This window comes from Bolinopsis microptera, chromosome 2 (assembly GCF_026151205.1).
Source record: "Bolinopsis microptera isolate Bmic1 chromosome 2, MBARI_Bmic_1.0, whole genome shotgun sequence".
Classification (NCBI taxonomy): domain Eukaryota; kingdom Metazoa; phylum Ctenophora; class Tentaculata; order Lobata; family Bolinopsidae; genus Bolinopsis; species Bolinopsis microptera.
This window is the reverse complement of record NC_087073.1, coordinates 17,596,183-17,740,361: the sequence shown is the minus strand read 5'-3', so window position 1 is coordinate 17,740,361 and position 144,179 is coordinate 17,596,183. Positions and strand designations below refer to the sequence as shown.

Sequence of the window (144,179 nt, the reverse complement as noted above, 5' to 3'; positions counted from 1 at the left end):
CGGTTTTTCTGATGGTTTGGGACAAGTACTAACTATTTAACCACCAAAACATGTTCCACCTACCCCGGAACATAAATGCACTACGGGGGTAAAGATTTTCGGTCTTGATTTTACCTAATTTTCAGTAATTTTAGGATGGGCGTGGCCCCTGGGAGTGGCCTGAGTGGGTTGGGAGGTCGAAACTCGGTTTTTATGATCGTTTGGGTCACGTACTACCTATTTAACCACCAAAACATGTTCCACCTACCCCGGAACACAAATCCACTACACCTGTGAAATCCACTACAAATCCACTACACAAATCAAGGAAACGTGCTCTCCCGAGTAACGTAGCAGAAGACGTTTCCCTGAATTTTGTTGGGGATTTTTTAGGGGATTTGACACGGATTTCAAATCCCCTAAAAATAGTTTCGAATTGTCCCTGGGAGTGGCCTGAGTGGGTCAAGACGTCGAAAATTAGTTTCTCTGGTTGTTGGGGTCAGGTACTTCCTATCTAACCACCAAATCATGTTCCAAATACCCCGGAACATAAATCTCCTACAGGGGTAAAGATTCTCATTCTTGATTTGACCTGGATTTTAGTAATTTTGGGGTGGGCGAGGCCCCTGGGAGTGGCCTGAGTGAGTCAAGATGTCGAAACTCGGTCTTTCTGATGGTTTGGGACAGGTAATAACTATTAAACATCCTAAACATGTTCCAAATACCCCGGAACATAAAACCCATACAAGGGTAAAGATTCTCATTCTTGATTTGACCTGGATTTCAGTAATTTTGGGGTGGGCGTGGCCCCTGGGAGTGGCCTGAGTGGGTCAAGATGTCGAAACTCGGTTTTTCTAATTGTTAGGGACAAGTACTAATATAACCATTAAACCACCTGAAAATGTTCCAAATACCAGGGAACTCATACAAGTGTGAAATCTCCTACACAAATCAAGGAAACGTGCTCTCCCGAGCAGCGCACGAACAATGCCAGAGTGCATTCTCGGTTTTTGTGTCGAATGTGAATCATACCTTACAAGACATATTTATGTGGATCATAATTAGCGGGGATCGAAATTATGGGGGAACGAAAATATGGGGATTTTTTTCATAAATTCAGTAATTCAGTACGAAATTTCAGAAATTCAGTACGAAAATATGGGGATTTTTTCCAATTTTTTCCAAAAATCCCCGAATTTTGTACCATATAGATATGTCTCGACCTTTATTTTACTCTAAAGACATACTAGAAAATCCGTTGTCACAGGGAGGAAGCTAGAAATCAATTTTTATCGTATCATAAAATTTAAATCACAACCGAAGATACATGCTATTATTTCGTAGAACACTCTAAACTCAACAGTAAATGATCGAAATTTAGCTCCAAATTCTTAACACGTGCACGTGCAAGTCTCCGCCTGCTTTACTATGCACGGGAGTGGTTGTACACACAAACAGAAATCAAATACATTACATATTGTGTAGTTATTGACTACTGATAACACATTTATAAATATGGCGAAATATCAAATATTATCAAAAATTTAAAACTTGTAAATTTGTCAAATTCATTAATTAGTCTCAACTGATATATAAAATAAAGTAAAACATCGCAGCAATAAATATAAGATGAAGACATTGACAGCTCTAATAATAGATCAGAAAAAGAAAAACGGAGTTATTTAATAAAAATCGAATCGAATAACTTAAACTACAGGTGCTAGGGCCCTTGTTAAACAATCGTAATATCCTGTGAATTAAATCGATTGATTCTAATTGGTGTTCATCACTGATTAGAGGCAACAAAAGGATAAGCTAGTCAGCAGTAAATAGCAATGCATCAGTCAGCGAACGCCATCGATCGTAATGTGTCTTGCTCCAAGCTTTTAACACCTGAAATTATATGTTTTGAATAACAATTACACTTAAACAAAATAACGGAACTCAAAAAGCTATTACGTTACAATATCTTAATAAAATTCTGGGTAACTAATTTAATTAAAACCATACCAACATTGAACCTACGTCTTACAATGAGCGCTATAATTTTTAGAACATAACAGCTGATAACCACCTATAACAAGCATGAAGCACGTGATTAAAACCCACGATTAGGGTCGGGCAATCTATCACTATTACTGGTACCACTACCACTACCAGGTATGAGCGTAAGCTGCGTAACAAACTTAAGATGAAACAATTGATCTCTATGTAGCACTCTGCACTATATATGTATACGTATCACTATTTTGCCTAGTATTACTTATAAGATGGTGATAGAAAGTAAGCACTTATTTTCTAAATAAAATGGTATTTACTTTAAATATCAGGATGGCAATTACTAGCCTGGGCTGATCTTCGTGATAATATATACAGTAAAACCCCGACTTACAGTACAGTTTGGGGAAAGATAAATAGTGCGGTAAATCAGAGTTTTCACTTTTTGGTCCCCTTGGCCGTCGGATCACATGGTTTCTCTCCGCACAGAATTGGTTCCCAATTAGTGGTCATGGACTATGGTTCACAAGTACTCAAGTGAGGGGTACTAAAACTGTGTAGGTTCAATGCTATACAGTACGCTCTTTGACCAATATCAGAAACAAAACATTATTTACCGCCCCTTCTGTCACCAAGGATCGACCGGGACTGCTGTTTTGGCCGGGACTGGAAAGGAGTGCCGGAACCAGGTATACGCCGGGACCGGGATTCAGCCAGATTTGGGACCGGGATCATAGCTAAGAAAACCAGCACTTAACACTTACACTAAAATATGGTATCCGCAACTGATAAAAAGCACAAGCACAGCTTACCCAACAAATTGGCACTTGACTCTGACAGTGTTTTGTTTATTAATTGGTAAATAATTTTGCTTTAAACTTCAGTTTTTCAAAAAATCCGGGATTAAACCGGGATCCCGGTCGAACCTTGTCTATCACTCCCTGTCATCTCTTAGCTCTCTGACACCTTATTGCTTAATACTAAGATCCTAGCTTAACAATACGTAACACACTCATATGGAGTCATTATTCTAGCTCGACGGTACTGTAAAACCACTAATTGGGAACCAATTCTATGAGAGAAATCATGTGATCCGACGGGAACTAAAAAGTGAAAACTTTGATTTACTACATTTCTTACATGTGCATCTCTTATTGCTATAATTCGACGACTTATCTGCTACTTTGTGTCCGGTGCTATACAATTGTGAGTACGTTATGGAAGATGTGTACTTAGACTCTCTAATGTAGTCAAGTAAACATTTCGACCAGCTTTCAGATGCTTCTAATGATCTTGGTATTTGGGTTGAGGTAATGAAGACAATAAACTTTGATGAAGATAGTGATATCACATTCGAGAAGTTCAAGAAACCAAACAAGGACGTTCTAGTAAAGCACCTTTTTGATGCGTTTTAGGGTATTGTCTAATATCAGCGTATTCTCCACGAATAAAAAGATAGAGGAAATGAAAAGTGAAATCATCAGTGCTCAGAAATCAGCAAAAAATGCAGAGGAAACCCTTCCCCCAGCTCTGTCTCCACTTTCACGGCAGAAAACTTGAAGAAAGTAGTTTGGAATGTTGTAGCTGAAGAAGATCGCAGCAGATTGCAGAAATGTCTTCATTTTTAGTCTCAAGGAGGATACAGGAGAGAAACTTGGCGATCAAATTTGTGATGTGTTTGAACAAATTGCAGAAAAGCCACGCTTCGAAGCTGCTCAAATTGGGAATATGTCTGCTGAAAAACCCAGAGCTGTCAAAGTATCATTTTGAAACTCTAGCACCGTTCATCAGATACTGATCAAAGCTAAAGAACTCAGACTGTCTCAGTGTTTCAAAAGTAAATGACCAAATCAACTATTTGAAGGAGGAAACGAATATAGAGCACTTATTTCTAAAATTCTAAAGGTATATTGTCACTAGTGAGATTGTATAGGGTTGTACACTCCCTCTTTTTCTCTATTGTCACCATAAATTGAGAACGTTTTGAGTTAGGAACTCCAAAATTTCCAGACACATTTGGACTTGTTTTGATAATTGAAGTGCTTTCCTATAACTTCAAGTTCGTTGTTTACAACTAAGCCGAGTTATGACCATTTTAAGATCTGGCACGGATACATGATCCTGGCACTTAATCTGTGATTTCTTCACTCAATCAATGGCACTCAATCAGTGATTTCGAATGATTTAGTTTCAAATTATTATTCAATTAAGTAACTTTTGGTGATCAATCCAGTGATCAAAACCAAATTGCCCAATCTTGCCTAAAAACGATGTTTAAATGTTGCATTGAAAATATCCACTTGCTAAAGTCACAATGATAAGAATTGGCTGTAAATAAACTGGTAAGTAGATGAGCATAACAGTGGAGTTCCCACCTACGAGTGGTAAACTGAGAGGTGGCGCGCCTGAGAGGTGGCGCGGTGTATGCAGAGTATGATAATGTCAGCCTTGCGGCGCAGCTGACATTAGCTTTCATTACGTTTGAATTATCGCGTCCGCGGTAAGGCTGACATTATCATACTCTGCATACACCGCGCCACCTCTCAGGTGCGCCACCTCTCAGCCAACACTCGTAAGTGGGAACTCCACTGTAATGAACTTAACAGGCATCAACCATCCTTAATGTTAACTATCAATAAACAAGTGTGTTTGTACAACGCAGTTTTAGGTATTTAATGGGTTTTCATCAGTAATAATTCTTGCTTGAAAATTACAGTCAGTTGGTGGTACTGTTAAATAGTTGTAAAATGGTAATGGTAAATATGACTGTCATTTCTCTCCACAATCGCTTGGTAAGAGGTTATCTTTTATTATAAAGGCTGAGCTAAAGCAGTCATAAGTATACTAAGATAAAAAAGGTCACATCAAGCTTGAACAAAGTACTTACATATTTCAGCCCATAGGATCGGTTGTTAATTATTATATCAGCATACAATAATGTTTGTCCGGAAAGCATCTCGTCCCAAAGGAAATTCTGGTTCAGCTAGAAATAATGATATTTGAAGTTCATATTTTAAATTCAAATATACTTTAATTAGAATAAACAATATACATCAAGTTAGGTCTGTTTCTACACCAGGAAAATAGATTAATTGAAAAAATTGCTTCAAAACCTTCAAATACCTGCATTTCAAGAAATAATAACGAAACAGGTCTTCGAGTTCGATATTACAGCTTAACTAAGATAATCAAACTAAGTGGGACACACCAGCATTACAAAGCAGCTGTTTTTTGGCAAATGTGATTATAGGCCATTATTGAAGGCAGATATCTAGAGCTTGGAATGCATTTCGGGCATCAAAGAATGTGCACCTGTGTACCAAGGAAATTGCACGATTTGATTGGAAGTACATATATTTTTTCTAACACAGAATACTGTCCGTTATTGTTTATACAAGGCTTGAATGGGTTAATTGTAATTTCGGTATGAAGCATGATTGAAATGATCTGATAAAAGTGTAAAACGTTCAAATCCTGTCCAGAACTAAACGAGTGTAACAAGGGATTTAATTTAGCAACATCCTGATCCACTAAGCTATTCTATACTAGAACAAGTTTCTAGTAGTCTCCAGCACATCGCAGCCAAAACGCAGTAACACTAACTAAGTTATATTAAATACCCTCTCAAGATCATTTAGTAACATCTGCATTACAATGTGCAACAAAACAACTACTATCAAACTAAATATACGGTGTGTGCATTGAGGCTCTCTGCTAATTGCTATGAGCGGCAACAAAAAGAAATTCGACCGAAAAGTATCAGCGCATATTTGATATGAGAATAAAAATGGCGCAACAAAAAATTTGGTTAAATCTCCTTGTATCACGCGGTGACCCCCACTGTCGCTTCACTATAGCGTCTTCACCTGTAGCGTCTTCGACGCTACAGGGGGAGCCGCGCACTTCGTGCGCGACGGGTCATACAACGTATGACAAAAATCTCCTTATTGCGATTTCTTTGTCATACGTTGTATGACCCGTCGCGCACGAAGTGCGCGGCTCCCCCTGTAGCGTCGAAGACGCTACAGGGGGTCATAGCCGTTTTGCAAACAATAACAAACCAAAAGGGAACTCAGTCAGTTCCCTCCATAATAAAGCGCCGCGCCATACGTGATTGTGTTGAATATTTGTGTGTCGCCAATACGAAATGCTTGCGGAGAACATGTTTGTGGCTTTAATTTGGATCCAGCTTTATTAATTATAAATTCGATCGACCTTTATTACTATTTTATTCGTAATGGTTTTGAACTTGAATTATTCTAGTTTATCTACTCGATCTACCGTTAGTTATTTCGATCCTTGATTGCTGCTGTTTAGGTAGGATTATAGGATAGCTTTCGCTTTTAGAGCCATCTGCACTGTATACTAGTATAGTTAATGCACGTTGAATGAATGTATATTTTAGGGAATTTGGTCTTGTTTAAGCATTTCATATCATTTAATTGAAAGGTATACCGGTCGGACCTGTTTGAGTATAAGTATAAAGGCACATAATATTTTGAACTTTGAAAACACAGTGTTCGGTTTCTGTAGATATTTAACTTTACTGTAACCTGCTCATGCCTATCCTGATCCCAGAATTATTATCAGTTTTATCATATCAATATGTTCAACAGGTCAGACGTTTTAGTAATCTATAATCGACAATTGTGACTGGTTTAACCTGCATAATTTTTTATTGGGCGACAGCTGTCCGGCAGCGACAGCTGTCCGGCAGCGACATCTGTCCGACAGCCGGATTGGGGATTTCGGACAGATTTCGCTGTCGGACAGGAGCAGTTTTTGGCGACATCTGTCCGAATTTCGGATCATTATATATTGTAACTTCGGTTCACATTCGTATTTCACAAGCTCACGGGTAATCTCGTGACGTTGCTCCCATTGTTCTAATGCTGATGTGATCCGTTGAGATCTGATCAATCGATACGTGATTGACCAGTTGCGGACAGGATCGTGCTAGCCGTACACTAACAAGCTGTCGATCACATCACAGGTGTTTCTAATATGTCTCATATGTTTTTTTACACTCTGTGTTTACTCGACGATTTGCTTAATTATAACAGTAAACCATTTGAACCATTTGTGTGGAATTAATATTTGATCGTACCTTTACCATTTAAGCCCTCGAACATTGATATTAAAACAAAGAGCTCAGTTTGTATTATAGATTTAAACATCAAGTGGGACGTTGAATACGTGACTTTTGTGGAGGCTCCTGCCTGCCCTTTAAATTAACGGTTTAAGTGTATACGTCTTTATTAATGTTGCCTCCGATTTCACTACACTGACAACATTCACTTTTTATTTTTTGTGTTATTTTTTACTTGAGATCTCATATCATAAAATTTTACCATCGCAATACGGGTATTAATTTACCTCCCAGCGGTGAGACACCGCTTCCCTCCATCGCCATGTTTGAAGCTCTCCCATCATATGTTCTACTTCAAAGGGAAGTGATTTATTTTATATTTTAAAATTGTTATTATTCCAGTATAACAAATAAATTTTCTAATCGTGTAAAATCGTGTAAATTGTTTAACCACTCCCGGACGAATTGCCATAATAATAGGCCCGACAGAATGTGAGGGCTTATTATACCTACATCACATCGCTGCTAGGAAACCAGTTATTAAGTGTTTCTAATATGTCTCATATATTTGTTTACACTCTGTGTTTACTCGACGATTTGCTTAATTATAACAGTAAACCATTTGTGTGTAATTAACATTTGATCGTACCTTTACCATTTAAGCCCTCGAACATTGATATTAAAACAAAGAGCTCAGTTTGTATTATAGATTTAAAGTTTAAACATAAAGTGGGACGTTGAATACTTGACTTTTGTAGAGGCTATTTCCTGCCCTGTGGCCTGTTCAACACTCACAGAAGGTCATACCTTTCCGATCCGGTAATCTGAAATTATGTCCAGTTTTAAGTTTCATACACTCTGGTTGGTGCTTAAATCTACCCAGTACACTCCACGACTATTCCAAATATAGTATTCACTATTTCAGCTATTTTTTAAATTGTTTAACAACTCCCGGACGAGTTGCCACAGTAAAAGGCCCGACAGAATGTGAGGGGTTATTATGTTGGGTTGCTAGCTTTGGCATTTTACTATTGATAGATTTACCTTCTATAGAAGGTAAATCATGGACGAATTGGAATTATTAGAACGTTTGTCAGCTCGTTCTGTATGTTTGACTGAAGCCTACGAAGACTTCCATATTTGGATAACAAGACTTGAAGAAGCCTCAACCTGTGATGAGTCAGAGTTTTCAGCAGAACAATTTGAAAAACCAAGCAAACCAACTAAGAAAGTTATGTCAAAGTTGTTGTACAGTGTGTACAAAGAGACGAAGATATTTGTCAGAGAAGCTGTCAAAATGAAGGAAGATGTGGAGGAGTTGAAGAGCTCTCTTATTCGGTCACAAAACTCGGTTATCAAACTGCAGAGTGAACTTCTTGAGGGCAAATCAAAGCAGTTGGAATCTGTTCAGACCACAGTCAAATCTGCCGTTCAGGAAACTGTACAAGCTGAAATCAGGTCATACAGTAAAGCTGTTTCAAAGGACCCGCCGGAAACTGCACTGACAGAACAGGGCTTGAAAAAGGCAGTTCAGAGTGCTGTATCGAAGGAGGACCGCAGTAAAAATGTTGTTGTGTTTGGTTTAATGGAGACGGATGATGAAAAACTATCCGATAAAGTAGACGAACTGTTTGAACAGATCGAAGTGAAACCACGGTATGAAGCTGTCAGGATTGGAAGGAGATCAGCCGACAAGACCAGACCTATCAAAATATCGGTCACAAATTCCAATAATGTCCACGAGATATTATTGAAATCGAAGAACCTGAGACGGAGTCAGCACCACAAAACAGTTTACATTTCTCCAGATCGGTCACCTGAAGAGCAAGCCAGACAACATCTGCTCGTTTTGGAGATGAAAAAGAAGGCAAAGAAGGACTTGAAGAGACGATATTATATCAGAAGTGGTATTATTTGTTGTGAGGAAAAGATATCAGAGTGAACGATATGTAATTATGAAGTGTTTCTTTTGTGTACCTTAACGGATGATACTCGTAAAAATTCTAATTATATAAGACCGTTGACGAGTCTAACTCGGCACGCGTCTTGGTAGTTTTTAAACCTTATATCAATATGTGACATATTTTTAAAGTTTTTGTGTGAAATAAAGTACATTGGTTCTTAAATTTTTATGAGACCCCAGTTTATATATTTAAAAAAAAACTTTCTGCTCTGAGGAAGAGAGAAAGTTTTTTTTGGAGAGCCGCTCAGACATGGGCACCGTATTGTGTAAATTATTTAAGTATATTTTATGCAATATCTTTGTCGCATAAGAGCGGGGTAGTAAATACAGTGTTTCGTTTCGTTTCGTTTCGTTTCGTAGAATAATCTAGACCTTGATATGGGCTAACACAATATCATTACACATTGCACCACATGGTCAGAAGTAACAATAGCAGTGAGCAGCTATTTCTGAAAGCTTTAGGGGGATAGTCTTAACCTGCCCTAACTTATATTACCAGATCTTACCACTTCTTAGTTCTTACCAGAGTTAACCGCAACTTGCCCCAACTACTATACCTCTAACTAACCATAACTAGCCACTAATGTAATATGACACAAGTCCATCACAGGATTTGGACCAGTGCATATAAATAGGCGTGCTGCTTTTAGCAAATTAGAGTTTTACAAGAGTTTTAGTTAGCTGTGGCTCCGAGCTCTCACAATGACCTAGTGCTTAATCGACATACTGGTTCTGTGTCCAGATTCCCTGTCCAGCTCCCTTCTCCAGTTATGAAGTTTTGTTAAAGACATATTGATGTAACCTTCACTTCTACAGCTATCTATACCTTTTATTAAACAGTGTCGTAAGTGTCCCAATATCAAAGCTGTTATAAAAGAACCCTAAAATAGAGGACAGTTAACAATTATCATATATTAATTTCAGTGCCTTTCCCGACATCACGTAATGTTGACTGTTTATTTTACTCAGATTATAGCGCTCATTATAGTGTTTTTTGTTCAGTTTTTGAATTAGGTATTTTTAAACCCAATTAGTAATGTTGCTTTTAATTATAATTTTCCATAGCAAGGACTAATCAAGTGTAAGATGTAACAAGACAACATCAGTATTCTCTGTATATGCAGGCAAGTTATTTGACTTTAAGTGTCGATTTAAATTGACTATAGGTCGTTTTCAAGGTCGCAGACGGTTGAATTTTTGCATTTGAAGGTTTATATTGTATGTTATCACAAGTTATCACTTGAATTACAATCAGTACAATGCGCTTATTTAATTCAATACTCAGGTAACGTGTTGACTCTTGGCCCGGTAATAACTTAATAATGAGCCGAGAATAAGGGGTAAAGTTCGGTATCTATAATGGAGACTGAGAGGAAGATATTGTCGAAGTATCCCCTCACTTGACTCATCGGTATGATATCTGACCATAATGAAAAAAAAGACTTCGCACATGCAGTCCATGTTCTAGTTCTTGGTCTGCACTCTGCAATCTACCATGTAAGTGAATTTTATTGATAAGTTATTTGCGATCTGATCAGCTAACAACGCTTTTAGTAAAACCAAAAACTATGTTATCACAAGATGTACACATGATGATCGCAATTAGGTCACTACTTAATTACTACGATAGGATGTCAATCTATATACATTATCTTATTCTACACACATACCTTAGGGTGCGGTTGGTCGTTGCGAGGCTCACACGTGGGCGGATTCCCGCGTAATATTCGAAGTAAATTTGTACAAAGTGTAACTTTCGTGAGCACTATCTCAATCTGTGCGCGTACATTACATTTACATATTATTTTGTCGACAAAAATATGAATTATAGCGAGGCCGATGTTCTTATTGGATAACTTTTTATCCATTTGTCTAAACTTCACTCTGTAAAAAGTTATTGGTATAGTTCTAACTTCTAAGGTTTAAAGTTGTTCTAAGAACTTGAAAGAACACCGTGTTCTTTCAAGTTTTTACTTCACCATTTGCATTGCCCATCATACTCCATAGCAACCGCAACGGGTCCCCTAGCAACTGTTTCAAAATTTTGACTTTCTATCATCGTCAAAAGCATTACCTTTTATTTACTATAGCCTTGTCGAAGCCTTGTGATTTACAGTCATGATCTGGTGAATCTTTTGATTGGTCGGCGTCGACAGTAAGCCCTCCTTACGGTGGCTTTCACAACGCGTCCCCATTCTCCAACTCCTGCTGATGGAGAGAGAGACTCCCAAATTATATACCATAGATATATTGGGGCCCCCTATATTAAACATAGATATCGACAACAGACTCCGAGAGTCTTGAAGTTCTGTTACCACCGCCCTTGGTGCAACCCCGCCGGGTTAACGACAGAGAGACAGGGACTTCCAGGGGAGGTCATGGCCTGCTACGTGCAACTCGTAGGAGTATGCAATGCTCCTGTAACGTCACTGTAGACCGCTCCTCTTTCGATTTTTGAGTGACCAATCTAAACTAAATCCTGGAGTTACACAAGACATGGAAGCCTGTGAGCGTGTCAAATCCTGGGGTTACACGAGACATGGTAGCCTGTGAGCGTGTAGACCGCTCCTTTATCGTTGTTTTGAGTGTCCGATCCAAAACCAAATCCTAGGGTAAACGAGACGTGCAGGAAGCCTGTGAGCGTGTTAGATTCTGTTAAGTGTTAGAGTCCTAGAGTTACACGAGACGTGGTAGCCTGTGAGCGTGCTAAATCCTGGGGTTACACGAGACATGGTAGCCTGTGAGCGTGTAGACCGCTCCTCTATCGTTGTTTTGAGTGTCCGATCCAAAACCGAATCCTAGGGTACACGAGACGTGGAAGCCTGTGAGCGTGTTAGAGTCTGTTAAGTGTTAGAGTCCTAGAGTTACACGAGACGTGGTAGCCTGTGAGCGTGCTAAATCCTAGGGTTACACGAGACATGGTAGCCTGTGAGCGTGTAGACCGCTCCTCTATCGTTGTTTTGAGTGTCCGATCCAAAACCGAATCCTAGGGTACACGAGACGTGGAAGCCTGTGAGCGTGTTAGAGTCTGTTAAGTGTTAGAGTCCTAGTGTTACATGAGACGTGGTAGCCTGTAAGCGTGTTAAATCCTAGGGTTACACGAGACGTGGTAGCCTGTGAGCGTGTTAAATCCTGGGGTTACACGAGACGTAGTAGCCTGTGAGCGTATAGACCGCTGGGGGGGGGGGGGGGGGGGGGGGGGAGGGGTAATGACTACTTTTGGGGACGTGGGGAATTACGTCAACGATTTTACCCCGAGTCCCCATGATTTTTAGTCCCCAAAAGTCTCCATTAGTCCCCATTTAGATGATTTTTAGTCCCCATTAGTCCCCAAAAGTCTCCATTAGTCCCCATTTAGATTTATCCTACTCTTATCTTGGACAAAACATCTCGATCGTATCGTTATTAAACTAACTTGAAAACCATAAATAACTGTCAAAAATTCTGGGGACTTATGGGGACAAATGGTGAATTACGTCAACGAGTTGACCTCTAGTCCCCACGATTTTTAGTCCCCATTAGTCCCCAAAAGTCTCCATTGGTAGTCATTACCCCCCCCCCCCCCCCCCCAGACCGCTCCTCTATCGTTGTTTTGAGTGTCCGATCCAAAACCAAATGCTGGGCCGGGGTTACACGTCATGTGGGAGCTTGTGAGCCTGTTAGTTTCCTGCGGAAGGTGTTATTTGCCTGTGGGAAAAGCGGTTATGCTGCGGTTCTGAGGTTAGTAGAGGCTATTAGAGCCTTTCCTTTGTTGTAGAGATGGCTAGTCCCTTCCTATGCATAGGTTAGAAACACCCATGCACCTCCCGTTCGAGCCACCCACCCAACACCGCGTGGAGGTTCGGTGAGGTTTTTCGTGGGGCGACTTGTCACATCATCACATGCTATGTTGATCGATCTGCACTTGGTGAAATTGTTGCTGAGCCATGTGGTTTTAGGTTGATTTTAAAATAAATCTTAATGTTGTGTTTTTAATAAGCTACTATTATGAAAGAAATCCTTTTGGGTATGCTTGAACAAATCATAGATTGCCCGTTACAGTGTCTTTCCGTATCATCTAATGTGACATAACATATTTCAGGAGACTGTAGAAATCCGATGATTGTTTCCTGGATCTAACTTCATTAAAGTATTCCCATTTGAACCTACAGCAGCACCTCAACATCCAGCATAACCTCAACCCTCGTCTGAACCTCCACCTCGAACAGAACTCCTTCGAACTCCTTTTAGAACCCCTTCTGCTAAGAAGAGAAGATACAATATAGACAATCTTGACGGGTTGGCACCCTTGATAGCTGTGCACAGGGTAAATAACAAAGTATGCGCTAGACTTACCTGTAAATATAACGAGTTTATGGAGTGTGACAAGCAGTTTACAGTAAAGAGGGTGAGAGGAATTATGCAGCGATCTAAAGAGAATGCGTTAGAATAGCCTTGGAATCTGACAGTGGAGTCCCTCTACTTTGACGGGAAAAAGGATAAAGGTATAATGCTTTTTTATTGATTTCATAGATCTTTCTTTTTTGGCAACTAAACGCTTTTAAAATAAATATGGGATTTCGAGTCGAATATCCAAGCCTATCGATTAAATGGGATTTTAGGTATAAGATTTTGATAACTCATTACTTTTTTGGTTGCTTGATATAAAAAGGTAAATGATGTAAAAATGTCTATCTAACCAGGTACGTTAGCCTTGGATCAACACAAGATTAGACATAAGGTTACTGAGGAACACACGACCCTTGTAGCGCAGCCATCTGGTCGTTACCTTAATGACTGCCTTCTTGGAGAAGAATATTGGACGGGAATTGCAAAGATGTATTTGCTGCCTTCGCAGGGTAGAGCTGCCATTCAGACACTTATTCATTGCATTTGATGGAGAGAAATCTGGCCCCAACTCGTTTACCCACGATATCGGAAATCTTCTCAGGACAACCGTTAAGTCAACGAGACATTTATGTCTTCTCTAGGGACATACATTCAAGCCCCTGGATAGAAACACCGTGAAGAAGCTGGGTTGGGATCTATGACTGTGTGTGTAAGGAGATGCTCCTAAACTAAGGAAATTAGTTAGTTATATTATCAATATTTACTTACCGCTTCATTTGAATTTCAAGTATAACAGCTCAGTTGTTTATGGTATAGTTAGCTTGTTTGAGGAAGTAACATTGGTCAGGAAACACGTTTCGGGTAAGGGTAAAGTTCACAGGGAAATTTGTTTTAGGAAATAATTCTTACTTTGCACATTCCCATAACATTCTAATTGCCATGTTACCTGACGATTGTTCTGTTATTAGAGAAGAGGCTATAGAGAAGATGTCTGAAGTTAAGAGTTTCAGATGTTTTGTCCTTAAGCTATGTTCTGCCTTGGTTGAATGTTAGGGCCACTTAAAGTATACAGAGTTGTGTTCTATGAGTAAGCTAGATGGTAGTTGGGTATATTTAAATTGTTTTGGTAAGAACGTGTCAGTAAAAAAGGTCAATTGTTAGTTAATCTTAAATTTGATCCTTCGAACAGCTGTTGAGCAATGAAACGCAAACATAATCTTAGCAAAATGTTGTTAGTTAATTGTTAGTTAGCAGAATTTTAGACTTAACTGAGAGATAAAAGACTAACGTGGTAACTCTTACTTCGTTTTAAAGATCTAGATTGTACAGTATGCTATATAGATAAATATCTACCACATACCACACTTTATTTTATCACAAACGACTAGTAATCTGAGTACCCATCTAGAGATTTGGCTGTTGAACCGGAAACAGTCTGATATCAGTCTATTTTCCTGTTAGCATGCCCTTTAATAGTTGATACCTGATATGGAACCAAATATTTACTTTAAAACTACTGCAAAATTTAGTTCTTTGACATTTGAAGCGCTGAGGCATCCGTATATTTTCATTAATTCATGATGCAGATGAATTTTAGTTGTGTTATCTATCATCTTCAGGATACCAATTGTACAAGTTTTAATTATATGTGGTCCATTCTGTAAATATTGTTGATTGTGACTAAAATTATGGCTTTACTGATTTAATTTGGAATATGTTTCCTGATTAAAATACTAATTTTGATGTCCTGCACAGCAGATCGAAGCATTTTTAATTTATTTACTATTTCTATTATATTGCTGTTTAAATTTGACTCTAATTCTAATTCTAATTTGTAAAATGCTTTCCTGTCTCAAATTCAATACCGGGACTTAAGTGTTCAGACACTAAACACCAAAGCCCGGGGTCCCCAAGTAAGCAAGTAAGAATAAGATAGAGAGAGAGTTGCAAGTTCAAAAATTGTGAATAGTTGAGGGTTAAGCTTTTCTGTTAATTGTGATCACATCATCGAAGAAGTCAACATACAACGTCAAATAGTCTAGAACCTTCTAAATGTGACTCTACCGTACACGCGGTAACAATTAAGTATTGAATCTATCATCTCGCGCACGCGAGTTCTTCTCGTACAGTTGCACCTGAGATTTATCGCGAATCTCGCAATTCGGATGACACCCACTATAGTGAAGCGACAGTGGGGGTCACCGCGTGATACAACGATTTCTAACTGCGCGGCGTAGCGCGTACTTTGAAATCCAAATAAAAATTATTTTTGATTCAAATATCGGAAAATAAAATTACGGCATACAGCAAATCTTGTGTAAAAAAATGTGATTAACAATATTCTGTAAAAAAATTTCGTAAAAAAATTTAAGAACACGATGCCCCGCCCCATTTTTTAAATGGTCATTTTTGGAACTTTGACGGGCTATAACTTTCGTTAGGAACAGCCATTTGCCCAAAACTTGGTACCAAACGACTCTACTCAATGAGACCTTTCCAATGATGTATAATATGTTGGGTTTTGAGACATAAAATGTTCACCCGCAAGTTGATGCTCTTAGTACATACACTATAGGTTGTAGTAGAGGCTCTTACGGGCAAATAAGGCACTTGTCTGATGGAGCCCCTAGGCTCCTGGGATGATTGTTTTATGGACTAGTAATTAGTGCCGCATCGATAGCCGATCTCAGATGCCACTATGGAGGCTGTATGGCAATGTGCTGACGGTTATTTGCTTTTTCCCGCGCACCTCGCTAAATCACAAAATAAACGCTCGAATTTGATTTCAAAATATTCACACAACTTCTTGGCATTTACTTGACAATATTACGTAGCCAGATTTACCTCTGTTGCTTATCTCTTGGTGTTATGACCATTCAAAGTTTCAGATTATCACGTGACACATTATGTCACAGTAAATGCGCGCAAGAAAAACTTTCACACATATTTTTGATTCGGCGCAAGCGCGTTCCGCGCAATTACTACAAAAAGAACCAGGATTTCTCCAGACGAGTTATGCTACGTCATTTATTATTATGTGTGATACGAATGGTAAAAAAACTTACTTCTCATAAGAAACAGTGATTTAAAAACAAGCTGCTATGATAAATGATGCTATAAATCAGTAAGCGCTACCTCGATGTAAGCATATTAGGGGTCGTTCACATAATACGGAATCACCGAGAGGGGGGGGGGGGGGGGGGGGGTTAGATTAAACGTTGTTCAGGACGTGAGTCGTGATGACGTAATATGTCAACGATCCTGTGAGAACATTACAGTGGCTGTTACATTTCATACACTGAGTTTTACGGAGCTAAATTTGAAATTTAAAAAGTTCTCTGTTTTAGTGTTCTGCTCTGGTTTTAGTTGGCATAACAAATACACCATTTGCAGCTTTAAATGTGACAGTGATCAGTGACGGGGAAGATGTAATTGTAAAATAGAATTTAGTCTGCTGCATTTCCCTAACACCCAGTTTGGATCTTTTGTCATGGTTGCAGTGTAATAAATACCAACGAATCTTTAGACTAATACCCACCAGGTTCTGAAATTAGCACTTTCAACTGCTTTTAAAAATAAACTATTTCTAATTTTCGATCTGACTGTAACTACGTCGATTAGGCGAGGTTTTACAAGATAAAAAACTTTCATATGCCCCGTTTTAAACATCAAACTGTATTTTAATGTAATCAACGCAACAATGTAATAAAAACCATTTGTTAGATCAAAACTAAAAATATCATAGCTGAAATCGATGGATCAGTTTGATAAAAGTTGAAACTGGTTGACACTTGGCTGTAAATCTCTGTTTGACATCTAGAGTTCTAAAGATTACACACAAGAATTCTAGCAAACGTAATGTATTAAGAGAATACAACGTCAGAGAACTAAATTACAAAGAATACAAAAGTAATTTCCGCAATCATTGAAATAAACAAGATGGATGTTGAGTGTTGACGTCTTATTTCGCTGAAGGTACATTTGTAGAGTATAGCTGTGAAGTAAGCTTAATTCCTATATTCTTCCCTAGACCGTCCTCCAATCTGAAGATATACAATTGTTATGCAATCTGAATTCTGAAGTTGTAGCAATTCGACTCCTAAACACCTTTCCTTTCTGTCAATATTTGAACAGCAGGATAATTCTGTGATATAATAGTATGAAACCATCAGAATTGTAACCACGAGTCTAGATTTATGAAAAGAATCTAGACTTGTGGTTACAATTCTGAGTCTCTATCTGTCCTCTGAAGCATGTCGGTACTACGCGACCCCACGTCACAAATTATGTTTTAAAGACCCGAGGGCCACCCTTAAGGGCTTTGGAACCGGTTTATTGAATACAATATGATATAAAAATAAACTGCAATCGTAAAATTTATGTCGATACTAACTGAAATAATATAATCTGTAGTTAAAATAATAATACTGTCACCTAATTAAGATATGTTATATAATTTATAAATAATAAAATAAATATCCCTTTTATTTTCACACTAATTCTAACATCAGGCTTTAATTCACACACCAAAACTTTAAATTTTATCAGACTACAAATGTCCTAATATATGCGTCTCTTATCTTTAGTTAAGAAGTCAGGGGTGCAGCCGTTGTACTTCAATTAAAATAATTGATCACGCCGGATCACGATGTTATTTTACCAAAATCAGCTAGCCGTTTAGGATTGATTGCTGAGCTCTGTGCAGGCTGTACGTGGTACTGTGAAGTGGGTGTGTGTCTGAAGTGAGCAGTGACAATCCTTGCGAGTGGTTGTTATTATGATGCGCAAAGATCAAGTTGATGGTCAAGGAAGCTAGAAGCACACTGTCATGGGTGTTTAGTGTCTTCAAAACTCGTGATAGGACCGTAATGACTTCCCTATTGTATATAAGTCTTTGGTCAGAAGCCTACTAGAGTAATGTTGTCCGCTCTGGGACCCTGTTAAGCTTTTGGAGGGGGTCCAGCGAACATTCACCGATCGTATATGCGGTTTGGAAAATATGAACTACTGGGAGAGGCTTTCACATCTAAAGCTAATGTCACTGCAGCGCAGAAGGGAACGGTACACTATTCTGATGATGTGGAAGATCCTTCACAATGTTGTCCCCAATTGCAGCAATATAAGGTTCACAAAAACATCCAGACATGGTACCCGAGCAATCATCCCTTCCCTGTTTAGGTTGAGTTCCTCGAGCAACCAGACACTCTATGACAGCTCATTTGCTGTAAGAGGACCAAAACTGTGGAACAAAGTGCCTGCTAATATTAAAGCTGAAGCAAAGTTTGAGTCGTTTAAAGTTAGTTTGTCCAAGTTTATTGCTTTGATACCGGACAACCCTCCGACTTCCGGTTATAGCTGCAGCTGGTCTAATTCCCTGGTAGACTACTCGCCATCGAGGTGGTCAGAAATCTGATAACCCTTCCTGCTACGAGGATAAACACAACGAAAGTAACAAAAGTAAGTATGATATGTGATTGTGCGTGTTGTGCTGATAAGGCTTTGATTGAGCGATGTTACAGTTTTTGAAAATAAACATATTGCATGTGCACATAAAAATATTTGATAAACATTAGCACACTACAGTAATGTGTACCTTTTTTCGCTCTTGTGAGTGGGTCCATCATATTTCATTTTTAGAAGTCTCCTAAGTGAGAGTCTCCTACAATCAAATATTAGCATATCGCATTAGGCACTAGATGATATCAGAGTTGAAGTATTAAATCAGATTTCAGAGCGTACAGATTACAGGGTGTTCAAAAATATTGCAAGGATGTACTTTTGAATAACTTTTTTTCCACTAGGATTGCCGACTAGGATCAGCTTCTACAAAAGTAAACTGCAGTTTAGACAAATGACTTGTGTAAACTTGATTTTGTGAAAAGTTATTGGTAGTTCTAAGGTTTAATGGCTAATTTTGAGTTATATTTGAGAAATATGGGCAATTTATTCCTTTGTCCCATAATATGGCACACCAAACCATAACGTTTTCCTTGGAATTTACTTTGGAAAAACCTGCATGAGCAGTGAGCTAGTAAATTGACGATGATTGAAGTCAAAATTGTGAAACAGTACCAAGGATTAATTAGGTAAATCACCCAAATTTGCCTCGTTAGCTAGGGCACTGATTGTGGTTGCTATGGGGCCATGGCAACGTGTTATCGAGTTACAAGACCTTGATTTTAGAATTAAATCCCACCAAACTTGCATAATATCGAAGATCCCCTGTACTTTAAAGTAATGCTTACGACGTTTGTGAAATCATTCTTAATTGTGAATAATGGAATAATCAAATAAATAAAATGGAAAATGGTCTCAAAAAGTCGAAAAATGTGACTAAAATTGTTGGCTAGACTAAAAATTTGCAAATTTGTGACTTAAATTATGGTAACCAAATTGATTGTGAACCAAATTTATTGGCCCTAAGGTAATACGAGCAGAAGGCTCAGTCTGCTCAATAATAAAATATACTGACAATAAATCATTGCTTCAAAGTTGGTTGTAATTGTGGAGGAAAGCTTGAAGGTACACAATTAAGAATAACTAATTTTTACTAACCAGGTTAAATTGTTACAGGTAAGACTGTCAGTTTGTTGCAGAGGTACCTGGTACATTATATTAATCAGTCACAGTCATAGTACACATGAACTAAAGCATCTGGCTCTGGTGTTCATCGCACTTGTCCACCGACCACTGTAGATTGTAGCACCGCTTCAAATCATCTCCTAAACAGTAAACAGTTTAAAGCTAAAGTAGTTTAAACGAAGAGTAGCGCAATATATTTTTATCAAGAATAGACCACAATAAAATCAATAAAATCTTGGGCTGCAACTTCAAATTGCCACCTCAATCAAAATGAGCACTTGATTCCTACGTTGATAAGAACAACATCCTTTGAGGAGCTATAAAATAATGACATTATACATATTACAATATCATACATTTAAAACACTGCGTGGGGAAGTTAAACATAACTTTCGAGATACAAATCGAAAAGTTCAAACATCCAGACAAGATATATTACTGACTATTAAGTATCTGTGCTCCCAAAAATCTTAACAACCCTCTAACACCAGGCTAGTAGCCAGCTGTTACGGTAATAGCCCAGCCCTCTAACACCCCTCTAATAGCCATAACACCACCAGTGGTTATCAGGTATAATCCACGATTCTGCCTTCACTGATTATCAGCCAGTGTCCACAATTATTTAAGAAAGGATAACACTACACAGTGTGACTGTATATATATATGATATGATATTTATGATAAATACAATGTATTTAAACATAAAATCGAGGGTTTAGCTGACACCTACATTTCCCTGGTATCATAAGCCACAATTATTTTTGTACATCACACCAGTTATCCCCAATCGATGAAGATCATTTTCCAGATGTCTTGAAAAACTACAAACCAGTGTCAAACCTTGGGAAAACTCATTAAAAGAGAAGGCTACAGGAGTAATGAGCATTTAATGATAACTTCAATTGTCCTGGACAATATGCTTACAAAAGAGATCATATTTCAGTTGTTATTAAGATAGTGTTAATGATATCTTCATAGCAGCTGATGAAAATATGAACATATTTCTGTTCTTCAGATTAAGTCAAAACCTTCGTCAACCAACCGAGAAATTGTTTCCTGAGGACAAAGAACTGGATGTTTAAATAGGTACCGCGGAAATTGACCCCCCCCCCCGACAATTGACCCCCTGACAATTGACTTCCCGACAATTGACCCCCTATGTAGTTACACTGGGGTCAATTGTCTCGAAATCTAGGGTTTAGTACGACAATTGACCCCCGACAATTGACCCCCTATGTAATTACACTGGGGTCAATTGTCACGAAATCTAGGGCTTAGTACAACAATTGACCCCCGACAATTGACCCCCCAACAATTGACCGCCCGACAATTGACCCCCCGACAAGTGACCCCCTGACAATTGACCCCCCATGTAATTACACTGGAATCAATTGATCGGGTCAGGGTCAGGGTCAGGGTCAGGGTCAGGGTCAGGGTCAGGGTCAGGGTCAGGGTCAGGGTCAGGGTCAGGGTCAGGGTCAGGGTTAGGGTTAATTGTATTAAATTATATTGTCGGGGGGCCAATTGTCGGGGGTCAATTGTCGGGGAATAATTGTTGGGGGGGGGGGGGGGGGGGGTCAATTGTCGGGGGGACAATTGTCGGGGGGTCAATTGTCGGGGGGGTCAATTGCTGCCCACCCGTTTAAATACTATCTGCAGCTAATGTACATGATTCTAAAACTAATATAAATTAATTCTAAAACTGAAATTAAAGTCTTTCGGTCTAATATAGTATTGCTCAATGAGATGATGTGGAAATCGCTCATAAAACATTAGTAATGTTTGTGCCTACTATTAAAAGCCAGGGAGTGTTTTAGGCAAGATTTGTAGTGAAATCAACAAGAAAATGTACAAGGAAATTCAATCTTGCAATTTGATGAACAAGAGATCAGTAACGAAAGAGAAACCATGCGAATGGTTGGAAACTGTTTGTTGTATATTGGACCAGTTCAGTATCACCTGGCTAAGGAAGGCGATACCTCTTGCAGAAGATATTGACAAGTTGAAAAGTGAGAAGATTTCAGATCAGAGTATTATCATCGATCTTCAGAATAAGGCTATTGAAAAAAGCAACAAACAGCTGAAATCAATGCAGAATACCGTGCAAACGGAGATGAAAAGCTACTCTTCAGTCGTTAGAAAAAGCATCAATGCTGCTTGCGCCCCGAAGAAGATCCACGCTGCAGTTAAAAAAAGTAGAAAACCAGATTGAGTGAAGCAAGAACGTAATCATTTATGGTCTATCAGAATCAGAGAACGAGCAACTGCTGAGTAACGTTGAGGAAGTTCTGAATGAAATTAGTGAGAAGCCTTTAGTCAGGGACTGCTGCTGTATTGGAGCTCCGAAAGAAAATGTATCCAGACCAGTAAAGTTCACATTGCATTGAGCAGTTCTGACTATGCAACACCAGTGATCAGAAACACCAGTACACTACGCTCAAAGGAGGGGAACAGCTCAGTTTACATCTGCCCTGATAGGACTGCTACGGAACGAAAAGCTTATAAAAAGCTTGTAGAAGAACTGAGACTGAAACGAACTACAGAGCCTGACAAGTTTCATAGTATTAGGAACAAAAAGATAGTCAGCTTGTAGAGAGTATAACTAGAGGCGAGACTGGCTAAAATTATTATTCCTACTTATCTAAATTTAAACATTATTGTTGATTTTGATCTTGAAGGGACCATAATTTTCGAGGCCATTACTTGCCGATGATGTCAATGTTTATTTCAGGATTACCACTTTTGGAACTAAATAAATGTATCCTTGTATCCTTGTATCCTTGTATCCTATCAGGTCCAGTTACTACAAAATGCCGTAGCCAAAGCTTTTTTTTTTTTTTTTTTTTGAAATAAATTTTCGTGCACATACAGAATGAATGGTTAATAATTTAATATATATGTAGACCAAGGTCTGTGCACGGGATGCTTCCTGGAAGAATCCAGTTCTTTTAGCGGGGCACCCTACCTAAAGCCAAATTGAGATATAATAATCATATTCCTAAGAAATAATCAGAAATCGAATACCAATCAAATAATATGATATACGTATAGGAGTAGTAACCATATTTACTATGCAAAATGCCCCAACCACATAGTGTAAATTTATATAGAATTCAAATTCCATATCATCATTAAACCTCAATAGTCAATATAATAGCCCAAGCAAAATTAAATAACTTCTTATATACCTTACTGTCATACTACAAATTGATTAAACATTTGAAATCTGTTAACCAGAGAATAAATTTCTAAACCTAATGCAAGTGAAATAATTTAGATGCAATAATGAATGCCTAATGTGAGTATCATCTGTCAATGTCCTTGTAAAACAGTCTGTACAAGAGATATGAGTAACTAAAATAGAAGAAAAAACAGGAAGTTGTCGTCTGTTGAAAAATAAATAAAATATCTAGAATATAAATTAGAATATAAAATAACATTCAGTCAATGTGTCGTCAATAAACTGCACAATTATCAAATGTTAAAACTGGGTGATACAGTCACCAAAAATAAATACTAAGTATGATAAGTTAATAAATTAAATGTGGTCTATAAAACTACCACTAGGTATAATAGGTCAATAAATTAAAAGTGGTTTATAAAACTACCACTGTGCGAATCCCTTCTCCAGTTAAAACATGTCAGTCATGTGCAAAATCAATCAGAATGGTAAGGTGGTCAAAAAGGGAATATCCTTTCGACATAAATTATATATGCCTCAGATTTAAAAGAATAAGAAGATACTTAGTTATCGTCGACTATGATTGCAGTGTAAAATTTGTCATATGAATTGTCGACGGTGTAATTAGGGTCTGTTGTTATAGATGAGAGTAGCTGTTTCTTATACGAATCACTTAAGCTTTTAACATCGGGCAGATTTCGTAGATCTGTTGGAACATTATTCCAACATTTTGCCCCCAAGTATTGAAAGTTTTTATGTGATGTTGATCTATTAACATATAGGTTGCAGCTTTCGCCGCTCCTACTACCTCCTGATATGTAACTAAATTTGTTCATAAAGTTTGTAGGACAATTGTCATGGATGATTCTAAACATATAATTAGACAGATGGAGTTGTCGTCTAAGATGGAGTGGTAACCATTTCATGTCTCTATAAACATTAAGGCTGCTCTCTGTTTGTGGAACGTTGAGAGCTATTTTGGCTACCTTTTTGTACAGAGTGTCAAGTTCAGCAAGTTTTGTCTTGCCAGCTCTACAATAGATCGTGTCTAAATAATCGAATTGTGGCAACATGAGTGCATTGGCAAACATTTTCCTATATTTAATGGGTAGCAGTGCTTTGCTTCTATACATGGCACCAATTCTCTTCATGACCTTCCTAATAATATAATCTACATGGCTTTTGAAGTTTAATTTACTATCTAGAATGAGGCCAAGATATTTTGTCTCTTTGCACTCCTTGATTGTGAAAGTTACCTCATTACATTCAATGGTTAATTCATCATGTTGATCAACAGAATCAAACAATAGGAATTCAGTCTTCTTTTCATTGAGTGATAATTTATTAACACTGAGCCATTTAAAGATTGTCATAAGTTCTATTTTCATGTTTATAAATGTGCTTCTGCAGGTTTGATCAAAGAATAGTGCACCATCATCTGCAAATAGAAAGGGCTTAGATAGGTTACAGGCATAAATGATGTCATTTATGAAGATACTAAATAATATAGGCCCAATGATGCTTCCTTGTGGTACACCACTCAGAACTTCTAAAAATGAGCTTATTTTGCCATTGATCCTTGTGCATTGATATCTACAAGATAAGAAGTTCTTAAACCAGGTTAAAGCAATGCCACCAATTCCATAATATGCCAATTTTTGAAGCAATATTTCATGATTCACTGTGTCAAAGGCCTTCTTAAGATCAAGAAAGATGATTCCTGGTTTATAAGACTTAGATTTACTCATATATATTTCGTCCATCAGATCGTACATCAAATAAGTTGTGGAGTGATTTTTCCGAAAGCCATATTGATGCCGGATGAAAAATTTGTTCTCTTCCATGTAATCAGTGAGTTGCTTGCCGACAAAGTATTCTATAAGTTTTCCTATAAGTGGAAGGATGGATATTGGCCTGTAATTATTAGGATCATCTTTCATTCCTGCCTTATGGATGGGAGTTACTCTAGCTTTTTTACAAAGGGTTGGTACAACACCTGTATTAAAGGACCAGTTAACTGAAAAAAAAGTTATCCTCATATTTTGACAGATTGTGACAAATAGCAAACTTAGCAACGAGTCGAAATTCCTAAATCTCTAACTGCTCTCTAACGCGTGTAAATAGCGTTTGTATTATTTTGGCGATGACGTCATAAAGTCCCTTGCGCGCGCAGAAGAGCTCGTGAGACTGTATTTTACAGGTAGAAAATGGACATAATACAATGTTTTTCCCCGAATAACTCGAAAAGTAAGTAATTTAGGGTACATGTTGCTTCATAAGTTGTATATAAACATGGCCATTCTGCACAATTTGCACACATTCAGAAACCTTTAGGGCCTTTATAGCCCAATTTACCAGATACCCATAGTTTTGCATGATTTCTGGAACCGAAAATCAGTTCTTCGCCAATAACTGAAAAAGTAAGCACTTTAAGGCATATGTTTGTTCGTAAGTCATATATTAATATGCTAATTGCGGTTCTTTTGCATCCTGTCTAAAGACTCTATCACGATCCTATCGAAAATGGGCTCAGCACCACGCCCAAAATGGTTTTTGGCGAATTTCTCGAAAAGTAAGGATTTTAGGCCATGTGTTGCTCAATAACTCCTATATAAACATGCATATGCGGCTTCGTTTAAGCCTATTATGAAGTCTCTACGACCTTCAGAAGCAAGGGGTCGGTTACGTTATTGGGTCAATATGGGCGTGGCCCTCCTGGGTTTTCTCCACGGTCAAAAAAATGTCTCCAAACGAAAATCGTTTATTCATACCTTCGGGAAGGTCTGTGCAAAGTTTCGTGAGTATTTGAACATTTGCAGGTTCATTTCCATAAATGTCCATAAATGACTGGACTACACAACTTTAGAGTTAACTTTAGAGAAACTCATAAGTCATTTATCTCAAATCAAGCTGTTAGTGTCCATGATCAACCTGTGGCGACAATGTTTTACGTGAAATGTAAAAATCAGGTGTAATATAAAAAGTGTATTTTTAGATTAAAGTGCTAGCTCATAGTTTTAGAATCGTATAGATTAACGTTGGTCGTTTAGCCATCTAACAATCGATCGTGCTGTAATATATGGCCAGAGAATAATAGGGTCTTGGAAATTCTATAGTTGTTCAGTGGGTCGATTGACTGAACACGTTTGCACTTGGTATTTAAACTTACCAGTAGTTTATTTATGTTATGTACCGATGATAATGCAATTAGGATAACAACTAGGTAAGCCGTAAGTCTAATTCAAAACACACCGCACACCGTACACTCAAATCAGTATTATACGAGACCGGGTATTTTGGCGGGAATTCTGTTCCCACGGCACTGTTCTGATAGAAGCTACTTCTACTAATGGTCCCAGAGGAACGACCGTAAAGTAGCCAGACTTCTTGTCTCCTGTACTGGCTGACACATGCGGATTGAAGTTATAAATTTCGCTATGCTATAAATATAATTGCTCTCGGAATTGAACGAACTCCTACTTATCTAGATCCTTTCTAAATTCGTTAGAGTTTCATGGACTGGCGAAAAATAATCGGTACATTCTCCCTAGCTGCTTGTGTAATTAAGCAATGAAAACAATCCAAAATTATCACATATGACATAAGTTGTAATAGCAGAAACTTTCTAACCGTACATTCACCCGCCACTGTTCAAGAACCTATATCATTGTTTAAAATCATGACGTGAGCACTGTACATCCAATCAGCTATTCCTATAGTTAGAACGATAGCCAAAACTATCAGGGTTTTGGAGAACTAGGGTATGAGTCATAATTCTAAAATTTGAGTGAGTTACACGTGTTTTATTGACGATGATAAACATTTGTAATGTAAATTACGCTATGCAAGCGCGCACTGAGGGACTTTATGACGTCACGAGGCCACAGCTTATTATTGCAATAACACGCGTTACAAGTACGCTAGAGAGTAGGTTCTTTCGGCGATACGATTCTTTACCAGTTTGTCACAGCTGATTTAAATCTTAGCCAAATTGGAGACTACAAATTTTTCAGTTAACTGGTCCTTTAAGGCTCAAATTGACAATATGGGTCAGTGGTTCAACTAATAGAGGCACATCGTCATATGAGGCCTTGTCATTCTTGAGCGTTTCGACATACATTAGGATATCAGTTTCATTTATTTCTTGGAATCTATCAAATGAGATGTTAGAAGTTCTAGGAGGTAAAAAATCAGTAAAACTAACTCTTTCAATATTGGGCGCCTGATTTTGTAATCTTGATCCAACATTCGCAAAATGAAAGTTAAATAGCTCAGGATCATTCTCATTGATAGTTTGACAATTATTTGTACCAGGGGTCATATTTGATGCCAGTTTGATAGTTTTCCATATCCCTTTAAGATCATTCTTGGCACTTTTAACTTGTAGATCATCGATTACATTAGCCTTTTTGCAGGTTTTAGCTAATTTATTTCTAATATTTCTCTGAATCTTGTAGCAATCCCAGGCCTCATTACACTTTATACATTTGCTACATGTACCACATTTATTGCAATTTCCATTGTCTCTCTTATCCTTCTTTTTACGGAATTTCTTTAGAAGAAAATGTGTATGATTAATGGCATTTAAAAGTTCAGTAGAAGGTTTATGTATGAACTTTTCATGCCTTTCTATGGTCTTGCAAGGGAAGAAGGTTGCATATGCCTGTTCAATATGATGACAAAGGCCAGCAGTGATAGCTTCAACATCTGTACTTTCCAATAGTGGACTGTAATCAGAACAGGTATCTAGATAGTCTAAGAATTGTTTAACATTACGTTTACAATGATTTCTAATTTCAACCTTTTCAAATTTAGGAGCTATAGGTACTTTACAATCTATCTCACACATAATAGCTTGATGATCCCCAATACGTTCATCAAGAACAGAAGATTGAACAAAATCTGCATAACAGTTAGTGAATATTACATCAATAGTAGTCTGGGTAAAATTGTCTCCACGTTTAGCAACTCTAGTTATCCCTTGAATGGTTTGAACTAGATTGTAACATCTCAAGGTCATATCTAATTTTTTGTACTGGGTGGATGAGATATTATTCTGGTCAATGTTTATATCCCCAATCCAGATAACCTTTTTCCCATTCAATTTTTTCATGCAAAAATGAATGTACTCAATAAAGTTATCAACACTGCAATAATTTCCAGAGCGATAGAAGCAGCAAACATTGATCTTGCTATTCTTAAGCTTCACCCATAATGCTTCAAGATTTGATATACATCCATTGATATCTGTTATAACCTTGTTTCTGGAGAAACTCTCCCGAGGTAATAAGTTAACAATTTTAATATCAGCTCCAGGTGCCCACTTGTGAAGGAAAAGTACAAGTTTTTCAATACAATTGTTTGTAAAGTCAAGAGCTCTAGCATCACCAGAAAAACTATCAGGGCACAGAAGTTTAGTCCTCATGTTGCGAGGGCTGTTCAGGATAGAGTCCACGTCATTTGTACCACACATAAGTACAATGCTTTTCACATTATTGGTATTAAGAGTGTCTTTTCTTACATCTGATTGAAACCGTTCATTGATTGCATTGGCTGTGGCACCAGGGTAGCTGAATACATGTGCCTCATGTTGTTTGGACGATAGCTTTTCTCCCTCTAATTTGGAGAACATACTAGAGCTAATGTAGACACACAAAGATTTACCAGAATGTTCTATTGATCTAGTCTTAGGGGCCGAGGGTTCAGTGTTCTTAACTTGACTGGAAACATCAGACAGAGTAGATAAGGTTGCGCTGCCATCAATTAGGCGCAGAGTAATGCTTATTCTCATGGTTTCAGACTTGTCCTGGATGAGGCTGTGTTCAAAGCTGGTCTGGGATTGTCTGGTCATATTCATTATGTCACCATGGCCTGGGAGAGGGTAAGGTCAGCAATATGAGCTCTAAGTTTGGATCTGAAGCTTAGGACTCTAGTAGCCCCTAAAGAGATGGTGGAGATCATGGAGCCTGGTGAAATTGACCTCTCGTCATCCGAGTGAAAGGGAATTCCTTGCTGACCATTTCTATACTTGGTAATCATAGCACTATTGAATTTCAACTTTGGGAACTGTGAGCGTAATCGTTCTAAAATAGACTTTAGGTAGGGATTGTCTGCTACTGGCCTTGTGTTATGAAAGCCTCCATTGTAAGCGTAGGGAAAGTCCCCATAATATGCAACTGTCCTATTCTCAAAGTCATGAGTATAGTGGGTTTCTATATCTAACTTGGCAGTGTCAACAAACTGAAAAACTCCTCGACTCAAATCTTGGTATGGAATGATAGAGTTGGTCACACCATTGACACCATTTACAGAGTGTTTGGGATTTTCCGAATTGATAATTTCTGCTGAATGTTCACTGTCTTCTGCTAATTTGGATAGCTCTTGGGTTAACTCAGAAACAAGATGCGAGGATGAGCTATTACTGAGGGGAACTTTGATAGAATGTTCACAGTGATCAGGTACCTGGGGCAACACAGGGACAAGTGAACTATTGCTGAGGGGAACTTTGAGTGCACTGTCACTTTCTGATAATTGTTTATAGAGAATAGAAATTTGCCGACGAAGACGATCATTCTCTCTTAATAGAGTTAAACAATTTGAACATTTATCAGTAGGACGAGAGCCATTACTGGGGAATTTAACAGCATTCCCTCGATATCTCAGATTGTAATCTCTTGAGCCAAGTTCTGGTATTCTAGACATAGTTTATCACAAAAATATGCTACTGTTCGAAATTTAGTTAATGATTACAGTACCTTTGTAGCACTCCGGAGGATAAGGATAAATGATGTCTGATAATCTTTATGTGATAGATGGGAGTAAACTGCTTTAAAAATCGATGTCTGATAGTCCTTGGGATGTCTTTAAGATAACTTTATCATGCAACAACCATTTACATTGACATACAACCTGTAATGGTCGTTACATTTACCGAGGCATTAGTTCCCACTGGGGGTCCTCAATAAATGTAATAGATTTGTAGTGTTGTAATTAGTTTAAAGCTGTTGATAGGCAATATAAACATTACCATCTTGAGGATGAACTGATCAATCTTTACTGGTTGGATAATGAGAAGAGGATTGAATTCAAAATCTTACTGCAAAATCTCAAAAATCCATACAAGGATTGGCTCCAACTTATCTGCAAGATATGTTCGGATTTATGTTTGGTGTGGGTAGCCTCTCTGTAGTAGCTTCTAAGATGTACAATCAATTTGCTAATTCTTTGAAATCGTTAAAGCTCTTTTAAAACTTTGTCTAAAAACTATTCAAGTCATATTTGGTGAAAGACCTTCAATTTTAAAAATACAACCTCATCGAATATTTTGAAATGGCCACAACCCATAATTTAAATATTTTAGTTTCTCTTATTCCGGCACATCTTACTATACATTTCTAGCAGAGTAATCGTATAGTATCAATTAAACCAATTCAGTATCAACAAACCACGATAAACTATGTAGAATATAAGAGGTATGTCACAAATAGAGCCGACTCTAGAGGAAAAAGCATATGATAAAAACGATAGGAAATAGTATGAATGGGTACTCCACATCAAAGAGAATACATGAAAACATAGTTAGTAATCAAATTACACATCAAAAAGATAACCAAATAGGGTGAAAAGGAGTTTTGAAATGCGACAATAATACTAAAAAACAACCTAGGTATTCTTGTGACAATATGACAGTATTTGCTTTAGCGCTCGATTTTCATATCACGGTGTAAATTTTCGAAAATATGCGCGGCGCACCTACAATTTTGATTCCATTGAAAATGAATTTTTTGTTCAACATTATATTTAATATATTTAGATTAGTTGTTATTACAAGATATATTACAAAAAATTTCCAAAATATAGCATATAAGTACCAAAAATAAATTGCGCGCAAAAAAGTCAAAATTTTTACCACTTTTTTGGATTTTTACCCCCAAAAAAATAGAGGGATTTTTAAAATTTTTATATCATCTTGTGCGGCTGTGTTTTAGCTATGTCCATGCAAGTTTTGCTGACATACCAACAAAACTAACTTGTTCAAAATATCAAAAAACATGGTTTTTTGGCCTATTTTTTGCCCAAAAATCGGTTTTTTACGATTCTACCCCCAAAAAGTCAGTCCAATCATCTTGAAACCACTTTTAATCAATTCTACGGTCAAAAATACGTCTAGTAAGGTGTATCTGGGGTCCCTAACGTATCGTGCAGACAATGCCCGTAAGAGCCTCTACTCTTACTTAGGCAATATTAATTAAAGCAAGCAATAAAGAACCTATAGGGTAAGGCACGTAATTTTGTCAGGGTACCTAATTTTGTCATTTTGCTCTGAAAAACTGCCTCGGCTCGGAATTTCAGCTTGAAAGAAAAGGTTTGTGTATAAAAAGAAAGCTTAGACTTTGCTGAAACTGCTCCTACAAAGTTTAAGTTTCTAGCTCTTTTGCATCTGTGTCAAAAATGAAGGCGAAACTGTTAACCCGAAAAATAAATAAGATTCTTAAGGTTTTCTTAAGGAATTTTCAAAATTTTGATTTATTGCTATTTCAAAAGTAATTGAGCTAGCTTCATGCCATTGCATATTTCAAATATCTTCTACAGCAGAAGTATACGTACAAATTTTCAAGTCTCTAGCGCAATTATTGTTCAAGTTACAGAGGGTGACAAAATTAGGTTCGATTTTGCCAAAAGTACCTAATTTTGTCAAAAAAATCGACCTTTCTCAAATTTCTTGTAAATCACAGATTGTGTTGAAAATGGCCTTATACAACTATTCTGAAGTTTTTTTGCCCATAGGATATGTATAAGGCACTTATAATAGCATAACACTTATAATAGCATATTTTCGCCGAGTTGGATAATCTGATTTTTTCAATCTAAAATGACTAAAAAATATTTGATGAAATTACTAAGCAAGTGATCCATCTACAGACATGAAAATTTCAACCTAGACCTAGAACCAATCGTTTTTCAAGATACCAGTGGTTTCAGGGGCATTTGGGGGCTATTTTCTAAGATTAGATACCCAAAAAGTGTCATCTTTTCATCAAGCTACAAAACTATGAAAACATCATATCTTTGGGATTTTTGAGGTCAATGTTGGTAAAAAAGCGCTCGAATGATGCATCCAGGTAGTCTAAAATACCGAGAAACGGTTACTTTTTGCACAATCTTCAAGTGACAAAATTAGGTTCGGGGTGACAAAATTAAGTAAAGTCACCTAATTTTGTCATTTTTTCAAAATAATTTTTTTGAACATCTTCAACCCCAGCAATTTCGATCATTTTTGTGTTAGAACTTGCCTAGACTGTCTACTATAACATGGTGGAGGTTTCATCTAAATCGGAATTTCAGACGAGGTTAAAACCCATGGTTTATATCAGGCAGTTGGAAAATTGCCAAAAAATGACAAAATTATTTTTTTTTTTTAATTTGAAAATTCAATTAATCATTATATATATAAATCAAGCGTTACATTTCAGCCATGCAAAATTACAATGACATATTTTGGTTACTAAATGATAAATGGTACTGCAATATAAGTTGCTTAATGTTTGGCCGGATGACAACTAACGAGAAAAATAAACTTGATTATATAATAATTAATTCGGCTGAACCAACACATAGCAAGAGCCACATTAACGTTGGGGCCGTCTACCAAATTTGAATGACAAACATTAACAAGAAATCAAACATATCATAAATAATTATAAGGATTTTGTTCATTACAATTCCGTCACAACTGATAAAGAAAAAAGAAAAGGACAAGCAGATAGGAAATTGGACGGACAGAATTGTAACCAACAAAAACAAATTTCTGAGACTCATAAGACTGATGAGCTAATCTGGCCAGACTGTATCGGCAGCCCAGAGGTACTTGATCAGTTTGGCCTTAAAAGTAGAAATACGCTCTGACTGCCGGATACATACTGGTAGACTATTCCATTTCAGCATAGATCTATGAAAAAAGCTATTTCGGAAGGCATCCGAGCAGGGCACAGTGGTACTCATGTAAGTTGAAGTATCCGACATATCAATTATTTGAGCATTGTGCCTAGTGTATCGGGTGCCCTCTGGACGGCATAGGACTATATATGTAGGGAGCGAAACTGGAATTATGCTATTCACTATTTTATAGAAGGTCATAAGATCGTTATAAATAAACTTCTGTTTAACAGGGAGAATATTTAGTTTCTTTTGTTCTGTAGCAAGTTTATCGTCATTATAACTGGAGTAAGGTTCACCATTGATCCATTTAATAGCCCTCTTTTGGATAGCAACAAACTGTTGAAGATGAGTTGCAGATTGAGGGGACCATATGACAGAACAATGTTCAAATATAGACCTAATTAACGCTAAATAGAACGATCTTTTCTGCCTTTTATCAGTAGTGAAATGACATGTTCTCTTAAGTAGTCCAAGTCTAGATGTAGCTTTGGAAACAAGCGCTTTACATTGTGCACCCCAATTAAACCTGGAGTTTATTGCGACTCCTAAATCTGACTGAGAGGGCACAAAGTCAATATCACTTCCAGAAAGTTTATAAAAGAAGGTATTGAATGGCAAGTTATCCAGCACGTTTCTTTGCAGGGACACAGAGAGGGCTTTGCACTTTTGTGGGTGGAACTTCATTCGATTTCTCACTGACCAATCATATAATCTATTGATGTCATTTTGGATTATGTGATGGTCAGGGTAACCAAGAATCTCCCTCCAAATTTTAGTGTCATCTGCATAAAGGGCGATATTGGTGCCTTCAGAGACACAGGAGAACATGTCATTTATAAATATTACAAACAATAAAGGGCCAAGTATAGAACCTTGAGGGACACCAGACCGAACTGGTAGAGAAGAAGACGTTTGGCCTCCTATCACTACTTGTTGTTGTCGCCCCTCAAGATAGGACTTAATAAATTTAAGCATTAGTCCATCGACATTAAAAATATTCTTTAATTTACTTAAAATGAGGTCATGCGAAACGCTATCAAAGGCTTTCGCAAAATCAAAATATATTATATCAGTCCTGGACCTGTTATTCAATGCAAGTGCAAGATTGTCCGTGAAAGGTATCATTTGGGTTGTGCATGAACGTTCATTAACAAAACCGTGTTGTCGGTCATCCAACAGATCAGAACACGCAGCGTATAATGCAGTCTTTATGCACCTTTCAAAGACTTTCATTACAAGAGATGTTAACGAGATAGGCCTGTAGTTCTCAACCGAAGACTTATCGCCCTTTTTGTGCACTGGTACTACAAGTGCCAGCTTCCAATCAGGGGGTATGCATCCGCTCGAGAAAGACAGGTTAAATAAAACACTTAAGTGGGTATGCAATGCTTTGGGCACAGTTTTTGAGGACTCTCCCATGAATCCCATCAGGGCCAGGGGCCTTGTTAGGATTTAACTTTTTAAGAATCAACAGAACATCTTCTCTACTAAACACAAGACTTGAAAAACAATCATCACGAAAATCTATGTCAATGCCATAATCGCTCTCTTGAGAAAACTGCTCATAAAAATATTCGTTAAAAAGGGCAGCTTGATCAGATGGATTGTTTCGAAAGCGATTATGATATTTGACAGTTTCAGGGATCCTGGTTGACTTTGATTTAGATTTAACGTAGGTCCAGAATTTCTTGGAGATAAGAGCATCATCGGAGTCATCCTCAACACTGAGTCTCATTCTTTCGTCCATCAAATTTTTAAATTTTGTGCGAAATGCACGAAACTTTTGTTTATGAGACTCAGAGTTGCTCCCCTTATGCCTTATTCTCCATTTCTCCTTATTTCGTAGGAGACGATCACATTCGGAGTCATACCATGGGGGCTGGAACTGAGACTTAATGGTCTTTTTAGGGATCCATCGGTCACAGGCTGCACCGAGAACTCCTCTGAATCGACTCCAGGCAAGATAAGGATCATTACACTCAAATATACTATCCCAATCGATGCTAAATAACTCAGAATTCAGGCCCCTAAAATTACCTTTACTATAATTAAAGATCTTTCTTTTAGGCTGCTTAATATACTTGGTCTTAATATCAATGTCAAATGTGATACAAAAGTGGTCGGACATACACATTTCGTTTTGATCTAAAACTTTAACATTCTTAATAAGGTTTTGAATGTTAGTGAACACAAGATCTAAGGTGTTGCCTGACTTGTGAGTAGGGGAGCTAATAAGTTGTGTATGTCCGAGGTCATCAGTGAGAAAATTTACAAAGCTAGAATGTAGCTGGCAAGATGACTGACCATCTGGCCAGGAAATCGAAGCCAAATTAAAGTCACCTACCAGAATGTGCCTTTGCAATTTTCTGGCAGATGCTAAAGTAACAAAATGTTTCTTGAAAGATTCAAAATTATCTAAGCCAAGCGTTCCTACTCTATAAAATGTTGATATACAAAAGTTTCTTCCACACTGAGTCTTAATAATGATGGATAATAATTCAGCTTGAACACTAACTTTAGAGAACTTTAGACTCGAGATATCAATGTCTGTACTATGGGCAATCAGAACACCACCACCGTTTTTTCTGAATTTCTTGGGCTGGGTTGCATCCACTGGATGCGATCTTAAGGATCGGTCAAGCCTAAATACTTTGTATTTGTCAGGGAGCACCTCATTACTGAGAATGGAATTTTTCAGCCATGTCTCGTTTAGAATAATGATGTGAGGCTTATGTTTGTAGATATAACCATGGAATTCATGTATCTTGGTCATATTTAGTGGTGGTGTTCCTGATGCTAAATCGCGTGTATTTAGGAAACCATGGACATTATTGTAAACAACGGATAAATTTGGTCCAGGGTTCAGTAAGGAACAATTACAAATTACTATCAGGGAAATATTAAGGAGAGATGTGCTTTACCCTAGGTTAAATGTCTTATTAGGGGACTTGGAGTAGCTAAAGAGTGGCTACACTAGTAGAAGGCATATGCTTTCTACAAAAATACGTCTTGAATGTAGAACAAAAATACGTCTTGAATGTAGAACATAGAACTTAGAAGAATCCAGGGTGTATTGTGATAGTAATGCGAAATTGGACAGTGCAGACCGTTAGGATTACACACCCTTGCCTCCTAAATGTTTGATTGGATAAATATTTAGGGAAACCTGGTCGTTTATTACACTCCAAGTCCCTTTGTTAAGACTTTGATTTTAAATCTATCTCAACGATTATGCCATTGGACAAACCTCTCCTTTGAATCCCAGATACCTAGAAATCTGAGTTTTACTGATAGTACTGTGAATTTTTATTGAATCTTATCAAAAATATTATTGCAATGAACACAATGCTGTGAAGAGAGGAAATAACTTATCTAGGTATCTAATATGTGTAAACATCAAGGACTTTAAGGGAAAACTAAAAGCTCAACTGTTTAGAAAGTCCTTTGATATATACTGAGTGACTAATACTATACATTACTAGAAGATTTATTCAATTTACATTATACAGCTGGTCAATTTTATGCTTTAAATTAAATTATTTTATGCTTTTAATTTTTAAGGATTTTCAGGCAACATTTGAGATAATAATTGTAGTGTAAGTTAGAAAAGGAGGCTCTATCCTGGGACACACTTAAATTTCTTTGAAAATAAGCTTTTCTTATTGTAAAAAGCTAGCCCGATTTCATGCAAAAAACCGTAATTAAAAACTTTGTAAGATGCCAAAATGGCGTCGCATGAAAAAATAGCATTTTTCACTGTCAAGAAATTTTGCATTTTTCAACCAAAAATTGCCTAATATTTATTATTTTGTGCTAAAATGCCTGATTAAGGCAGTTTTTAATAATTGAAATACAGTATAGTACTTAAGAATACTCAGCCATCTAAAAAACTGTGTGACTTTAACATTTTCACCTGATTTTTGACCGCGCCTTTTTTATGGCGTGTATTTTAGGCAATTTTTGGGGTATTTAACGACAGAAATCGTTGTTAGTTTGCAATAGTTCGCTATAATGCATGGTATCATCAGAAAGCTTAGACAATTCCCAATCAGATGCAATATGAATCACTTTAGGGTACTTTGGGGTATATCTGTTTAAAAAATTATGAAACTCAAAAATTGGGTAAAATTTGCTGCATTTTTAGATAATTTATGAGCTCAATTTTGCTATTAAATTGACATATTTTAGTTATTCTAATTCTCCATGTTTGTGGCATTTTTTGCATCCTAGACCAGATGCTTATGGATGAAAAATCAAAATATCACAATTATTATAGTTAAAATTGATAAAAATCCTAAAAATCGTGATTTTAAACGAAATTTTTGAAAATAACAGGAACAATTTTGGTGTTTCAGAAAATGTTGGTCATATAAATGGGCACAACTTTTGTTCTGATCAATATCTTTTCATAATTCAAAAAGATTTGAGTTCCTAAGAGAGCTGTCCTTCGTTTACAGTTCATAAAAGAGCTTTAAAATTGATTAAACCTCTTGAAAAACATCTTTTCCTGGGATCAGCCTCCTATTTTTGGACTACAAGATTGCTCAAAAGGCCCAAAAAATTTTTCTGAGACATTTTCGGCCCTGCAAATGATTGGAATCGTATTTTTGTACCCAAATTACCTTAGAAACAAAGTTAGGGGCATGTGTGATGGTCTAAAATACCCTATGCTAGCATGACCCCCACTCACAGCCCACTGTGGGACACCAACAATTTTTGGGTTGGCACCCAGGAGAAAGGTGCCTTACTCTTTGTATTTTGTCTCAAGTACTAGAGCGTCGTCACCCACTCTGTTTATTTCAACGTCTCTTCTTGTATGTTGCCCAGATTGTTTGGTATGACTGTATTGGATTTTCATAAATAACTTATCATCAGGTACTGTTCTGCAGTAATTTTTTTCAATCAATTTTTATTGTATATCTATATCATGGAGTTTTCACATTGTTTGTATATTTGGAGTTCTATAGAATATTCATAGAAATTTTAATATTTTAGGGAATTCCATCTTTATTATCTTGAATATTATTTTGATAGGCTGATGAGTTTCATACTGAGATTTCTTGCAGTCATCATCCTTTTTTTGTTAGAAAACCTACTAACCTTTCTTGGATATCTGCTTGTTTGGTGCATCTGCCTTATTTAGTCAAGATTTAATTTGCAGTTATTAAATTCTTAACAGTTTCTTGTTTCACCTCCGTTCAAAGCGAAGATGCACGATCTCGTTAATTAAGGCCAGAGGGGGGGGGGGGGGGGGGGTAAAAGTCGATTTTCCAGTTTTCACATATTTGTTCAGAGCTGCTGGAGACAAACAAGAAAAAAAAAACCGGATCGAAATCTGACCTTGCGTTTTTAAGATATCGCGCGCCAAATATTGAGGTTTACTTTACATGTAATTACATGTAAAACTTTAACTTAAACTGTAAAAAGTTAAAAGTCCCTTAGTTGAGAATACTGGCCACATCCAGAAGCTGAAACTTGGCACAGTTGTTCCTTGGGCTGTCACCCACAATTCTATAGCACAGAATTTTGATATTTGCCTCTGTTCTCGAGATATGAGGCTAACTTTACCCCAAATTCGACATTTTTCGAAAAATGGGGTAAAGTTTAATTACATGTAAACCTCAATATTTGGCGCGCGATATCTTAAAAACGCAAGGTCAGATTTCGATCCGGTTTTTTTCTTCTTGTTCGTCTCCAGCAGCTCTGATCAAATATGTGAAAACTGGAAAATCGACTTTTACCCCCCCCCCCCCCTCTGGCCTTAAGTATCATTTACAGCTGAGCACAAGGGTTAAATTTAAATTATTTAATTTTTTGGTGCTGTATAAAAATAACATTAATTTATTATAATTACTATTAATATCTTTTTACTCCACAGGTGAATCATGATACCAGAGAATGGCCAAATTTCTCTCTTTGAGACTGAAGCGTACATATCTGAAAAATTACATGAAGAGAGTCGATTTATTGAACAGATGAGCTCCAAAGTAATGAAAGCTTTGAGCAATAATTTAATTGTCACGAAAGGTAAACTTGAAACTGATATCAGGAATTTAGAAAATTCGTCTTTGAAGACTACTAGTACATTAGAAGACAGACTTGAATGTTTAAATGAACGAATCATAATTAAAGATGAAGCAATTATGAACATGAGTAAAGAGATTCAGTCATTAAAGTCTGTGTTAGAAAAAGAAAGGCTATCGCACGAACATACCAAAGAGGCATTATCATCTTGTCAGAAAGAGTTGCAATCTACAGGTGCTGATTTGGAGAGATATTTTCAGGTTTCAGAAAATGACCGGAAGAAAATTCATTCTGCTTATCTAGAGATGAGAGAAAAAGCAGTTCAGGAATCTTTGAAATGTAATAAATATGAGACTGAGTTTTGTTTACTTAGAAATGACAAGGAAAACTGTGAAATGAAATTGCAAAAGAATCAAAGAGAGGTACTTCGTTTGAACAAACAGTTAAAAAGTTCTAAATCAAGCTTTGAGAAGAATATTGTGAATAAAGAAGCACAGCGCCAGCAGTTGCAGTACATGACCTTTTTGAAAGGAACAGGCCAAAATTCATGAAGATAACAAATCAGAAACTATCTTTGATAGTTTAAAGCTGTATCCAGTTATGTTGTAGTTGTACTGTCCATTTGACTGTAACATTTCAAGATTGTGACGCCACAATCTTAAATAGTTAAGTGTAAATATTGTACAAACATTGTATATTAAATGATATTTGACAAAAATCTTCATTATCAAATGCTTTAACAATTTGCTTGACATCCTACTTTAAAAATTATTAGATATGGGATCTATTGTGTCAGCTATTATGGGAAGAGTCTTTGGAGTCAGGGCAGTGACATCACCCATTCCACGGTTAAGCTATTCATCACATGCAAATCGGGTAATGTTGGAATTGCAGCTATGTGTAATTTCATGTGTTGTGAATCTTGTAGCTTTGTTCTTATGAACCCAGCATACTCTAATATCTTGCAGCTGCCTGAGCTAAAGCTGCCCAACTTATTGTAAAACTATTCCATGATCCTCAATGCTCCTTATGATGCTTCGTAATTTAGACTTGAACCTTTAAATTCGATAAGTCACTGACCAATTAGCTTGAATTCACCTTGGTTGAATCAAAATAATAAATTTCATCTGAGAATATTGAATAAACTTGACTAGGGGCATTATAATATTATTGTTTCCCTTAAAGTTTACTGCCATCATGATTATATTAGTAGTGAGTATCATACAATAACCGCATCATACTAGTTGTAAAATGTAATTGTGTTTGTTCTTTTAAAAATAAAAATGAAGCCTTTTCTCTTATATTTGTGCCATTTCTCATAGTGACACAACACAATAGATTATAATACGGTTTTTATAGCACTGTGTATTGTGTATAGTGGTGACAAACACTCATTGAGCTCATGCTTCATGCTATTTTCTTTTCAGCAACCCTTTTTACTAATTGACTTTTATTGTGTCTTTTATGTCTGTTTTTTGGGAAAGCATCATATTGTGTCGTTTGTTGAGGTCTTTTGAGGTTTAATTCGATGATAATACAGCCAAACCCTGGTTTAGTTGGATTCTGCATATATTAAATGTTCTGGGGGAATGCAGAATTTTACTAATTCCCAGTCAAGTTTTGAAATTAACACTTAACAACTGTGTATAGTAAATTTTGGGCAAGTGAGAATGTCACAATAAATGTTAGGTGAATCAGGGTTTGACTGTTTTTGTTTCCTTTGAATTCTACATAGCTATGATACAACCTTATTGAATTCGAAATCTAACCAAAGAAAATATCTTTCAGGCCATGCAAGTGAAAAAGTTGACAACCCATGTCTCATGTATCAGTGGTAAATATCTAAATGGCCCTCAGAGAGGAAATGTTCCTGTTGATAAAATCCCCCTCTCTGTTCCCTTCAAAGAGTACAGCCCTATAAATTACACAGCCCCACCTGTAGCAGCAGGACCTGTTTGGGCAGACAAAGATATAACTTCACCCAAACATGATATGAAATTCAACTATCAGGATGGAAAAGTAAATAGGGTCTCATACTATGGAGCATATGATGTTGTAGATGGATTTCCAATGAATCCGGTTGGAAGGACTGGAATTCATGGTAGAGGGTTACTTGGTAAATGGGGTCCAAATCACGCTGCTGACCCAGTTGTCACCAGATGGAAGCTGGATGCTAATAAAAATGTTGTAAAGGATGCCAAAAGCAAGAAACCAATTTTAGAATTTGTTGGTATTAAACGCAAAGATACTGGAGAATGGGCTATTCCGGGTGGGATGGTAGAAGCAGGTGACACTGTCAGCTTGACCTTGAAGAAAGAGTTTGGAGAAGAAGCTCTCAACTCCTTGGAAATGGATGAAGAAAAGAAGAACAAGGTCAGGAAATCACTTGATGAGCTATTCACACATGGGTCCACTCTTTACAAAGGATATGTAGATGATCCTAGGAACACAGATAATGCATGGATGGAAACAGTAGCTGTAAACTTTCACGATGATTCTAATGCGTTTGATTCCTTCAAGCTGCATGCTGGTGATGATGCTGGTGAGGTCTCGTGGATTGCTATTAACAGCAGCATCAAGTTGTATGCAAATCACAAACAGTTTATTGAAACTGCTACCACAGCAAACAATGCACATTGGTAATCAAGGTGGTAAGGTAGACATGAAATTAATGATATGCCCTCTTCTGGTGCTAAATCTGTTCTAAGCCTCACAATAGTTGCAATACCTTTCACTACCTTTGGTTGTATCAAACTTTAGCGTTTCCTGCCAGTACTGTTATTGATCCATCCAGTCTGAAACTCGAGATCAGTAGGTTTGAAAATATGTTTAAATTTAAAAGGAACACTGCTTATTATAATTATACATAAAATTTTCAAGCACTATACGTCTATTGATGGAATCATAAATGAAATGGTTGCTACATAATAAAAATGTTTGCCACGTACCATGGGTTAAAATGGTTTCTGTGTTTTAAATTTTCCAGTTGTTCTTATAGATTTGGTCAGTTGAAAATGTTGTTAGTGTTACTTTATAATTAGAAAATATTTTATGTCTAGCATCTAATTCATGCTATATAACTATATAATATTCAGTGTTCAGTTCAACCCTTTTCTCTAAATTATTTACACAAGCTATTTTGTATTTGGTTGTGTAGGAGCGCAAGTGCAGCTCAGCAGTCAGCATATTTTAATATTTTAGTGTTGAAACTTACAGTTTTTAGACAATTGAGTAGTCATGCTTTGTATAATAACATGCTTTTTATAGTTTATCGTTTGTAAGATACACAGAACATAAATATGTTGTTTGTTTTTAATATCATCAAGTGCATTATATCACAATGAGTTTGCATTCAATTATAAACAATTTGTTGCCTGAAGATATTATATTGATTTGCTTGGATTGAAAGTTGCTCTAAAACCTTCATTAGCACGATTGATTATGATTATGTTGAGTGTTGCAAATTGTTTACTGATATTTGTATGAATGAAAGCCGGAAAAGACTTGTGTTGATTGTTTAATTTGTTTATTCGTACGTGTGCTCGTTATTAATGTACTGACTGCATGCCATCTAGTCAGTCATAATCGCTGTTTATTTTGGTGTGGTGTATCACTGGTTACACATTAGAGTGGTGTACGGTTATTTTCGTGTGTGTATTTTAAATGGATTATATAATTTGTTTGCTGGCTATCATTACTTGGGGTATCATTTTAGATATCTTGCAATCAATATCAAATTCTGATGCATGCTCTAGAGCATAGTTTTATTGTTTCTTTTCTGTTTTAAAATCGAAACATGAATGTTGATTTCCAAGAAATTATCGGGCTGTGTATCCTAATCTGGGAAATAATTTGCGAATAATTTGCTATTTACACCTTCTTTAAAAAAATCGTTTATTAACTATTATAATGGTTTTATTTATAATATTTCTAACTAGCATAAATCGCAGGTGATGACCAACGCAAAAGAACGAAAAACTGCCACTCTGCCACAGAATGTGAGCAATGCGAGATGTCGTAACTCTAAATACATGGATGGTCCAGAGAGAAGTAAGGTACCTGATGACAAAGTCCCGTGGAGTGTCGAGTTCAAGGACTACAAACCTGTTCATTTCAATTCTCCCAGAGTGTTGAGCAAACCTGTCTGGGCTGACCCCAATATTGAGACGGATAAGAAAGTTGTCTTGAAGTTTAACAAAGTTGATGGTAAGGTCAACAGAAAGTCCCATGTTGGGGAGTACCAGGTAGTTGACGGACTGCCGCTCAACATTACCGGTAGAACTGGACTCACTGGAAGAGGACTCCTTGGAAAGTGGGGACCAAACCATGCAGCCGATCCTGTGGTCACCAGATGGAAACATGATGACAAAGGTGAACAAGTTATGGATCCCAAAACAAAGAAGCCAACTCTTCAGTTTGTCTCAATCAAGCGTCTTGACACTGGCGAGTGGGCAATACCAGGTGGGATGGTGGAAGCTGGTGACAGTGTAAGCGCTACTCTCAAGAAAGAGTTTGGAGAGGAAGCTCTGAACACGATGACGATGGACAAGAAACAGCAAGCTGAAGTGGGTAAGCAAGTGAAGGAGCTGTTTAAGAAGGGGAACGTGCTTTACAAGGGATATGTGGATGATCCACGGAACACTGACAACGCCTGGATGGAGACTGTGGCAGTTAACTACCATGACCACAAAGGTACTTTCCACAAGTTCAAACTTCAAGCTGGTGATGATGCGGGTCATGTGGAGTGGGTGGACATAGACTCCAACTTGAAGATGTATGCTAGCCACTCTTACTTTGTCATGGGGGCTGCTCAAGTTAATAATGCTCACTGGTAACAACGATTTGTTAAAAAGCGTGACCTTTTTGAAGCAAGTCGGTATAATGCAAGCTATTCGTTATAAAGCTCAATCTTAGTATTTGAATTTTAAACAAAAACGTTATGTAAAAGTCAGATATAAAAGTCAGATTTATAAAATGTTTATTTCGCAGCATTGTCTCATTTTACTTAGATAATAATTATGCTGTCTGTAATTACTAATTATCTTGATAAAGTTGAAAGTACCTAGACAGATTTTGAAATTTGATTTATTAATTTACAAATTTATGTTAGATAATAGTAATACGAGTTTAAATATTATATATCATTTTGGATATCAACATATTTAGACATTATGTTGTGTTATATTATGTAAGCCCTTGAAAAAACTGTTTAAAGATTTTGTTAATGTTTATAAGACCAGATATTTATTTTTCAGGGCTTTTAAAATCATATACTTCTCGAAATCATTTATTGTACATCAAACAGTTCAAATTTTGCATGAATTTTTATCAATTTTCGATATTGTTCTGTCCAGACTGACTGATGATTATTATTGTGCATGCCTGTCATTTTATTCTCCTTTTCAATTTGCAGTTCCTCATAAATACAGGGTGGGCCAAAAGTCAGTACCCATGCGTTGGCCTTTATAGCTCAGTCACTGAGTGCCCAATTGAAATAATTCTTTCTGGTATAACTTAGTACCACCACTGGTTCGAGGAATTTGTCAACTCGAAAAATATTCGTGTTCATTTTTTTCAAATGAAGATTCATTTTCGCATTTATTTGATAATTTGGATAATCGGATCAAGCTAAATTGTATTGAATTGTGTTTGGCCATTCGAATTACGTTTGTCCTGAAAAAATTAGAGTTATAGCTTCTCAGATGACCGAGATACGAAGCATAACAAGTTTATTCATTACGTGTGATCAGGTGATTGGCTTACCTAATCACGTGATAAGGTGACCCCGTTAACTACCCCGTTAAACATTATTGGAATCGTTAAGGCTGCCCAATTAAGGTGTCGTGTCACGGTGTCACATAATCACCCAATCAATTTTGCTAACGAGATACACAAATCGCTTGGTAACTTCGTCATTTCTAATCCGTTTGACATGCAAAATATAATAATCTACAGTCTCAGAAAAAATTAGGCGTCCAACATGTTGAACAGAGAGAACAATATAGGTGTTTTAATATTGAATGGGCGTGGCTAAATTATTCGAATTTTTAAATTTTGGCGACGGAATCCTCGAAAAAGTAGGTACAGTATGCCATCTGAAAAGTAATAACTCTCAAATATAAAAGACGGCGGAGGTATAAGACCCAACGTATGGGTACTGACTTTTGGCCCACCCTGTGCTTACATTATCGTCCTGACATGATTGCAAGAGAACTTATCTATCTATAAAACTATAAATTGGGTTTAATATTTTTTGAAGTGGGTATTATCATGTGGATATATTTTGGAATATAATTTGTTTAGATCTTCTCACAAACTTCAAATTTATCTATAAATAATCTAAGTATTTAGCTAACGAGTTCTACAAGTATTATGTACAATTTTTAAATGTTGATATTATTCAGATTTGTCGTCAAAGATGTATCATAATTCGTTTTTGGATTTTTTGTAAATATTGAGATATATAGAATGTAGATAATGTGTAAAAGAACTGTAATATGAAATGAGTTGAAAATTGAAATATTTATGATTCAAACGGTTTTTTTATTCTAACAATTATATGCTGACTCGTTTGAATAACTAAATACAATGATTAAACATTCAGAGTGATGAAATCTCAAATATCGTAAAGTTCGTATATTATCTAGGACTTCTACTACATATAACAGTTAACATATCATAATCAGCTCTTATCTCAGGACATGGAAGAGGCAGCTAGTAGCGAAGATGAGAGCTTTGATAAGTTTATCCAATCCACAGTGCACAACAACATGTCATTCAGACTGCAAACTGGAGAAGTCAAGTTCAGTTCTCTTCTTCTGTCATTGAATAGCCCTGAGTTTGATCAAATGTTTGGAAATTCCTCTCCCATTTTAAATTTTAAGGACATGGACAGTTGTGGTGATGACTCTCCCTTGACCAGGACAGGGGTGAATGTATTCAAGAAGGCTCTATGTTCCGGTCGTATCGAGTTAAACTCTGAATCTTTTAAAGACGTTTATAAGTTAGCATACTTGTTCCGTATCCCATGGATAGCTTCAGAATGTTTGCAATATTTATCACAGAATAATTCTAAATGTGAATTGTCAATGAACGCTTATGATAGTGAGCTTCTTCAGTTTATTGGTGATTCATCCCCAGTTTCAGTTTCTTCTATCGACCTTCCCTTTAACTTCGGAGTTGAAAGACTGCAAATGAGTTTGCATAACAATGTTGAAATACGGCTAAAAGAGGGTGATAAAATACTTGCTAATTCAGTGGTTTTGGCTCTCAGCAGCCAACTGTTTGACGACTTTTTCTCCAAGCGTCAGCTCACAGTTCACCAAATTAAAGACTTTGAGCGGGTAAACGTTAGACAGTTTATAACCAGCTTGTACTCTGGTAAAATAGAGCTGGGTATGAGCAACTTTAGGGAAATTTGTAAACTTTGTCATGTCTTCAAGGTCCAATGGATGATAGGCAATTGTGATTCTTATCTAATAGAATTGTTACACTCAACTGGATGGCAAGATTTTGAAGAACTTCATTTTATTGTGGAGGAGGCTAGATTCTTAAAAAGTAAATTCAAACGCCAAGAATTCATCGATTCTTTCATCGTGAAACTTAATGGAATTAAAATAGTATTTACGGTATTCGTGCGACCGTACATCGAGCTGATTGGTTACAATTGCCTCTCAGAAGATCAAATTTGGTTGATTTGTCAGATTTGCAAAAGTGATGCCACTTTTCTTTTGCTCCATGTAAAGGAAAATATAATTTCTAATGACCACATCCTCGATGATGTATCAATTCGTTTCCTAAGAAACTTCGACCTTTCCTGTACTGTCAATCCCAAATTACCAGATATTGTTCTTCAGTTTTATGATCTTCTGTCAAAAGATCAGGGAAAAGTTTCGATAGAAATTGCCAAGACTTTGAATTCTCAGTATAACAAGTTCATCCAAAGATTTCCTTTGGAGATTCATCAGTCAGATAATATAAGAAGTCAAGTGGATGATGTTAGAAATGTTGCTGTATCCACAACTGCATCTCCCTCTGATATTCTACCAGAAACTTGTGGCCAATCAATGGAGAGTTTGATCCATAAACCGGAACAACTCGTTCCAAAGATGGTACATAAGCATAAAAAAGAAGCTGATGTAAATCTATCAGTGAAACTCCCAGATTGCGCAACAGTTGCTGTTGATACAATAAATAAACCTCTTGAACAAACTCCTCTAAAAATGCCTGAAGCCTTGAAAACTTGCTCAGAAAGTTTGTGTTCTGACACCAACCAATCCTCATTGGACAAACCAACATTCAAGAAATTCTCTGTAAATTATTATAAACAAATTAAGGAAAAGCCTGCCCTTAAGAGAAAGTCAAAAAAACGCTCTCCAGATGTCCATCAATTTGGTAACGATTTACTATCACAAAGAAAACCGTCCAAAGACCTCTTGAATCGTACTGAGCCAGCATCCACAAGTAAATCTACTGACAAGCTTATTCCGAAAAAGTCGTCATCTTGTGAAAAAGAGTCTACTGCCAAGCCTCCCGTTAAACAGAGTCATGTGTGCATGAAATCAGTCAGTAAACTGGACGATGAAAAAACTGACAAAGCACTGACTTCTTCCCAAAAGGAGTCTATCTGTACAATGAAGCATGCTGAGAAACTAACTGTCGAATCTCATACAACAGATAAATCAAAATCTGGAAAGTCTTCTGTGAACGAACGTCATGTTAGTCAACCTGATGTCACTTTGCCAACAATAGTAAATTCAACTGAGAAGAATCTTGGTCCTAGTAGTTCGTCATCTTACCAAAGTTCGCCAATAAAACCTGATGTCTATGAATATTTGGGAAATCACAATCTTGCAAAAGCTACCAATACGCCACCAATTGAGCTCCATCGTGACTTTGACGATTCTGCTGCTTGGAAACGGAGATATGAACGTGATAACGATTACATAGCACATGGGAAGGAGCGACAGGAGCGACAGGAGCGACAGAAGCGTTTTGAGCGAGATCGTCTAAGGAACTCGAAGAGGTCGTTGAAGGAGATGGCTTCCCCAATTCGTCAGAAATCTAATATGCTTTATGATGATGACCCCAGAATATCAGCACAAACTCCTTGGCAGTCCAGACAATCAGACGATCTATCTGATATAGTGTCCGAGTCAAAAGCTTTTTCGGATAGTATGAAGGCCGCTGCTACCGACATCCTTAAAATGATGCCGGCGAATAGGATGTCGAAGATAGACTTTTCTGAAGATCGCTGGTCACTGTGTAACATACTATCGAGCTCCCGTTATATCAGAGTCAAGAAGTTGGAATTTGCACCGTGGAGGATTTCAAATTATACAAATGATGATGAAGTCTCATTTCAGCCACCAAAATCTATGGACGATCTTTTCCGATCTTCTTGCTTTTCAAGTTGCTACATGCTACACGAGGGCCTGTCACTGCTCAAACAAAAGAATTTACTTCCAGAAGACTTCTCTTCCAAAGATTTTGAGATGATAGAAAAGATTACAGATTGGAACGAATGGGCACATGTATCCCCCAAATTTACTTGTGTCTACAAAAACTTCTCCCTGTTTTTAAAGGGACTCAAGCAGATAAATATAGACAAGTGCTGCTCCAAGCTGGGCTCCATGGACTTATCAGAGAATGTTTTTGGCATCAGCGACCCGTTTGGGATAATTGACTTTGTATCCACCGAGCGGAGGATAGAGTTTCATGTGTGGAAATGTATCATGGTGTACCTGGAGATCACGCCCATCAACAAGGACTTCAACAAACTCAACAAATTCAACAACTTCAACATGAAAATTTACAAAACTGGTTCCAGGGACATTATGGGGAAGGATCTGCACGTTGTTCTTGAGTCACAGATCGGTAAAAACAGTTGGAAACAACATACGCTTAGTTGGCAGGGCAAACCTTACATCTGTAGCAATGGTCTTATGGTGAAATGGGGGAGTCTCAAATTTAAAGCGGGGACTAAAGTTCGACTGGTTTTCTTTTGGAACAACGTTAAGGGTCCCTATGAGATTATAAGCAGGCAGGAACGAGCGAAGATAGAAAATCCATGTTTGTGTGAACCGTGTGTACAGGCTAGCTTGTGGAAGAGTACTGTTTTGTTGCTGATTAGTCCTTGTCCTTATCTAACAGCATGGGCCAAGGAGGAAACCAGTCCTGTTATTCTTAACGCCATTAGGAATTTTACTAGTTGTGTAATTCTTATCTGCATGGCGATTTATGTATTTCATTATTTATTTAAAAAGTTTATATTTTAATTACAGTGTAATTCTTAAATACTTTTTATTTGTGTACGGGTATATGACCCCCAGAATATAGGTGGCCCCCAAAATATAGGTCACGATAGTGGATACAGTTCTAACCAAGATAAGCGATACTAATGGGATCTGTTACTGCTAGGTTGGAGTAAAACATGTAACTAATGTTTCTGGATAAGAAATTTGGACCTACATGAGGTATTTTGGTATATTTGGTCATGACAGCGAAGGATTTAAACGATGTTGTCAATTTCTAGAGGGGTAAATATGGCGAAAAATGGTCAGGACAAAAATCTGTTCAACACATGCCATTAAGACTACTGGTATGAGTATAAGTATTATTTTAAGCTTTCTTTTCATCGAGACATCTGCAAACTGACAATTTGGAAAAAAGTTATGGCCACCACAATTTTACGGGCCCCCAGAATATAGGTCTATACGACCCCCAGAATATAGGTTGGTCAAAAACCCTGAACATGCACAAAACCATGCTTTGGGATGCTCTACTTGTAGCTACTAGTCTCCTAAACACACATATTAAGTTTTATCAAAATTGGATAAAAATTGGCCGAGTTATGGGATAAAAACCATATGCCCATATTTGGGCATACGCACCAAATTTGAACGTTTTGGTCCATAAATTGGTCAAATATCAATATTTTTGAATTAAACCAACTTTATATGGAAGGTAAGCCTATACTACACATTCTCTATGATTATCAGCTCAATATCTACCTAACTGTGGATTCTGTGTTCAAATAATCGCAAAAAATGAACAAAACTGCCCATATCTCAGTTCGCGACATTTGCAAAACTGACTTCGCTCAAAACAATAGAACTCAATAGGGTTTCAATATTTTCACATGAAATTTTCAGAATCAACGTAGAATTGTCTCATGTCCTTAAGTTTTGGGACAGAATTTTGAGTTATGCCTTTAAAAAAATTTGGCGGCCAAAAATGTCTGATTTACAGTCATTGAGGTGCACATTGTATTGATACAGATAAAAACAGCCCCGGGCCCCCCCTCAATCATATCTAGGGACACTCGTTCAATCTTATTTAAGTATTTAGTTAAGATCCCTACTAAATGAGTGCATGAAAGCTTTTTAACTAGTAAAATTAAAGATTTTACTCATTACGGGTATATGGCCCCCAGAATATAGGTTTAAAAAAAAAATAGCGACCAAGATTCTGCATTTTCTCTGTCACCCTGAGCATTGAGGAATGTGGGGTAGTGATGAGAAACAGCTAAAGAACATATGCTGAAGAGATGGCGTCATCAAAATGTATGAAGATGGAGTATTTGAGGACGATTTTTGCATACCTATATTCTGGGGGCCGTAGTTTTTGGTTTTTTGCTATTAAGTATACTCTAAACCATTTCAATTTAGTATCTGGAGCCATTGGCATCATCAATACAGTCTCAGCAACATATTCTGACTGCATATAACTGTCTGTGACAATTTTAGAAAAACTTAGGAACAGATGTCTGGACCTATATTCTGGGGGCCCTGTTAAAAAATGGTATTTTTACAGGTGAAAAAAAAGTACACTTAAAAACCTAATAAATATTTTCAACTACCCAAGAAACATTTAAAGGGTTATTATGTACATATTTACACCCCTAAACATGCTTAGAAGTAGTTTTAACACCTGTTTCTAAGTGCTCAAAAAGCGACCTATATTCTGGGGGTCATATACCCGTAATGAAAATTAGAGAATGTTTCAGTTGTAGTTACACAATATTGTTCGATACCATGTTTTTGATCCATGTCAGTAACTTATAATAAATAATCTTAACCATCATTATATCCAATAATTAATAAACGCAATGGGTGATCGTTGTTATTTTTTCAGAAGAATTTTCTACTATCAGTATCAACTTTTTTAATAATTTTACCCAATTTTACTTAAATATCTCAAATTTTGATATTTTTTGGGCATTTTTGTGGTTTTACGATACAGCTTTAGTCGTAATTTTTGTAAGTTTTTGCTGATTTCAATGGTGTGATCCTCGGGGTTGAGATTTAATAAGGTGTAACCGGATATTTTGCTATCAGTGAGAGTACATATTCGATGTGAAATAATTGTTCAATGTTAAAAATATATTTTAATACATCAAGATTGGTTTATTTTTATCTGAATGTCATTTCATTCTCGTACATACTCTCCCTTAATTAATACTTCAACTTGGTTCATATTTTAGAATGAGCTGTTATAACAAATCTGAATCTCAAAATATCTAAAATCATACAAATTGGAATGATTCCAGCGTCAAGTCCATCTGTAAAATTGGCTAACACACTGTAAATCACAGACAGCATACCACAACTAATACATTAATTGTACTTGGCACTTTGGCAGGCATGTTGTATACATTTGACTTGTATGACATGATATTTCTAATGAGTCTGTCATGGTCCCCTGCACTGTACATCGAACTGCTATTTGATAGGGGCCATTGTATCTACTTGACAATATTTGATACCTACAATATTTGATACCTACAATATTTGATACCTACAATATTTGATTGTATAACATCTGCATACTAACTGTGTTTGTTTCACCTGGGTGTAGCTATGAACCTGGCCTTGCTGCAAGGCGCGGGTGATGTGGTAGCTACTGGACTCTACTTTGTTACTTTCAACCAAGATGCTACATCCCTTGCTGTGGGAACCACTACTGGATACAAACTATTCACTCTTAACGGCCATGACAGATTTGATCAGACCTACGAATTTACAGGTATCACCTTAATAACACCAGAATGTGTGTGTGTGTGTGTGTCTGTCTGTCTGTCTGTCTGATCGTCTGTGTGTAATTTCCGAACGGTTATACAAAAAAAACGGTAATAGTTACGGGACTGGTTTTTTCGGTATAGTGCCGACAAAACTCTGACGAAGCCAATAGGCAAATTTTATAAAAATCGGCCGGTGGTAAGTGGTTTAATTGATGGTTTTGTACCACAAAATATGTTACATAAAATGGCTTGAGAAGAACGGCAAGAGTTACGGGGCTAGCTCTCTCTCTCTCTCTGCATAATATTATTTAGCGTATATATTACATGGCGTATATATTACATGGTCATATAATACTATAAACTTATTAGGGGAGGGAGTGCTCAAACGGTCTGTTTGGACTGTAGAGAGAGTTCATACTTTCATACGACAATGTAATGCATGTTCACAAATATGATAGGCTGGTGTGGTGCATGGTGTTAAGGGTTAATTTCCATTGATTATTGATTAAGAATTACTATCTTTTAAGCATACTATTGGATACGTGAGGGCACTCCGAATAGAATTGCTCGCCTAATCCGGGTTTTGACTCAGCGGGTAATTACTCCTACCCTTTTTAACTGCGGCAGTGAAATCCCGGCCGTAGGCCGGGTTACACTAGTGTTATATAAATTCAGAATAATTTTAATGTGCAATTTAATGTAAAACAGTTAGTGTTGAGTTTTGTACGATTTCGTTAATACTGATATTTTATGTACTATTAGAATGTTAATAATGCTAAAAATAGCTCACTATATGTATAAAACAGTATGACGTTTAATAGTGTAATTTACCTCGAGGAACATTGTTATCGTCATAAATATAGTGTGTACAGCGTATAGTTTTCAACGTATAATGCATACCGTTTAGTATACAATATACATATACAGCGTATCACATAATTGAGCAATGTTCTGTAACTAACGCTCGTGTTACAATTAGTTGGTCACAAGATACACATGATATTATACTCTCTCGGTGTGCAATGTTGTTGTTACCATGGAAACTACCTGTGTAGAACAATAAAAACACTCGCTCAGTCACTACTCACTAGCCTGAACTGTAACCAAACTACACGGTCATGTGTATGTTATTAGTGTTTATTGGTAGAGTGCCAGACATTGGTATTGTGTATTGTGTATTGTGTATTGTGTATTGTGTATTGTGTATTGTGAAGAACTCTCAACATTACAATTACTACTGTTTTGTGGTGAGGTGATTAGATTTAGGATTGGGATCTCCTCAATATAAGTGTTGGAATTAGGATCTGAAATTGAGGTACAGTTCGGTAATTCAGTTTCCATCACAGCACACACAATATGCGAGTTTCTGGGAGGATGTACTGATTTGGAGGCAGCTTAACATGTTATCCGGTTAATTCCATGATGTGTTTGACGGTGTTGAAACGAAGAAATTAATCATAGTTACACACCAGCCGATAAAGCGCATAATGAGCACAAGTTCTAACATATACATGGTGAGGCAATGGTATCACTTGATCCTCTATCTGCTCTGATCGAATAGATTATATGACACCAAACAATGAAACATCTGTTCAGTAAGATATTTCCGCTTAATAGCAGCCACATTCCATCCTTATATTGCAATTAAAAATTACTCGTTATCATTTTTCAGCCTATCACAATTGCACAAAAACTTAAGCAATTGTCACGAAATATCGTCATATCTTAAATCTTATTGATAATGATAGTTGCCTTGTGTTGCTCGGTGTAAGTTATAACGTTTAGATTTTAGAATCAGTGACGTACTCGTAGCAAAGTATGACGTATTCTTTACAGTAAAAATAATTTTGTGTAAATAAATTGCATAAATTTTGCCTAATTAGATTTTCTGACTCCAACATAGTGATGAAAATATGCCGGTCATTCATACCTCATAGTTTGTTACGCAGACCTCATAATTTTTAACGCATCAGGTGATAAGTACGGATGTAATTGTATTTATAAGTATACACACAAGTTGCACGTGTGCTACACCTAAAATCCTCACATTACGCAGGTGAGGACGTGTGTATAGTAGAACGGCTCTTTTCCTCCTCTCTCATCGCAATGGTATCCCTCTCAGCTCCTCGTAAACTAAAAGTCTGCCACTTTAAGAAGGTTCGTGCTAAGTGCTAACCCCCTTTTAACCCTTCTAATGTTATTTAAACTGTTATATCGTGAAACTGTTCAATTAAATCAAGTACTTCAGTTACTCATTGACTTAATTAACAACATTGTCTCAGGGGACGGAAATTTGCAACTACTGTTACCCTAACACCATCCTGGCGGTTAAACTAAACCGAGCCCGATTGCTCGTTGTCCTGGAGGAAATACTCTACATTCATAACATCAAAGATATGAAGGTAAGTTTGGTAATTGCTTCGCTGTTTGCTTCCTAATTATATAATTAGGCACACTGCACGGCTGTTGAATTAAATCATTAGATACAATTGTGAGACAAATTGCACGATGACGGTAAACGTACCCTACTGTAAATACCAGGAAATATTAGGTTGTAATTGAATCAACTCTCATAACTTATTTCCGACAGGTTCTCCACACAATAAGAGACACGCCAGCCAACCCTAAAGGCATCATAGCACTCAGTATAAACTCTGACAACTCTTACTTAGCGTACCCCGGATCTGGGCAGATCGGGGAAGTGCAAGTGTTTGATACCCTCAATCTGGACGCTGTGACCATGATACCAGCGCATGATGCGCCTCTTGCGGCGCTGTCCTTCAACTCGTCAGGTTCCTTGTTAGCAACAGCTTCAGAGAAAGGGACTGTTATCAGGATATTCAGTATACCCAGTGGGAACAAGTTGTACGAGCTGAGACGGGGTATCAAGCGGTGTGCAGCTATTTACTCATTATCATTCAGTCCTGACGACAAGTATTTGTCAGCATCCAGCAATACAGAAACAATTCATATCTTCAAGCTGGACAACACAGGTGCTCCAGAGAGCACTGCCGCCCCCGCACCAGAGTCTCAGACGTGGGGTCAGTACCTGGGCAAGGCACTCGTCAGCACTGCTTCGTACCTACCTTCGCAAATGACGGACGTCTTCACGCAGGGACGGGCGTTTGCGCACGTTAAACTCCCTTCGCCCGGTTTGCGCAGCGTGTGCGCCCTCACGACCACCGGCAAACTTCTTGTTGCAAGTTCAGACTCGTACTTGTACGTGTACGTGATAGAGCCGGATGAAGGAGGCGAGTGTATTCTCTCAAAACAGCACTGCATGCTAGCTACTTCTGATGGAAGTTGTGATGATGTCGGGGGAGAGCTGTCTGAGACTGTTGCTGCAGAGGATCCTGGTCCGCCCTCTTTCCAAACTAATTATTGAGAGAGCTCCTGACTAAACCTCTGTCTATTCGTGGAAGTTTTACAGAGAATATATTGTGTGATTTTACCGAAGAAGCTGTATTAAATGATACATTAATACAGTCAAAAAAGATAACGTTTTAATCGTAGAATTTATTGATACATGTCGTTGTTATAGAGTAATTATTTTATTCTGAGGACGAACTGTGATGTAGCAGCATGGCCTAAATTCTGAATGTGACTTACCTGTGTATTGAAGTAGTAGCCTAAATTATTCGCTTGATGACAGAATCAACAATTCTTGTTTATTTTGCTGATTGTGGGTCGAGTCATCCTTAATTATTTAAAACTGGAAGTCGATTGCAATGAGACTGTATATCCTCGGCTTGACTAGTTCGGCGTCCAACTGATAACGAATGGGTATTTGAATAATGTTAACTTTATGAATTAAGAGTAAAATTATAATGATTTCTTTTTGTTATTTCACTGCATCTATATCGATCTTACGATTGTGAGGTAGTTCTGTTAAATTCATGTTTGTACTTACTGGGAATTCAAAAAATAATCTGTTTCACTCAGCGTATAGTAATTGCAAGATGTAACTGAGGCACCAACTTCCAAACAGTTGCTACGGCTTCTGAACCTAATAAAATTCTCCTGTTTATTTTGCTGGCAAGGCATCCTGAAATTGCATCTTTTTACTAGCTGACATTGTTTAAATGTATGTTAAAAATAACTTAGTGTTGGTCATTTGCTTGATGGTTTGCGCGCGCGCGCGGAGCACGCGCGTACCCACATTGATAGCTGTAGCTAGATCAGACTCTAGTACGTATAGTACCATCTGTACTCTTCTGTACACAGTAAGAGACCTTCTCTTCGGTCCAGAACGTAAGAGTTTTTACAAGGGGTGTGATAGGGAGTGATAAACATTATTCTGTATTCATCTTCATTAGTGAGATGGTTTGGTGCTGCTTGCACAGACAGATCACCCTACAATGTAGAGATTTACGACAAAATACTGGAAACGTCACATCACGGGTGAGTCATACTCATTTGTTCATGTCAACTTTAACATTTAACATCGATCGTTTGCAATTTGCATGTCTGATTTTTTGAACACAATGAAACTAGATTTTGAATGTTTATTTTTTTTTTTTTTATTTCGTTCGCTTTTTTTTTTTTCTTTTTTTTTTTTTTTTTTTTAAAGGAGAGGTGGGCCAAGATAGCCACGAGAGGGATTAGCATTGAGATGCTGCCTACCTTGGGGTGAGGCACCTTGAGGGAAGGTTTGCCGGTGAAATCAGAGGTGATGGGTTGGAGGGATGGTTTGTAAGATGAGTATATGAGTCAAAATGATACGCTTAAATGCCAGCAGGGTTTGGAAAAGTTAAAAACGTGAGAGCATGCATATTGAGTAATACTTTAAGTCACCCGGTTTTGACCAGCTCTTCCGGGCACAATTAAGCGTTTGGTGCGGTTTGCGACCGAAAATTGTCAATTGTTGTGATGTTTGTGTTGGTTTGTCGAATATGTCATTGACAGAGAGGTAGTAGTCTGGAAATATTGACTTCTAACTAAATAATTAAATTTGGGAATAGCTGGGACTATGCTCCAAGGAAGTTGTGGAGACAGTTTCCTCTCCGTCGCTTTCGTTCGCTGTAGTCTGTATTATTCAAATTTCTTCTGACAGTTTCGACATCTACTATTTCCAGGAATCATTTTATCATTGTAAACGTCGAAATTTGTATTTTGAATATTACCGAATAATCTAGTATGGATAATAATTTTTGAAATCTTTTTGATCTTGAGAGAATTCATATCGTCGTTTCTCAACGGTTTTTACAATTTCCATTGTCTTCTCGGACATTTCTGAAAATCTAAAAAAAACGGTCATGGAGAGAATTCATCCTCTCAATATAGGTAAGATATTTGGTTTCAAACATTTATGACAAGTGCTGCTTTTCGTTTGAGGGGTTCGTTTCAAAATTTACGTTATCACTTTTTGGACGAATTTTACCCCCCCCCCCACAACCCCCCCCCCCCCCCCATCCCGTAAGCAGTTTTACGATTAGCTACTGATCAAACTGTGGTCAAAATTACAAGAGTCGACACTATCAATTAGAAACCCCGTCCCCCCTGACCCCTCAGAGATTACGTAATATGCGAACGACTCCTATCAGTATCAAACAAAAAGTTACGTTCAACCAAACACGTTAAACCATTAACAAACATTAAGTCTAAATTAGACCTCTGGAATGATATAATAGCATCCCACAATCCACATGCAGTATAGGAATACTTCTTAAGATTGTTGTTACTGTTAATATTTCTTAATCAATAAGATAAGTTTGTGTTTTCTATTAAAAAAGAAGTTAAGCAAAGAAGCAAGATTAACAAGAACTAACTTAAAATCACGGACAGAATTTACAATTTTTTCAGTGTCAGAACATTCAAAGAACTCAAGACAGTTTTATATAAAAATATTCTCGAATTTTATCCCAGGATTATGAAATGAGATATATTCTCTTTTATATCAGGTAAAAACGCAATAGACAGTAGCAATACTAACACCTACCAGAATCAATTGTCATTATATGTCAATACACTACGAGAAGAATAGAATAGGTCTTATGTTGACGCATGGTGGGAGTTGAGAAAAGTTATCTCAGTGATTTTACTTAACATAAATGTTTGACTTCGAACAGCATCCTCGTGAGTTTGATGTCCTTGTCACACTGCAGCACTCTATTCTTGAATGTTTGTTGTAAGTTTGGCCTCTTTTTGCTGTTTCATGATTTTCCTCGCAGCGTTGCCAAATTTTTGACCAGATACAGCTGAAAACTTCCTTACACGCTCACGAATCTTTGCTCTTTCCTCCTCGATATTTATTTGCTTGTCCATAAGGATGAGGATCTTTGGGATGAAGATGCAGAAGAGGAAAGCTGTCGAGATGATAAAGATCACTGCAGCACGCAGGATAGCTCGAACTTCTGCAGGAGAAAAACCGTAGCCTGCCAGGAACATGATGGAGCAAACCAGCACCACAATGTGGCACAAAATATGTTGAGGGACTCTCTGTAGTTGTGAGGAAACTTCTCATCTTAAATGCCAGGAACAGGGTAATGAGGACGAATTAGACCTGGCAAAAACTATTGAATTATCAGGGTCTTGCTATTCATGCTGGTACCGTTAGGTACAGGGTCTGTGAGACTCTTCTTGGTACCTTCTTAAAAGGCCCAGTGGGCCACCTCCGGAGTGCTGTCATGAGAAGGATGATGACTGTTATCGACAGGGTGCGCAAGGTTAAGGCAGTCTGGCCTGTTTTTTTAAGGAACACACCTAACTTTGGTGCCGAAAAATTTTGGGCAAGCAGCAGAATGTCGTAAACCTTCAGCATTATAAAGCAAAGTTGGTAGATATCAAATTAGCAAAACTGCGAAGGAGTAGTAATACTCCGTGAGCAAGTATTCGGTCGATGGTTTGAGAAGAGGAGTCAGCAGCCGTAGGATTACCCGTCAGCAACCAAGTAAGACATGTAGAGATAGCCTGGGTCGGAAGCTTGATTACTGTCCATCCTTCATTTCTAAAGATTGACATACCAAAAGCAATGAACATTGACATACAAGTGGCCTATCTGAAGCTCCCACAATAAATGTTGTTGAATTTGGCCTGATATATATTTCTGGGCTCAGACTCAGTGTGTGATTTCAATGGCGACGTAGAGGATCGCAGCTTTGCACAAATTGGTGTTATTTTCTATGCTATATTGGTTAAGCTTGCAAGGTTCACAGGTCCAACAGCAAGGCATATGTTTGATACTCGCGCAAAAAGGCGATGGCTGCCTGGCTTGCAGGTATGCGAACAGGTTTTGTTGTAGACAGATATGCTTTCTAAAAGATTATTGTCAGTGACTTCGATTCGGTCAAAAAATGCCCTTCCGAGTGTGCTGAAGTGTTGTTTTGTTTGTAATCCCGATCTTGTAGCCAATGTTGACTGTCTTGTTGAACATCTGATGGGATATTGTTACTTCTTTTCCAGAGTAACATTCAACGTTCTATTCTCATTGGAAATTTCTTCGAACAGCTCTGTTCTGTAGTCCATCAAACAGTCATCTTTTGGGTTGATATTTTTTTGCCAGAATGGCTGAAGAGATTCTAGGAATTCGGCTCAACTCCTCCAACCATATAGGGAAATCCAATGGTAAGTTGCACTTCTTTGGCTCGACTGATTCTTTGGACTCTGTAACTCTGTTACATTTCTATAGATGTGACGATGTAGTCTCGTTTGTCACCTGTCTCACTCTTTGTTTAAATCTTTTACCTGTTTGTTCCATTTTAATATTGTGGAGATCTGGTAGTTGAAGGTATAAGCGTAATTGTCTCCAGAGGTGTGAGGATTTGTGTAGTTGTTCCAGCTCACTTAATCGCCCGTTAGATAATCAAGTTATGTAGATCTTATCTCTGAATCCTCGGGTTACCAACATTTTTTTAGCATCGTTCTTGTTGTTGTCATAGAATTTTGGAGAATGAGTTGAACCCGTGAAGGAGTTCCGCCAGTTTCATTGTAGGTTTGCTTTATCCTTGGAATGTGTTCTTTGTATGTGACATCAGTTATTCGTCCACATCCTCTTTTCTTAACGTAGCTGTTGTATATGTGCTCGGCCATATCTTTAGAATATTTGTGGTCCCATATGTCCATATATCGATAACCCATCTTTCTAAGAATCGAATGGTTATTTCCGCTTCTTTGAATTCCGTGTCGATCATGGAAAATAGAGTTGGATCTGTACTAGCTGTCATCAACTCATAATCATTAAAAAACATGTAGACGAATGTTGGGAATGTGGGAATGAAGTGTGCAAGGGCAGATCCTTTGATATAATCTTTCTTGTCGACTCCAGAAACTCCTATGACCTTCTTGTTCTTAGCAAGTGCTGTTGAGGTTCTGGCTGTGAAAGTGAACTCATGCAAGTGTATACATCTCGTAAGCAGTGTCTTGTTGAAATTCCCTCTTGAATCTTTCATTTCCTTGTCTATTACCATCCTAAGGGCGATGGCCTTCTGGATGTTCACTCTGCAATCCAGAGTAAGAGCAAGTTTGAATGGTATTTTAGTGCCGTTATTCATCGTCTGTGTACTCGACTGGCCTATCCCGGACATTCCTCCGATGATGAAGTCTCCGTCTTTTGCAGCAATGGGTATCAAGATACCGCACCTGACAAACTCCCTCGTCCTCACCAGCTATCGCTGGTGAAGCGAGGGCCAAGAGGTAGTATATCGCAAACATCACACAATACATCACAATTGATATGTTCTTATTATTTTATTTTGGTCTAAACTCATGATCACACGTGCGATTGATCCATCAGATTTTGCTCTCCTCTTTCTTTGCCAATTATAATTGTAAGCGTCATATTATTGGTTCCATTGTTATTTAGTTGGCAATAAGAGCTACAACATGATTTAGGTATGATTACAGGAAATAGTAATATCATATTTATCCCGAAGAATCTCTAGGTACATACAATTGAACGAAGATATCACAGTTCACTTGACAAAATAGCAGACAAATGTCTCCAAAAGGACCAAACATCCCAAAATAACCCAAAAAGGGAGCCATAAATAAACACCCAGGTTACACAAGCCACTAGAGAAGCTAAATTATACTGATGCTCGTGCACAGCTCAAATTGTTACTGATTTCCCCAATCGCGATTATCTTCGAAAAATTTTTACCATACGTAATAAATACGTTACAAAATTAATTGACCGTACCAAAAACAAATATTGTTATATTAAACTTATTTATAATATTTATATAAAATATATTACTAATTATAATTTTAATATTATTTAATTTTTAATTGTTTATTTTTATAGTTTATATATATATTATAATTTATTTTTGAATTTATTTAAATTATTTTATTTCTAATCAATTATAATATATTTATTTTAATTAATTATTATATTAAAATTACTAATCTTTATTATTCTTTTATTTAATAATTTTTATATTAATATTTAATTTAAATTTTAATTATTTTAATATTAAATTTATTATTATATTTTTATAAAAATAATAATTATATTTCTTGACAACTGAATCAGATATGAATCTGGTAGGTAAAATTCTCTAAACTGGAAACAATTCAAAAAATGAACAATTTAAAGGAAGATGGTTGTCAACAAATTTGATTGCCAAGACATGGGACAACTTGTCAAAAATTATTGGGAAACTTTATGCCATTGAGACCATAGCACCATCACTGTAGAGAATAAGGAAGGAAATGCTTAAAATGCAGGGCTATAACCAATAATTGCAACATCCCCTGCACAATCAAGACTCAATGGGCCAGATCTCTGTGGACGAAATATCTACTGCGCTCTCTTAAATCAAAAAACGGCAAAAGTTCCTCGGAGGATATGCTATGCAATTGAAAACTGGACCTTGGTCCACCAACAAATACACAACTCTTTGCAAAGTATTTACGCTGTTTGGACACTGGAACTTACCCGTGAAGAACAACGCATTATAACACCCTACACAAAAAACGGCGACAAAGGATAATCCCGACATTACAGAGCAATTGCTGTGGGTAGTTACAATCGGGAAAATAGTCTCGGACCATTATGCTAAACAGGATAATCAAGTTCAGAAATGAATACAACCCGGACCCATAAATCAACTTGGCTTCGCTAAGGAGCTCATACATTTGACCATACTCACACTCAACACCCTTTCGTCTAAAATACAAAAGCTCAAGGTTCCGTCTATGGGTTTCGTGGACTTCCGGAAAGCTTTCGAACTTGTATGTCGTGAAGTCTTTTCTGTAAAAGTTAGCCTAAATAGTATCACGGCAGAACATTTAATGTTCTTAAACATATGTATAAAAATTCACGGCCAGATAAAGCTATCTGGATTTGTCAGCGAAAAATTTGATATCAATAAAGGAGCTGAACAGGGTTCAACCACCTTTCCCCTGATCTTTTTAAAATATACTTTAGCGATCTTTCCACGACTAGAATTTGATAACTGTATCCAAAAACTAATGAACACACTTATCAGTCACTTACTATGGGCAGATGATCTGATACTCTTGGCACTGGACCCCAAAAAAAACCCTCCAAAAGCAACTCGATGCTTTTGAACAATTTCTGCTTGGATGGGGCGTCGAATTTAATGCAGATAAAACTTAAACTCATGAAATTTAATTCCCGCTTCGATATATTATCAGCCGGTTCCCTCAAAAATAGGTAATCATTGTTGAAGAAGTCGAGTATACTGTTATTAGGTAATCGAAAATTAACAAATCGGCCACAATTCACAAATGCCGAACTGAGCTCAAACAAGAAGCCATGCGTGCACTATATGGCATGAAAAGCTCAGTAAACAAATCAAATTTATCATTCCGTCTCTAACAACACTCTTTGACGCTCTTATTAAAACCTATCGTTCTGTACGGAGCGCCTATTTACACACCTAATATTGTATGATGAACACATAACAAAACAAGTCGATTCTCAATATGGATCGACACAAAAAAAGAATATTTCAAAACTAGTAATCCTCAGGAAAATTAGTCTTCTGAACAGCGAAAAAGTTCACCTTCACTTTCTTAAATGGTTCACTGGGTGTTAAATCGTAAAAAACCAGTAACGCAGGCGTCTGGGGTGAGTCAGGGCCCCGCTACCCATTAATCTATGAATGTATTAACCTCACTCTTCAAATATACCCAACGCTTGAAAAATCTCAAGATAACTTCCTTGTTCACTTAGCTTTCAAAGAACAGAATGACATGAAATTGGACTGGTACAGAGGTTGGGAGCTGTCCTCGCGCTAACCCTGTTTCTCTACGATCATGCACAGCTCGCACACACACTATAAACAATCACTCCAAGTCAATGTTCGAAGTAACCGAGTATCGCAAAACCACCAAAACGGGACTTTCTTATTCACAACGGCTTTCAAAGAAACGAAATTTCCTCCGAATCAACAAACCCATCGGGGAGTAAAAATATTCACACCACACGTCATTACTAAAACTTTGAAAAGTCGCTTTTTAGGGAATTTTTGGGGGTCCTGTATCAACCTTAACGGAAATTAGATTTCTATTGTGACCTAAAATCCAAATTTACACACAGAGTATTACGGACAGTGTCATTATTACATTATGCAGACCGTGCTAATATCACAAGAATGAGGATCAGTGCACATCGATCGAAATTGAACTTTGCCGAATTACAAACTCCTCGCGATGAGCGAATATGCTCCGGGTGCAATATAGTTCTTAGGTTCTGGTATTATTGAGAATGAAGAGCACTTCCTTAACCATTGTGATCTTACGCTGCATCGAGGCGAAAAGTTAGACAAAGATCCAATCAAATAATTCAATTCAATCAAACCATATGCGTCATTTGTTCTGTTTACATGTCATCCCTGGAGCAAACGGCTCAAATTCATCAGCAACAACAGTGACATCATTGAATTAATCACGAATGAAAGTTCAAGTCCACCTCACGGTGAGAGTCGTTGCTAGATTTGCCACTACGTGTTTTAACGCTCCGCAAGAAATTCGTCGACTCGTCTGGCCAGTACATAACACTGAAAATTCATGTACCAGCGCTTTTGTTTGTTTTCGCGCACAAACGAGTGCAAAGTGGCTGGCTCAAGCATTACAGCATTACCAAGGCGATTGTAAACAAAATATTTTTTTGTCATAAATCTTTATGTTCACATTAGTTTAAGTTCTATACATATATTAAATTCAAATCTTGAGATATTGTTATTATCTTAACAGTTATATTGTTGCTTTTTTTTTTTTTTTAAGATTTTAATTTGTATTCCTTGTATTCCTTGTATTGTATTCCTATTCATCACTCGCACGTCAGGGATTATCTGTGTAATGGGCACTTAGTGAAAGGAGATTGACCTTGCCACGAGAGGGTTGAGGAAGAATATTGGAAACACAATTTCTAATCCTCACACATTGAATGACAGGGCGAGACTCCTGGTTGTCAGGACACGCGGCCACTGTATTTACAATTGTTGTTTATTTCATTGTTTGGTTATTATGATTGCCAGCCTTCTTTTAGAACACATGATTAGATTTTCGGATGTTGCCCGCGTCTTTCTTTGTCTATTAGGATGGTAAAAGTGGTTTGGTTCGCTTGCACGGCTCCAAGTATACAACACTTACAATACACATGCAAAATGAGGCGTGTCAAGCGAACTGAAGTCTGAACCTAGATGCCAACCGAACCTGCTCAAACACTTGTGATTTTTGCTAAATCACAAAATTCCCGTTTTGGGCATGTCTGTAATGCCTGATTTCGACGAAATATTTTTTGGAGTAGCCCATATAATATATAACTTCAATAATCGGTTGAAAAATCGGTGGGCAGTCGACGTTTTGAAATTTACATAGGGTCCTTAATTGGTGATAAGAAGTAATTTAGGTACAATTAATTATTCAAATTTTTCGAACAGTTTCAACATCTTTTATTTTACAGGGAAATCCGTCTGAAAAAATCGATCTGCTGACACACGGAAGCTTTCAGAGGATTTTTGACGTTTTTGAGTCCATTAGATGCCCTTATGGTGACCACTTTTCCAATACTTTTCCAACGTGGGTTAAGGCCACTTTTTGCCACTTTACCACTTTTTACCCACCTTTCTTGTTTGTCGAATGTCTTTAGTTGTGAACCATTCGTAAAGGTTGCGAATCAATCGAGTGTTTTCATATTATCAGAGGAAAAAACTTTTGTATGACAATGTTTTACGTCAGATAATAAGGTAATTGGATTAAATTGGATCAATCCAATTAACAAATTAGCCTAAATTCGAAAAAATTTTTATAGTCTAAAAAAATGATTCGGAATAGATTAAAACACGGAGAAAAGTAGTTTTTAGAAAAAAATTTGAAAATTTTCTCGGCTTACATTTTTTTTTCGAGGACTTCGAAAAAATTTCGAAAATTCAAAATATTTTTTTCCGCCAAAAAGTAATCCAAATTGCTAAAACGCGGAGAAAATGTATTTTCAAAAAAAAACATAGTCAAATTTTTCGTTTCACGAATACTTTAAATCACCAATAACTGTGTTGGCGTTTAGTAAAAATCTCGGCAGTTTTAGTAATAATCAGAATACTAACTCTAAGGGGAAAAGGTTCTGAAAAACTGAAAAAAAAACGTTAAGTTTAAACCATTACGATCGTGAGAAAATACTAACTATATAATCAAGGTACGGGTTGGATACCTGAGTTCTATATCTTCGATAGAACTCCATCTATGTATCTGCTTAGCTTCCATCACTGATCTGGTACTTGATGATTCCTGGTGTGGCTTTAAACAATGTTTTAAGGCCAACAATCAGCTCACTCAGTGGATGGTAGAACAGTGGGTCTTTGTGCGATGTTGTAGCAAGGGGAACAACTCCACTTCTTGTTTTCTCTTGCTAACCAGATTCATAGGAAATATGAGAGAACCAAAAGCCGCCTTTGGTAACACTGCTTTCTTATTCTTTGTAACACCAAAGTAGTTTAAGTAGGGCTGGTAAAGGTATGATGCAGAAAGCCTCTACACCCAACCTCTACCGTAAAAAGCTGAGTTTCCACCCACTGCCGGCAAGACCAGGAATAAGCTCTTGTTGTAACGTGCTGGTTTACGTTCTACTTGGTCACTAAAGTTACTTAGCTCACCAACTTCAACTCTACTAATATGCCCACTTTCCTTATCAGGACCAGATACAATATCGGGACGTTCTGCAGTTCTAGATGTGCTCGGGGGAACTGTGCTGGGAGGTCCATCTTCGTCCCAGATAAATCTGCCAATCTTGGTCTTTTCTCAAAAGGGCTCTCTCTTTTCATCTTCGTTTCGGTGTTTGGTAAACAGCTGCTAGATGACTTTGAAGCCTGCAGTCCTGACTTCAAGTTAAAATCCTTTTGTAGTTGAACTTCTGATTTGAATCCAGTAGGAATTTCGCAATGACCCGCAGCACGTTGTCATGCCTCCAATTGTATCCGTTTGTTGTCAGCGAGGAAGTTGCAAGCTACAAAATTTGCTAAATGTTGCAGTGTCTCCAGCCGCAAAGTGGACAGGTCCTGTGTCAGCATAGTTCACAGGCTCATGTTTTCTGGAGTATTTGCACGTCTTGGGTTGCATTGAGTGGAACTTAAGAAGTGCAGGGCTCATCTTGTAGTTGTAAATAAGGTGGTTCCAACCTAGGTCTGCTGCATTGTGTTTTCCCATGTAAGAATTGTCCTTGAACTCCTTGTTACCCGTCGTCAACAGGATATCCGCTCTGAGATGTGGATACCAGTTCTTTCAGTTTTTCCTTTTCACTGGCTACACTCCTCTTGGATCCCAGCCCATCCTTGCCTTGCACTTGTACCCCTACTAACTCTTGAAGTAGAGATCTCTTTCTCTAGCACTCAGCTCATTAGGTAACCCCACCGATGACTCCTTCTTGGTTTCTTGGCCCTGTGCTCGTAGACCTCCTTAAAATATAGGATCCGTGCTGTTCTTTAGGAGTAACCTTTGGACTTCCTGAAGGAACTTGTTAAGTCCGATAGTTTTTTAAGATTCAATCCAAAGCAATCTTATTTCTGTAAAGCACATGACAGTATTTGTCTTTGGTACACCCTAGCCCATTTTTCGATACTTCGTACATATTGCTTCAAGTTCTATTGGACAAAACTAACGGGAGATTGTATATCATAAGGTCCCAGAGAGCTTGCTGGTTAGGAGGTTGTTGTAAATCCAGATTCATCACTCCATTAAGGCTGATCCGTCCACTGCCTGAAATACAGTGTAATCAGTTTGGTCTTCTATCCGCTTTTGTATCTTTGAGGCCAGATCCCATATATCCAATGGCCAAGAAACTGCATTCGGTGTATTTCAATAAAATGGATTTGAGCTCCATCTATGAAAATTTCAGGGGTCATAGGACACATACCTTCCATCTACAACCTCATCCCAGGGATACGCATTTCTCGGCTTGGCTTTCATTTTCTTGACAGTTAAGAAATTCTTTCCATCACATTATTAGCTTATTATCTTTTCCATCGGGGGACATCAGTAGTTAGGTCGTCAGCAAAAGCACGACTTGGACGTGCTGCTAGAACTAAAAGACGGCTTGTAACCCAAGTCGCTTTGATTGTTAGGAGATCCACAGTAGGTTGAAAATATTAAGAACAGCACACAAAAGATAGGGGTCGCCCTGTAAAAGTCCTAACATATAAAAGAACAGTTTGTTTTCCAGCCTTTGTCACCACTCTCACAATCCGTCTTCCTAGTACTTAAACATATATTCTATGAGCAGTTTTGGAACTTATAAAATGTCTTAGAGCAGATATTATCAAGTTGTGGGGCCGGCCGTAGGCGTTCATTAGGTCCACCAAACTGCAAAGATCTGGTCGTCTATTAGATTTTGGCACTCCTTCATACTCTTTCCATCAGAGCCTGAGTATGCTCGAGGCAACCTGGTGTTCTACGCAGCATCCTTTCGGATTAGACGTGGTCTATGTAGCTTATTACTGACCATATACTCTAGCATTTTCTGTACGCTAGTATTCCCATCTGCAACTTCCCATAGTGTTTGTTTAGTGATGTTCTGAACTTACTTGGGTCATCTAAATCCTCAGTTTTGCTATCAGAAATGGCTTCACCTACTCGCCCTTGCAGCCGGGATCTCTGCTTTCCATAGAGAATCCAGCCAATTTGGATACTGCTTTCGAATTTGGGACATCTCTTTATACCAGATATGGGACTTCCATTCGGACCAGGTGATGATTTATTTCTCGGCTTTTCAGCTTGTTGGAAAAACTCATCCAGCCAATCTTCTCCATCTCAAATGCAGTCTTTTGTACTGGGGCATGGGCAGTCCTTTAGTTTCATATAGAGCACTTCTCTCCTTCTCCAGTACTCATTCTTAGGCATCTGTCAGCCCACTTCCCTTGGTGCAATTAGGGGGTTTGTTCTTCTTATCCCCGTCCTGCAGTTTCCTTCAAATTGAAATGGGGTTTGTCTTAAACTGTGGATGTTCCTTTTTGCTCTCCTTATTTTTATTTTCCTGAGCTCATTACGACGGCTTTTGTTGTGTAAGCGCACGAGTCTCAGGTACTCAGTCTAAGCTTGAGCAACATATTTGATCATTGCTTTCTTAGCTATCTTCTTGTTTCTTAGCCTCTCTCTTGGCCAAGCGAATAACTTTGGGGACTACTTGTTCTCCTTTTCCTTGGGGAAACACGTGGTTTCTTCGCTTCCTCTTCACGAATTCTGTTTCCAGATAGTGTATACAGTTTTCTACCTTCAGTCGGGATCCACGTCCTTTGCTAGCTACATGTTCACTCAAAAACAATCAGGTCTTAATCCAATTCCCCTTACAATATCCCTTCTCTGCTGCTGTTGGGTTGTTTAAGTTTTCTTTTGACCTCCATCACTATGGCAGGCGGTTTCTAAGTCTTAAAGTGGGAACTGTATATCAGAGCTTGCAGGTCCCGTTTCTGCGCTGTGGTTGTAAACATACAACCCCTGGTTGTTCCCTGCTCGACAAATTATTACGGATGTCATCTCCCCCTCACTGAGGCGCGGGTATGAGCTCCGCCGGTCTATCTTACATCTCCACAGATGGTTTGGCTGACTTGTTTGAACTCGCGGCTTGACCATTGAAATATTGTCGTCCTTTCTCAAAGGTCCTTCATCAGTTAATCCGGGTTGACCTTTGATGCTCCCCCTGATCGGAGGTCTTGAGGCATTTATCTGTATCTTGTTTTGTAGTGATTGCTTTCTGTTAAAGCGGGGGCTACTAAGCTAATTGCTAAACTCTGCACTTTCGCAGGGTATCAGTCTTTCAGATGTCACCAGTCTTTCCCAGGCGTCACTCGGCTTTCCCAAGATCACTAACACTTTCGTCAAGAGTCAGTGTCTTTCGATGTCAACAGTGAAACTCGCCACCTGCCAAGGCGCCATGTCCAATTTCCATTGTGAGAAAATACTCAATATAATCAAGGTACGATGTGGATCCTGAGTTCTATCTCTTACGAAGCAAGCTCCATCTATGTATCTGATTAGCTTCCAATCACTGATCCTTGGTACTTGAGATTCCAGGTGTGGCTTTAAACATGTTTTAAGGGCCCAACACTCAGCTCCACTCAGTTGATTGGTAGAAACGTGGGTCTTTGTGGATGTTGGTAGGCAGGGACTCCACTTTTGTTTTCTCTTGATAACCAGCTTGCCTAGGAAAAATTGAGAGCAACCCAAAGCGCCTCTTGGAACACTGCGTTTCTTTACTCTCTTTGTAACACCAAAGTAGTTTAGTAGGGGTGGTCAGGTATGATGCAGAAGCCTCTTATATTGATTAGTTTCATACTACTTACAAATAAGCCTTATCGATTTTCACAGAAACTGCACATGCACAGTCAAGCATCGAAAACGATAGCTGCGTACTGTCATTTTAATGATTTCAATGATGAATCAGTGGGGTTAGATCATAATTTGTAATAAATAACACTCTCTGTACGTCATTGTGCTAATTGAAACCGGCCTACTGTATTGCAGACCTCTTCTTTTCCTCAACAACCAAACCGTGTTGTTCATATCGCATTTGGTGGGTTGATGTAAACTAAGTAGTAATACATTATCGAGTATATTCAATCACTACGACAAATACGTGTATATTATATGGCTTTAATGAGGTTTATGAAACGCTTTATACCGTGTGAAACCCGGTATAGAGAGGTTTTACAGTTTATCACGAAAAACGTCTTACTTGGTCTCATGGCCCATATACAGTTCGAAGACGGGCAAGAAACAGATCAGGGAAAAACTGAGGAACAGCCCAGGTCAGGAAGCAAGTGTAAATTACACCTTCCAACATCTACTGTAACTTGTTTTGTGTTGTACTGCATACCCGCTTCATTGCGGGATACCTCAAAATCCCCCCATATGTCAGGGTCGGCTAAAAGGTAAAAATCAACAAGGTTAAATACGGGAAAGGGTTAGATTTAGATACGTGTACCAGAAATGTCGGGAAGGGGTAGTAAAAGAACCAAGTATTAATTAATTCAGTGAAATGTTCCCACGAGAGTCAGGATATTTGGGAAATTGCTAATAGAGGAAGATCCTGATCAGGAATGATTGTTAATGTTATGAGGATGTTGATTTGAAATCGGACGTCGTGAAGTAAATATACAGGTTCTTCCCGCAGGATATTCGGGGCCCATGATGATAGCTCGGCTTAATGTGGGGACAGATCGAAGATGACAAACTGAGCCCAATTGAACTAGTTCCCACTAACCAATCAGCCTTTAATGGTTAGGGTTCGGGTTAGGGTTAGGGGTTAGGGTTAGGGTTAGGGGTTAGCGGTTAGGGTTAGGTTTAGGGTTAGGGTTAGGGTTAGGGATTAGGGATTAGGTTAGGGTTAGGGTTAGGGTTGGGTTAGGGTTAGGGTTAGGTTGGTTCGGGTTAGGGTTAGGGGTAGGGTCAGGGTTAGGGTTAGGGTTAGGTCGGGTGAGGGTTATATTTGTCGGGTTAGGGTTTCGGGGTAGGTTGGGTTTTTTAGGTTAGGGTTGGGTTAGGGTTAGGGTTACTGGTTTGGGTTAGGGTTAGGGTTAGGGTTAGAGTTAGGGTTAATCTAAATGTCTAAATTGGTTCAGTTGTCCGGTAGCCCGCACTTGCGGAGTTGACATTCTAGCTTTTTGGTTTACTTGCCTTCTTTGAGCTGTCCAAAGAGCATGATAAAACTTTAAAACCTCTCCTTATCGGGCCTCTACGGGAGAAACGAGAAGTGTTCGGTATTGAACATTTTATAATACCATTAAGGGCATACTATTATTATACACGTGTTTGCATTGTGTCGTATTGTGATTGAAATATAGCTCGATATGTATTACTACTTAGTTTACATCACCCACCAAAATGCGATATGAAAATCTGTTTGATTGTTGAGGAAACGAGAGGTCTGGTAATAACAGGTAGGCCGGTTTTTAGATTAGCACAATTGACGTTACAGAGAGGTTTTTATTTATTACAAATCTTAACCCCACTGATTCATCATTTGAAATCAATAAAAATGACCAGTAAGCAGGCTATCTGTCTCGATCTTGACTGTGCCCTTGGTGCAGTTTCTGTTGAAAAAATCGATAAGGCTGTATTGTAATTAGTTATGAATCTATATCACGATGTTATGGTTCAACTTAACGTTTTTCAGTTTCAGACCTTTCACTTAGAGTTTTAGTAATTCTGATTATTACTAAAATCTGCGAGATTTCTAACTCAACTACAAATATTGGTGGATTTACGTATTTCTTGAAACGAAAATATTGACTAATTTTTTTTTGAAAATCATTTTTCTCCGCGTTTTCTGCAATTTGATTACTTTTGGCGGAAAAAAATATTTTGAATTTTCGAAATTTTTCGATTCTCGAAAAAAAAATGTAAGCTGGAAATTTTCAAATTTTTATATAAAAACTACTTTTCCCGTGTTTTCACTATTCGATCATTTTAGCAATAAATTAAATTTTTTAGAATTGTGCTAATTGGTTAATTGATTTACTCAATTATCATTAACTTATGATCTGGACGTACAAATTGTTCAGGACAAAAAGTTTTTCTTATGATATTATGAACACACTCGGATTATTCGCAACTTGTACGATGTTCACAACTTAAGATATTCGCAACAAGAAAGGTGGCAAAAAGTCGGAAAGTGGCAAAAAGTGGCCCTTAAGCCAACCGTGGAAAAAGTTGGAAAAAGTTGGTCAGCCATAAAGGGCATCTTAAGGGACTCAAAAACGTCAAAAAATCCTTGAACGCTTCCGTGTGTCCGCAGATCGATTTTTTCAGACGGATTTCCCTGTACTATTTCCAGGAATCATCTTTTAAATTTATCATTCACGTTGCAATTGTCGAAACGTGTTTTTTGAATAACTGAATAATCTTGTCGATAATGATTTTTGAAATCATTTTGATATCATGTCATCCATATCATTGTTGCTCAACTCGAACGGTTTTAATAATTTATATTAGTATTATCACCACTCATCTCGAAGATTTATAAAATTTAAAAAGTTAAACTATGACAGATAATTGATATATCAATTCTTAACCGTACCGTTAGAATCCAGATAAGATTAATGATTGATAGTATGTTCAGGACTGCAGGTACACGAAACAGGGTTTGCTTAAATCTTTATTTATGCGTGATATGAAATACGGCCAATTTTCTCATTGATGCTATGTTTGTTTTTTTGGATTGATTGGGACTGGGTTATACTACCCCAGTTATGTTTAACTAAAAATAGTATTGAACAGCCCTTTTAACTTGTAAAAATATACATGTATATCATCAGGCTCGCACCAGCTGGACTAAAGAGTAATGAAAACTCAGCGATCTCAGAAAACAGAGATTTCGCCATCAACAGATTAATCCTTGAAAAACTATACAGTATTGTATAAGTGACATAAAAAGGTTAGATCCTTCGACAAAAAATAAGCAACAAGAAGACTCAATTATCATAGAGCAAACTTTTTGATTGTCACAACACGAAAAATATTTAGAAACTCATTTTTGCACTCTCAGGCCCAATCTTCCCTTCACCGCATGAAGAGTTTTTGTCCTTATCAATACCAGCTCTTCTTATTAGCTCTAGGACAAGTTCTTTACGCTGGAGCTCTCTCTTCTGCTGTCGATCTGGAGCTGGAACACCCTCTTAAATCTCTTGTTCCACACAGTTTACTCGACTTATTCAGTTATTTTGTTGCAAATCGAAGAACTGGAAAGGAAACTTTACCGGTTCTTGCATCTGACGTGATTTCTTGCCGATTCTACAAAGCTCAACTCGGGGGTTCTTCCAATGATTCAATAATTCAGCGACTTTTGTATTGCTCTCCTCATTGACCTCTCGCATAGCCCAAAGACCATGATGTTCCTACCCAACTCCCCCTCCAAAGCAAATTTGCTTGGCAATGATTATTGGATTCTGTAGCAAATGAGCTGAAGTTCTCGCTACTACGGAATTCACCACATCGCCTAAAATTTGTTTAACTGAAATGACTTCTTTCTGATAACCCTCAAAAAAACCCAGTTTGGAGATGTTCGTTAACTCTATCGCCTTAGGAAGTCTTCTTGCAGATATTAGTTGCTCCTGTGTTTTATAACTTGGTCCTGCAGCTGTATCATCGGACTGCTCTGACTAACGTGTACCCTCTGATTTTGATCCATGTTATGCTGGTGTTTCCATGAGCTGCATGGCTTGCAAAAACTTTGCGCTAAATCCCTTGTTACCAATTTTGTTCACGCTTCCTGTTTAGTTCTTGAACACAGAGGCCATTTAGGTGCGATGGTGCGGGATCGCACAATTTACCGTTTTTCCGCAATTTCGATAATTTATTATTTTCACGCAATTCCGCAATTTTGTCATTTTCTGCCTATTTCGCATAATTAGCATTTTCGCGTAAATTTCGGCATAATTTTGAAATTTTCGCGTTACGCTTATCGGGTGTACAAACCAACTTTAAAAACAAAAGGAAAAAATTTTTATAAAGAAAATACTTTGGAAAAAGGGAAAAAAATAAAAATTTTTTTCAATAAAGGTTTCTTTTTCTGGTTGTTGATCATTTTTTTACATTTTTTCAAATTCCCGAATGTTTTTCCCGTCTAAAAAAACGATTAAAAATTTTTTAGTTAGGGGGGACACGAAAAATTTTGGTTTTTTATGGATTAAATTTATTTTAACTAATAATCGAAAGTTAATTTAACACTTTAGGCATTGGTCATGCAATTTGAACGGTGAGTAATTTTATAAGAAAGTGTTTTTATTTACTAGTAATTTTAAATGAATCAAAAAAAACCCAAAAATTGGGTTAGGGACCAACTTTGCCCTTTTTAGTTTTAAAATGGGAAAAAAAATTTTTCAGCGTTTGGGCCCAAACTTGAAAATTAAAATTTGTTTTTCGTTTTAAACCGTTTTTTAAAGGTTGAAAGTGTGGGATTATAAATTTTTATAAAATTCCGAATTACTTTCGGCGTTTAAAAAAATTCCGAATCTTATGGAAGTAAGAATTTCCAATGTGTCTTATCGAAGTGAGTGAAAGAAACACTTGTGGCAATTTTATTTACTGATACTCTTATTTGTAAAGCTATCCTCGATACATATGCAGTTACAAAGTGAGATAACTGTTTACAACAGGGGTCGAATTCACAAAAATAACGTAAACCATTGATTTAAAGCTACCGCCGCTCCTGCCTCTTGATTGCTGAAAACATGGATTTTAAGGCATAAAGAAGCATTGTTGAGTCCTGAAACCAAGTTTAATCGATTTCTCGTGCAATTTTAGGTCAGGAATGGTCATCAAAATAAATTTATAACAATGTCGATATTTTGGTAATTTCTAGCTTTCTGCCAGATAATAAATTTTCGGTTTCTATAGGGGTTAATTAGGTATAATCTACAGTACAGCTGTACTTACACCCACATTCACAAGCATGCAAGCTCACCTGGTCCAATGAGCAGGAAACGGAGAACAAGGTCTGGTGACGTCATAGTCACGTGACCTCAGGCTCATAATCACGTGACCTCAGACCCAATCAATTGGGTTCTGGCCTGGTCAGCCCCCTGTCACCCGATCTTGAGGTGACGTACGACACCTCGTTAACCCAATCAATGTCTGGAAGGCTGCAAATTTTCACATGCCAAATCCCTAAGATTCTTAAAGAGTTGTACGAGATGACGATACATAGAGGCCGCAGAATTATGAGGACTACCAGATCCTGGTGGAACCTAAGCGATCCATGATATCACGACAGGCCCTACGCCCACGTGCAAATTAGGCAAAAAAGCAAAAGGTTGCACAGTAACCATGGTAACGAGGTTTGTTACAAGCGCATGCACGTGCAATGATTGTTTTAACGTCATTTTGATCGGTTTTGTGGTAATTACGTTGTGTTCAGTGCGAGATATATTTTAATCGGCTGTATCTTCGGTTGTGATGGATATTTTTTTATACGATAAAAACTTATTATCAAAGGATACTATTAGCTTCCTCCCTGTGACCATGGGTTTTCTAGTCTTACTTATAATTCAGAGAATTCTTTCTGTACGTACACTGTACACTGTACGACCGCCCACGTGCAAATTAGATGAAAAAAAAGGAATTTAGGTAACAACTAAAAGGTTCCATAGCAACGGTGTTTAATGCACACATGCACGTGCAAAGATTGTTTTAACGTCATTTTGATCGGTTTTGTGGTAATTACATTTACGTTGTGTTTAAAGTGTTTTATATTCAAATCGGCTGTATCTTCGGTCGGGATGGATCTTTTTTGATGCGATTAAAACTTTCTTTCAAAGAATACTACTAGCTTCGTCCCTGTTACCACAGGCTTTCTAGTATATTATAAAGTTATAATTTGAAAGATTATCTTTATATAGTCCTTTCATCAAAACACCAAAAATAGACACAATAAGATGCAATGTCCTAACAAAGGAGCGACAATAACATAATAGACTCCTGTAGTTAGACCAAAACATATCCCAAAGCATGATTTTATGCTTTATAAAATCTAATTTGAATTCATTGCATTGTGACTGCACACTGCACAGCGATAAGTCACAATCTGAACCTCGAGACATTGCACATACATGTAATAATGAACCAATAATAAGATGCTTACAATTTTAAATTGAAACAATTTTAGGCTTGCAACATCTGATGAATATGAGGATATATTCATATTGTGATAAAAGAATGATAAACAATCCTAATAACCAACAAATTACAATTTTAATTCATGTCCGACGAACGTGTCCGTGTCCGTTTTGGTACTAAAGAACGATCGTGAATAAGATCAGTGGACCCGTTCTAATTGTAAAGAACACATCAATTGTGAGATATTGTGTAATGTTTGCAATATTTTTCCTCTTGGCCTTAGCTTTACCAGCGATAGCTGGTGAGGACGAGGGAGTTTGTCGGGTGCGGTATCTTGATACCCCAATTGCTGCAAAAGACGGAGACTTCATCATCGGAGGAATGTTCAATATAGGTCAGCTCGAGTACACAGACGATGATAACGGCACTAAAATACCAGTTCAAACTTGCTCTTACACTGGGATTAAAGAATATAACATCCAGAAGGCCATCGTCCTTAAGATGATAATAGACAAAGAAAATGAAAGATTCAAGAGGGATTTCAACAAGACTCTGGGATACGAGATGTATGACACGTGCATGAGTTCAGCTGTCACAGCAAGAGCCTCTGCTGCACTTGCTAGCAACAAAAAGGTTGTAGGAGTTTCTGGAGTCGACAGGAAAGATTACATCAAAGGATCTGCCCAAGCCACAGCTTCATTCCACATCCCCACATTCGTCTACATGTTTAATGATGATGAGTTGATGACAGCTAGTACATATCCAACTCTATTTTCCATGATCGACACGGAAGTCAAAGAAGCGGAAATAACTATTCGATTCTTAGAAAAGATGGGTTATCGATATATGGACATTTGGTACCACAAATATTCTAAAGATATGGCCGAGCACATATACAACAGCTACGTCAAGAAAGTAGGATGTGGACGAATAACTGATGTCACATACAAAGAACACATTCCAAGGATAAAGCAAACCTACAATGAAACTGGCCGAACTCCTTCACGGGTTCAACTCATTCTCCAAAATTCTATATCAACGTCCAAAGTGATGCTACAAGAAATGGTTGGTAACCTAGGATTCAGAGATAAAATCTACATACTTGGATTATCTAACGGGCGATTAAGTTACCTGGACGACTACGCACAAATCCTCAACAACTCTGGAGACAATACTCTTATACTTCAACTACCAGATCTCCTCAATATTAAAATGGAACAAACATTAAAAGATTTAAACAAAGATTGGAGACAGGTTGACAAACGAGACCTCATCGACAACATCTATGAGAAGGTACAGAGTTACAGATGTCCAAAGGATCAGGTCGAGCCAAAGAATTGCAAACTTACCAGTTGGATTCCCTATATGGTTGGAGGAGTTGAGCTGATTCTAGAATCTCTTCATGCCATTCTGGCAAAAAATAAACAACCCAAAGATGACTGTTTGATGGACTACAGAACAGAGCTGTTCGAAGAAATTTCCAATGAGAATAGAACGTTGAATGTTACTCTGGAAAAGAATGTAACACTACCCATCAGGATGTTCAACAAGACAGTCAATATGGGCTACAAGATCGGGGTCTACAGAACGAAGACAGGCAATTTCAGCACACTAGGAAGGGCATTTTTTGACCGAATAGAAGTCAGTGACGAAAATCTTCTAGAAAGTATATCAGGTTACAACAAAACCTGTTCGCATACCTGCAGGCCAGGCACCCATCGCCTTTTTGACGAGAGTGTCCAATATGTACCCTGCTGTTGGACCTGTGAACCTTGCAAGCTTGACCAATACAGCATCGAATATAATACCAATTTGTGCAAAGCATGCGATCACTCTATGTCAGCCATTGAGAATCACACTGCTTGTGTCTTGGCCCCAGAAATATATATTAGGCCAAATTCAACAACATTTATTGTGGGAGCTTCGAGTATGCCGCTTGGTATATCAATGGTCATTGTCTTCGGTGTTGTCATCTTTAGACATGAGGATAGGCCAGTTATCAAAGCTTCCGACCCAGGCTATCTCTATATGGTTCTACTAAGCTTGCTGATCGGGTATCCTACGGCTTTGACTCCTCTTCTCAAACCTTCGACCGAAACTTGCTCAGCGGAGTATTACTGCTTCGCAATTTTTGCTACTTTGATATCTACCAACTTGCTCTATAAGTGCGTTAAAGTTTACGATATTTTTGCTGCTGCCCAAAATTTTTCGGCACCCAAGTTAGGTGTGTTCCTTAAGAAAACAGGCCAGACTGCCTTCAACTTGCTCACCCTGTCGATAACAGTCATCATCCTTCTCATTGACAGCTACACCGGAGGTGGACCCAGCTGGGCCTTTAAGAGGTACCAGGAAGCGCCTCATAGACCCTGGTACCTAACGTGTACCAGCATCAATAGCAAGACCCTGATAATTCCAGTAGTTATGCCAGGTCTATCGTTCCTCATTACCCTGGTCCTGGCATTTAAGATGAGGAAGTTTCCTCACAACTTCAGAGAGTCCCTCAACATATTTTGTGCCACATTTGTGGTGCTGTTGTGCTCCATCATGTTCCTGGCAGGCTACGGTTTTTCTCCTCCAGAAGTTCGAGCTGTCCTGCGTGCTGTAGTGATCTTCATCACCTCAACAGCCTTCCTCTTCAGCATCTACATCCCGAAGATTTACATCCTTATGGACAAGGAAGTAAACGTCGAAGAGGAAAGAAAAAAGATTCGCGAGGGAGTAAAGCGCTATTCATCCGTGAAAGAAGGTCTTAGTCTGTCAGGCGTCGAAACAAAGGTCGCCATCAAAAATTGCAATCGTAAAAGATGAGAGGAGGGTCCTGTTGTATAATGTGGACATTGAACTAATAAAAGCACTGTTGTAAGAATATCATTCTATAAAAGCAATGGTGACAGTTTATAAATCTTCAAGAACTGTTAGCACGAGTGACTCATGTCAAGACCACTATGCTCTCTTGCAAGTGTGCTGATACACATTTAAATATTGCTACAGTAAGACCATCAATACCAAATTTTCCCAACATACAGGAACATTTATCTCTTCGGCCCGTGGAGGGGCCCCGGTTTGTCCCTCCTTTACAGTATCTTTATACCTTTATTATTACTATTTTTTCATACGTATTGTTATTTTTAAACCTTTTCGGCTCAGTGTGTTTTGGTCCGGGCCTTGCTTGCTGGCCCTGCCATGGCTCTCTAGCTTGAGCAGGTTTGACTTATATATACATATATATACAAAATGTTCCTTATCCGAACATCTCAGCGTATATTCAATGGCCCGAATATCATTGAGAGGAACGTCTTTAACAACCACAAAGGAAATACAAAATACTGACGTTTAAGTAAGTTGCCCGCTTATGTGAACCTGCATATAGTCATATTTTATGTCTATATTGCATTTGCATTAAATACACAATTTTTAAAAACTTTTCTTTCAAACAGTTTAATGGCATCTTTTGGGTAGAAAATTAACTCTTAGCTTAGTAAAAACATCAATCTTTAAAGTCATATCAACTGTTTTTTAGAGGTTTTCTATCCCGATGGACTCAAAACGCCCAGAAGGTTTCATAACTTATCTGTGATATATACATGTATTATCTTGCCGAATGTGACTGTTTTGTTTGCTTTTTCATCACATAGGTAGTCGGACTGTGATTTAAATATATAAAACTGTAACTGTAATTTTTCGAACATTATAATTTTCTTCATAATCGGGATTTATTGCGTTCATTTCACGGGGTCGGGTATCAGAGGAGATTTTAGGACTTGAAGCTGAACTGAACCAGGCGGTTTAACGACCACATTTAATTATTTGATAGGACCTTAAAAAACAAATTACCGATCATTGTGACACTGAACATCTGATAAAAACTCTCAAAAAGCCTAACTCGTGCAAAATTTTGACAAGAAATGAAGAAAACGTTTCGAACTTAAGCTAAAAGGTTTGTGTGCTCAGTTTGTAAAGCATCTGAGCTGGTTGAAACTGACAAATTCAAGAACAAAGATGGTAATTTATAAAACAAGTAACATGAAGCAGGCAGAGCATCCTTTTTTCAGTCCCCCCTTTTTTTTTTTTTTTCGAGTTTCTCGGTATTTTTTTACAAATATGATTTTCTAAACAAATTTAGTTCTGTATACGTTCGTTTCATCTTTGTATGTGACCAGCATGATGTTATTTTTTACAAATGAAATAAAAGGTTTGTTCTTTCTTTGTGAATCGATTGTGATGTCAAAAGAAGCAGTAGCAGTCGAACTGTCTGACTAACTTATTGTGCAGCTAAAACCTTTAATTAATTCAATTAGTCGTCTTTGTGAGGTGTATCGCACCTCCCTTTGTCACTAAGTGCCTCCTGGGCTATATTGCTTGGAAGTTGGAAAACACATGAGAATAGACCAATGACAGGAGACAATAATCTTTGCCATTAAGAGCAAAGCAAATAATGCATTAATTGAACTCATCACCACCATCCCTCCTCTTGCTATCTATACCATACTATACTATCTAGCTGTCCATTACAAATTACAAAAGCTCCGTTAGACCATCAGCTTGTTTGTCACAAATATTCAAACCACAGTGAACTGCTGACTGAGCTGTAACCTAACTAAATAACCACATTTCAGGCAGTGCGCAGGTGGTCCAAGCAGCGAGGTCTCTGAAAGGATGCAGTCCCACGTTTGTGGCGCTCATGTTTCCTGTGGGCTATTACTTCTGTGTCCCTTCTCTACGAGCTGCTGCTAAAGTCAAGACCACACAGAGACTGAACAGTACGGTACTAACCAGGAACCTGAACAGATACGAGGATGTGGGCGAGTTTCAGGGGGATTCTTTTTCTATTCTCAGGTAGTTTAGAGCACACTGTTTGCTCAAAGCACACTGTTTGCTCACTAAGAGCACACTGTTTGCTCACTAAGAGCAAACTGTTTGCTCACTAAGAGCACACTGTTTGCTCACTAAGAGCACACTGTTTGCTCACTAAGAGCACACTGTTTGCTCACTAAGAGCACACTGTTTGCTCACTAAGAGCACACTGTTTGCTCACTAAGGGCACACTGTTTGCTCACTAAGAGCAAACTGTTTGCTCACTAAGAGCACACTGTTTGCTCACTAATGGCACACTGTTTGCTCGCTCAAAGCACACTGATCAGGTTTCCCGTTACATTTTAAAAACTTGAAAAGATTAACAGTTAATGAAACTAGAGTAATCATTGAACCAATCAACAGTACACACTAACATTTCACCCTGCCAGGTATCTAAAAGACGATATCCCGGCCCTGATACTAGCCGTGTTGTTAGCAGCAGGGGTAGCCTACTACAACACCCTCATCCCCCTAGCACTCGGGAACCTCACCACAGCTCTCAACTCACTGAACTCTTACTCGCACGGCACCTTTCTCGGCACTATACGGCATCCTGCTCTACAGCTTCTTAAATACTACTGCTTTCATGTTAGTGTTTTAAACGCGTACGGCGTATCTCGATTCAAATACATACTTTTGGGTTAAATTTTACATCTTATTTATCTTTCCAGTTTTAAGTTTCTAGTTTAAGTTTCCAGATGGTATAAAAAATAAAGCCCACTTTTGCCGGCCTCCATATTATGTCATACCCATTTAACAATGGCCCCAACAACTTCTTCCTTCTGTTGTAATACTAATAATATTACTAATAATCTGCTTACAAAAGTCTGATATTTACACTGTGGTCCTCAGTGAGTACGTGTAAAACAGAAAATTCTTATAATTAGGCGTGTTAATTAGTCTTAGATCTTAGTACTCAGATCATACTACTATACTCACTTAAGCTATTAGTAATCTACTAAAAATAGTAAATAATTAATTTAAACTAATGCCCGGGCCGGTAATGGTGTTTGGGTATGATTATTGGTCCAGACATGCAGCTGCTGCTTACTTACTCTCACTAAATAATCGGTATATGATATTAGAAAGGTACACTGTAGACATCGCCAGACGAACATGTTGTCAGATCTAGACATAACCGTGTAATCATTTTACACTACCAGACATCATAATGATAAAATGTCGCTGCGAAGAAAATGAAGGGTCTGATGTTATATCCAGCACCTGGACAGATCCACTGAGGGAGGATTAAATCTCTTCATTGTTCAACCCTCCGTGATACACTTACGGTTATCTAATTAACTACCGAGTACTGTTATAATACATTTTATTAGATATTGTCGTAACTCGATCAAATAGTAATAGTAGCAGACCACCTGCTCTTCCGACCAGCCGATATATAACTAATTATAGACCTGGAGTGTTCAGACTTAGAGTTACAATCCCGTGATAACGGAGGATTCAGCCGCTGCCTGAAACAATTATACGAAATAACTAGACTTTAAATACCTGGACTTTAAATACCTGGAATTTAAATACCTGGACTTTAAATACCTGGAATTTAAATACCCGGACTTTAAATACCTGGACTTTAAATACCTGGACTTTAAATACCTGGAATTTAAATACCCGGAATTTAGAATTAGATACCTTTAAAAACCACCCTGTTCAATGTCCATGCTACGTTTACATCCAACATCAATCGTTAACATTAAAAAATAAATCTCAATAAATATTCCATAATATCTCTAAAGAGGGCTCCTAATCACATTTTCTCCCCAGGCACTCGGTACAGCTCTCTACATCACGGTCCTGTCTGGGATAGGAGAGAGGTTTGCTTGTCGGATCAGACTTGCACTCTTCAGGTCCTTAGTGTTCCGGGACATGTCCTTCTACGATACCCACAAAGTTGGAGAACTCATCAACAGGTGCGTGGTAGTTAGAAAGTAATTGATTTTTGTTGAGGTGTCAAAGTTGAGATTGCTGGCAGGCGATCAAGAAGCAGCTTATTACGATTTTTTGTTAGAATTCATTGTAAAGTGATTTAAAAGAGAGGCGATCTAGGAGCTGGACCTCTGCCATTTTAGAGATTGAAATAAAAATACCGATATATAGATTTCAACAGAGCACATTATAATACAGGGTACTATGTAATCTTAAAACTTAAACCCAATGAACTAACCCAGCTTCTTTACAGATTAACCGGAGACGTACAAGAAGTGAAAAGCTCGCTGAAACAGATAATATCCCTGGGTATCCGCAACACAGTCCAGTTCACTGGCTCCTGTATCTCCCTCTACAGTATCTCCCCCTGTCTCACTGCTGTGTTGTTCTGCTCTGCTTTCCTTCTCACCTCCCTCGGTAGTCTCATGGGGTCTCTCCTTAGAGCTGCTTCTAGGCATGCTCAGGATCAGGTTAGGAACATTTCTATTGTTTATAAAACTCTGTTTATTAAGATATACAAATCTTGATAAACAGAGTTTATTGTGCGGATTTCAGATAAGTTTGAACTGACAACTGGCTCTTTAAAAACTCAACCAGGCTACCTGTAATCTGCATGGCAATTGCTGTCATCAACTGTTATATATTAACTTACCTTACTCGGGAATATTATAGCGGGTTAATTTATGATTGGGAAAGTTAATGACCGGGAAAAATATGGCGGACTTTCCCAAAACCCGCCAAATTATCCCGGTCATGTATTTACCGGTGGCCGACCTTTCAAGTTTTTTTCAGAGGTCAACAAATTTTCAACCGAAATTTCTGTTTTTGTTACTTGTTAAAGAAGTTATTTCAATTTACAGTTATTGATATTACTCAGAAATAGAAAAAAAAGACACGTCTATTTAAAGGAAAATAAATCTAAGCAATAATAAGTCAAATCTTCATTAAAGCGTATTCTCATTCTCATTATCGCTAATGTCCCCGCCATTATCATTATTGATATCCCCCTGAGCTGCTGACCGTCAAATTCGAAGTTGTATTGTTGTCTTAACAAGACTTTCATTTTGTCCGCTAATGGGGCTACTGCTCTGAAGGTCAGCCGGAGCTTAATTTCCTGCCCACCGCTTGGTATTGGGGAACGTCTTGGCTTTGCATCTTCAACTGCTCCAGTAATCAATCCACCGTGGACCATGAAATAGTGGCACAGTTTACTCACTTCTAGCGGGATGTGGCCACAAGTTACTTTAACGGGAAAAACTCACTCTTTCTTTAGTCTACACACTGCACACGAGAAGCGATCAATCTTTAGTGACATTATTATTATAATATATATTATATATTATTATTATTTTCGTTTTCTTCTATAACATATAAATTGTTTTCTTCTCTACGATTCACTGATTCATGGGCAAGAGAAGTGAGAATCACGGTCCACCCTGAAATCTGATTTCTATAACCAAATTGTGATTTTTATAACAAAATTATGGTAGCAACCGCCAATAAAGTTACAGCCCTCCATCCACTGCTTCAAAAGTATTCTCTAGCACATATGAGACTTCAGGTAAAATATGATGATCACCACCCCCTTGGAACCCCATAATCTGAGTCGGCGGAATTTTTTATGACTGGTAAAATTTTTGACCGGGAAAAATATGGCGGAATCTTCCAAAACCCACCACTTTATCCCGGTTATAATATTCCCGAGTAAGGTATGTAAGTTATTGTGGATATTAGTGACCGGTGTGTGTTGGCAATTCTTTAAAACTCTAATAGTCTAATATCTGTAGTAAATGTGACCTTTTTTCAACATCAGAGAGCCAGAGCATAAGTCCCATGGCACCTGTTCTGAGTGTTCTCCTACCTGAATTTCAGTAGAATAGATGATTATAGAATTTCCTTCAATTTTATCGCCTTAATCATCCACAAAAGTACATGAATATAAGAGTAATTTTTCCCACTTGGGCCATATTAAATATTCAACTCCCTACCCGTTATCCAGGTGGCTGCATCGACTTCTCTAGCAGAGGAAGTACTGGGAAACCTGGTGACTGTCAAGAGCTTTGCTATGGAAGAGGAGGAAGTGGCGAAGTATGAGGGCTCTCTTGATACCGCAGCGACTGCATACTCGGGGTTGGGTATTGGTATTGGTCTCTTTACTGCCGCGTCTGCTCTAGCTACTAATGGTTAGAAATCTTTAAGTTATAAAATTATCCCTAATTTTTGATAAACTCTCTGAGCTGCTCTCGTGACAAATAGTCTCAATATTACTATACATTTTGGGGGCTTCAAAACATTGCTCAAGGTTCCAGAAACTTCTATGATAATTATGTTGTTCCAAAAATTAGCTTCAAGAGCAGTGTGACACTACCGGTTATATTAAATGTACTGTTTCTACCAGTAATTCCTAAATTACTGTTATGAAGAAATAACAGCCAGCGGGTTACAAACCACCCAGCCGTGGCTAATCGTACACAAAAGCAGCATTTCTGCCCCAAATGGGTACACAACTTCTCTTAATAATAAGATAATAGATGAACGGTTTACGAGCTTATTCATTTATGGTTTATTTAAGATTCGTAATGTTATCATCTTATCATCGTAAAGATCAGATAACCGGTCATATTCAAATTAAAGATCAAATTTAGTAGGAATAGTAGTATATTCGGTGCATGGTTAAGTTACGCATTTTTACGCAATAGAAGCTAGAATACTAGAGTTTAGAGTCTAGAAGCTAGAATACTAGAGTCTAGAAGCTAGAAGCTAGAATACTAGAGTTTAGAGTCTAGAAGCTAGAATACTAGAGTCTAGAGTCTAGAATACTAGAGTCTAGAGTCTAGAATACTAGAGTCTAGAGTCTAGAATACTAGAGTCTAGAGTCTAGAAGCTAGAATACTAGAGTCTAGAGTCTAGAAGCTAGAATAGAGTCTAGAGTCTAGAGTCTAGAAGCTAGAATACTAGAGTCTAGAGTCTAGAAGCTAGAATACTAGAGTCTAGAAGCTAGAATACTAGAGTCTAGAGTCTAGAAGCTAGATTACTAGAGTCTAGAGTCTAGAAGCTAGAATACTAGAGTTTAGAGTCTAGAAGCTAGAATACTAGAGTTTAGAGTCTAGAAGCTAGAATACTAGAGTCTAGAGTCTAGAAGCTAGAATACTAGAGTCTACAGTTTAGAAGCTAGAATACTAGAGTCTAGAGTCTAGAAGCTAGAATACTAGAGTCTAGAGTCTAGAAGTTAGAATACTAGAGTCTAGAGTCTAGAAGCTAGAATACTAGAGTCTAGAGTCTGAAAGCTAGAATACTAGAGTCTAGAGTCTAGAAGCTAGAAGCTAGAATACTAGAGTCTAGAGTCTATAAGCTAGAATTTTAGAGTCTAGAGTCTAGAAGCTAGAATACTAGAGTCTAGAGTCTAGAAGCTAGAATACTAGAGTCTAGAAGCTAGAATACTAGAGTCTAGAGTCTAGAAGCTAGAATACTAGAGTCTAGAAGCTAGAATACTAGAGTTTAGAGTCTAGAAGCTAGAATACTAGAGTCTAGAGTCTAGAAGCTAGAATACTAGAGTCTAGAGTCTAGAAGCTAGAATACTAGAGTCTAGAGTCTAGAAGCTAGAATACTAGAGTCTAGAGTCTAGAAGCTAGAATACTAGAGTCTAGAGTCTAGAAGCTAGAATACTAGAGTCTAGAGTCTAGAAGCTAGAATACTAGAGTCTAGAGTCTGAAAGCTAGAATACTAGAGTCTAGAGTCTAGAAGCTAGAAGCTAGAATACTAGAGTCTAGAGTCTATAAGCTAGAATATTAGAGTCTAGAGTCTAGAAGCTAGAATACTAGAGTCTAGAGTCTAGAAGCTAGAATACTGTTGAAACATTGGAAATACTCAATCTAAGAAAAAATCGGAGATAATCAAAATTCAAAAATAGTACAATGATTCGTTAATATCAAAATTCAAAATCAAAAGTTATAGTTATTTAAAAGATTTAAAGGAATCCGTAAATATTTAATCGGATAACACTGAAAGAAATTGGAACATCAAATAAAAGTTTTTTAGCAAAATGCTAACAAAATTGGGTAATAATTATTCAATTCAGTTAATTATTCGTGTCACACATGGTACAAATATCTCGATTCTTGATATTATTGAATAATTGTTGACATTACATACTAGTGGTCCTATATTTAGAAACCAAATCCACGCTATTCTCCTTTTCAAAATTATTAGTGACCAAATCCACACTATTCTCCGTTTCAAAATTATTAGTGACCAAATCCACACTATTCTCCGTTTCAAAATTATTAGTGACCAAATCCACACTATTCTCCTTTTCAAAATTATTAGTGACCAAATCCACACTATTCTCCTTTTCAAAATTATTAGTGACCAAATCCACACTATTTTCCTTATTGAAATTATTAGTGACCAAATCCTCGCTGTTCTCACTCTTATTGAAAGTGGAGTGTCTCCTGAAAATGGAACTGTGTTGCTTGTTAGGTTCCAAGTCTACAGATGGTCTCCTCCTCTTTATAACAGATTTAACCTTCCTCCCGAACTGTCTGAGATAACCTCTGAAATGAGGGCTGATAACCACATAGATGAAGGGGTTGCTGATAACGTTAATAGCGATGAAGTAGTTGACAGAGCCGCGCAGTCCTGCCGGCGAGGAGCCTCTGAAGGTGTTGAAGAGGGAGGATATTATCAGAGCTGTGTAGGACAACACAAATGTGACGCACACGAAGAGGAGCAGTTTTATCACTCTCAGGGCTCGGTCGTGCTTTCTCCCCAGTTTGTGGTCGTATCCTACGAAGACTTTGAAGATGAGGACTGTGGTGCCAATTGTGATCACCATGGGTATCACCACAAAGGCCAGAGTTGGGATCAGGGACAGTCCTTTGTGGCCGTGTGTCGGGGTGGTCTCTTTCACATCAATGGTGAATAAGTCAGTGTAGCTGCAGTTATCACTGCTGGGATCTCCCAATAGTTTCCAGGTTGGGTGTATAGCATATATAATCAACACCACGCCCACCCCCACAAAGTGAAGTGCAGCAGCCACCGCATAAACCACCTTCATGTTGAGGTCCTGTCTAGCTGAAGGGGGCTTCCTCAGCATCCAGACCCGGTATATGGAGAGGAAGGCAATGGCCAGAGTCTCATTGTATGTAGCTGACATGGTCGCTATCTTGGTAAAGTAGCAGAACCCACTCCCAAAGATCCACCTCTGAGCCAGGATAGTCACCCCTGTAGTTACATACACGGTAACTGACATCAGGATATCAGACACGGCCAGACTCTCCAGGAAGATCAGTGAGACACGGTCTATCTTCAGAGCTCGCTTCACAATGGAGGCGTATAGGACGAAGATGTTGCCGGAGATCCCGACCAGGGCGATCAGGAAGTTGAGGGTTGCAAGAGGAGCTCTGATCTGCAGGGGACTGTCCAGGGGAGACCACTCATCATGTGAAATGGTCATGAAGTTAACTGAAATCAAGTTCACTTGTTAATTCATATTAATCATTACATACAAATTTAATAGAAATTACCATAACACGAAATCTGATAGAATAATTAATCAAGCTTAAATCAAGGGAAAAATGGGCGCCGCAAAAAATGTATACGAATGAGGGAACGGTACTACATATCTGAGATCCGGTCAACAGCACGTGCCAGAGTCACGGGGTGACGTATAAGAGGTAATCTAAAAATGAGTAGAGAGAAAAGGATATCCCATTGTCCATTAAGTTAGGGGCTGAGTGTAGATGTTCCAGATTTATAGCAGCTGATCTCCGACTCAAGAGGAAATTTGAGAGTTCACATCGACTATTGGGCGGCGGGAGGGAGGATATTGTACTATTTACATTAGCAGTGGGAGATGTTGGCTCTCGTCGTGAGGCTAGGAAAGCTGGCCGTTTAAATAGCCGATTTTGCAAATGTTGTGGACAGAAACTAACAAAGAAAAATTACAGATTCTTTTCGTCACTAAGTTAAACCTTTATATTTACTCTTACAAAATATACTGCTCCATTGTTATACTCTATCTACTTATCTAAAGCACTTAACCCGTAGCACTAACATACGATTCGGATATAGAGTCGATGGCATTATAAGCCTTTATTCAGAAACGCGGTAATTTTCTTATGAATTCTTACTCTAAAGATCAACCCTTTAACAAAACTAAATCTCAAATCAAACGTTAATCGTCCACTCTCTAACAAACTGATAAAGTACCCCAATCAGTGGATACAGCTAATGTAACACGAATCTGATGGCAAATCAAAACTAAAACAAAATCAGAGACAGGTTGGAATTATGAGGAGAGAGTAAAGATCTAGCTCTCTATCTCTCCCTCTCTCTCTCTAATCTTGCCGTATCACCAGGACTGGTGTGAGCCACCACACAGCAGCTGTTACACCTGGCAACCACCATCCTGGCCCTTCAAAAACTGAACGCAATTTTCCGATATTTAATACACGCAGGTGGTTAAGGTTGAAAACTCGTCAAAAAGGCGCACACTGGGGACCGATATTGTTTAATTATCTGAACAGGAAAGTTTGAAAAGAGTTGAAGTGCTCTGTCCGAAATATGGAGGGTGGTGGGGCAGATTGTGGCTGTGCAGCAACTACATAATATAGTGTTATAGCACTTTCTCCGAGATACTATTGTTATAAGAGTTTCAGACAGTCCTGTGAGGTGGTCAGTTTTTATGACTGAAATATCCGGCAACATGTGGTGAGTAAAACAGTTGGCTGACTGCCAACAAGATGGTTGCCACAGAAACGATGTCATAATTTCCGCCTATGACGTTGCTAATGACGGGGGTGTAGGGTTGGTAGCTAATTATCGATTACGGGACGGGTGACAGGGCCGTGTCATGCCGTGTGCACTATCACAGTTATTGACCTTATATAGCTGAGATTTGTGACTCTAGAAATTCTTATCTAAATGCTGCAACTATCAAGAATTAGTATTCTAGAACTACTTATAGAATTTGTCGTTATTTGCTTTTATGGTCATGTCCGTTTGGAAATCGACTGCATCAAAAAGACAAATGCAAAAATGTGGCTCCATGCTCAATATTCACCAGTATTTTTGTAATTGACCACTCCTATAATTGTTCCCTGTGACTTTAACCAAGCCTATACATTAAACAATACGTGCCATTCGTCACCATGTCTTGAGTAAAGTTTAATGTACAGACAACATACAATTTTGTTGAGATAATATAAGGTCATTATTATTTTTTTCACAGAATTCTCATCGAAAAAGAAGTTAGCATAATTGTTATGTACAGGCAGCAAGATTAACAGGTTAAGTTTTTTTTCTGTATATCTTTATCATTGACAAGGCCAAGGTACTATTATGTTGCAGCGACTTATTCAGATGAGTATCACGCATTCCGAATATTACTTTTTTTTTAACTGGGTCAAATATCGGGATTATCGCAAAACTAAGCATCTTTCACTTGCACCCCCTTGTATTTATGGATTATAAATTTCGTGACATATTTTACAGCAATGCGAATCACGCACACGCCAAACGTGAGATGAGTTAGTTGAACGTTCGTGTAATAGGAACAAAACAAAAGGCTATATCATAGCACGGAACTCGAGGTATAAAGCCATTGCCACGGTGGGAAATACAGACTGTCAGACATCAAATATTTTCTGAAACAGACGTTAGAATGTTCTGGAATGGTCATTACGCCTGAAGCTCCTTTATAAGCTAATCTTGGCACGGTTGCATTTAATTGATCTCTTTTGTTCCCACGAGGCAGCGCAAGTCAAACATCCTTATTTCCCTGTCATCTGCATACTTTATCCTACAATGGTCTTTGTATTCAGGCATCTACCAAATTAAATATTGCATCCACTTTAACCTTAAAAGTTTGAAACAGAGAAATGGTTTTATTGACTTGCATATGACGTTAAGAGCGTGGCTTCTTTACCTAGATCACCTGTTAAAACATATTTAATAACCTGAGAACTACTCGACTGAATAAATTCTTGATAAGAACAGTAAAATGTGTAATGTTATGAGTTATTATCAGATGCATTTCTGGTGTGGTTGCAAACAGTCATTGGGGACACCCTCCTTTGATCCTGGGTCTGTATATTTCACATGAATGGGTTATGGGTCCTCTAGGTTAAGGTACGGATTGAAAGTGCAGGAAACTTTAAGAACGACAAATTTAGTTTACCATAAATTTAGTCAAACTTTTGACTAAAATTGTTGTAAACCAAATTTCATGAGACTAAATTTTTCGGCGACTAATTTTAAAGGAGACCAAAATTTCAGTAGAGCATATATGACATGAATATTGAATATTATTAAGCTTACATTGTTTATAATTAATATAATGACATCACTGTTCCTACTGAACAAAACCGTACCAAAGTCCTATTGCGGGAAGTTGGTCGTTTAGCTCCGGACAGTCTATGCAACGTCTATGCAACGTCCATGCAACAACAAAAGAACCGTCTATGCAACGTCTATGCAACGTCCCTGCACAATGAACACTCTATGCACACTCCCTGCACGGTCAGTCTATGCAACGTCTATGCAACGTCTATGCAACGTCTATGCAACGTCCCTGCACAGTACCATATGAACACCGGCTACTAGCCGGCTACTAGCCGGCTAGTAGCCACTTTTGTAATAACAGCTCCTCAACTTCACATTACCAACCGGCTACTAACCGGCACTTGAAAAGTGGTCACTAGCCGGCTACTAACCGGCTACTAGCCGGCTAGTGACCACAAAGTGGCTACTAACCGGCTACTAAGCGGTCACTAGCCGGCTATTAGCCGAGCTCTAAAGCAGACCTATTAGTAGCCGGTTCTAAACCGGCTACTAGCCGGCACTTGAAAAGCGGTCACTAGCCGGCTACTAACCGGCTACTAACCGGCTAGTAACCACCAAGTGGCTACTAACCGGCTACTAACCGGTCACTAGCCGGCTCTAAAGCAGACCTATTAGTAGCCGGTTTGGAACCGGCTACTAGTAGGTCTGCTTTAGAGCTCGGCTAATAGCCGGCTAGTGACCGGTTAGTAGCCGGTTAGTAGCCACTTGGTGGTTACTAGCCGGTTAGTAGCCGGTTAGTAGCCGGCTAGCGACCGCTTTTCGAGTACCGGCTAGTAGGTCCGCTTAAGAGCCGGCTAGTGACCGGTTAGTAGCCGGTTAGTAGCCACTTGGTGGTTACTAGCCGGTTAGTAGCCGGTTACTAGCCGGCTAGTGACCGCTTTCTAAGTGCCGGCTAGTAGCCGGTTTGGAACCGGCTACTAGTAGGTCTGCTTTAGAGCTCGGCTAATAGCCGGCTAGTGACCGCTTAGTAGCCGGTTAGTAGCCACTTTGTGGTCACTAGCCGGCTAGTAGCCGGTTAGTAGCCGGCTAGTGACCACTTTTCAAGTGCCGGCTAGTAGCCGGTTGGTAATGTGAAGTTGAGGAGCTGTTATTACAAAAGTGGCTACTAGCCGGCTAGTAGCCGGCTAGTAGCCGGTGTTCATATGGTACTGTGCAGGGACGTTGCATAGACGTTGCATAGACGTTGCATAGACGTTGCATAGACTGACCGTGCAGGGAGTGTGCATAGAGTGTTCATTGTGCAGGGACGTTGCATAGACGTTGCATAGACGGTTCTTTTGTTGTTGCATGGACGTTGCATAGACGTTGCATAGACTGTCCGGAGCTAAACGACCAAGTTGCCCCTATGGGACTTAAAGGGTTAGAGCTCCTCTGATCTTGGACATTACATTTTTAATCGATCCATACCAATGCATATTGCATGCTCTGTTGAAACGGCTGAAGGATCATAATATCGACATAAACTACGTCGTACCGACAGAAATGGTAAAGTCGAAAAAGGGCGAAAAAGAAACTGAACAGTGTACTGAAGGACTGAGTGATACAGAGTCACAAACTATGGATCTGATGTTATTGAAATTCCTAAGTAAGGTATTGCAGCTTAATCTGTGATGCTCAGACGGGGTAGACTAAATTTGTCGTTCTTAAGGTAAATGGAATGGAAAATGGTCTCGAAAAGTCGAAAAATGTGACTAAAATTGTTGTAGACTAAAAATTTGCGAAATCTGTGACTAAAATTATGGTAACCAAATTTATGGTAACCAAATTTATTGTGAACCAAATTTATTAGCCCTAAGGTATACTAACTGTTGAGATTGTGAGATATTGTTTGGAATAAAACTGAGGTGGTCTGACCTTGTTTACGGTTATCAATTGCTAACTACTTAACTACTAAAGTGGGCCCATTCGCAGATTTAACTTGCTGAATAATGAATAATAAGATTGTTTAAGGAGATCGATCCTGTTCAGCGTTCATGACTTACTTACTTATAGCTTAAGTACAATGATTGGTATTGTTCTTTAATGCGACATTTTGTTTTTGAACACCCTAGCCTTATAGTCTTGTTCAATATATTTAGGATTCTTAAAAGTAAAGAGAGACAGAGGATTCACTAATTCACATCAGATGTCATTGTGTCTCCACCAAGACACAATGAGCAACAAGTAACCTATCATGTAATAATACCATGGCGGAGTTTTGCAACTCTAGCTTGCTATATTAGGATAATGATTCCTAGAACAGCTGATTTCCAAAATCAGACAAGTCTGTAGTTAAGAAGATTGTAGAGTTCAGAACCTTGCTTCATATTCACAGTTGTGAGTTATTCTGCGGAATATTGTAGATTGCAGAGAAAGCTCTAGAATAAATCTGTACAACAATAGGAGCTTCTAGAACAATGCGACATTGTAGCTGCTTTTTGAGTAGGACATGTTCTTGTTAAGATTACACGTGAGTATAATGTATTATGTAGACCAGCTCTATACCCGGTACTATTTGTAGTAGTGGTACAGTGGTGTGGTGTGGTGTGGTGTGGTGTGGTGTGGTGTGGTGTGGTGTGGTGTGGTGTGGTGTGGTGTGGTGGGGTGTGGTGGTGTGGTGGTCTAGTGGTGTGGTGGTGTGGTGGTGTGGTGGTGTGGTGGTGTGGTGGTGTGGTGGTGTGGTGGTGTGGTGTGGTGTGGTGTGGTGGTGTGGTGTGGTGTGGTGTGGTGTGGTGTGGTGTGGTGTGGTGTGGTGTGGTGTGGTGTGGTGTGGTGTGGTGTGGTGTGGTGTGGTGTGGTGTGGTGGTGTGGTGGTGTGGTGGTGTGGTGGTGTGGTGGTTTGATACATTGATACTTCAAACCAAGTCCGCTGCTGCAGATATGTCCTACGCTTGGTTGTGGTGACAGAGAAATAGCTCAATATAAATCACGACGCAGAAGCTAGTTTTGGTGAGAGAAAATATTAGTATTAAACTTGAAAATGAAAGTGACAGTCGTGGGACCGAAGCGAAGCTAGTAGTGGTTGACCAGCGAAAAAGATCGAGTAATTAATTTAATGTCAAAGATTCGTTTTTCCCCATGTCATATTTAAATTATGGGCATCTTTAACGCACGAAATTAAATATAGAACTCCAACTTTCACTTCCACTCCTTGGGGGACGTATCATAATAAAATATACACGATCTCACTGTTCAATCTGAATTAAGTATGAAGTCTGTAATTTCTCAGCTCACTATTGTGAAGGTCACATTTACTTGTGATCTTTACTAAGAAAGAGGAGCAGCACCTGGCTGTGGATAATACTCTTTCTTCTTCACTGTCAGTATTTGAATATAATACCGCTCGTGCTGACACTGGAGATGAATCAATTAACTTTCAAAAGCTCTGATATGTTTTCTGAAAATGAATGTTGTAAAGACCAATAATAATTGTGGTCAATGAGCGTTGGCTAACCTGGCCACATTATCTCACGTGTATTCCAGTCACCACGTGATCAAATTTAAACCTCCAGACATCTCACGTTGCTTCTCCACAACCTTACATTCTAACACCATGTTTAACTGTCCACATTTCCACAGGAATGGTGCTCCAGACCCTATTCTACGGAGGTTACCTGCTTTCTACAGGACAAGTAGGAGCTGGAGACCTCATGGCCTTCCTCGCTTCGTCTACCATAGTTCAGCGGAGTCTGCAGAACATGAGCCTGTTGATAAGTCAAGTAGTGAAGGGTACAACAGCTGCTGCTAGAGTCTCCCAGGTTAGTGTAGGGTTTGTAGAATTTATTACTGGCATGAAATGTCATTACGTAATCATGACATGATACTACTGTTGTAATGAAGCCACCATGACGCGACCGCCCCATTTGATGACCATGATAGGACTGTGTTTGAAACTAAGCTGGACGAAATTATTACGTTTCCAACACATCACTAAGATTTAACCCTGAACATTTCAGTATCTAGACGAGGATATAAGTAGAGCCCCTGGAGAAGTGCTCCTCAGTCCGGCTGGAGAGATCTCCTTTAAAGGAGTCTCCTTCTCCTACCCCTCCCGTCCTGAGATGTCTGTTCTGGATGAGTTTAACTTGGATATCAAACCTGGACAAACTGTCGCTCTTTGTGGGGCTTCTGGCGCAGGTTTGTCTTTTAATCGCCAGATTGGTAAATGGGATGAGATGGTTGAGTACTGAGTGGTGGATAGCCGTAAATATTTTCATGGTATTAGCATTGTTTTACCTAACCCATACGCTGTCAAGCAATCTGGTGCAATTGAGAAATTGGGGCATCTTACGAGCTACTACTTTAGTGATAGAAATAGTTTTTAATTGTATCCGTAGTGTAGCACATGTCACGTGTATTAGTTTTAACTCGTGCAAAACTGTCCAAATATAAAATTAATGAATTTAAGAAGTCTTCTAGCGATTGATTTATAGTGAACATTTCTAACCATGCAACGTGATTTTTTAAAACGATAAATACAACGAATAAATCTAATTTGACTGTCATACACGACACTGTAACGTAGTTCAGAAGTACAGTTAAAACAAAGCTGTCTATAGTGTACATTATTCGTCTACTTTTAGTAGGTTTAAACTGCCGAATTTGTTCGTACTTTTATATGCTGGCCTGTTTTATTTTTGTATATATTTTTGAAAATAGTTGCAAGATCACTGATCAGTCATTGTGAAACTTATTAACAGCTCCTCATGAGGGATCATGTTTGTTGATTTTTTGTTTGTTGGTAACCGGCCCGAAGTACCAGCCAATGTTTACTCAAAAAATATATATAATAATTATTTTCTACTAAAAGTCAATAACTCACACAAAATTAGATATTGTTGAAACTATTAAAATTGAGCTTATTTAACAAAAATAGCTGAGCACAATTAAAGTTGCCTTTTGAATTGTAAAGTTGGAATTATCGTATTAATCCACTTTCTGAGTATAGAGTGGAAACAGGCGCATAGCTGAAGCTAGCTAGCTATTTCAAAATTTTGTTTGTACGACTGTTATCAGTCGCATAGCATCATGCCGTTGTGGCTGGTGAAATGTTGACAGTGTAACTGAGATGGTATGCAGTGAAATTGATTTTGTAATGCTTGCGGGCAGCGGTAGTGCTTATGGTATTATAATTAAAACGAGGTTGTTATCAGTATTACGGTTTATGTTGCGCTTTGATTTCCTTAGTCCCGCTATATTGTATAACATAAAGTTAGGTCATTCGTCTGTCATGCCCTCGTTTTGCTGATCAATAAGCATGTTTTTTATGCACCTTTTGTAGATGTTAAGGTTGAAGAGACTCGGCAAAGAAGTTGCTACGACACTATATCTGTTTATTGCTAATAGTGGACCTTTATAGAATACTGAATTATTGTAAGGGTGTTTACCGTATTAATCTAAATTGTCCCTGCAATAGCTATCATGACTATTTCCCTTCCTCTGAACTTCGGATTACACCTGCTAGACTCTCCCACACACTCCAACATCACCTTGGAGGCAAGCGAAGGAGACACTGCACGTGCCAGCTCTGTAGTACTTGCTCTGAACAGCCCCGTCATAGATCACATGACCTCCCAGCTCCACCTCACCTCTATTGACATGAAGGAGTTTAGCAAGGATGCTGTTATGGTGTTTATTAAAGCACTTTACTCAGGAGACACGGCCAATGTTTCTCGTAAAACTTTCCGGGATGTTAACAAGATGGCTCATGTGTTTGAGGTTAGTTGGTTAGTGGCCAAGTGTGGGGAGGTTTTTAAAGAGATAGCTGATAAGATCCTGGAACCCTGCTGGCCGGATTTTCTCTTTCTTTTTGAAGAAGCCGCTTTCGTTATATCCAAGCGTAAATGCTACAAGCTGAAAGAGATCGCTCTTAAACGAATCCAAGCCTTGAACTGGGAAGAAGATTTTATAAAGTGGTACGACAAATACGAGAGGGATATCCCTACCCACAAACTAGATATGATAATAGAACTGGCTGGTACCAAAGTTGAATGCATTGTTCTTCCAATAAACAGGTAATACACCGACAAGATGTGGTCCATAATATTGATAATAACAAGGATCACATGTCGATTTACAGTGTGAAATCACACTGTAGATCGACATTCACATACACTGTATATCGAATGGCGATATAATAGGGGTGTCGATATACAGATTACAGTGTATGTCGATTTACAGTGTGATCACCACAGGTATCTTACGATGATCAAGCTAGAAAAGGCGCCAAGAGAAATCCTTCCAGAAAAATACAAATACCTTTTAGAGAACTGCGATTTGTCTTTATACCTTCAATCAGCCTGTAAGAAGAAATTGTTTGAAAACTTCTTCAACCGTCTCCAAAATGTCCCGATCCAAGAAGATGATTACTGCAAATGGTTACTTGATATCTATAGAACTACCATCAAGTCAAGTCAGTCATCACCACAAGAATGTTGGGCACCTTTTCGAAGTCGTCATGGGAGCCAGGTTGACCAAAAAGAAGACCTATTAAAAGGTGATAAAAGTGTACCAAAAACCTTTTAGAGTTCCTCGATTAATTGGAGGGAGCCTTTTAAAATATAGATGTGTCGATGTAAATATGAGATTTGTGTTTACTTGACTGATACCATGTTAAACATGGTAACCATGGTAACCATGTCTGCATCTCAAAACCATTATCTGGTTTACAGTCTGTTGGAGAAATTGGATTTACTTAGATCTAAAAACAGTGCAGTTTTAACTGCAAGTCAAAATTACTTAATTCATTTGATTCGGTATTTGTACTATTAAGTTGTACAGCAAAATTTCATCTTTCGATGCCGGATGCTACTCAGGACGAAGTTTTGTGATGGTGAGCCACTCTACAGTCTACATGAAATACACATTTGGTTGCCTTCGTCTCAGATTTTTTTGAAGTGAACTGGTTTTAAAATTTTTTTCGTTTTATGTGGATGCCAAAATATGAACGGTCAATCAACACTTTCTTTAAATATTTCGTCACCCTGGCAACGAGTATACACATATTTCTCCGGGTTTTGAATTGAAATGTCGCTTCTGGCATGCCAGAAGGGTGCGACCAGGAGGGTACGACCTCTGAATATAATTTGAATTGCAACTACTCAAACAAAATTTACGACAATGAGGCGGCCAGCGGCCACATCCCATATTTTTCTTATTGAGTTGGTTATACGAATTTAAAGGTTGCCCGACATTTTTCGTTTTGTGCTGATATCAATTTAGATAAGAGCTACACTTTGAAGCTTTATATTCGTATTCAGTCCCTCCGTTATGTCTATGATTTATTAAAATGCATGGCAATTATTGCGCGATGATACAACTTTATTAAATATTACATTGGAACATTTACAAAGCAATAGCTCAACCAATTCCTGGTACATATATTGAATTTCGCCTACTCAAAAGAACGTTTACAAAAATGTAGTGACTAGACCGGCCGCAGCCGGCAGCCACATTTCCTGTTTTTTTTTTCTGATTAAATTCAATTGCTCATTCGATTTTCAGGTCACCCGAAAATGGATGAATTGTTTCTTTTTGATAACAACACTTCGGGACTGGAGACATCAGTCAACACTTTCCTTCAATACTACATCCCAATCTTAACTGGATTAAGCATACCTCTCAGTTTGCTGAACATTTTAATTTTTATGAGCACCGGGATCCTCAACTCCCCCTCCAACCTGATATACTTTAACCTTGTCATCATGGACTTGCTGAACTCGATCATTGGAATCGGGGTATCAATAGATATGTGGAAGGACACAGAACACAAATCTTCAGGTCACTGGGGGGATGGTACTTTACACCAACTTATAGACGGTTACCTCTACGTATTTCTCTTAAATGCTAATATCTATCTAGTGTTTGGTCTGGTAATAATTCGTGTTCTCTGGATCAGCATGTCTGCTCTTACTGTTATCAGGAAATTGAAACTGATATCTTGGATGTCCGTTGGGATGGCTTACTTACTAGCTCTCCTGAGTTGTGTTTATCATCATCTGAGATTCTCTAATGATAAAGGACAGCTTTACCCAGACACTTATATTGAAATATCAGATCTATCAAAGTGCGCCATGATACTGATAACGATAAGCTTGTCGGTGTACACCCAAATCAGGATCAGATCCCATAAGTCAAAGATAAACACCTCCACCTACAACAGTGCCAGTAGAACGAGTTTTGTGATCACTCTAAACCTGGCTGTGTCTTACTCCTACTACTTGGTCCTTAATGGAGCCCGGGTCTACTACAAATCCAAGTGGAATAACGAGACGAAATGTAAGGACACTCAGTGGACTTGGGTTGACATGTTCATGTGTGACTTCCTCTACCTAGGTGTAGCCTTCATGTGTATCAACAGTCTCGTCAACAATCTTATACTTCTTTGTCAGGTATTTCTATCAACACGAAGTTGTGATTAATATCATCATCCTTAAAGTGCATGCATTCATTTTAAAGATCTGTAATGATTTCCACTTGAAAACATAGAACTGACTGAAATCATGGTAATTTCAGAAACACACGAAGAAGTTCCTCGTGAGAAAGATGAAAGTGTTCTGGTCGGATGTTCAGAGAAAGTTAAACGAGAGATTCAACGATTCTTACGATTATCTCTATCTATAAAAGCTGGAGACAACAGCTTGAATCACACTTTAACAACTTGAACGAGCCCAACAGTTGTAATCTGATAAGGAAAAGACTAGATATAAAATGAATTAAAGCAATGTCGCGTAAAAGAGCTCACTAAATGATCTGCTAAATGAACTGTAGTAAAATTCCAAGATAAGAAGATAGATATATCACATAAAGTTACACAAGAAGATAGATATATCACATAAAGTTACACAAGAAGATAGATATACCACTGCACATAAAGTTACACAAGAAGATAGATATACCACATAAAGTTACACAAGAAGATAGATATATCACATAAAGTTACACAAGAAGATAGATATACCACATAAAATTCCAAGATAAGAAGATAGATATACCACCTCAAAAACAAATCACCTGTGTGATCGTCTCCTGAATACAATCCTTCCTCTAATAACTTCGTGAATATCCTATTAAACTCTGGATTTATTTCACGTTAGGTTTAATAGGGTTTATATGTTTAAGGTGGCCTACAAAATAGTTAACATGAATATCTAATTCTTTTGTAATTTTGTTGGGTATTTCTTCTGATACATTAGTATTGTTTTGAATGGCAGGACCCTCATTAATACTGTGCATATTCGTTGTTATGGACACTGTTTTTGTAACCTAAATATTATCTTACATTTTTAATTTACTTTTTACCATTGATTAATATCTTTTTCTGTTAATACATGTATATATATTTTCTTCCGCCGATACCGTGAGATCTATTATTTTAATCATTGTTATCATTCGGATTTATTTAATCAATATTTGTATATTTTTCTTTGAGACGGTCACTGTTTTTATTAAGTTACATTCTTCTTAGACCAATAATATGTTTTCAAAGAGAACGTTTTCAATGTCGAACAAAAATCATAATACAGATACGTACTAATAATGAGAGAAATACCAATAATCAAATTGGCGCGCTAATGGTTCTTTCAAACAAAATAATTTATTTAATTTTAAACATTTTCAATACAACTTAAAAATCCATTATTGTGCACAATCAGTGCAATGAGAAAACTAATCACAATTTGTCTCTGTAAGTGTAAATACGACACGTTTATATTTTAGTCACACCAAAATATCCACTTCATTTTCACAGCCTGACCATCTCGGGCTATTCTCAAGATCAGTATCATGTATGTGGTTTCAATAAGCCTTACTGCTAGTACATTAAAACCCCGATTTACCGCCGAGTTTGGGGAAAGGAAACAGCCGCGGCATATCGGTGTTTTACTGTACTGCACTATCTCACTAGTGTCAACAGTGGCCATGTTTCTACAAATAGTAGTAATCGTAGTCGTCTGTAAACATGTACCGAACTTTCCTTTTCATGTCCAGCCAGAAGTGCTTTAGCCTTATCCCAACAAATTTCGCTGTTCGCTTCTGAAAATCAAATGTCGTAAGGAACAATGAATTTATGCTGAATTGTTATGTATGCGTTATCTTGATCAACACGTTATCAAAAAATATTCAAAAGAATTGTTGCTTTAATCTTACCTGGCACAGTAGTATAATACTATTGACTAAACTGTTGAGGCACATGCAGGACACCCCTATATACAAGGAATCACAAAGGAAAATGTCTACCCAGGACCACCGGGTGTCCTTGCACTTTTTATCGTTGTTATCCTTGGATTTGTAGTAGACCCGGGCTCCGTTAAGGACCAAGTAGTAGGAATAAGACACAGCCAGGTTTAGAGTGATCACAAAACTCGTTCTACTGGCACTGTTGTAGGTGGAGGTGTTTATCTTTGACTTATGGTATCTGATCCTGATTTGGGTGTACACTGACAAGCTTATCGTTGTCAGTATCATCAGGCACTCGAACAAATCCATCACTTCAGTGAATGCATCTGGATAAGGAACCATCTTCTGTAGGCTTTTCTGGAAGTGCGCATACAGACAGCTTCCTATTCCAAGCAAGTTAGATAACCCTACTGCTATCCAAGATATCATATCGAGCTTTCTGATGACGCTTAGAGCTGACATGTGCAACCATAACACTCGAATCAGGGCAAGTCCGAATACCAAAAAAATGTTTGCATCAAAGGTGAAAAGGTAAAGGTATTTGGCAACCCGTCCAATCAGGGTGTCATTTCTCCAGTGCTCTCTGGACCCAGAATCTTTCCATATGACTACCGATACCCCGATTCCAATGATAGAGTTCAGCAAGTCCATGATGACAAGGTTAAAGTATATCAGGTTGGAGGGGGAGTTGAGGATCCCGGTGTTCATAAAAATTAAAATGTTCAGCAAACTGAGAGGTATGCTTAATCCAGTTAAGATTGGGATGTAGTATTGAAGGAAAGTGTTGACTGATGTCTCCAGTCCCGAAGTGCTGTTATTTAAAAGAAACAATTCATCCATTTTTGGGCAACCTGAAACTGGAATGAGCAAGTGAACTCAATAAGAAAAAAAAAACAGGAAATGTGGCTGCCGGCCGGTAACTACATTGTTGTAAACGTTCTTTTGAGTAGGTGAAACTCAATATACCCAAAGTTATTGCTTTGTAAATGTTTCAATGTGATATTTAATAAAGTTTTATCATCGCACAGTAATTGCCATATATTTCAGTACATCATAACATAGGGACTGAAGACTAAAGTATAGCTTCAAAAATGTAGCTCTAATCTGAAGTTTATGTATCAGCACAAAAAATGTTTTTGGAGAATGTAACGCTATCTTAGGACTTAGATGGTCGAGAACCTACAAATGTAGTCAAATATTCAGGGTGGTAGATTTAACAAGGGCAGATTTACTGGTGACGTCTAACTATAATCAAGATGTAGCCAAATTCGACCAACTTTAACTTCGGCCGGAGTTGGTTTACGAGTTGGTGACAGAACGAGATCGTTCACAATTTTTAAAGGCAAAATTTTTGCTTTTTAAGACACCCTCACCCCGTTAATATGGGTCCATTACTTTCACCAGCACGTAAACAAACTTCGGCCGAAGTTAAAATTGGCCGAAGTTGGCTACATCTTGGTGACAGTAAAGGATGGGTAGGAGAAATACCACCGGCCTTTATAGCTTTGTCCTACCCATCCTATTATTTTAATTATGATTTAACTACAAGTTCGTTACCATGTCAGTACAACAATAAATCGCACAAAAAGTAAAAATCTTGAACGAAATGAAACTGATTATTCCGAAACTTTTAACCCTGTATGGCTAATATATAAGATCATCAAGACTTATGTCTTATACTTATATCAAGTGAATAGTACACCGATTCAAATCGCATTTCGAGTTTCGACTTACGCATTTTCTTTTTTGGACTGCAAACAATCTTTGTCGGAATGACGATGATCTGCATTTTGATTTTGTTATCCCCGGCATCTTACTACACTTTCTATTTTCGAGACGCTCCTGAAATTTTGTAACACAGAACTCACAGTTGCTGGGTGACTACTAGATGAGTAGAGTGCTGGGTTAAAGTTGGTATCAAATGTCATGTGATGACTCCTGAATCCTCATACCATGCTTATTTCAGGTAAATCTACAGTGGGTGCCCTGTTGGAACGGTTCTACGAGCCTAAGGAGGGTACTATCTTGCTGGATGGGCGAGATATTGGAGAACTGGATACTAAGTGGTTAAGGGGCTCATGTCTAGGCTACATTGGACAGGTAGTGACAGTCAACCTTATAATAGCAATGATATTTGTTAATTTAAATTCAACATAAAAGCTTTGCAGTCTGCACATACCACTTTTGGTTCAATAAACACTAATTTGTCGTCCAATTTCGTCTACGACATTTCTTCTAGCTCTCTCAAATCAAATTAAATTTTGAAATAGTCAAATTTGAGACGTTCAGTCCATTTTAAAATGATAATTTTGCCAATAATTTGACCATGAGTCATAACCAACTATTACATGTGAATTTACATATTTATAACCTCAGGAACCGGTTCTGTTCGCAACCACCATTAAGGAAAACATCAAGTACGGAGCACCATCTGCCAGTGAAACGGAAATAGAGCGAGCTGCACGTGCAGCAAACGCGCACGACTTCATATCAGAGTTCCCCGAGGGATATGATACTTTAGTCGGGGAGAGAGGTACTACCCTATCTGGGGGTCAGAAACAAAGGTCAGTTACTTTCTTAAGTATAGCTTCCAAAATGGCGGTTAATTTTGTTCGAATCTTTTATAATTTGTTCAAGATAACGTGTCTTATCTGGTAACACACTTTCATCACTAATTCTTACATCCTAACAAGAGTTGTCCCCAGGATTGCAATAGCCAGGGCCTTGTTGAAGAACCCAGCTGTATTAATACTGGACGAGGCTACCAGCGCTCTGGACGCCTCCAGTGAGAGGGTCGTGTCTGAAGCTCTTCAGAGGTTGTGTTCTGAGAGGACTGTTATTGTTATTGCTCACCGCCTGTCCACTGTTCGGAACTCTGATTGCATTGTCGTCCTCAACAAAGGGAAGATTGTTGAGGTTAGTCGGGAGCGCTTGTTGTGATATTTGGAAACGGATATAACGAGAATTTTTCGCTATTCTAGAGAAAATTGTCAGAATCAAGAATGTCAGACGTTTTAGATGACTTTCAAATCAAATCAAATCAACAACAAAAAACTTTTTTTAAAAATGTCGATTATCTGTTTCCCCCCGCCTTCAACCAAAATGATTTCATTGAGTGAAATCTCCATTGAATTCGAAGAGGTTTTTGAAAGGTTATACTTTGACATCTAACCAATATTGTAGATATCAGGACAATAAAATAATGATTCATATCTCTTCAGAAAGGCACGCACGACGAACTGATCATAAAGGAGGGTACCTACTTCAACCTTGTTAAAAACCAAACTGATCTCAATCAAGATATTTAACTTTCCTGATTACACTTTGTTTTGAGAAAGCTAATCAATTGAAAGACATTTATGTTAATTTAGTCCTGAATTGTTTAAAAAGTTATTATACTTTTTACAGATTTTTATCACGGCACACGGGGAAATGGGAATTTTATTCGCTTATATAACGGACTGGGCCTTTTAAATCTCATAGTATTAAAATAGAAAGTTGATTGTGAGTGTTTCGCATTTAGTGTATGACTGCGTGTTACCGATTACGAATACGATATTTTGTATTTGTAACGTGTGCACTGTTTTACTTTTATATCTATAATTAGCTTATCTGGGATTCTAACTTTTCTAAATATTAATTTATTCCTTACTAGTTGTGTTATCAGTTATAAATTATTGATCTCGCAATTTGATTACTGAAAGTGAAGACATTGTTATCAATTGTCAAAAACTAGTACCTAATTGTAAAACTAAAAGAACAAACGCGTTTCACTCAGTTTCAGGCAGGCTTCTATGACTATAATTCTTAACTGTTTATCTATCCGAGCGTGCTTAATCACTCTACTATATAACAGTCTACACTGCAAAGCCAGGTACAGGAACTTCGGAATTTTTTAGTGAGTCCCGTTCCTCGGCAGTCGAAACAAACTTGAATTTACGTATTTTTGATTTGAAGTTGAACAAACCGGTTTTACATTTTTTTTTAATCTAGACACTTATTTTACTTCGGTGTATTCCAACAGCCACAATGTTACACAAGTGCAACCAGCCAATTACAGGAAGCCGAAGGATCTTTTTGGCCAGTGACGGTTAAGGTAGTGTGTACCATACTTTCTTCGTCCGAGACTTTGCTGCAATGTGCAGCTCCTCATTTAACCCTCACACCCGATTTCTCGAGTATTCGGCTGAGTAGACCGGGGGGCTGCATAGACCACTCATGATCCTTAGCTGAGCGTCGACGACGCTCACCCCACGACCAGGCAGTCAGTGGGTTTCGAACTCGCAACCTAACGATTGTAAGACAGGCGTTCTAACCAACTGCGCTACCTGGCCGTAAAAAAAAATTAAAAAAAAAAATTAAAAAAAAAAAAAAAAAAAAAATTAACCCGACCCTAATCTTAACCGAAGCCAACCATAACCCTAGCCACAACCTTAAAACCACAACCCCGACCACTATAAGTATAAGTATAACAATTAAGCACAACTCTAAATCTAATAAATCTATAACCCTGAACAATCAAATTGGAGCTTTACTAGCCTGTCACATGTAGCCTGTCACATGGTCATGACAAAACAGGTTATTTCCCATAAATTCTCAGAGGCATTTTTATTAGGATGATGATTAATCACTCTACACTCGACTGTCACGTGACTTTTTCAACCCGTTCTCTAGCTGGTCCTGAACGAATATTCGAAACCCTAACCCTTTAATCTGATCCCAACCCTAACCCTATCCCAATCCTTAAAAAAGCATATGCTGAAACCCTAACCTTAACGAGAAATTAGACTAACTTCCTTATACGGTCATATCACGTGATCGAGACAGTTTTTCGCCAATATCTCGTACATCGATTGAAGTTTGTTTCAACTGTCGGGGGCCCTTTTTGTATCACGTTGCGACCCCCATGGTCGTTTCACTATGGTGGTCGTCCTGACGATACAGGGGAGCCGCGCACTCGTTATAGGCGAGAGAGCTGAGAATTCATATTTCAGCTGCAAAAGAAAGCAGAAGGAATGGGGGGGGGGGGAGAAGTGGAAGGGGGGGGGGGGAGTTGCAGGGAGGTAGGGGGATGTTTTGCGATATAAGACGTATAATTTCGGTGGAAAATGTATGAAGTTTTAAAAGTCGATTTTGAGGGCGAAGATCGCGTTTTTACCTACCCATCCATCTTGTCGGCAAAATTCTCTACTTTCTTTTGATATTTTAAAATTGAAATTTGACTTGATTGGTGGAGAGTTATGGTTTTTCAAAGTGAACGTTTTAAAATGAATTGCGCAAATTCTTTTAAACGCGCCTAGGTTCCATGCCACATGCGCGGCGGGTCATACAACGTATGACAAGGCCCTTTTAGAACAATCTCGAAGATCGACTGTAAAGTGATTTAGCACGCTCGTTTTTATTAACGGCAACCGGTACACGGTAACCCTATTATTAATAATAATATTATTATATAGTGCTATCAACTATATAATACTATCAACTATATATACGCCGCGTCATCGGTTAAGTTATGGGATCGGAGTCGAGTAATATTTGGAATCATGATCAAAATTGGAATTATCAGTGTCCAAATTAAAATTAAATATGTACAATTACAATTATTGGAATTATTTTTATTTTAATTTATACTGTTTATAATTATTCATCATTATTTATTGTTTTCACAATGCACAAAATTTTTAAAAATTTGGGCGCGGGCAAGCGATTTGGTAAAATTGATTAATAATTAATGCATTGAATGCAAATGCCTATTTTATATTAGAAAGCATACGGTACTTATTATAATTTGCTTCTTTGAAAGCAAATCGAAAATTAAAAGCAAGCACAATAATGCACTGTGCACAAATAATAAGTGCTGCTGTAAATGCATATACTTTAACGGCCAATAAATATGGTCCAACCTCATGGACTCAGTTTGTAAATCGGATGTCTTAACATGATTTAGCAATCTGTTTTGGCCCTAAACAAAAATCCGTACATATATATATTAAACAAAAATAATAGCGTAAACTTTGACATTTGAATTCACTGCGCGCGTCGATATTTTGTAGTACGCCGCGCATTCTCTTTAGTTCCATTGATGTTTTTCTTTAAAAAGTTTGATAAAGGAGCACATCGTCCTGGATACGCATGGATTTGCGCGCTCAAGATTTGTAACTTTCTCGACGGCTAAGCTAGAGAAACGTAGCGAGAGCAGGAAGTTATCGCTACAGATATCCATATTTACGTTTTTTGTTTTGTTTACGATCTCATCTTGTTAGTCGAATATAAATCTGCACAAATTACAAATAACCCAAAGTCTTGTTTTCGCTGATTTTGACATTTCCTTGTCCTATTAACTTCGTGATTGGCAGTTTTCACCCCTTTTAGTTGTAGTCATATATAACCGAAGGTGTCGTTTTCCCCCGATTTTTATATGTCGTTATCGTATTTACTTTGTGGATGGCATTCTTTTATACAGAAATCCCTTTAGCAGTAATTTTGTTATTGATAATTTTCATTTCTGTGGATTTATTAGTTGATTCATTTGCCTGTATTTTGAGGAATTCCTAATTATCTGTAACAACCTCTGTTCATGCGCAGAGAGATGGCGATGTGCGAACCCCCTCAAAAACAGTATAGACGCATAAGCGATCTTGCTCGACCGAAGCCGTTACCGGCTGGTTTTATTGAGGACAAAAGATCAGTATATTCTGAGTCAAAGATTGTCAAAGCCAATCACCAAGAACCAACAAAGTTTATACTCACCGATAGATTGGAACAATTGTGCGAGCCCAAACCGTACCACTATGATTTTGCTCAGGACCGACCGTCCCCAAAGTGGCCTGTGACACCATCTGCCCAAAAAGCGGCTGCGTCTACAGTTGTGGAGAATCTTGCCCGACCAAAGGCAATCCATAGAGATTGGGTTGAGGGTCGCCCCGTGCAAACTGTTGTAAAATCAGGTGCAATGAAGGCCAACGCCTCAGAACGTCTCAGTCAATTATCACTTCCCAAGAAAGGTGCTGCAAATGTTGTGATGGAAGAAACTGAAACTCCTTACAATGAGGGGATCTCTACAATCAATCCGGCCGCCCTGAAGGCAGTTGCTTCCACAAGAATTGAAACTTTGGCCCAAGAGAAACAGACTCATCAGTCTTATCTGCCGCCATGCCCTGTGCAGAGTATTGTTAATCCCAAAACTATGAAAGCTAAAGCTTCTGCACATGTTGCTCAACTGGCTCGACCAAAAGATAGGAAGGAGCTTGAGGAAAATCCAAATGTCTGGAAAGTTTCTGCTGGTGCTAAGGCTGCACAGGCTTCACAGCGTATAAATGAGCTTTCTGCTCCAATCCCACGCAAGGTTCGTGCCAAAAAAGCAACTGCTGTTCCCACTTAACCTGTTACAATTTAATTGAGAATCATGTTTCTCTCGAAATCAAAACAGTTTTAAAACTTCAGAAGACTTGCAGGAATCTAGTTTTTAAGTTTTAGACTGGGTCTTTTTAGCCCAAAAGTAATTGGGATTTGATCTTGCATGTGTACTCTCTGACTAACACAATTTAAACTCTAAATTTCTTTCATTTTTGGAAAAAAACCATCCAACCGTAATTTTATTCTTTAACTCGATAATAAGCTGGTTTATTTATATCAAAGTAAGAATTGCATGAAAATTTGGGTAAAGATTTTGGGTTATTAAAGATTTTTGATGTATGAATAGGGGAGATTAAATTATCTGAACAGATGGAAATTCTATGTTTTAAATTCTTTGTAAATTGAGCTGAGTGTTTGTAAAATAGAAGTTGTATATTACATATTCTTTTAGTAAGTTATTTTCAATCTTTTATGTTATTTATTATGATGTTCGTTAGTTTAACTTCAAATCATAAGCCTTTGATGCACGAACCTAGCATGCGAAGAATAGAACTTGTCCTTGCCATATAAAACATAATACGTGCAGGAGAAGACCGATGGTCGATTAATCAAGTAATCAACTAATTAGTCCGCGGGGGAGACAGTTCTACAGACCAGATAACTAGCTCCGTTTAGCTGATTACTGTTACTCGGACTCACAGTGATGTAATTCTCTTAGAATGGTTGTCATGGCAACCCCTTATAACTACATGTTGTACAGTGTCACATAACATTTCTACTCGTTGCTAGCGTATCTTGTTGGTTTGTATGCAAGTCCGATTAGCTTTTATCTTGCACGTACTAACGTTTATGATGGTAATTTAATCGCTGTTTTCCTAACCCACTTCCCTATTTTTAGTGGGGATGGCTCAACTTGTTAAGGCTCCGCCAAAATACTCCACGTTTGAGTGGCACAAGAGTAACAACAAGAACTATAATAGTGCTGAAACAGAGCGAGCAAGCGCTGAGCGCCTTCAAAGCGAGAGCAAACGTCTTACTGATGAGACGGACGAGATAACACGCTTCACCCAAGAGGATGTAAACAAAAAGTTAGCTCAAAGACTCCGTGAACTCAACTTCTGGAAAGATGAGGTAAAATATTTTGATATCGAAATTTTTAAAGTATTGTAGTTTTTCTGGGTAGGTACGGTTTCGATCGGATTGCAACCAGTCTAAGGAAGCCACTTTACAGTTGATAATTTCTGGCGATGCTAAACTTCTGCTCAGATCCAGAAGTTTCCATCCTGGCTCCCACACTTCAATTGAGACAAATATCTATTGAGTCATTGACATTATATGTTGTAAGAATCCAATCAGAACCCTGGAATTGCTGGTTATCGAAAGTGACTTGCGTTTTACGATATTACTAAATCTATTTATAGTCGTGTCGACAATTGTGACTAGACGATATTCGACAGGTTCAATCACAACTGCAAGCAGTTGACAAGGAGATCGACACACTATTGAAATACAAAGGAAGTTTGGAGAACTCTCTAGAATCCACGGAGCATCCTCAGAGTGTTACTACCAGCTGCCTTACTTACAGACAAGGTCGGGAAGCTATCGACATGGTTCAGGACGACGTTGAGATCAACCTGCTTAAAGTAAGAAACAAATTTGTTTGTAACCTTTTTTTTGGAGATAAATATTACTTTAGGTACCAGGCGGGCAGCTTCAAGTTAGATAGCTGAACTCCAGTCTTTCTTGAATCAGTTATTTTATTATTTAGTGGGCTGGTCATCTAATATTTGATTTCCACCATCGTTAATATTCTGCACACTATAACAGTCGACTTACATCAGCATACGCCATACTCAGCAATCTTCGACATATTCAGTTTACCACGGTGTTGAATTCTTAACTGTTTAAACCGATCTAAAGCTCGTTTAGAATTTCAAGTTACATGCAAAATGTTGCACCGCGATACGCATTTTGTGACAATCGTGATCTGATAATAACATATTCACAAGCATTTATACGTTTTAAAATTCTGCTTGCTCAAGTTCAAGTGGACTTTCACAGCACGTCAAGTTTCAATGAATGAAGATAGCATAGGCACTAGAAATTGTCCTTGAAATTGATTTAAGTTTATTGAATACAACCGTTACCTTCAGTATTTTAGTCTCATTAGATTTAGGTTCCTCGTAACCTCGACCTAAAGAATGCAATCTCACGTATTAATCTGCTAACAGGAGGTGGAAGTAATTGAAGGAGTGAGGTCTGTGTTGGTACGAACATTGGAGCAGACAGTTGAGCAGATCAGGAGACTGAGATCTGCTAAATACTTCCTGCAGAAGGATGTTGCTGATAAGAATGCTGCTATTTCAATCGACAATTCCTGTCACACTTTGAACAACAAAGATACCGATATTAACCTGTATGAGGGTGTCACCCAAGATCTTGTCAGGTTGGTTATTAATTACATATTTATTACAAAATACAACCGTTAAAGTTGGGTGGTGGTGCAATATACCAACCATGTCATTTACCTTGCGAAATTGATGTGAAGATTTGATACCTTAACTCAATTCAGCCATTTTCCTGCAACTTTATACCTACTTATACAATGTACATGAATACACAAAATGTAAAATGTAAGTGGTCACCTAGTAGTTGCTATTTTGATCCACACAGACACACCGATTCGCCATAATTATAACAATATTGAAAATTCTCAAGCTCCCACAGCACTTTCAGTGAGTCTGACCAATGTTTTAACCATCTGTTTAGCTTACAATTACAACCATGAGTACTCAGCACCTGATCGTTACGTTTGTCAAGTCAATTACATCATTAAGCGCCAGTTGGTCGGCAGCTTCTTCTCTCCTAATTTCCCTTCTCATGTTTGCAATTAGTAACTATGGTAAAGCCCTAAACAAATTAAATAATCCCAGCCCTAACTTAATCTTATCCGTGAACTGCATTTCCTGGAGAGTGGAGGACAGAGACTAAGTATTTACTTTTCATCGTACCCAATAACATGAATAAGTCTTGTTTGATGAAACACAACACCTTAACATATGGGTGAAATATGCTTCCTGAAGATGATTATAATCCTTAGCCAAGGTATTGGAGCAATGTAATAAATGGATAGAAATTCGAAAATTTGTCCTCAGTCTTGAGTAATTCAATATATAAATCCGGAATCACCGGATCTTAAAATGGAACCTAGTAGAAGCAATGGAAGGTAATGGAAGGGACCCTAAATTGTTGGATAATGTTGTAAGATACTAAAATACATTATCTCGATAGAATTTTACAGTGGACACTCCTGCTTGCCACCAAGCATTAAATTTAGATCAAGTTCACTGTAAATATTAGCACTCTGCACTGCACTGCAGGCTAAGCAATATCTTAAAATATTCTTACTTGTGCTACGTTGCCATGAGTCCTCCACTTTTAAACATATCTTGCATGTTGATATGTTATAATGGTTTGCTATCAGGTTTTAATCTTCTATCGTCGGTCACGTTTTAACCGGAAACTTCTAAACTACTAAAAGTAACACTTTTACTGCTATTAAATTATTAAGTGATTAGCGAATCTCGCTTATAAAGAGGTCCACCATTATGGCACTTTATTTCTGGGTTTCTGATCAGACCAGGCTGGAGGATGGAAACTTCTGGGTCAGAAAATAAGTTTAGTGTTACCAGGGCTTGTGTTCATAAAATTGAGTGTGGCTCGATAGACGATTTCATCAGTAGGGACCTTGTGTAGCAGGAGCTTGATATCAAGCAACCAATTAAAGAGAGTGTAACCGGAACTGAAGGACTGGACACGTAGGAGCTCCATTTCTGTTTTAACTCGTATAAATTTCAGTGCAGTGATGCCTGCAGATTGGAGTAACTACTCTGATGCCAACATCAAGAAGGCAGAATGCGAGAAGCAGGCGTCAGTAACACTGCGCAGCGTCATAGCTGGAGTTATCGAGCAGACGCGCAACGATCTCCTTACGCAGTGTAGGAACGTGGACTTAGCGCTCAAGAAGCGTGTTGAGGAGTGCTCCAACGCTAAGGAGCGCCTTACTGGCCACCTTGACAAGGTTATATATCGTACTCTTGTGGGAGATGTGAACATTTTTTGATGAAACAGAAGTTACGATTTTCTAATGAAATAAAAGTAAGGTGCTAAGATGTCCTCAAGGTCTTGCTGCACACATTAAACATATCAAGCAATGTTACCAATCACTCTCCCAGGTTGAGAAGGAAATAGAGAGCATGGAGGGCAACATATCCCAGCTTAAAGCAGCTATTGATGAGAAGCTAGCTCCACTGAAAGTAGCGCACACACGTCTTGCTCAGCGTAGTCAGCGCCCCAATATTGAGCTTACTCGTGATCCAGCCCAGTACCAGCTTGTCAACGAAGTGAAACTTATTGAGAGTGCTATCGCTGTGAGTGTATAATTCGTTATGTTTATAAACATTCAACACGGACTACTTATTTATAATAGCAGTTCTGGTTGCTTGATATTTTTTTAATCTGAGCATATTTCAAACTTCTTTTTTCCACAGTCAATAATATTGCAAAGGCTTGTCCTAGAATATTAATAAACCATCTCTTCTCTTCAGGCTCTTGAATCTCAGCTTGAGGCATCTGAGGCAAGTCTGAAAGGTCTCATCAGAAACCAGATTGACCTGAAAGAAGACATCCGAATCAAAACTAAATCTCTCCACATTGACAAGGTGCTCTGCCAGGATCTTAGAGCTACAATTGACTACTCTCACTATTGAATGCGGGAGTAATTCTTGTTGCCCCGTCGCTCACACTCTGAAACAAGTCAAGCTCGTCAAACTATTCAAGCATTCATTTAGATTTTGATTACTTTATACATGTGTGTAGGTGCATGCTTATGAAAAATAAAGCTGAGACTTATATCGATATATTATCATTAATAACATGATTTTACTGCTAGCAGTTTTAAACTTAAACCATTGATACTGTAAATCAATCTGTGAATATGTCAAAATGATGGGGAATATACTGTTTAATGAAATTGCTGTCACAAGCTTATGCTGTTCGGTTAAAAACTTACACAAAATATGATCGTTGAATTCTTGATATGTAAGTACTCAAATACTGATTTATATAGCCGAAAAGGTTGTTTGAATTTTCAAAATCTAGCTGATTGCACCAGCATCGAACTAAATTCCTAATGCAATGGTCATGGTGGCATTTTCTGATGAAAGACCGGCACGCAGCCCTCATACCCTTATAAATCCTGTTCGTGCCACTAGGGATTACTTTTCGGCAGAGTGCAATGTAATTGGCCACAGTTTATTTCTCTCTTTATACCTCTCTTTTGCATAATAAATTGATCCAGGTTTCATTATTTAAATATCCAATAGACCATGGGCCAAGTATTGTGGCTGGAGACCCTTCAGCTTCAAAACGAACGAATATTTGTAGCGCGCGAATACTTCAAGTTGATTAAAGCTTCGTTTGCGCGGCTCAGTGATAGCCGGTCTGCATGACGCGCGGACATGCATGCAATGATGTCGATATTATATGGTTATAAATCAGTGATTAGAAACAGGCGGGTCAAATTTTGACCCGGTCAAAAGCGACCCAAGTTCACAGATTTCTGTTCACTCCTCTTCTGTATGAATCTTGCAATCAAAGCAATATTACTCTGTAATAGTGCTGAGCCTGATGAGGCTTTTTACCTCGCGATCCAGTCTCCCAAATTTCGGTCTATTAGAACGCTGCTAACATTTTTTCATAGATCGCGATCAGTGGGTTCACTGGGTTGATAACAGTGTTAAGTTAAGGAATTACCTGTATTATACGGTATCGTACGTTATATATTTATACAAATATATGTTAAGCCCTCGATTGGAGAAATAAAATGTTACTGACCTCACCCATGCTTGAAATGATCAAACAAACCTGCAAATAATTGCCATGGCGATTGGTGATTTGATATTCGATTCAGAAGATTTTCATTCTATAAGCCATGATATCATATCCTAAATGTTCCTCCTATTTCAAACTATAGTAAAACCGAGAGAAGTTTCAGCTACTGCGGACCCTCTGTTTGGAATCAGCTTCCTTATCAATTGAGAACACTAACTGATATCGTCTTATTTAAAAAGAAACTAAAAACTCATCTCTTTGAAAACGTATTTGTATAAGTATCATGTATTACCTCTCTCATAAAATCGGCACTATCCGTCGCGGAGTCGAGTCCGCGGCGGAGCCGCCGGACTCCGAGCGGACTCCGAGCGGACTCCGGCGGAGCCGCCGGACTCCGAGCGGACTCCGGCGGTGCTCCGCCAAAATGTATTTACAGTGGACTCGAGTACATTTTGGCGGACTCCGAGCGGAGCCGAGCGGACTCCGAGCGGACTTTAAAGTCCGCCGCGGACTCCGAGCGGCTCCGCGGCGGCTCGGTGGAGTGTCCGCCGCGGACTAAGCCACTAGGCGGACTCCGGTCCGCCGCGGACTCCGGCGGAGTGCTTGGCGGACTCCGCCGGACCTCTCCGCCAGACTTGAATCCGGCGGAGTCCGGCGGAGCTTGGCGGAGTCCGCCAGCTCGGCGGACTCCGCTCGGAGTCCGCCAAGCACTCCGCCGGAGTCCGCGGCGGACTCCGAGGTAATAATACATATATTATTACCTCGGAGCGGTAATCGGAACCCCTAGGTTCAAGGAGGAATATCATGTCAAAAAGAAAGTAGAGAAATGGGTAAAGGATATAGAGAAACTTTTTACTTTTGCTGCCGATGAGCCACAGGCAGCGTTAGCTGCATACACTAAAGGAGTAAATTGCAGATGGCAATACCTTCAAAGAACTGTTCCCAACATAGCAGAACTATTCAGACCACTAGAGAGTGTTTTAAGACACAAACTGATACCAGCACTCGTGGGCAGATAAGTATAATGAATAAATTGTGTAGAAATTAATAAATGTGACTGTGAGTGTGACATTGTGACATGTACATTTGCATTTGCAATTTGGGTACGTGGGCCGGCTCGATCCACGTGCGCGGCGCCCCCGCGCCCATTATGCTTACATCTCCAATTTCAATTGCAGTGTGGTGCTTGCGTGGCGCGGCGGGTCGGGTACTCATGTACTTGATTATTGAGAGTACCCCATCTTATGAACGATAGATGAACTAACAATATATTTTGAAGTTTTTTTTGAAGTATATTATATGTATTGATTATTCTGTGGCAAATAAAATTCTCTTTTTCTTAAATTCTCTTTTTCTTAATTCTTGTTCATTGAAATATTACCGCCAGCGAGGTAGCCGCAGCTGCGACTGCAAGCCGTGTTACCCACTTCCCTGTACTGTATTGTGATCAGCATGAGTTTAATCAAAGTCTAGTAATGTGTATCACTCGCTTCACTCGATCCGAAATTAAAGTATATAATCCTACAACGCTAAGCTAGTAATAGAGTTTTATGAAAGCACTCTGGCCAAGTCAGTGGATTCTTTTTACCTAATTTTACCTCATCCCATTAAGGAACGCGCGCTGGGTAAGAAGAAACCTAGCCAGAGTGGAAGTCGGCGCCCTCATTAAATTTTTGGAGAAAATCGCTCGCCAAAATTTGTTTGTTGTTGGACCAGGACGATGTCCTAGCCTGGCAGCTCATTGCGCGGCGCGTCGCAACGAGCTTCGTTGTTCGTCGACGTGCGACGAGCAACGAGAAAAATTGTGTGGCGCGTCGAGTGGCACATCTTAACGGGGGATATACGCGTATAAATTTCGATCGCTGACGTACAGCGAGCAGCACAGCTGCGAATGGCGTCAGCTAGTAGGATTTCATCCTACAAGACACATCGCGTTTACCTAGCTAACCAGGTCATTTCCGCCTCCGGCGGTCGCGTGCTACTGCAAGCGAGAGGGCTATAGTTAGAGCAACACATCGCGCCACAAGCCAAATATTTATCAACATCTTGACTAGCTACGCGGTCCTTTTCCGCATGCGCTCGCGCTGTGCTCAAAAATTGACGTCGTCAATCAATCAACATCAAGATTTTAATTTTACATTTGACCTTTATGTCAAAAATCTTTGAATTTTCAATCGGTGGTCGATGTTACCTGAGGACCTCAGGCTTCGTCCTTACTTCGTCACAGGACGATCGGAGCTCGAAGAGCGTAGAGAGTGCTGGCTGGCGTCGTCCTGTGATGGTCGACGTATTTTTGCTTGCTAAAAACGCTTCCCCATATGAGATAATATGACAAAAATTGTTTTGGTCACGTGACCTGTCAATGACATTGATATTTCGCTGCGGACGGTTTGGTGGAGGGTTAGGGTCAACGTTTATACATTATAGGGTCAAAGTTAGTACTAGAGTTGTACACTATTGACATTCTGAGGGTAATGGTTAAGGTTTATCACTAGCGACCTTTTCATCTGACCACAATATTGCAAAATGCTATGTTGTATGTCACGTGACAAATTTAGCCGAGGGTCGGAAGACGGAGTTCGGAAGTCAGTGGACTCTGTTGGAATCCGGCGGACTCCGAGCGGAGTCCGCCGAGCTGGCGGAGTCCGCCAAGCTCCGCCGGACTCCGCCGGATTCAAGTCTGGCGGAGAGGTCCGGCGGAGTCCGCCAAGCACTCCGCCGGAGTCCGCGGCGGACCGGAGTCCGCCTAGTGGCTTAGTCCGCGGCGGACACTCCACCGAGCCGCCGCGGAGCCGCTCGGAGTCCGCGGCGGACTTTAAAGTCCGCTCGGAGTCCGCTCGGCTCCGCTCGGAGTCCGCCAAAATGTACTCGAGTCCACTGTAAATACATTTTGGCGGAGCACCGCCGGAGTCCGCTCGGAGTCCGGCGGCTCCGCCGGAGTCCGCTCGGAGTCCGGCGGCTCCGCCGGAGTCCGCTCGGAGTCCGGCGGCTCCGCCGCGGACTCGACTCCGCGACGGATAGTGCCATAAAATCCATACTTCATAAAAATAAGTTCTTATGTACATGTTACTCATGAGTCGCTTTAGATGGTTTGAACTGAATCTTTGGGTTTTGAGTTCTTTATGGCTATAAAGCGATGTATAAATTCCTACTTATTATTATTATTATTATATAAAGCTGTAAGATATAGCACTTTTCGGTCAGTGATCCCAATTAACAATCAAAGTATAGCCCTCATAACGGGGCCACAGTTTCTGCCCAATGCAGTGTATAAGACATGCTACCGTACTGTGGAAGTTTAAAGCAGTTTGTAGCTGTCATGTCAGTATTTGAAGTGAACAGACTGTAGTCTCTGCATATTATAGTGACCTGCTATTTACCAGGATCGCTAGCACTCTTGAAGGACAGAATTATCTTCTAAGCCAAGGATTTAGTACAGTTTAAAGTGCGTCCAGTGCAGACTGGGTGATCGCTTTGTATTGGCCAACTCTTCCACCACTTTAATTATTCAAGGTACCTACCAAGTTGCTTAGTAAACAGTAAAGCAGCTCTAAACCACCAACTTGTAGACAGTGAGTCCCATGTCAATGAGCATATAGTTTATACTGTTTTAATGAGCGCATACCATTAGTTTAGCACATTAGGATCTGTGCTCTCGCCCAATATCCTGACCCAAAACTAGCCAACGTCTTGCTTCATCATAATTTGTGTTAGATTTGTACCAAATGCCAAAACCGGTCAGTTTGAAAACAATCGTGGGGGAATCCAAGGGGTATTTTGGAGTACTTTGGGGTATTATGGGGGGCTCTATTATGGGGGATTTCCAAAATCCACTAAGGCATTCCCCAAAATACCCCAAATTGCCCCAACATTATTAAAATACCCCCTGTGCCTTGACTATGTATTTTTACTGTTTATAGATACCATTCTATGGTGTCAAGTACTTATATACTTATGTAGGGAATGAGGCATAATTTCAGTCCTGAGACATTAGGTTGTTGAATTATGTAGCCGCACCTATTTTCGCTCTCGCGATTTATAGCACTTACAGCACTTTGTACAAGATATCTCGGCTTCCGAAGGAGCTAAATGCTCAACTATCGAGCATTGCATAACTGAATCCATCATCAGATACTTTGCAGACGACACTCTTGTTTCGATTTCGATAACCTGTGAACAAGACGTATCTGAATAGTGTCATAAATGGTCTGAACGAAACAATATGACACTACACAAAGACAAGTTTAATTATAATATGTGTGACAGACACAATCGACGCAGTGATCTCGTCAAACTTTCTTTTGTTAGTGAACTGTACCAGTACTCAGTATCCAAAGACAAATCACTCGCACCTTTAGGCCAACTAAGAGACCTCAGGGTTTTCGTCTCCAACGATCTATCTTGGCATCCCCACGGCCCACATTAAGACCATAGCAAACAAGGTTCGACAAAATCAAAAGCTGCCTGGGTTTTCAGTGTTTTTTCAGACCAGATCACCAGTCATAAATCATACGCTTTTCAAGTCGATGGTTGAAAATTTAGAGTCACACAGTATCGGCCATATGTTTTTATCTTATGCTACAGTTTTATCCTAACGTCTTTGTTTCAGAAGTAATAGCCGAAAAAACGTGATGGGTCGTTTGCAACCGGACGAGTGGGTCGTAAGCGACCGCGCAGTTAGTACACAGCGTCTAGCTCTGTTTGTGAATATCTGATTATCACAGGCTTTTCACTAGCCTTTAGGAAATCGTTGCCCGCAACTTTTGTCGCGTAGCATAAAGGCCAGAAGTTAATTGGAATAATTTCCAATTATCACGACTAATTAACTTAATTATCTAATTGTTAGTCACTCATTAGGCCCATATTCCGAAGTGATTATTCGTGCATAACATTCGTTTAATCAAGTATTTTGGTTTGTCATCTATAGCCTCTAGAAAAGATGGGTCGTAAACGACCCTATCTGCTATCGTCCCTAATGGGTTAAAGTTCCCCCTCCTAGTCTCGATGAGCTATTTTAAGTTAATCGTCGATTACCCATCGGAAAACAATGCTTGCAAAAAATCTCAGCTTTAAGCCTTGAAATCTTTTACTGCATTTCTTAAACCTACATTAAAGGTCCCCTCGCAGTTTCACAAGCTGTTGACTTATTCATTGGTAGGTTGCTCGGTCTCTCCCAAGTCATCAGCTCATACGATTATAACTCTTCTCTTTAACAGACCGCTATAATAGACCGCTCCTCTATCGTTGTTAAGAGTGTCCGATCCGAAGCCAAATCCTGGGTTACACGAGACGTGGAACTAGTAGCCTGTGAGCGTGTATACCGCTCCGCTATGATACAATATGCAATAGTTTTAAAGGTAATGCAATCGATTAAATCCACCAGGACGCTAGTTAGATCCACTAAAATGAGCGTTGAATATTCAGTGTGGTATACGAACCACCAAATTGTTCAAAAATATTTGGTGTTCTAGGCTAATCCAAGAACTCGTGAGGCCAGGAAATGTGTGAAACAAAAGGTTTGTCTTCTATCCTTCTAAGATCCCCAGGTGATTAGCATAATAATGTCATAGCCTCACCTACCCTAGCTGCGAGATTACTCGCGTTGCATTATTGAAAACGCCAATTTGGAGCTGTTTCTGGCTTTTCTAGATGGTGAAATTTGCAAGACTCTGGTCTATTTGCAAGCTTTTGGTTTATTAACTCGACAGCCTGATGCCTGAAGACGTTGAAACTAGGCTTTACCCCACTCGAAGTATGATCATTTTACTGCCCAATTTAAGCTTTTAACTCCAATCAGAAACCGAGTTATTTTGATTTTAGGTGATGTAGTCGCAACACGCGACAGTGTAAAAATGGGTTTTGGCCTATAAATAACTCAGCAATCCGATGACTAATGACTGAAAACTTTGACATTATGCTCTACCCAACTCAATGTGATCATTTTGAAAATTAAAATGTCCAAGTTGAGCATTTAGCTTCTTCAGAAGCCGAGATATTTTATTATAAAGTGCTGTAATTGCTATTATCACGATAGCGCAAATAGGTGCAGCCTCATAACTAATGTCACAGGACTTTGAAATTATGCTGTACACCCCTAAATGTGTTAATGCTGGACATCTTTATACCCAAGTGTGGCTTTTGACTCTAATCAGAGGCCAAAGTTTTATTTCAAAGTTGTAGGTTTACAACCTACCAGGACGCCAAGTTAGACAAATATTTTACGAGTTAGACAAATATTTTACGAGTATCACCCGTTAATTTCAAAGTTGCAAAAGCGCCAAAAAAAAGCGTGGTCGATTGCGCAAAACTGCAACATACTCCATAGTTAAAATTTCTACCCATGCCAAATTTGTTTCCGATCGGTTCCTTGAGGTATTCCAAGTCTCAAACCCGGCCCTGGGGCCAAAATGTTTTAGACGCGGGAATGTTACCAGATCCATGAGTATAAAGGGGAATAGAATAATTTAATAACTATAAGCCATATTACCATGAGCAGAGCAACATTTCAGAAATTTGGCTGTTGCGAGTCTAAAAATTGTGTTTTTTTTCCTGATCTAATTTATTATCTAGGCAGACTACAATTTCAACTAAAACATGCACTGAACAATGGACTAAAACTGGTTTGTGTAAACGTAAACTATTGCCTACAATGAATATTTACAATGATTTTGGGTAATTTTGGGTAATTTTGGGGACTTAATTATGGGTGCTTTCCAAAATCCATTAAGGTATTCCCCATAATACCCCAAAATACCCCTTGGCTTCCCCCAATCGTGATGCCTCAGCTTGTCAGCAAACAGTTCTCAACTCATTAATTTGTTCTATGTTTTCCAACTGCAACATACTCCATAGTTAAAATTTCTACCCATGCCAAATTTGTTTCCGATCGGTTCCTTGAGGTATTCCAAGTCTCAAACCCGGCCCTGGGGCCAAAATGTTTTAGACGCGGGAATGTTACCAGATCCATGAGTATAAAGGGGAATAGAATAATTTAATAACTATAAGCCATATTACCATGAGCAGAGCAACATTTCAGAAATTTGGCTGTTGCGAGTCTAAAAATTGTGTTTTTTTTTCCTGATCTAATTTATTATCTAGGCAGACTACAATTTCAACTAAAACATGCACTGAACAATGGACTAAAACTGGTTTGTGTAAACGTAAACTATTGCCTACAATGAATATTTACAATGCTTTTGGGTAATTTTGGGTAATTTTGGGGACTTAATTATGGGTGCTTTCCAAAATCCATTAAGGTATTCCCCATAATACCCCAAAATACCCCTTGGCTTCCCCCAATCGTGATGCCTCAGCTTGTCAGCAAACAGTTCTCAACTCATTAATTTGTTCTATGTTTTCCGGTGACCGACAACTAGGAACCTCTCATTCCGGGCTCCCACAGGTATCACATCGCATGGCCCAATCAGTGACGTATCATTTGTGATGTGATCCATATTATAACCATCCTAACAGCCGGACAACCAAGAACCTGGATAGGGTTCACACTTCACATGACAGTTTAGTAAGTAGCTGTGTATTATGAAGTATATTAAAAAGTGTTTGAGCTCTCTGTTGTTTTCCCTTAACTTTACCGAACGCAAAAATATCGTAGGAAATTGAATATATTATATGCTTAAAAGGTGGGTAAACGTTGCAAAATATGTTAAAATTCTACCAGCCCAAATCCCTAATTCTCCCTATTTCCACAAACTCACTGATCTATAAATCATGATGGTTCTATCTCGGAAACTTTCTCCCTCCCTGGCCTCCCTCTCCCTACCTTCACTAAAACCAACAATTGGGTAGCGATCCGTCGCAACCCGCCAGTGGCGACTGGCGAGCGATCGATTGCATTCTCGGTATCCTTTTGCATTCGAGAACGGTAAATAAAATAACTTTGTGACTTTGACACTAATTCTAACTGACAACTTTCATTTCTATAGACAAAGATGTCAATATTTCTCCGATTAACGCTTCAGCTAGTGCTAATTTTATCTTCAACTCACTGTGGTAAGTAAAAAAATCAGTTTCTCACTTGTCAGGTTGTACAATTACAAAGAACTCAGATTTATATTAATTGTAACGCTACTGGTATGTTTCTTCAGCACACCTTGTAGTGTTCGTTGTAGCCAAAAAGATCTTTAACGCACAATACACACACGTTGTAAACAAAGGTATAGTAGAAGTAATGCGTGTTATTGCAGCTAAGAGACTAGCTGGTGAGTTAGTCCCAGTTAGTGCTGAGCAGTCCGGAACATTCCGAGATAACGAGGAGGAGTATGGTGCTGCTAACGCTATAGACCCACAACTAGATACCTATTCCTTTCCAAGACCTGGTTCTGACGGTACGACCTGGTTAAAGTTAACTCTAGACCAGGTTCACTGTGTTGAACAAGTGATATGGATTGACTATGACGGTAGTCATTTTATCACCTGGACCTGCTCTGATGGAGACTGTAGTACCTGTGAGGGTGAAGATTGTAGCGACTTCATACTCACAGTGTACACAGAGGGAGCATCTCTATATGGCTCTGAATGTGGAGACAAGGTGAAAATAGAAATAATCAAAGACGATTATTATGGTTTTTCGGAGATAGTGATAATCGGGAGACAAGGTGAGATAACATATCAGCAGGTATGAAATGTGCACTGTTCACTGTAGTGTTTAGTGTAAAGTTAAACATACCCTGAAGTGGGATAATATCCATAATCATATTATGTCGTTCAGTAAATTGTCAAATAAAAGTTTATAATTTAGTTCAATATCAAATTAAAATTGCGATAATAAGCATTATATTTCAATGGTGTACATTGAAAAATAATGCTTAACATAATCATTAATCATACTTGACATACTTGTAGATATATATATGACATCATAAGATATTGGATTTAAAGGTTATCGTCACCATTAAAAATTAATTATTGCCTATAAAAACACTGCCCTTAAGAAAACCATTCAGTCAATTTGATCATGTACCATATTTTTCTTTCAGAACTAAAATGCCAGACCCTTGACTTAACTTGGAAAAACGTACAGACAAACGCGAATTTGCCAGCTCAAAATGAAGATGAGATAGAGTTGACTTGTCAACCTGCTTTCATCAACAAGGGGGGCAACAAGGCAACTTGTCAGAACGGTGTTGTAGTCCCAACAACCCAACCTCCAGTTTGCTCTATAATTGGTAAGCCCCAGCCCTTGGATAAGGGTATTTATATCTATTGAAATCTTAAAACTGGGCACTGGCTGATATTAGGCGGGAAAACTAGAAAGTATCTATCATGTGATAATTCTAACCAAGACCCCAATTGAATTTTAACTATAACAAACATGGCATACATGGCCTTGTACAATTTTATGGTACAAGTGGGTTTACTGTAAATTGGGTATGATAAATTGGGGTGTTATGTGGTAAATCGGGGTGTGGTAAATCGGGAATTCAACTGTATAATGATTTCTTAACTCAGATATTTTACATTCTATTAAAAATCCACTGTGTACACTGTAAACTATAAAAAAGTTGGAAGTCAAAATTTTGAAACGTGGGTTTAAACTTTAGCAAGCTTAACAAACCGGAACAACTATACTCGACCGTGAAATAAAGTTAAGCGGAAGATAGTGAACCGGATTTTCATCGAGGATCGTCCAAAACGTACCGTAAGAGTAAAAAACCGAACTCTTCGGTTAGATATTTCCATCTACTTACTAGCTCGAAATAAGTATAACGTAGTCGTAACAATCTTAAATTTAATATAAACAATACAATAATTTAGGGCGATCATATATGAAGGTTCCGCCAGTAGACATATAAGTATCGAAAGCAGGACATTAGCTCGACCTCCGAGGCGGGGTATCCGTGAGGACCCTGGTCGTAATCAGCTCTGCACTGTTTCAGTGCCGCCCTCTCTTGTCTCTGCTGTTCTCGCGTTTGTGCTCACACACTCCTCAGTGGGTTGTTTATTTGACAGAGTTACTGGCTGGCACTCCCGTCACTTTCTCAATTTTGATAAAATGTTATCAATCCAGACAAATCGTTTTTATTTTATTTCAGGTTAATTATTCCTAAAATTGTTACTCAAGACTAACAGATTAACAAAATATAGTGATAACTGATGGATCTGAATCAGCTTTCAATTAGGTTTCAATTTTGTCGTTTCGTGACATTGGCGATTAGCCTAGTTAAACTTAAACTTGCAATTAGCCCTTTAACACTGACGATTTCATATTGTGGACTAATTTTTTCTGCTTTTTCTAAGTTTGTATCGCAACGATTCTCAAAAACTCCAGAACATACTTAACATTTGGTGCGGCACCACTCCAGCAGAGGGGAAGCATAAGCATAAAGTATCTTCATATAACTGGGTAATTTGCAGGTGTATTGTTTTAGTCAGTCCTAATGTATCATACAGACACCGCACTTATAAATAGCCCTTCCTTCGTCCATACAAGGTAAGAGCTCTGTGCACAGAATCTCTCCTCCATACGCTGCCCATTACGTGGTTAAATGGACATTCCTGGCAAAATACCTGTCATAGCTCATTGTTAAATGAACAAATACCTGAATATCCTAAATATGTATGTGTGGCAAGTATGTCATTCACAGGGTGATTTCCAACATTACTGACGTAATCATTATCATATTACAGGGTGTGCCACAGAAAGTGTGAATTTCTTGAGAAATGATAGAAATTTTTATGAAAGACAAGAGAAACGCAATTGTTGAACGTGAGGAGAGTTAGGACTCCTCCAACTACATTAAATCAATTCCTTCTGTAACGTTCTCAATAAATGTAGGTAATATCCACGAACTCTCAGTTCAAGTGTAGTAAATAAACTACATTATATTATGAAGACTGTTAGGTAAAAATGACTGTGATCTCTAGACACGTAGAGTCTAGTCTCATTTTAGTTGCCATCAAATCTGCTGTTGTCCAGCTTGCTTGTGATCAGGGCACATCCTGAATTTGAGACCAGGATCATCTGACCTCATTAAGTCATTAATATATATAATAATAATAATAAATTGAAATTTAATAACACCGCTTTTAAGATAAATCTTATACTCAGCAGTGTTTGAACTAGTCATCCCAGAAAATATCATGAATACTGAGCTAAAAAATAACATATGCTTGAAAATATATCGTCAATACTAAAGCCCGAAAATGGTACATAAATATATTATGCAAATATCGAATTCCAAATATGACCACAATAGTTATCGATAAAGTTTTTCAAGTTCATCTGGAGACATTTTGAAAAGGTAAGTTTTTAGAAAAGCTTTAAAACATTCCAGAGATTGAGCAGAGGTGATGGTAACAGGCAGACGATTGTAGATCTTTGGAGCCACTACAGAGAAGCTACGCTCACCAAACTTTGAATTACAAGAAGGAACAATAAGCTTCAATGAGTGACCATGATGAGCATACTTGAACATGTCCTGCAGATAAATTGGTGCCAATCCTAACAGTGACTTGTGAGATAGTAATAGGATTTTGAAGACAATCCTTTTCTTTACATCTAACCAGTGAAGCTTTATCAGGTCATCATCAAGATGGTCATGTTTATATTTACCAGTGACAGCTTTTGCAGCAGCATTCTGAAGTAACTGGAGCTGATGCAGCAGCTTCTCGCCGATCTACCAAAGTACAGACCGTTACAGTAATCTAGACATGACACTACTAGACTGTTAACGATGATCTTAAATCTTAATCTGTTTGGGACTCAGTAGAAATCTGATTTTTCTGATATTACGTAACGTATGAAAACATTTCTTCTTGAGATTTACGATCTGTTTATCAAATACCAGCTGATTGTCCATTACTAATCCAAGGTTCTTAACAGTAGGCACAAACATTACCAAAGTGTTAGGAGCTATATCAACGCCATGAAGTTCTATCTCACTGAGCACTTTACTAGGTCCAAAGACTATGAGTTGTGTTTTAGAATCATTCAGTTGCAGGTAGTACTGTGACATCCAATTCTTTATCCTCAAGAAGCAGTTTCTCAGCTGATTGGTTAAGGTTTTGACCTGATCAGAGGGTTTGAAAGATTTCATGATTTGATGATCATCTGCATAACCAATAATGGAGAAACCAGATTCTTTAACACATCTGTACAACGATCTGATATAGATGTTAAAGAGTACCGGGCCTAAAACAGAGCCCTGAGGTACTCCAAATCGGATAGTTATTGTTTCAGAGACAGATTTGCCGAGTCTAGTCCGCTGACAACGTCCTTTAAGGAAGCTGGTGAACCAGCTAAGAGCAGTTCCTCTGATTCCTATTTCTTGCTTCAAGATACGGAGTAACAAAGTATGGTCCACAGTATCAAAGGCAGCACTCAGGTCCAAGAGCATCACCACAGTAGCAGTTTTTTCATCTGCTGCTATTAAGACATCGTTCACTATTTTAATCAAGAGTGTTTCAGTGCTATGGTGTTTTTTGTAAGCAAACTGTTCCTGACAATTAAGGTTATTCCGACTAAGGTGCTCGTTAAGTCTTCTTAAAACTACTCTTTCAATTAGTTTTCCCAGGAATGTAAGGTTTGAGACTGGCCTGTAGTTTTTCAATATATTCGGATCCTGAGAATCATCTTTTATTAGCGGAATTACATCAGCTAGTTTCATACCATCCATACTTCCTGATGACAGCGATTGGTTAACTAGATCAACCCATACATGCAACAGAGAAGTGATATTATCTTTGACAAGATCTTGTGGTAAGACATCATTAGGTGAACAATTAATTCCACTTTCTTTGATTATATCTTCAAGTTCAGAGATACAGGTTGGCTCAAATTCAAAGAGAGGTGTTGCATTAGTGTCAGAACAATCGGGTATTGGGGACGCTGGTATGTTATCTCGAATCTTTTCAACCTTTTCTGAGAAGAAATTGTTGAAGTCAGAGGCGAGCACTTCAATATCTTCAGTGTAGTCAGGTAGAATTCTGCTTTGATTACGATCCAATACCTTATTTACGACTTGATAAAGAGTTCTAGTTTTATTCTCCGATTTTTTAATAACAGCTTCCACGAAGTCCTTCTTTTTAGTGTTAGCAAGTGCAGTAGCCTCATGACAAAGATCTTTGTAATGAAGAAAGTGTTCCTCTGATCTATTTTTCTTCTTTTCGGCTAAACGACGTAGTTTTCTCAGATCTCTATAATCCTTGTCAAACCATGGGGCTGTGTCCACCACAGACACTCTTTTGCTAACTAAAGGAGCATACACATCAAGAAGGTTTGCTATAGAGGCACCAAGAGTCATTACAGAGGTCGAGAAAGATCCCGATAAACTAAACTTATCAATAACATCGTTCAATTCACATGAAAAGGCATCCTTGTCTAAGGCCTTAATATCTCTGAATTCAATCGATTTGAAATACTTCTTACCCAAAGTGTTGCTGATGTTACAAATTATAGGAAAGTGATCTGAGAACAGTGTGTCGCTATTGTCAATAAACACATTATTGCAATGGAGATGGTTGTTCAGTGAGAAAGTAAACAACCGGTCAAGACATGCACCCCCTATGTGTGTTGGGCGATCATACTGAGAATGAAAACCATATGATTTAAGTATTTTGAGAGTGTCAGACGCAACTCTATTATTACTATCAAAGTGTATGTTGAGATCTCCAGCTAGAACAATATTGTCACATCGAGTAGAAATATCAGAGAGCAGAATATCCAGTTCCTGAGTGAAAGATGAGGTTAAGGGTCCCGTCCTGTACAATACAACAAATAGAATCTTGTTGGAAGTTGTTTTGACTGTGCCCATTGTGAGTTCAAAGTGTTTAAACACAATTCTACTCTTTTCCATAGAGCAAGTCAAACTTTTCCGGAAGATGAGCGCAGTGCCTCCCCCTCTTGCATCAGACCTGAAGTTATGGTGAAGAGAGTAGCCACGTTCTCTTAAAGCAGCTGTGGTCACAGATGAGTTGCTAGTCAGCCACGTCTCACAAACTGCAGCAATATCAATATTCCTGTCCTCTAAAAGGCTTACAAAAATATCAGTCTTGTTGTTGAGTGACCTAGGGTTAAAGAGAAGGAGGTTAAAACCTGAGGAATGATTTAACCCAACAATTTGCTTTGATGAAAAGGAATTGTTGATTTGATCCTGGTCTGGTGTTTAACAAAGACAGCACACCTAGGGTCTCCAGTGTGATGATCAGTATCATCGTTTTTAGCTTTGACACAGTTACAGCACTTGAAGACATGATCATCAGATTTTTTTATGCAAAGTCTTGATTCATGATTTCCAGAGCAAAACCCACAAACTTGATCATTATCACAGTCTCCGCTGTGATGCCCATACCCCTGACACTTGAAACACCTAAGAACAAAGATACTGTCATAGACTTTACACATAGACTGATATCCGATATACACTTTGTTTTGTTGTTGAGCAAGAATGGATCTAATAACGTTGCTGACCTTGACAATTGCCTTAAAGATTTGAGCATTGTTTTTGAGAGGTTTTACAGCCAAGATATCGATCAGTTTATCATCAGTAGACGTAGAGGTACATTTAAACAGTGTTGATATTCCAGGATTTTGTTTTACAATCATAGATTTTAATTCCTCTGAAGTGTATTCCTTAGATAATCCTACAATGTGAACAGTCGGTACTCTAGTCGACATTTTCACAACTGGATGATCAGCATCCTTAAGTTTAGCAGTCAGAACATCAACATCATTTTGAGAATTAAGTACCATTCCAGTAGTATTAGATTTCTTCATGTGAAACGTTTTGTGCACTGAGACACCATTTTGTACACATATCTTTTCAAGTTTTTCAGAGCTGATTAGTTTACCTTTATTGTCCTTTTGTACAGAAACCACTTTAGACAGATTATCTATTCTCTGCTTATCATGCCAAGGATTATATTCTTTGTTAGTATCTGAGATCGACAAAGACTGATATGTAGTTGCACTCTTGTTTTGAAGAGATAGCATGCTTTTTAGCTCTTTTAGCTCAACTAATAAAGAATTGTTCACTGCATCAATCTTATTGTCCAAAAGAGTGTATTTATCAGACTTAGCTGCAGCATTTTTCTTACCTTTGTTCACCTTACAGTGATCACACACAAATGTAAAGTTACCACTTCTTTCAGCCCAGACACCCTCTTTCTTCGAGGCTCTAAGAAAAGAGTTGTAAAAGGTGGAGGGGCAGATTATCTCTTTCCCACCCTTCTCAGAATCGTCATCTGAATTCAAGCAGACAGCATGGAAATTCCTATTACAATCCCAACATTCCAGTAATTTGTCTCCAGTATGAAGACAGGAAATACATTTATCATTGATAATCAGAGCAAAGTTTGCAGATTGACTTCCCTGAGGTTGAGTACTATCCAGAGATGAAGAGGTTTCCGCAGCAGAGGTCTCCGCAGCAGCAGCAGCGTCTTGTTCAGACATTGGTTCCACCGTGTTATCTTCACCACTTTTCATATCAGTGGACTTTCCATTGTCATACCTCAAATTATTTGTTATATAGTAGTGTTGAAAGTATTATAATAATTAAGACAATAATTTGACTGTTACCCAGTCATGAGTTGTAGGACCCAATTATTAGACCTGATTAGGGCTCAGATCACTGACAGTACCTTTACTAGTTGTGTTACGAATTATATTAGCAGTTCATGTCATATAAATAGCTCAGGAAAAGTGATAAATTATCCCCGTTTCGATTACGTCTAGTTTTACTTCCTCTATTGTTTTTCCAAACATGAGTTCTGCAGAGTCCGCTGAATACCACCATTCTCTCACCGACCCTGCCCCTCCTCCTCCTCCTCAAAGTGTTGCGAAGAGACGTGCAAGTAGGCTGAAGCGTGCAAGTAAACTGAACGTGAAAGGAGACTGATGCAGTCACAGAGTTTGAAGTCTACTGAAACAACCCCAGCAGCAGCTGCAGTGTTAACAAAAGATAAGGAGTCTCCTGCTAACGACAAAGAATCTTCTGATGACTTCCCTTCCACCTCCTCTTCTGCTGGTCCACTGGAATGTGAGCTTCTTCATCTTAGCCGTTGGGCGAAGCGACCCGTTACCCCAAACGATGCACGTGCCTTTAAAGAGAGAATACCTGAGTTAATAAAGATTGGCCCGATTGGGGTTTATGTTATTGACCCTATACTTGTAACTGAAGCTGGGGATGTTTTGCACTTGTTTTCTCTTTTGTGGAAACGTACTAAACCCGATGATCAATGACACTCCCGTTCATGGTCGAATAACTCATAACTATTAGCTCTAAATGATTGTCTTCTCATTCATATTAATGGTCGAGTAACTTTTATTTTCAAGTGAAATTAAATGACAACAAGAATTAATGCTATGAAGGGCGATAATTAGTTCATAACCGAGCACAGTTTTTATATTATTATACTGTATTCGCCTCTGACAGTCAAATGATTTAAAACTGAACTAATTTTGACTACCCATTAATTTCAAACAGCATTTTTGTCGCACGTGGGAGGGGTATAACGATTTTTGTTTCTTTTCGCATAAATTGTATTTTTATTGGTAAATAATTTTGTGTATGCTTAAGTAATTATTTTTTGTAAGGTAGTTTCAGTTTATTCTGTGGTTCGTATAGTTTCTCACAGTACATTTAAGTTTGGGTTGTAGGTAAGACCATGAAGTTTATAACTCTAATATTCAGCTTTTGACGCATAAATATTTTGTTAATAAAAAGTAAAAATAAAATGTGTAATGGCAAACAGGCAAAAGATTTTATGCGTAAATTGAGTTAATGATATTGCTATACAATAGTGTTAGTTTGTTACGTTTAAATATTTGTCACATGATATGTCACGAGTTTTTCAAAAGTATAAAGTAGGATTTTTACTAATGGCCCACTTGAGGCTCCCCAAAATCAAATATCACATTCGTTATTTTGTACCTGCCACCAAGACTCAACTTCAAGTACAGAACGCTATCAAGCGAGTTTAAATTCGAATTAAACGTTTGGCAATCAACTCTTAAATATTTTAAGGGCAAGAATTATTTATAATTTAGTGAATCATTACGCTTGTAATTATTAAGTGACTAACATAATTTTTATGTGGCTCTGACGGACGAAAAACTTTGACCTTTTACTCTGATTCCAACATAGAACACTTGCCCAAATCCCTAAACCGAGCATCTGAAAAAACCCCTAACCCTTTTATAGTTACTAACAGGAACCCGTACAACCCTAAAATGGTGTTAAGACTCAAGAGACTTATAAAATAATTATTACCTATTTAATTCGCGTTTTTGACACCACTTGAGGGCTGAAATTTTGGGCTCTAAAATTCCTATTCCTTTGCCAATTTTTTATTTTTTCATGCTGATTTGGAGGCCATCAAAAAGGTAAAAATAATAAAGGGGGTACATTAAGGCTGACGGTCATGCTTGCCAGCACAGTGATTTAAAGTTAAACTATTAGCTTGGTTATGATCTTAAAACAAAAGGACCCCCTGGCTTGGGATCGCCTTCGAACTGCTAAGGTTTTGAGGTTTTTTGGTCTATTTTGAAGGTGGAATGGTGTTATATTAATTTGATCTCTACCTCCACGGAAAGGTTATGCTCTACCAGCTCCGATAAATTGAACTTCAAGAGTTGATAAACTAGGAAGGGTGACATTTTAGATTATAATCCTGCTTCAAGTCGGTGTTATCAGAAGATCAAAGAGAGCAGTCTTCTATTCCAGGAAACTGACATTCTTGAGACGTGTAGGTTAGTAGCTTTTAAATTAGAGTTAAGCTTAGCCTGTGAGTTGTCAAGATTTACACAGAGAAATGCAAGCTAATATAAACCATTCATTCGTACTTTAAAATGCACTTCTTTTCAGGAAGTGCCAGAATTTATCTCGGATTTGATTGACCCACGTCATCAATATTTAATCGAAACAGAGTCAACACAAGTTGTTGACTGAATTATACTACGTGCTGAGTGGGCGATATTCACGTGCAATACCGATCAGTACCTAGTAGATAAGCGAGCCCGGAAATATAAAATTGTATCGTGTCTGAGACAGAGGATATTGCATCAAAGGAGGACGTAAAATTAACTATTAAAACTATTAAAATGATTCACCGATAATATTGTGATATAATGCTCGTTTGGAATCTACGGACCGTCAACAAACATTCATCCGTTGATAGTTCTCTTTTATTATTATAATATTATATTATATATTACATTAGCTATTTAAAACACTGAGATTTTGCGCAGATTAAAGAGAACTACCAATACCATTTAAATAAACGGAGTGGACTAATAAAGCACCGTCTGGCTCTACGGAGGCTGGGTGGGCCATTAAATTGTTGTATGATAGTGAAATTAGAAATACCACCCGCACTGAATAACAGTTACAACTTACAGTTTGTACGTTAGTTTCCTTTTAAGATATCAATTAAACGTCAGGCCCGCCCCGCCTCTATGTGTTGTTTTTGAAAACTCCCAAGAAGTTTAAATATATTCAATCGTCATATAAAGTGGTTGTTCTATTTTGTTGTTCAGAAAGTTAGGTTTTTTATAACAACAGATGCTATGTTAGTGGCTTACAATTCCCCAATCTAGTGCCCTAAATTAAATTTTACCAAAATCAGGATTCAGCTCAGGATGTTCAGTGAAACGCCCAATAATCCATTTTTTCATAGGATGAAAAGTGTTTGTCATAAGCAAAGTGGTTTAATTTGTTTTACCCTTCACCTCAAGTCCATGATGGTATGTGAAAAGATTTTCAATATGATACTAGACATAATTGGGAGTTCCCGTCAAAAGTGCAAATGGGAATCTGAACTTCTATTTGTGATAGACTAAAAGTAGACGATTAGCTTTAATGTGCATATTTAGCTTTGTCATTCATTCAGGTCTACTTTAAAAGTAACGTACGCTATGCAGTGTTTGTTACTTTATAGTTTACTAACTCTAGTTTGTCTAGACTCTAGTAGAGCATTTGGTCGAACATCTTCAGAGCAGTTTTATTATTATAAATTAGTGGTAATGTTACTGAGTGGTTACTGAGTGGTTACTGAGTGGTTACTGAATACGGTTAGAGAAGGATGATGATTAATCACTCTACACTCGACTGTCACGTGACTTTTTCAACCCGTTCTCTAGCTGGTCGTGAACGATTATTCGAAACCCTAACCCTCTTATCTGATCCCAACCCTAACCCTAACCCAATCCTTAACAAAAGCATATGCTGAAACCCTAACCCTAACGAGAAATTAGACTAACTTCCTTATAAGGTCATATCACGTGATCGAGACAGTTTTTCGCCTATATCTCGTCAGGGGAGCATTTTAACCCTATGTCATGGGGGGTGATTCGGAATCAGCGTCCGAAAATACATCGATTGAAGTTGGTTTCAACTGTCGGCGGCCCTTTTAGAACAATCTCGAAGATCGACTGTAGAGTGATTTAGTACGCTCGGTTAGAGAATGACTCTACTAGTAACTAGTAGTAGTATCCAGTCGGCGTTGAGAAGCGGTTACATAACGTAAAATAAAGCTACTGTTAATAGTTTCGCGATATTTAGTCAGTCATCCATGTACGGCGAGGTTTGAATAAAATGGCGATCTCAAGCATTCGGAGGCCATTAGTATTTACACCTAGTAGTGTTGCTGGATATTGCAATTCGAACATCGTGTATGAAATTCGGATATACATGAGACTCAGATACTAGTGAGACTCTGATGCACCTGAGACTCAGATACTCGTGAGACTCTGATACTCGTGAGACTATGATACTCGTGAGACTCAGATACTCGTGAGACTCTGATACACGTGAGACTCTGATACTCATGAGACTCTGATACACCTGAGACTCTGATACTCGTGAGACTCTGATACTCGTGAGACTCTGATACTAGTGAGACTCTGATGCACCTGAGACTCAGATACTCGTGAGACTCTGATATTCGTGAGACTATGATACTCGTGAGACTCAGATACTCGTGAGACTCTGATACACGTGAGACTATGATACTCATGAGACTCTGATACACCTGAGACTCTGATACTCGTGAGACTCTGATACACCTGAGACTCTGATACTCGTAAGACTATGATACTCGTGAGACTCTGATACTCGTGAGACTCTGATACTAGTGAGACTCTGATACTCGTGAGATTCTGATACACGTGAGACTCTGATACTCGTGAGACTCTGATACTCGTGAGACTCTGATACACGTGAGACTCTGATACTCATGAGACTCTGATACACCTGAGACTCTGATACTCGTAAGACTATGATACTCGTGAGACTCTGATACTCGTGAGATTCTGATACACGTGAGACTCTGATACTCGTGAGACTCTGATACTCGTGAGACTCTGATACTCGTGAAAACACTGAGATTTTGCGAAGATTAAAGAAAACCACCTATGTTATTCAGCTACCAATACCATTTAAATAAACGGAGTGGACTAATAAAGCACCGTCTGGCTCTACGGAGGCTGGGTGGGCCATTAAATTGTTGTATGATAGTGAAATTAGAAATACCACCCGCACTGAATAACAGTTACAACTTACAGTTTGTACGTTAGTTTCCTTTTAAGATATCAATTAAACGTCAGGCCCGCCCCGCCTCTATGTGTTGTTTTTGAAAACTCCCAAGAAGTTTAAATATATTCAATCGTCATATAAAGTGGTTGTTCTATTTTGTTGTTCAGAAAGTTAGGTTTTTCAGTTTGCAGCTGAAGTTTTTTAGTTTGCAACAGAAGCCCTATTTGGGTTCGGTCATGGGTGCAGATCGTTTGTAAAAGCTTATTACAACAGCTTATAACAACAGATGCTATGTTAGTGGCCAACAATACCCCAATCTAGTGCCCTATATAAAATTTTACCAAAATCAGGATTCAGCTCAGGATGTTTAGTGGCTTTACCTTGAAACGCCCAATAATCCATTTTTTCATAGGATGAAAAGTGTTTGTCATAAGCAAAGTGGTTTAATTTGTTTTTTACCCTTCACCTCAAGTCCATGATGGTATGTGAAAAGATTTCCAATATGATACTAGACATATAATTGGAAGTTCCCGTCAAAATGTGCAAATGGGAATCTGAACTTCTATTTGTGATAGACTAAAAGTAGACGATTAGCTTTAATGTGCAAATTTAGCTTTGTCATTCGTTCAGGTCTACTTTAAAAGTAACGTACGCTATGCAGTGTTTGTTACTTTATAGTTTACTAACTCTAATTTGTCTAGAATCTAAAGCATTTGGTCGAACATCTTCAGAGCAGTTTTATTACTTGTTAGTGGTAATGTTACTGAGTGGTTACTGAGTGGTTACTGAGTGGTTACTGAGTGGTTACTGAGTGGTTACTGAGTGGTTACTGAGTGGTTACTGAGTGGTTACTGAGTGGTTACTGAATACGGTTAGAGAATGACTCTACTAGTAACTAGTAGTAGTATCCAGTCGGCGTTGAGAAGTGGTTACATAACTTAAAATAACGCTACTGTTAATTGTTTTGCGATATTTAGTCAGTCAACCATGTACGGCGAGGTTTGAATAAAATGGCGATTTCAAGCATTCGGAGGCCATTAGTATAACTGGAGCATTTACACCTAGTAGTGTTGCTGGACATTGCAATTCAAACATCGTGTATGAAATTCGGACACTCGTGAGACTCAGATACTAGTGAGACTCTGATGCACCTGAGACTCAGATACTCGTGAGACTCTGATACTCGTGAGACTATGATACTCGTGAGACTCAGATACTCGTAAGACTTTGATACTCGTGAGACTCTGATACTCATGAGACTCTGATACACCTGAGACTCTGATACTCGTGAGACTCTGATACTCGTAAGACTCTGATACTCGTGAGACTCTGATACTCTTGAGACTCTGATACTCGTGAGACTCTGATACACCTGTGACTCTCATAATACACCTGAGACTGTGATACTCGTGAGATTCTGATACTCGTGAGACTCTGATACTCATGAGACTCGTGAGACGAGACAATCATCAATTATACCTGATTCGGGTAATCGGTTAAATCGAAACGGCGCCGCTATTTACAGTTTTATTATTTCATTTTTTTATCAGAATAGTTAATCTTTTATTATTTATTGTAGAATTATTACATTATTGGCATTTCGTTCCTGCATACTAATTAGCTATATCTTGATTTGTGGAACATAAGGTTGTATGAGAAGCCTGATAGCGCATGCAATGCAGTCTTTACCCGCTTATCCATTTAGCTTCTTTAGTCTCCCTGGTTAACAGTTACGTAAACAGGGATTGGTTAACTGGCCGGACTGTATGTGGTAAACTGCTATCTCGTGCTACAGAAATATTTATAAGTTCCAGTAGATACGTTAACGATATATCAGATATATTATAGCATATAGTATATCATTCGACTAGATCAAGTTTCTTATTCCGTTTATGTTTTGTCAATATTGGACTTTCGTTGAGAGGCAGTGCGTCAATCCAAGCCTTCTTCCTGTTATGAAATGTAGCATATCTTAGAAACCCAGGTTTATGGCCCACCGCCTAACACGAGACTAACACGAGACTGATCCCATCGTGTTGCTTTTCCTCCATGCTTCTCAATTCTTTCCATGACAGTACATTTATATTTCTGCCAACTTTCGGGAGCCAAAGCTGTTGAATGTTGAAGGGTCTTGAGGAACTGAATGGAGCTAGATTTAACTTTTAAGACTATATAAAGTATTTACTAAAATTTGACGTTTTCTATAAAAAAGGGTTATGATTTTGTGATTCCAAAAAGTTAATTCGCACCAATGTTAATTTGATTGCAGCCTGCTTGCTCTCGTATGATACATCAGTGATAGTTAACTTAACAGTTAAAGCTATGCTTTAGAGCTGGCAACCAGTAATATAAATACTAATATTACAGTAATTCTGTTTCACTTTGGAGTGTCTGGCTATTGGTAAATGGTAGTTTAAGTTATGAGTTTTTAAAATAACGCTAGTATGTAAGTATAACGCGCCTGGAGTCAGACAATTCTAACTAGTGTTACTCATGATCTGGATCAGAGCCAGCTTTTATACCGCTCTTGTAGATGATTCCTTTAAGTATAGAAGTATAGTACCTATTAATGCTTTTCAAACAAAGTTACAACGAATTCTTCATGTAGTGCATCCTGGGTTTGGAAAGGATATGCCCGCTTAAAATATTTCCATCACGTTACATTACATAATTCTGATATATATATTATATTTACAATAAATTATTACTATGATTATAATATTCGGGCTTTAAATTCACGATTAAATTTTTGGTCCAGGATATATAATAGTGTCCGATAGTAATAATTGCTTCTAAAGTCTTCACTTACAGTGATAATGTTAGATTTGGCTGGTATTCTAGTCCAAATGAACTGGTAAAAGTACAAAGTTATTATCTAGTAGTTGAACTAAAAGTTGTATTAGAAGTTGTACTAGAAGTTGAACTAAAAGTTGTATTAGAAGTTGTACTAGAAGTTGTAAGTGTATAACCTACTAACGCGTGAGTAGCTTCGCAACTTATCGACGATGTTAAAGATTTAAATAAATATTGTACGGGGTATATTTAGTAGTTACCACTTACCCGTTATACCCGCTAATATTTTAAATAAATATGATACGGGTATCACTTGTAGGTTTACAACCTACCAGGACGCGCGCCGAGTTGGAACAGATATTTTACGAGTATCACCCGTTAAGGGTATCACCCGTTAACTACCTATTTAGCTATACCTTGGTAATATCTAATCAGGTACAACCAGTTCCGACTTCCGCACCTTTCTTCCTTATCTGTCCAATTTCCGATCACCCAAGACAGCTGGAGAGTTGCCATGGCGTTTAAAAAAATTAATTAGCTGTGTGCGAAGTTAAACTTAAGTCCTGCATCCGAATCATTATAAAGATTTCTTTCAAATTTTATTCTTCAAGTTCCCTTTCCTTTAATATATTGGGGCGTGTGCCAAACCCCAAACCCCAAACCCCAAACCCCAAACCCCAAACCCCAAACCCCAAACCCCAAACCCCAAACCCCAAACCCCAAACCCCAAACCCCAAACCCCAAACCCCAAACCCCAAACCCCAAACCCCAAACCCCAAACCCCAAACCCCAAACCCCAAACCCCAAACCCCAAACCCCAAACCCCAAACCCCAAACCCAAACCCCAAACCCCAAACCCCAAACCCCAAACCCCAAACCCCAAACCCCAAACCCCAAACCCCAAACCCCAAACCCCAAACCCCAAACCCAAACCCCAAACCCCAAACCCCAAACCCCAAACCCCAAACCCCAAACCCCAAACACCCCAACACCCCAACACCCCAACACCCCAACGGTCAGACCGCCGCCACCGACCAATTTTGGCGTCCAGACCGCCGCCGCCTAAAAGTAACACGGTGCACACTGCACATCTCTGAGTAAGATTTATTATTTCTTTATAGTCAGTGTGATAAATAAAAGTTTATTACATATCCGGGATGTATAGTGAGTGAGATGTTGACATTTGGGTTTCTCGAAACATTTTTTAAGGATGATGATTAATCACTCTACACTGTCACGTGACTTTTTCAACCCGTTCTCTAGCTGGCCCTGAACGACTATTCGAAACCCTAACCCTCTAACCTGATCACAACCCCAACTTCCTTATACGGTCATATCACGTGATCGAGACAGTTTTGGGGGAAAGGAAACATCCGCGGTAAATCGGGGTTAGCGGTAAATCGGGGTTCTGTTTGTTTACATTATACATGTTAAGCCCTATTTAGGGGAAAGGAGATGGTCGCGGTATATTGGGGGTTTGCGGTAAATCGGGCGCGGCAAATTGGGGTTTTACTGTATGTATTTGTTGGCTCAAATGATGCTGGTGGACGGTGGATTTGATGATCGATTTTAAAAAATCATCAATACATGACATTAGATAACATATTCATTCAAATTATGTAAAGATATTCGCCCTGCTTAAAACTTCATTTATTTCGCGGGGAGTTCGCAGCATAGTAGTATCCAATTATTGAAATAACGTTAGTAGTGGAACCGTGATCGTGGAAACATATGTTTCCACGATCACGGTTCCACTCACGTTATTTCAATAATTGGATACTACTCAGATCCTCTCGCCTGGGTATGGATTAGCAATCTCATTGCTGCATACACAGTCAATATTGTGTATGGATTTTAGGATTCGGTCGGGATATGTTCCCAGTCGGTAAAGAAGTGTCACTGTCAGCACTTGGTCAGAACACGTCGGGAATAAGATGTTCAAAATTATAGCATTACTGGCCACTTCCATTGCGGGACATATGAATTATACGGCAGTTTAGCAAATACGAAGACTAAGATCACCCAATCTAAGCTTTGACCTCCATTTCAACGGTTAAAGGGCATTTTTAAAAGGGCAAGTATTTTGCAGTCGAACGATTCTGTTATGACATTTGTCTGTTATGATATTGCAGCACTGATCTTTACCAGACCATATTGAGCAATATTTTGTGTCACACAGTGTCCCTCTTGTTACCATCTAGCTGCGTTTAATAATTAAAGTTAGAACTATATAATACATCCTCCAAATTAAAATGGATAATTTTCCTCGAATGTAAACTTTAGTTTATTGTAATCCTCCCATCGAACTTATACGAAGTGCATGGACTGCTCTGAAAATCATAACTTTAGTTTAGTATGCTCCCACAGCAAATTGAAGTTGATCTCTCTCCCTCTCTCCCTCTCTCTCTCTCTCTCTCTCTCTGATCTCATGCGTGAGTCACGCGTGAGCCCCTTTTCTTGCTCTTGATCAAGATTATGTCACATTAACTGCCTTTAATGCCATATCATAAATTGAGATTTGTTATTGCCATAGCTGTGAAATTAAATTAGTTCGTGCTCTTAATTTTTATTCTGCAAGAGCTAATCGAGATAATTCTGAAAAAGTGTGTGTGATTTATAAGAGTTTATTTATATCTAGTTTATCTATTTCGTGATTTTAACGCCTGTCTTACTCGTAGGAGACAGATATTTACTTCACATTTTTAACCCTTATTTAGTGTTCATTTCAAGCGGTGATTTAACTTAATTTCAACCGGGAAATATTAAACTCATTATGTAAGCGTTGTTCGATGAAGTATTATGCATAATTTTGCCAATTTTTATATATTTAAGTCACTATTAAAGTCACATTTATGAAATTTAACGATTATTTTCTAAAAATCTATCTTACTCACAGTAGCAAGGATAAAAGCAAAAACATGAGCGTAACCCTAACGGGACTCATCCCTCCTCAAAGCGGAGAACCTCTGCATATAAGATCACTCAGCTCATCAACTCTCTTCATCGTGCTACTAAACGTACTGGGAGAGTTGATCCTGATTCTCTACTTCCTACAGAAGAGCAGGAAGAGCTGCTCAACTCTTCTCTACCTCCTCCTTTTGTTGGGAGACCTCATCTCATCAACCACTGGCATCTTTGCCTGCTTTGAGATTTACCGGTTCCAGCGGCACCCCAACTCTACCCTGCACCTCGTCATCACCTCGGACAGTAACATGGCTACTGCTGCTAAAGGCAATCTCTCCTGGACCTGGATGGATAGTATCAGGGTCGGAAACGCTGTCGTCTTGGGTATATCTTCTAGATTCTCTGCTGCTGTCTTTTGTGTACTGAGTGTGGTTCGCCTCTTGGTGATCGTCCGGCCCTTTTTCAAGGCAAGCAGGAAGAGAGTTATTTGCTGGGTAACTGCCTTTACTGTGGGGGTCTCCTTATCACAGGCTATTCCATATTCCATGAGACACTTTTCCTGCTCTGAGCTCATATTCTCTTGTGTTCCAGCTATCCGTGAGACCTCCATGAACATTTCATCAACCCATTTCAATCTGACTTTCTTTCAAATCATACCCTTCCTGCTCCCATGCCTGCTCATCTTAGCAGTTGCCGTGACAACAATTATCCACTATCTCAGACAAAAGACTTCAGGAAGTATAAACACTAAGCTGGTTCATTCTTATTTTACAATTCTCTTCTACAGTGCCGCCTTCCTCCTAACCACTGTCCCCTACGTGATCGCTTCATTTGTCTACTACCTGCAGTTGAAGCCGAGGATTGAGGACGAAACTACTTATCATTTTACCAAAGTGAAGATGTTTTACATCTTCCTCACCCTCTTCATCCACCTCCGATCATCCCTTACCATTTTGGTCTTTATAACCAGGAGTTCGGGATTCAGACATTTCCTGGTTCAGTTAAAGAAGAGACAAGTGAGACTTTTGAGCTTTGTCAACCCGGACATGGACCGTGCTATTCAGACAAACTTGCAGAATAAAGAGATTCAAGATAGGATCCGGAACCATGTGAACAGTAACCTGGCAGTCAAGGAAACTGCGCTGAGTGTCCGGTGGGATCGAAAAGTCCGGATACATAAGATTGGCGTGGTGAAGGAGGTGGTCACACCGAGAATGTCAGTGGTTACTATCAAGATGTCTCCATTATCCGCCATATGTGAGGTCCCTGAATGAGACGTTATAATTTGTAAGACTTGTAAGGTGTTTAGTTTGCCACACTTTTCTGAACATTTCTGTTAAATATCGAATCATGAATTAACCGTGAAAAGTGTTTAGTTAAAGCAGATTGGGTGTGAGATGTCCGGTGAACATTGATATATGCTATCCTGTATCCATCATGACTTCATGATTTAAACAGGTCGTATTAAACAGAGTTAAAATTAAACACATTTTTCGTTTACCAGCACTATACGTTTCACGTTTTGTCGATTTAGATACTACGGCCTTATAAGTTAAAGTAGTTTTATATCATTATATTTCATGCGAATTTAAAATGGATGTCATTGAATTAAAGGGATTGGATATTTATCCAATTTTATCGTTAATATCTGAAGTTTTATTTGGTAATATTAAATTCTAATATCTCCATGGAAATAAATAGCGACATGTCAAAGTTCTGCAGTTAAATTTTGTCAGGTTATGCACCATTTAACAGCCTAACGCTGATGAAATGAATAACCGAAGCTGAACAATATGAAGACGTGCATCTCAGGAAGTAGTTTAGAATACGACGATGAGCGTGGGAATGGAGGATAAGTGTAGGTATAAAGCAATGAAAGGCATTAGTTTGGTCAAATCAAACGGAACATATGCTATCAGACTTTCAACTGACTAAGGCAGGGTTAAGACAATCTCGACGCTAGCAACGATCCCCTTTTACATAGTTCCACTAAAATGATAATTTAAGATTAAATATGTATAGTAATAGGTAAATAAAGAAAATGTAATAAAACGGTAGGGATAAAGTATACCGAAACGTAGTCGACACGTCATAAAACGAACTGACCCAATAATTAAACTAATAGATCTCCCGCGTAATCTCCCGAACATTTACAGCTCAAAAGATAAATAACATTAGTACTTTTACAATTAATAACTTTTTCTTCTCCAACATACATACATGTTACATGGCGAGATCTCCATCCAAAAGGATTAGTCTGCGTCATCTGCGTCATTACTTTGTATTATACAACTTCGGCGGGTAATATTTCTCCATCCTTTTCGATCTGCAGCCAATCTTCTCATACAATCAATCGTGAGTCCATTACGATCCAATCTCTGCTCAGCATCTTCAATAAATACATCATTTAAGCTCTTCCTAGGCCTGCCTCTTGATCGTTTCCCATGCTTGGGTTTCCATTCAAGTAGATAGTTAGGTAACCGATCTTCAGGCATTCTACTGACATGTCCAAACCAACGTAGCCGTTTTGTTGCTATTATGTCAGTAAGAGCAGTTATTGAAGCCCTTCTTAAAACATCTTCATTTCTTACTCGATGGAACCACCTCACTCTCAGGATTCTGCGTAAGCAGTACTGATGGAAAGACTCTAATCTTCTTGTCTGCACTTGAGTCGTGTTCCATATCTCACTTCCATAGGTCAGAATGGTAAGAACAGCTGCGATGTAGATTCGCACTTTGTTGTTAATGCTTATGTTCTTATTCTTCCAAATGTTATTGAGTTGGTTAAAAGCTCCGGTTGCTTTTCCAATCCTGACACTTATTTCTTTATCGATCTTGCCATCCGATGTAATTTTGGCACCCAAATAAGTGAATTGAGTGACCTGCTTTCTCCAACATCAAACTCAAACATGCAGTCAAATTTAGTCCCAGATACAGATGACCTAAAGTCCGTACAAAACACCATATCAGCACAGGTTTTACAGCGACGAGAGCAGCGAAGGAAGGACACATCCTGTGACTTAATCATCATAATCGACTTCCCAGAAACTTCTTGCAACTATCTGAATCGTTTATATGGCCTTTCTACTAATCAAGAAACCATCAGTATTATGAACTATTTAATAGCTTCTTGTAACTATCTGAATCTTATATAGCCTATCTATTAATCAAAAAACTATTATGAACTATCTAACAACTTATAAGTGGATCTAATTAATCACTGAAACGAAGAAATAAATTAAAGGAAGTCTAGTTACGAGGAGGGGAGTGTGTGGAATAAGGGATGTTGTCATTATTACCTTAAGAGACATATTTATGTTCGACATAATTCCGGT

General features: G+C 38.3%; 7 protein-coding genes and 1 long non-coding RNA gene across 8 annotated transcripts; 7 read left to right on the top strand and 1 right to left on the bottom strand.

Moving 5' to 3' along the window:
* Positions 1–1,724: 1,724 nt before the first annotated feature.
* LOC134811729 (uncharacterized) lies at positions 1,725–5,559 on the bottom strand. The gene is made up of 3 exons (XR_010159846.1): positions 5,101–5,559; positions 4,865–4,960; positions 1,725–1,872 (listed from the first exon to the last, which is right to left on the bottom strand). It is a non-coding gene; the product is annotated as an uncharacterized LOC134811729 (long non-coding RNA).
* Positions 5,560–39,774: 34,215 nt separating this feature from the next.
* LOC134826377 (ADP-ribose pyrophosphatase, mitochondrial-like) lies at positions 39,775–42,838 on the top strand. Its single transcript, XM_063838724.1, has 2 exons — positions 39,775–39,960; positions 40,873–42,838. The coding sequence occupies exons 1-2, from the start codon at positions 39,862–39,864 to the stop codon at positions 41,725–41,727; spliced, it is 954 nt and encodes a 317-aa protein (XP_063694794.1). The 5' UTR covers positions 39,775–39,861; the 3' UTR covers positions 41,728–42,838.
* Positions 42,839–42,929: 91 nt separating this feature from the next.
* LOC134826376 (WD repeat domain phosphoinositide-interacting protein 2-like) lies at positions 42,930–55,998 on the top strand. The gene is made up of 5 exons (XM_063838723.1): positions 42,930–42,939; positions 51,941–52,110; positions 54,162–54,262; positions 54,388–54,507; positions 54,696–55,998. Exons 2-5 carry the CDS (start codon positions 51,945–51,947, stop codon positions 55,488–55,490), a joined length of 1,182 nt encoding a protein of 393 aa, XP_063694793.1. The 5' UTR covers positions 42,930–42,939; positions 51,941–51,944; the 3' UTR covers positions 55,491–55,998.
* Positions 42,959–43,919, top strand: LOC134826378 (ADP-ribose pyrophosphatase, mitochondrial-like). The gene has a single exon (XM_063838725.1). It carries the CDS (start codon positions 43,038–43,040, stop codon positions 43,917–43,919), a length of 882 nt encoding a protein of 293 aa, XP_063694795.1. The 5' UTR covers positions 42,959–43,037.
* Positions 55,999–56,419: 421 nt separating the features above from the next.
* On the top strand, positions 56,420–105,170 carry LOC134826290 (mitochondrial potassium channel ATP-binding subunit-like). The gene is made up of 12 exons (XM_063838619.1): positions 56,420–56,506; positions 80,731–80,950; positions 81,358–81,556; positions 82,751–82,896; positions 83,166–83,382; positions 84,912–85,095; positions 94,814–94,992; positions 95,191–95,371; positions 103,377–103,510; positions 103,787–103,974; positions 104,116–104,326; positions 104,632–105,170. Exons 2-12 carry the CDS (start codon positions 80,796–80,798, stop codon positions 104,716–104,718), a joined length of 1,881 nt encoding a protein of 626 aa, XP_063694689.1. The 5' UTR covers positions 56,420–56,506; positions 80,731–80,795; the 3' UTR covers positions 104,719–105,170.
* Positions 76,351–79,218, top strand: LOC134811266 (metabotropic glutamate receptor 7-like). Its single transcript, XM_063818041.1, has one exon. It carries the CDS (start codon positions 76,367–76,369, stop codon positions 78,920–78,922), a length of 2,556 nt encoding a protein of 851 aa, XP_063674111.1. The 5' UTR covers positions 76,351–76,366; the 3' UTR covers positions 78,923–79,218.
* Positions 105,171–107,922: 2,752 nt separating the features above from the next.
* On the top strand, positions 107,923–109,253 carry LOC134826745 (sperm microtubule associated protein 2-like). The gene has a single exon (XM_063839238.1). It carries the CDS (start codon positions 107,988–107,990, stop codon positions 108,789–108,791), a length of 804 nt encoding a protein of 267 aa, XP_063695308.1. The 5' UTR covers positions 107,923–107,987; the 3' UTR covers positions 108,792–109,253.
* Positions 109,245–113,901, top strand: LOC134826744 (tektin-1-like). Its single transcript, XM_063839237.1, has 6 exons — positions 109,245–109,897; positions 110,224–110,409; positions 110,998–111,212; positions 112,625–112,847; positions 113,002–113,196; positions 113,374–113,901. Exons 1-6 carry the CDS (start codon positions 109,670–109,672, stop codon positions 113,533–113,535), a joined length of 1,209 nt encoding a protein of 402 aa, XP_063695307.1. The 5' UTR covers positions 109,245–109,669; the 3' UTR covers positions 113,536–113,901.
* Positions 113,902–144,179: the final 30,278 nt, after the last annotated feature.

Excerpts from the sequence above, each read along its gene's own strand:
- LOC134826376 (XM_063838723.1), top strand. The coding sequence starts at position 51,945 with ATGAACCTGGCCTTGCTGCAAGGCGCGGGTGATGTGGTAGCTACTGGA. Across the intron at positions 52,111-54,161 it reads TCAGACCTACGAATTTACAG|GTGAGGACGTGTGTATAGTA; the intron begins GTATCACCTTAA and ends CACATTACGCAG. Across the intron at positions 54,508-54,695 it reads ATAACATCAAAGATATGAAG|GTTCTCCACACAATAAGAGA; the intron begins GTAAGTTTGGTA and ends TATTTCCGACAG.
- LOC134811266 (XM_063818041.1), top strand. The coding sequence starts at position 76,367 with ATGTTTGCAATATTTTTCCTCTTGGCCTTAGCTTTACCAGCGATAGCT.
- LOC134826744 (XM_063839237.1), top strand. The coding sequence starts at position 109,670 with ATGGCTCAACTTGTTAAGGCTCCGCCAAAATACTCCACGTTTGAGTGG. Across the intron at positions 110,410-110,997 it reads TTGAGATCAACCTGCTTAAA|GAGGTGGAAGTAATTGAAGG; the intron begins GTAAGAAACAAA and ends ATCTGCTAACAG. Across the intron at positions 111,213-112,624 it reads GTCACCCAAGATCTTGTCAG|TGCAGTGATGCCTGCAGATT; the intron begins GTTGGTTATTAA and ends TATAAATTTCAG.
- LOC134826290 (XM_063838619.1), top strand. The coding sequence starts at position 80,796 with ATGTTTCCTGTGGGCTATTACTTCTGTGTCCCTTCTCTACGAGCTGCT. Across the intron at positions 85,096-94,813 it reads GTCTGCTCTAGCTACTAATG|GAATGGTGCTCCAGACCCTA; the intron begins GTTAGAAATCTT and ends ACATTTCCACAG. Across the intron at positions 95,372-103,376 it reads TTGTGGGGCTTCTGGCGCAG|GTAAATCTACAGTGGGTGCC; the intron begins GTTTGTCTTTTA and ends TGCTTATTTCAG.
- LOC134826377 (XM_063838724.1), top strand. The coding sequence starts at position 39,862 with ATGGGATCTATTGTGTCAGCTATTATGGGAAGAGTCTTTGGAGTCAGG. Across the intron at positions 39,961-40,872 it reads ATTCATCACATGCAAATCGG|GCCATGCAAGTGAAAAAGTT; the intron begins GTAATGTTGGAA and ends AATATCTTTCAG.
- LOC134826745 (XM_063839238.1), top strand. The coding sequence starts at position 107,988 with ATGCGCAGAGAGATGGCGATGTGCGAACCCCCTCAAAAACAGTATAGA.
- LOC134826378 (XM_063838725.1), top strand. The coding sequence starts at position 43,038 with ATGACCAACGCAAAAGAACGAAAAACTGCCACTCTGCCACAGAATGTG.